This window comes from Canis aureus, chromosome 5 (assembly GCF_053574225.1).
Source record: "Canis aureus isolate CA01 chromosome 5, VMU_Caureus_v.1.0, whole genome shotgun sequence".
NCBI classification, from domain to species: Eukaryota; Metazoa; Chordata; class Mammalia; order Carnivora; family Canidae; genus Canis; species Canis aureus.
The window spans coordinates 43,056,157-43,190,710 of record NC_135615.1 but is presented as its reverse complement, the minus strand read 5'-3'; the positions used below and the strand labels follow the sequence as shown (position 1 = coordinate 43,190,710).

Below are 134,554 nucleotides of genomic sequence, written 5' to 3'. Positions count from 1 at the left end.
CAGATTCTTGTGTGGCAGCTCTCTTCCTATTTAATTCATATAACCTTCTCCAGTCACTGCCCTTACTTCACCATCCACACTCTCTTCATATCCTTTTTCATTATGATCAAGGCTATTATTTTTCTTTATATTACTTTAACTGTAATAGAAATCAAACTAAGTCATAAAGTACACTTTTGGAAGTTAACGATGTTATGAATCTTAATATAACATTAGGAAAATTTCTGTTTCATTCAAACATTTCTATCTTCCTGATTTTCTCTCTTTTTCATGTTTTTGTATATTTCTTCATGAATTCACTTTTACAGTTAAATTTTGCATATGTAGTTTCATATTAAGCCTCCTTAAACATCTTATTTTTATTTTTTAAATTAAATTCCATTTGCCAACATACATTACATCATTAATTTCAGATGTAGTTTCCTATAATTCATCATTTGCCATAAACATCTTATTTTTGAATTTAGGTGTTTTAGCTCCACATAAATTTGGATAAGGTTCAAGAAGAGATTACCACAGCATAAACTTAGGAATGCTATGAAACAGTGATACTATTCCTCAGTCATCCTAAGAAAAAGGTCAGAGTAACCTTGTTTTCATCTTTGACAAGGTCACTAGACTGGTAGATGTGGGGTACAGAATAGACACCATGGGTTGGACACTGGCAAGATGTGAGACAAACTGTCTCGGGCTGTAATTGTGAAGCGACAGAGAATTAGGAGTAGACTGCTTTAACTGGTTCAACAACTGAACAAAAAACGTGCTGATGGATGAATTAACATACCTGAGAAGAACAGAGTACTGTCCAGTCACTACTTTCGTAACTGACTCCAATGAAGATATAGAAAACGTGCTTAAAATATGAACTTACTTCTCTATTATCCTCTCCTTTTGTGGTTCATTTCCTTGGCTTATTTAGAGAGCATTTCATCTTGTTCATTTTGGCCGGTCATCACTGCATCACCTTCACTGATTGCATCAAATTTATCAGTTAAACTACTCAAGGTGTCACGGCTGGAGTACTATCGTCATTCACCTCTCTTTTCTTAGAACTTCTATAAATCGGTTCCACCGAAATTGGTACTGGATTGCTGTTATGATATTGACTGATGAGTCTTGTTCTGTAGCTTCATCTATAACATGAGATTATAATGATCTTGAAAGCAAGACAGGGGTTTATTTCATTCTCTGTTAAACTCTCCTATCAATATTTTTTGAATGAAAAAGGACAGTTTTCATCTTTACTTATGTTCTTTACTTATTAATCTTTTGGTTATCTTATCTAAACTACTTCCTGGGGGAATCCCTGGGCGGCGCAGCGGTTTGGCGCCTGCCTTTGGCCCAGGGCGCCATCCTGGACACCCGGGATCGAATCCCACGTCGGGCTCCCGGTGCATGGAGCCTGCTTCTCCCTCTGCCTGTGTCTCTGCCTCTCTCTCTCTCTCTGTGTGACTATCATAAATAAATAAAAATAAAAAAAAATAAAAAAAAATAAACTACTTCCTGGGGACACCTGGGTAGCTCAGTGGTTGAGCATCTGCCTTTGGCTCAGATGATGATCATGGGGTCCTAGGATCGAGTCCTGCATCAGAGTCATAGCAGGAAGCCTGCTTCTCCCTCTGCCTATGTCTCTGCCTCTTTGTATGTGTCTCTCATGAATAAATAAAATCTTAAAAAAAATAAACTGCCTCCTAATCTTCTCTGCCATTATTTGAAGCTAATCTTCCTCAATGGTTTCTATAGGTTTGTTTGGCTGCTTTGCTCCCTCTGCCTTCTCATAGCAATTTGCTCGTCCTCATTAGAGTACTTAGAACACTATGTTATCTCTGTACTCTAGGGGTTCACAGTTTAGCAAGTAAGATAGAAGCAATACAATTCAAATATCATGTAGTAGTAACATTTCAGAAAACACACTGTTTTTGAAATGCCATGAGGGCATAAAGATCCAATTAATTTTTCCAAGACAGTATCAGCAGAAAAGGGCTCATTAAAAAAAAAAAGATACACTTGTACAACTGCGTACAAGGAGTCTTGAAGAGTAAATATGAATTCTGTGGCAAAGTAACACTGGAGGGGAGATGCTGAAGAAGAAGAGGAGGACAGAAGTAGAGATACAATTGAACTAAAACCCAGGCAAATAGAATGAATGAGAGAAGACTATTGACTGCCATGAAAACCAAATAGCTCTACAGGCTGAAGCACAGGCTACCTTACCTGGTCAAGATGGTTGAAGAACATTTGAAATGGGCCAGGACCAAGTTAGTTCCTGGAATGTCTCACCGTGTTTTCAGAGTGAGCAGTGGCCCAAGGTGATTTAGAGCTAGCTCTGAATCAGAGGGCAATAAAAATTCTTGCTGGCACACTGACTTTTCCTACCACCCTAAATTGAAACATTTATTTACCCTCTGGAAAACATGATGGAAAACAAGCTAGGGTGAATTGCACATGGTAACAATGGAAAAAATGAAATAGTTTCAGCCCAACTAAGTGTCTGGTTGTGCCTGTTCCTTTTGAAGCTTAATTATAAACATCATCAAAAGAAGCTTCTATAATGTTAGCTAACACTACAATACCAGGGGAAAGTTCGCCAAAGTCTTAAAATCACAAGGAAGCAGTGTTGCCCAGGTCAGGAGATTTAGTTCAAACAAATCATTACTCAGTTTCCCCTAAATTTAGGGGCAAAGAGTCTGCAAGATTTTTACTTCTAAATTCTCTAATCCCATTATATCGGCTATCTACATTCTTTCCCAAGCCTATCGACTCCGGGGATTGGGGGACAAGCTACCTGAGGGAAGAATAAGTGAGAGTGCCTCCCCATTGCTTAACAAAGTTTAGCCAATAAAATTAAAGAGCTTTTAACTCAGGATTCAAGGTTCTTCTGTGATCTGGCTACCTTCTGTCTCAATTTCATCCCCCAGTATCCTTGCTGAACAGCAGAGGCTCAAACCACTAAAATCCTGAGTACTATCTCTTCCTATACTTTTGCCTACTAATATTTTCTAAAACACATTGTTGCTACTTCTGCTTATTAGAATCCAACTCAACTTTCCCAACTAAGCTAAGGTAAAGCCTGTACTAAAACATTTTCTGAAGTTTCTCAGGAAAGAATCAATTTTTCTCTTCTAACTTATATTAAAATAAATATAAGCATTTTATTTATAATAAAAAGCATTTTACCTTTAATGGCATATAGCATGGGGTATATTCTAAGTCTATACCTACCTTATAGAAGTTATTCAGTATTACTTAAGATACTATATAATCTTTGAGAGTAGAGGTTTATTAGACATATGCCAATCAAAAATAGTAGGAACTATAACTAAGAGTTTAATAATAGTAAGAAAAATAGGCAAAGCTAAGTAGCTATGTTTGGTGAAGAATCAATGTTTCTATGATTCATTGTGTTTGGTTATGTTGCATATAGAGGGCAATGTCTATGACTTGGCCTCGTTGCCTGTGTATAAGAGAAACAACAATCCTGTATCTATCAGATAGTACAATCCAGTAACTCCTTATCCTCTTAACTCTGATGCAGGTAAATTTTGCACCATACCTTTTATTACAAATTGTTTTATGTAAGATAGTCCCAGTTGATATAACACATTATCTCTATGTATAATAACTTACACAAGAGGAAGTGCTTCTCAATTGTGTAAAGACCAGGTGACTACCTCTGATTTACATACATCCTTTTTCCAAGCAGTGGTGAAGAGACCCAGTCTCCTTTTATTTTGGGCTTTCTTATATGGCTTAAATTTGCTATGCTCATTTGCATCAAGGTAGTAGGAGAAAGAAAAATATTGTGGGGCACCTGGATGGCTCGGTTAGTTAAGTGTCCAACTCTTGTTTTCGACTCAGGTCATGATATCAGGGTGATGAGATAGAGCCCCATGTTGGGCTCCATGCAGTCTCTTTGAAATTCTCTCTCCCTCTGGACTCCCACTCATTCTCTCTCTCTCTGTCTAAAATAAATAATAAAAATCTTTTTAAAATAAAAGAAAAATATTGTGAAGGGTTCACACGTGATTCTTCACCAACTTGGCTTTAAAGTGAAACATCAATCATCGCTGAGAACTAGTCACATGATTACACTTAAATCCAAGAGGGGTAGAAAAACCAATTTCCTTGTTGAGCTTTCCCTTCCCGGCAATGGTTCTATATTCTATCAGTGGAGTATGAATTTTGTAGATAATTAGTCCCGATGGCTACCAGATAACCATGCATACCTGTTTTCCCACTCTTAGGGCATACACACTTGACTTCTCATAAGAGGCATTCTAAAGTGTTGTCCAATCATTGCAACCAGCAAAAAGTCCTGATTTCTGAGAGGAGCTCTTTATGGAGACCTATACATTGTAAGGTATGCTGCCAAGGCCTATCTCCTCTCCTATACTAACACATAATGGAGCTTGAACCGGGTCACCACAATTCAGGCCCCTATTCAGAACACAAGAGTGATGAGATTCACATGCCTCTCATGGCACAGAGCACTGCCCAAATCTGCTTACCTGGACTAGTGAAGTCTCCTGGCCTGGTAGTGGGGCACAGTCTTTGACAACACTCTGATTTTATTACCTAAAGAAATGCCCTCTTCCCTAGTTCTTGGCAGTTTTTGTCTCTGCCCTCTGTTAAGGATCTTATTTGCCTTTCCCCCATCAAGAACCAATCTAAGCCAGGGATGCCTGTATGGCTCAGCTGTTGAGCGACTGCCTTCAGCTCAGGTTGTGATCCCTTGTTTCTGGGATGGAGTCCCACATTGGGTTCACTGTGGGGGGCCTGCTTCTTCCTCTGCCTACGTCTCTGCCTCTCTCTCTGTGTCTCTCATGAATAAATAAATAAAATCTTAAAAAAAAAAAAAGACCAATCTAAGCTAGAGTTTGGAAACACATTTACCCCTGGGGCTACACTACTCTCAAACGTACTTCTCCATGGTCAAGTTCAGAGGCTTAAAGTTTCTTTAAGGGAAGTGATTCTTTTATCTTGGCTTATAGTTTCTCTGGCAATTCAATTTGAAAAAAAGAAAAAAATAGTTTCTTTAGCAATACAAATACTCAAAATTTGGAAGTTTCCTGAACTAATTCCTTTTACTTATTTCCATTTTGGGGAGTATGTTCAAAGTCCTTTACTATAACTGAGGCCTACTTTATGCCTTTTCTTTCTTAATCTCCAGTCTTCAGCTCTAAGTTTAAGGGAGGATAGTTTGTGTCCATCTGAAATAATGAGCTTAGGTGGGAAAGTCTTATCTTTAATATGATCGTGGCAACAAACCTAAATGACTTTTTCAATGGAGAAAATGCACATGGCTTTTGTTACTAAGGGGCTTTCTCAGTCTATTTCTTACCATGAGAGGTCTAGAAACAAAAAGCTTCTTAATTTCCTTGGAAGCCTCACATTTATGGGTGTTTTCTCTGTGCCCTTTAATTTTTACTAGTAAGCCTCCAAATACTTTTCTCAACTCAAGTCTTTCTTATCATATGTTAAAATAAGAAAATAAAAACCGGGGGGCTCCTGAGTGGCTCAGTCAGTTAAGCATCCAACTCTTGGTTTTGTCTGAGGTCATGAACATGCAGCCCCTCATCAGGCTCTGTGTTCAGCACAGGATCTGCCTGAGATTCTCTCTCTCTCCCTCTGCCCCTCTCCCTGCCCATGTTCTCTCTCTCTCTCAAATTATAAATAAATAAAATCTTAAAAAAAAAATCAGAATACACTCTCACTGTGACTCTTTCTGATCCTCTTCCCCAGAATTACAGGCTGAGGAGGCATATGGGGTTGCTCTTGATCCATCATGGTGTGGCAGTGGTAAAACCCAGTCTCAAAGTTGTTCACATTCTTCCCATCAAGCAGTAAGGTCCATAGCCTGTATCCTTCAGCCTGGGCAAGTTTGGGAGTTTGTCAGTCACTAGAGTATGCCAGAAGTGAGGCTGTGCAAGCTCTGAGGATAGGTCATATAAGTCACCACAATGTGTACCTGGCTGTCTTGGAATGCTTAGTCTTGGGATGTTCCTCGTTGGCGTGCACGTTGAATAGATTTGAAGTGTGCCTTTTGTTCAATAAAGTGTTAGGCAAAATGATGCATAAAGAGCCCCAAAAATTAAGGGGCACTTGGGTGATTCAGTTGATTAAGCATCTGCCTTTGACTCAGGTCATGATCCCAGGGTCTGGCATTGAGCCCCATTTTGGGCTCCCTGCTCAGCTGGGAGCCTGCTTCTCTCTGCCCCTCCCTCTGCTCATGTGCTCTCTCTCTCTTTTTCTCTCAGAAAATTAAATAAATCTAAAAAAAAAATAACCCAAAACCTTTTTGATGACATTGAACAACCCTAGACTGAAGGAGACAGGAAGAAATGAAGAGGTCATGTTTTGTGTAATATGGTATAAAACATCAATGGGCAAGAGGCAGCCTCTGAAAACTACTCATCTTTAAACACAGGCCTTTTTTTTGTGGGGTGTGTGTTTTTGATGGGTAAGGGTGAGAAGGTAACACAGAATGAATAACCAAGAGACCAGAGGACAGGACTGAAAACAGAGAATTACTCCCAGGTAGCAGTGTGGGTCTTTATCAAAAACTAGCAACTTGTGCCCAATTAGTGGAGATCTATAATGAAGAAGTGGCACGGTAAAAATTATATTTAGACCAAAAGATTCTGGCTGAGTGCACTGTGCTGATGTGTAATGTTGAATGTTGAATGCATGTGAAAGAGTGGAAGCAGGGATAGTAATTAGAAGATTATTGTAATAATTCAAAAGAAATAAGACAGTGGCTACACTGAGGAATTAACAGGGTGGTGATGAAAAGTGGTTAGCTTTGGGGTATATTTTGAAGATGGAGCCAAAAGACTTTGCTGACGGATCAGATGCTGGGTGTGAGAAAAAGAGTGCAGTCAAGGATGATTATAAGGTTTTTGGCTTAACGACTGGAAAAACTGGAGTTACCATTTTATGAGCTGGTGAGCAATGAGGAAGAAACAATTGTGGAGGGACAGAATGTCAGGAGCTTGGTTTGGGACATGATAATTTTGAGATTTTGATTGGATATTCAAGTAATAGTGCTGAATGGGCTGTGGGATACAAGACTCTGGATTTTGGGGAAGAAGTACAAATTGGGGTACAATCTGCTAGTGGGTGAGATCGCTAAGAGAATAAATATGGGTAAAATCCAGAATGGGTCCAAAGGCTGAGAAGCTGCCATTGCCACTCGAGGAAGGAAATCAGAGAAGCTGAGATGGAGCATCTTGGAAGTGTGATGGGGGAAAAATGTCCTTCCTAGAGGAAGAAGAGTTTAATTGCATGAAATGTTGTTGATATGTCCACGGAAGTGAGGATTAATCAATAATGGAACATTATTCAGTCCTAAAAAGGAAGGAAATCTTGCCATTTCCAATAACACATTATCGATATCATTCTTCATATTGGTCATTCATGTCCTCTCTCTTTTTGTTTTCAGTCAGGTGGACTAGAATTTTCTCAGTTTTATTAATCTTCTCAAAGAACTAGCTTTTGATTTTGTTGCTTTTTCTGTACTGATTTTGTTTTTTTACTTCATTACTTGAAAGTGGAATTTTCAGGAGCAGGAAAGGAGAAGATTTTCAGGAGCAGGAAACATATTCACCACAGGCATGGGGGAGGCACCATCTGCAGGTTGATGGTAGTGAAAGGCTAGCGTGGGTCTTTCAGGATTGCTTCTATTTTCTCAAAGAGGAAGTTCCTGAGAGTGAGGATGTTGAATGAGACACACGTAGTGCTTTCCGACTTGATTTCAGCTTTGTTTAACATTGACCTTGATGACCTCCACTTTATTTCCTTTTCCCCATTTGATGGTTATAGTTTTGACATACTTTGTATTTTTAATTTTTCATTACATCTTTATATTGCTTTTGTAATGTGACTTTTTAACAGTTTTCCTTTTTTTGTACAAGGAAAGATTCTAGTTCTATATTTATTGCAATGATTCCTCTTTTAATTATTTCTAACATCTTAACTATTTGCATTTTGAAAAAATCAGATTTGGTGCATTTTGAAAAAATCAGATTTGGTGCTCTGGTTGTCACAGACAAATGAACTGAGTTTGAATATTTCAGATAGGAGTTGTAGCTGAGACAAAGACTACATTTCAGAACACAAGGATACTTGTGAAAATGTGAGAAAAGTAGAACTGCTGCAATTTTGTCTATTTCTCTATAAAATAAAGTATTCTTATGCACTCACCTTTCTTTATGTATGTCAGTCAAAAAAGCACACACATACACACACACACACACAAAACCACAGGAAATAAGTGCTGGTGAGGATGTGGAGAAAAAGGAATGGTTGTGCATTGTTGATAGAAATGCAGACTGGTACAGCCACTGTGGAAAACAGTATGGAGTTTCCTCAAAAAAAAACCCCAAAAAACTAAAAAATAGAACTACCCTATAATACAATAATCATATTTACCCCCAAATTGCAAAAACGCTAATTCAAAAGGATACATGCAACCCTATGTTTATTATAGCATTATTTACAAACTACAGAAGCAACCCAAGTGTCCATCAATAGATGAATGGATAAGGAAGATGTGGTATATAGTTACAATGAATATTATTCAGCCATAAAAAAATGAAATTTTGCCATTTGCAACAACGTGAATGGAGCCCGAGAGTATAATGCTAAGTAAAATAAGTCAGTCAGAGAAAAACAAATACCATTTGTTTCACTCATATGTGGAATTTAAAAAACAAAACAAATGAGCAAAGCAAAAAAGAGAGAGACAAACCAAGAAACAGACTCTTAGCTAAAGACAAACGATTGATGGTTACCAGAGGGCAGGTGGGTGGGGGTTGGGTGAAATAGGTGATGAGGATTAAAGAGTACACTTACCATGATAAAAAAAATTAAATTAAAAAGTCTCATTCATTGAGTTGTCTCATTTTGAATCTCAAAATTCTGTGAGATACTCATCAACAGGTAAGGTATTATCTTATTTTACCTATGATACAACCATGTGCAATAACTGACTATCAAGGTTGTAAATAGCTTGATGATAGATACTAAGCATCTAGTATTTCCTAGAATCAGCCCAAAGGGCACTACATTGACACAATATCAGTTTGCAGAATTCTTATGTGGTAGACAAAATATGTAGTCCCTTAACAAATGTGTTACGAAGATGTATAGATGCTCCCAGGAAGGGTATGATGATTCTCTCCCTTACTCAGGAGTTATTCTGTAAGTGTGAACTCTGCAGAGCTTCACCGAAAAAAAGACACAAAACTTCTGCTTGACTCATTAGGATGCAACCCTGCAATATAGGACTTTTCCTCTCCTAAAACTTAGTCACAATGCTAACAAGTCATAATTTCCCATGGAATGCTGATGTAGGAGGAGGTTGAGTAAATGTATAATCATTGGAGCTAAGTTATTATTACACACACATATGAAAGTCTTGCTTTGATATTATATTCATCTTTCCTTAAGAATAGTCTTCTGAGTTCCTCTCTCAATGCCAGAAACTGGCAAAAGGAAATTGAGCAAGGCCCTGACCACAGCAATGTACACGTTCCATTCTTATTTTGGGTCACACGGGTATTTCAACAAAAAAAAGAAAAATTAAGAAGAACTGTTTAGTCATGTCAATGTATAAATACCTTCTATTTGATAGTCCTAGTGGCTCCTAAGATATATTATATCAAAAACTAAATTCCTCTTGATTGCTACTGAATCTGCATCTTTTCCATGTCTTCTTATTTGATTAATAGTATTATGGATGAGGGATAATCTCAGACTTTTATTTGATTTATACCTCTACCTTGTCTTTATATCTGAACATTATTCAGTCACTAAGATGGCATCTTCTTCCTTAGTAATATTTCTAAGAAGGAGGAATCATAAACCATGAAGTTGGCAAAGATCTGATTTCAAAGATCCGATAGTAATCATATAGATGGTGAATATGTCACACAGTGCAGAAAATTCTGAATATATGAGTACTCTATAACTTTTAAATCAATTCCAAATATTTAGTTGCTTTTCCCACTTTCCAATCATTCCTTGATAATTATTTCTGTCATTTTCCGAATCCTGCTAGTAAGGGCACGATCTACTTACAAGCAAGTTTGAGAAAAGTTGAAATCTTCAAAATATAAAGCTGAAATTCTCCATCTACCAAAGGACCGGATAATCTGAGGAAGTTCCTCCTTCCTACTCCTGTTTTTATGCAATTGCCATTGTGATGATGGGAGATGAAACAAGGCAATCTAAGAATGCTTTGCTCCATCTTAGTTTAAAAAATACTGTGAAAATGTTTTAGAACCAAACATCATATTAGCATTTATGACTTCAATGGTGTGGTACAGCTCAGGTGGCTAATTCTTTATTCATTTGTTGAATAAGCACCTACATTATGCCAAGCACTAGACTGGGGATAGGAAATGTAACAATAAACACCGATATGCAATGTCTCCTGCTCCCCTGAAGCTCATGGTCTAGTTATGGAAAAAGAGGTTAGTAAAATTATCCTCGTGATATGTGTTTAATTTTCTGAAATACAGACATTTAGCAGTATGAAAGGTCCAATAAACAGGTCAGATTTAGTTTGGGACTCAGGAAAAACATTCAGAAAGAGAAGGAAGTCTGAGAAAAAGCTTCCTATCTCACACGGGTCCTCCTTTTCCTCCCCATAGCTACAAGCAAAAATACTGTAATCTCCTCTTTTACTTCCCAGATCTAGCTTCCATCCTATAGTTATTTCTTCTGGGAGTTGGACTGTGACTCACACATTTCTGCTTCCTCTGGATACTACCCAAAGGACAATATCAACCCCAGTTTAGCAGCAGGCCCTAAGAGATCCTTCTCCCTCCCAGCTCCTCCTTGAGAGCCTGCCTCTTAGGTGCTATTTTGGGATTGGAAGAATTGGATACCTACAGAATCTGTTCTCTTCAGGTCACTGATCAAACTCTGTTTTGCCTCAAGTGGCACAGTTGCATGCTTATAGAAGATCAATATAATTCCTAAGGGCTGAGAAACATTTTAGTTCTATAAAGCTTGCACCTAGGTACAATTTTCCTGCAAACTCTGTAAGGGCAGTCATTAAACCTTTGCTTGAGTATTCTTAAGACAGGGACTGGACTCCTTTTCAGGGAAGCCCATTCCACTGTTAGATAACACAATTAGACAAATCCTCCTTAATTTTAATTGAGACCTGCCTTCCTGATGATTCAGTTATCCTAATTTCCACCTTGAAGCCACACAGATCACAGTGTGTCTTTCTATTCCTTCATAGGCTCTTTCCCTCTCTTCCCCTTTCCTTCCTCCTTTCTTCATTCTTTGTTTCGTTCTTTTCTAAACTTATTTCATGCTCTATATAAATATTCTTCTCTACAGGCTAACTATCTGCAGTTTTGCCTTTTATTTTATTTTTAATTTAAAAAAATTTTTAAGACTTTGTTTTTTAAAGTAATCTCTACACACAGCATGGGGCTGGAACTTACAACCCAGAGATCAGAAGTCACATGCTCTACCTACCAAGCCAGCCAGGTGCCCCTGCAGTTTTGCCTTTTAAAAATGGAATATTTTCTAGTACTTTCATTATTTTGATCAAATTTTTCTATACTATTTCCAAATGTTCTGTTTTTCATAAAGTTTCATACCTATGTGTATATACATACAAATATATGTAATATTCCTATATATATAATCTGATATATATTATGAAATATGTAATATTCCAGAAGCTACTTCATCAAAATAGAACTTATCACAGCTATCGGTTTCCTCAGTTCTATTTTGATGAAATAGAAACTGGGGTTGTGAGATGGATCCCCACCTTCAAGCTGCGAGCTGAGCATGGAGCCTGCTTGAGATTCTCTCATCACCCTCTCCCTCTAACCTTCCACCACCACCACCACCCCCATTTGTGTGTGTATGTGTGCGTGCGCACGCGTGCTCGCAAGATCTCTTTCTTTCTCTAAAAAAAAAAAGAAAAAGTCATAAGAAATTAACTTGACTTCTTTGTCTTCTGTCCTGTGAATTATTGCCCTACCTATCATAACCACAACTACTCAGAGCAGAATTTTATTACAGTTTGGGCTCTAATAGTCCTCAGGAAGGACCTCTTTCCAACCATCACAACACCAAATAACCTAGAATTTTTGTAATAACTAAGGATAAATTCATTCTTCAACTTGCTCTCATTCATCATTAATTTGGAAGAATATGTATTTTTAAAATTTTTAAATTCTAATTAATTAACATATAGTGTTATATTAGTTTCAGGTGTACAATACAGAGCTTGAACAATTCCTTACATCACCTGGTGCTCATTGAAATAAAAACCCTCCTTAATCCTCATCAACTGTTAACCCATCCCCCACACCCCTCTCCTCTGGTAATGGTTACCAGTTTGTTCTCCACAGTTAAGAGTTAGTTTCTTAATTTGTCTCCTCCTCTCTCTTTTTTAACCCTTTGCTTGTTTTGTTTCTTAAACTCCACATATAAGTGAAATCATATGGTATTTGTCTTTTTCTGACTTATTTTGCTTAGCATTATACTCTCTAGCTCATCTATGTTGTTGCAAACAGCAAGATTCCATTCTTTCTGATGGCTGAGTAACATTCCATTGAATATATGTACAATATTTTCTTTATCCATTGATCAATCGATGGACACTTAGGCAGCTTCCACAGTTTGGCTATTGTAAACTATGCTGCTATAAACATAGGGGTCCATGTATCCCCTTGAATTAGTGTTTTTGTTTTCTTTGGGTAAATCCTAGTAGTGTAATAGTAAAAAAAAAGCATGAAGCATAAATAAAAATAAGGTAAGCTATGTAATATTAAAATTAATATTAATCAAAATTTTAGAATATTAGTAAACTAGTAAAACTAGTAAAGTAAAAGAGAAAATATTTCCAACATACATATCCAACAAGTGGCTCACAGAAATACATGAAGAACTCCTACAGATGATAAGAAAAATACAACTGCCCAATGGAAAACATGTGCAAAATAAAGGAAGAAGTTATCAAAAAACTAATAAATTATGCATCATCTCCATTATCCTTTACATTTCAGTTGTTTACCACTAGTTTTTAAAAAATTTTTTATTGGAGTTCAATTTGCCAACATATAGCATAACACCCAGTGCTCATCCCTCCAAGTGCCCCCCTCAGTGCCCATCACCCAGTCACCCAACCCCCTGCCCACCTCCCCTTCCACCACCCCTTGTTCATTTCCAGAGTTAGGTGTGTCTCATGTTTTGTCACCCTCACTGATATTTTCACTCATTTTCTCTCCTTTCCCTTTATTTCCTTTCACTAATTTTTATATTCTCCAAATGAATGAGACCATATAATATTTGTCCTTTTCCGATTAACTTACTTCACTCAGCATGATACCCTCCAGGTCCCTCCACGTCAAAGCAAATGGTAGGTATTTGTTGTTTCTGATGGCTGAGTAATATTCCATCGTACAGAGAGACCACATCTTCTTTATCCGTTCATCTTTCAATGGACACTGAGGCTCCTTCCACAGATTGGCTATTGTGGACATTGCTGCTAGAAACATTGGGGTGCAGGTGTCCCGGCGTTTCACTGCATCTGTATCTTTGGGGTAAATCCCCAGCAGTGCAATTGCTGGGTCATAGGGCAGATCTTTTTTTAACTCTTTGAGGAACCTCCACACAGTTTTCCAGAGTGGCTGCACCAGTTCACATTCCCACCAACAGTGCAAGAGGGTTCCCCTTTCTCCACATCCTCTCCAACATTTGTTGTTTCCTGTCTTGTTAATTTTCCCCATTTTCACTGGTGTGAGGTGGCATCTCATTGTACCACTAGTTTTTGATCTAATGTTATAATAAATCCTGTTCTTTTGCTAAGGTGAAGCGCTTAAGAAAAAAATAAATCGGTTCCTTGGATTATATTTACTTTCAAACAGTCTTCATCCTGTTTCTTTCATATAACACGTTGCTCTCCTAAATTTTTTGGCTATTTTAGAGACTAGCATACATTTCAGTTTTCCTATTTTAATTTCAAACTCAAAATGTACAGTTCTAGCCGTACTTCTCTTTGATCTGACATAGAATCAATTTCCCCTAATCATCTGCATACTGTTATTTGCAAGTTTATTGTCTTGCTGTTTGATCTATATATTAAGGGCTTATTTTGTTTCTCTATTCTTTTTTTCTGTGGTGTGAAGTTTGGGATTAAATGGGGATTGCACACATTTAGAATAGAATTTCTTTTTCTATGGCATATTGACCTGCCTATTCATTACTTCTCAATTCAAAAGTAGCATGTGTAGTATGATCCCGTTTTTAGTTCTATCACACTTTTTTAAAAAAGATTTTATTTATTTGACAGAGAGAGAGAGAGAGAGAGCACAAATAGGCAGAATTGGCAGGCAGAAGAGAGGGAGAAGCAGACAGCCTGATGCAGGCTGAATGTGGAGCTGTCTCCCAGGACCCTGGGATCCCAACCTGAGCCTAAGGGAGCTGCTTAACCAACTGAGCCATCCAGGTGCCCCAGTTCTATCACACTCTTAACCTACATATTTAGTCATTAAGAGAGAAAGAGGAAGTGTTGGAAAGATTTGCATCTAAAATTCAAGACAGTACATATTGGCTGTAATGTTTTGTTTGGTTTTACTTTTTTAAATTAAAATTTCCTCTTCTGTATTTCTGAATTCTTCTTGAAGAGTATATATTACTATTTCAAAGCAAAATCATTTTAAAATACAAATTTAACACTTAAATTAAGGAAAGTGAACCATGGTGTAAGTTGGTCTTGTGGTTTGCATGGTATTTCAATGAACCTCTTTGGCTGCCTACACATACCAGAACTCTCAAGTAATTCCTAATTTGTGTATATATACAAAATATGTATCAGCCATCAGAAAGAATGAAATCTTGCCATTTGCAACAACATAGGTAGAGCTAGAGTGTATAATGATGGATGATCAATTTTTAGTCAAGTCTGTCTCTTTGAGTTGATTAGCTTTCTTTGGGTCAGGAAAAAATGAACTCTGCAGAATTATATGAGTAATATTTAGTCTGTAAGGTAGAAACATTTACCAACTCTCTTATCCAATATGAGACCTGAATAAGAGCTCCGCATGCACTATGTTAGGAGATTTCACCGTCTTGGGGAAGAAAATAGATAAATAACATCAGGAATTGCTGAAATCTCTCTTCACCCCAAACTGTTTCCCTTAAATAGATTCAGAAACAGGAATTCCTATGTAAGGAGTGAAGGAGAGCTCTCTTGCTCCTTCATAAGGCTTTGTTTGCATTTGCTACTCACCTGGACATCCCTATTTAAACTTATCCGGAACGTCACTTCTCCTCAAAATCAGCAGTGTGCTGTTATTTTCATCATTTGAAATGATGAGAAATCTGTAGCTCCTGGAGCGTTAGCAACTTGCCCAAATCACATTGTTGCTATGCGATGAGCGGGCCAAAAAGGCTACGTTATTGGTTTAACCGGCAGTATTTTACTGCCACCTTCTGGGAAAGTAGAGTATGTTACAAGTCCTACAAGAGTTCATGAATGAGGTCAGGCCTTTTAGGCTGTGCCTGCGGCAGATGAAGTAAATGTCTTACAAGTCATGCTAGGATATATGTTTGTATATAACACACAAAAGATAATGGTTTTTAAACAGGTCATGTTTAAAAATGATTTATAGAATTGTCGTGTTTATAAATGATTATAGAATAGAGGCAGGATTATGGTTGAGAGACTAGAATGGAAGTAATAGTTAAGAAGAATATAAAAATAACCCACCAAAACATGATGAAGACTTGCATTAAATAAATATTCATGGGTCTAATTTATATCTAGGATGAAATGAGAAATTATATAAAAATTGCATATTGAAATTGAGTTTGAGTGAGAAAAGAGAGACATTGACTTTCATTAAATCAAAACGCATGGAGAAGTCCATTTAGAAAGAAAAATAGGACTTATATTAGCTATATCATTAAAGATTCTAGAAGCCCATGAGATTAAGATGTGTAGTATCTGATACTAAGTCTATGGGTACAGTCTCATTGTGTGAACACTTGAGTTATAAGTATGCAGACAATAGAGCAATTATAGATGTAAGTGGGATTATGAAGCAGAGAAAGATGGGGAAAGAGAAGTTGGCAATGACAGAAGCTTAGGACAGATCAACAATTAGATCATATAGAATAAAGGGATTGTGACAGAGGGAGTTCAAAATTCAAAACAGCTGCTAGACAGAATAAGAGAGCGAGCACAGGCAGTGGCTGCCAGAGTGAGGAATTCTAGGGGCAAAAGTTCTTTTATGTTGGCAGTGAGAGGATATATGCAGCCAAGGTCAGCTCTTAGAGGATGCACTGAAAGGAGGGAAGTCTTACACTTAGATAAACATGCTGCCCTCCTTTCTTTCTTTGGAAATGTCTACTGTCAAATGACAGAAAAATACTATTATTAAAGTCCTTTTTACTGTTGTGAATGGCACCTTTAAGTAAATGCTTTATTATCCACTACAAATTTTTGTATTATTACAGAATGCAAGTCTTATCTTTTGGAAATCTTTTTAAAATATTGATTGAGTTATTTTAGAGAGAGTATGTGCATACACATGAGTGCAAGGAGAGGGAGGAGCAGATGGAGAGGAGAGGCAGAAAGAGTGAGAAAATTTTCTAGCAGATTCCCCACTGCATGTGGAGCCCTATGTGGATCTCAGGTCCTGAGATCATGACCTGAACAAAATCAAGAGTCAGACACTTAACTGACTGAGCCATCCAGATGCTCCAAGAATTCTTTTAAAAAGTAGAATAACAACTACTGAATACATTGACAAAAGTACTCCAGACTTCAGAATATAGTATCAGAGGAAAATCTAAATAAAATGATAAATCTTTCATGATAAAATGACGATAAATAAAATGATTTATCTTTCATGTTTCTAACTTTTTATTAAAACTATATTCTGGATGTCAAGAAAGTTAGAAACATGAAAGATAAATCAAGCTTGTAGAGACAAAAATTAAAATGTTTGAGATGAAAAAAATCTCCTGTATAACATTCATGGCAGTTTAATCATTACAGAAGAAAAAATTCGGAAACATGAACTCAAGGCAAAGTGTTAGAAAACAATCCTCCTTGGAGTCCTGTGTGTTCCTGCGTGGCCCAGGACTCAGAATAGTGGAAAGAGACCTGCTATAAAGATAGAGAATATTTCATTTCCTCAGGGCAATTTGCTTTTCATATTCTAAAGATGATAGACCAATATTATTTTTCCCTTTTTTACTGGAGCCATGTGTCTGCTTAGTAGTTAAGGTCAAAGAACTAATGGAACAGATGAAAACTCTGACCATAGTTTCACAAGAATATTCAGAGGCAGAAGAGATGCTCTTCCCAAGCTAGCAGAGAGCAAGCTGGCTGAAGGGAGAGAGCATATTAGAGTATATTAGCGTGTATATTATTCCATATTAGGAATGCATAGGAATATAGGAAAATATATATATATATAAAACAAGGATGATAGATAAAATAATTTTAAATATAAAACAAGGAAGAAGAATGTCCTGATAGATTTCAGAGGTTAAAATGTGTCAAGAGAATAAAAAAAAAACAGTGGGATATTCATGGACACTACTGACATAGGCCTCCTATGGAGAAGAGTGGGGCTTGTGGGTTGGGTGTGTGTAAGTGCCAGAGGTGTGTAAATGCCTCTGTCTGAATGCTGAGTCTAAAAGTGAGGTTGTTCAACAGAGAGGTTTGCAGTAAGTGGGCGACACAAATGGCTGGGAAGAGCATGATGCTCCTTAGTTCCTAATAACTGTTTTTTAAGAAATGCCATAGGAATATAGAAGAAATTTCTCTTGTGTTCCTTGGAAAACAACTTGGAGCATTTGTACCATAGATTACTACACTGTTCCCAGTATCAAGAGGCTGATGAATCCCAATATTAGTCTTTGACTTTTGGCTCAAATGTTCATTTTGTTCTACTTTTGAGAATTGAGACACAGATTCTTGGACCAAGGATAAATCAGGCTTTCAGAAAAGTTTGTTTATTAGGGAGGGAAGAGGTCTAAGGAACCTTCAGTTATCTGATACAAGTTCAGCAGGGGCAGGTCTCTGTCACTATCACATGTTAGGAGGGATGAATTGCAAGAGAAGGATTGTCATGATGGAAAGAAAAAAATACTCTCTGGCATCCAAGTCCACTCAGCATTTTCCATCATTTTGAAACCTAATTTTCCCATGAGACTTCCTAAAGGAAAGAATCAGAATCAACATTTCATGAATAAAATGTCAGAACTACAAAAACTCTTTAAAATTATTTTATCTATCATCCTTGTTTTATATTTAAGGAAACTAAGAACCAGAGCATGAAGGAAAGGGACGACAAATAAAAGCCAGGCTATTGGATTTCCTGCCCGGTTACCCTTCAATGATTCTAAGATGCTATGGAAGATATTGTGACCTATGCTACAATGTCTTTGAAAATAAATTTTTCAATCAGGTCTGAGAGTGTAATCTATAAGACCCATCAATCCTCATCTTATTCTGTTAACACTCTCATGCTTTGGCCCAATTCCTCATGACTGGGGATGATGTGGGGTTTACACATTCCTGTCATTGCTCCTTTTACAAAATTACAAAATGATTGTTGGGTTGAGGGCTCCAGTCTGATGCCAAGAGGAGAATTTTACTCCCTGTGAGCTGTACTGGCTTACACAGAGATCAATCTGAAGCCATAGTTTTGTGAGATCTCAGTGTCTAATCACTGGTAATCATGTCCTATATGTCCAAAAACCTAAACACCGATTCTTAGCAAAAGGATCCAAACCTGCAGTCACCTCATCCTAGCTCAGTTTCAGGCACATAAGAGATTGAAGGTATCTGGGAGAAGGCAAGCCAGAAGGACCTGAAACAGCACAGAGAACAGGGAGTCTGCTTTCCACCGCAGCGGGCTTTCTATTATTAACCACACACTTCTCTGAGTGGAGACTGATTAGCATCTGTACAAACTAAAACAAATTCCTGGCTTTGAGGCTGATGCACTTGGTAGAAGAGCTACATAGTAACTGCTGTGGACTAAGCTTGTCTTTGTTCTCTTCTTTCTCCCCCAAACAGTACTCACACGCTCTCAATACAGAAGATGCAGGGGTTTTCATAGGTTACAAAATTAGTGCCACAGATGGGTTGATATAAATCAGGGCAGGGGTTCGCTGTTCCAGTGAACCAACTCAAGTCTACTTTCTTATATGGACATTTCACCTGAAATTCAGTTGAAAAAAATAATAATGGTTACAATTGCCCTCACAGACAGGTAGATAACCGCTGGACTTGATTAGGAAAATCTAAACACAGTCAGGATCCTATCACTATCACACAAAGCTCTTACAGCTGCCCCTCCACAAACCAGTGGAGGAAGAACAATTGATGTTCTTCCAACTGACAACCACGATGCCCTTATTGTGAGGACTTCCTGAAAGTAACTGGGCACAGAGGGCTGCTACCGTATGGTGGGAGAAAGAAGAGTGGATAAACAGCATATATTGGGGAATATAGCTTCTTTCTCAATCTCCTTTATTTCCAGAATATTAGATATGGGAATAGTCTTAGGGATTTTCTGTGCCAACTGGGCAAAAAGCCCTGAAAGCCCATAATTGGAAAAGGGGCTTCTCTGAAATCCATATGCTTTGATTTAAAATACTTACCATGTTTTATCCATTTTCAAAATCCCCAAGTCAATTCTTTTCTCAAAGTTGTGAAATGTGAAAGCAGTTAGCATAATGCCTTGACTTTGTAGAGAAAACGAAAAACAAAGAGACATGTCTCATCGGGGACGGGAACCCCTGTCGGCTCATGATGCTGGTGTCAATGGCAGCTTGCAGCAGTGACTCAGGGTTGCTGGAACTTGAGGAGTTCTGGGGGCTCTATGAGTATCTGAGACAGATTGATAACATGCCTCTGATACAAGCTGGGAGGGAGTTTTGGCTGAATGTGTAGAGAAAGAGGGGATCATATTTGAGCTTAGAAACTCTTCTCTTTCTTTCCATATGCAACACCACCAGCATGGCCAGGCCCCATCATCTACCTCTTGTATATCTGTCACCTAATTAATCCCCCCACTTCCTCTGTTCTCCTGGCAATTGTTGGTGCTCAAAAATATATCCTAGGCAGTAGGGAGGGTTCTCTGGTTGTCAAATGATCAAATCTTGGTGTGGTTCTCAGTTTGGACACTCTACTCGGGGCTCTTGTACCTGCAGTGTACCTGCCCGTTCATGTGAGTGGACTCTGTAGAATGCCCCAGATGCCATTCCTGAAATAAGGTTATAACACAGTAATTCTAAAGAAAACTCAGATTAGACTGTCAATCCTGAGAAATAGAGTGGAAGAGTACCTTAACAGTTCCATGTGGTGGCCACCAGTTTCGACGGCCTGAAACTAAGACATAATTGAAAATAGTTGCAGAGTATAATATCTGGTGAATCCTAGCTTGATCTGTTGGCAGAATTAAAGAATTCTAATTTATTACCAAGGAAGCTTGCAATATGAAAACATGGTTTTATCTATACATGCATTCATTTCCTCCCCCGCAAAAATGTGGAATAACTCTTCTACTCCTGATTGGTAATCAGTAAGCAATCACTGCTCTCATAAATGTTGCCAGTCCAGTATACCAAATACGTTTTTGATTATAGTAGCTAGCTTGGGCTTGAGAGGATTCAGGACCCGTAGTCAAAATGTAAAAAAAAGATTAAGAAATGCTGGAACTTTAAAGAGATCATTAGCCCAATCTCTGTATTTTACAGAGGGAAAAGACTCTTGCTAATGCCCAGGAATTTCTGGTAATACGTGAAAATTCAAGCTCTTCAGTTCTTAAGGCTAGGTATCTTTAAAACTCCCTATAGGACTCTTCTCTAAAAGAGGACAAAAAAGGTAACACCAATTCAAATTCATGGCAAAGTATTTTTGAAAGTTTTGAGTCTTTGAGATGTGCTGTGGACATATTACCAATCACTTTAACATCATACCTCACTGAAGCCCCCAAGCCCTCTGGTCCCCATGAGTTAAGTTTTATAATCTGTACTAACAGATGGGAAACAAAGGCCCTTACACTTAGCTCAGAGTCTTTTCTTGGGACCACACTCCATTGGCTTTCTCTCTATAGATACAGATACATATAGTAAAATGATACTCTTACATAAATAAATAGAAAATAATTCTAAAGCATTCTTTTGGATTACAATATCAATCTTACAAATCAGCCATACATAACTCCCAAAACCAGTCAAATTACTCACCAGAAGATAATGCCCAATGTATCAAGATGAAGAACAAAAGTGAGCAGAATACTGGAAGATACTTGGCCATTTTTCCTCCTGGTGTGTGTATCCTTAGAATGATGCTTTGAGATATTGCCTCAGGATGTTTCCCTCTAGAACAATCACTAGAGCAAAGTAATCAAGATATAAAGATGATCTGTAAAGTGAATATCCACCGTTAGCCTTCCCACTGTAGCCACTGTATACCACGCCTGGAAAGCCTATCATTTCACCCTTCCCCAAGAACAAATGTTCAGAAAAGCTTAACTTGGTTAGTCATAAATAAAAATATAGAACTCAATGATAGATCTGTGACTACTTAGAAGACAGAAGTAAATCAGAGGTTACTCTTTGGACAGAATTATATTATTTTAGTGTGGAGGTGTTTTAACTGTCTTAAAAAGGTGACCCCTTACCTGAAGATTCACCCCAATTTTCTCCTTTGAGGAGATACGAAGAAAATGATAAGGCCATTAGAGGCTTCTAGATAGTAAGACTTTCTCAACAGAGGAAGCAGGTCTGTACTAGCTCATGAAGCAGAGACTACCCCTTTGCAGTAGGACAAAGATAATATTTTAGGCATAAGTGGCTGTGCTGAGAATCTTCTGACATGGAATGCTTATCTTTTTTGGAGCACTCTGACAGAGTACATAGGGAGAAATGCTGTTCCATCTCATGGGGGTCCCAAAGTTATTTTCATCTAGACATCCAGCAAGGGAGAAGTCAGTGAGCAAGTTGTCCTGTGGGATCGCCTTCCCTTGTAGCAGACTTTCCAATCCTAGAGAATGGTATAGGACAGTTCTAGGCCTGACCAAGGGACCACCTTGAACTCCCCTATTTCCTAATCCTACAAAAGTGACCTGGTCCTCCCTATGTGCTCTGGTGGACTTTATCGCTGCGCTGTAGCATATATAAATAGGCATCTGACATAAACTCTTTCCCAGAGACTACGGTGTGATCTGTGGTATCTGAGACACAGTAAAGTCTCCAGGGTATTCTACTTCCCAAGGTGGTTGGAGGTTCTTGGCACAGGCTCTGGAGCTATCCTGCATGCTCCTGGGACAATCTAGGACATGTTTTTGCTAAGCATACACATCTCTTCCTGACATCGTTCCTGGATTCCTGCAGGAACGGAGCAGCAATAGTGGACGATCTAGCTGTACTACAGCAGGATGCCAGATGCCTGCTTCCCTGCACATATATCCCCTTTGACCCACCTCAGAAAGAAGAGAAAAGGAAGAGAGATGTAACATGTTCTTTTGTGGCTCGTGCCTCTTTTGAGAAGCAGGTAGGAGGGCTTCAGGAGTGGGTAGGGTAGGTATGTAGGAGAGAGAAAGCACTGAGGCATTGTGTGCTGGGAGGAGCAGGCCCCGGAGGCCCAATATTCAGGGTAAATCAGAGTCAAACCTCAGCAGGAGTCATTGGGAAAGGAAGCACAGAGCTGCCTAGAAGCCTTGGGGGTAGGAATGGATCACTGGACACTGGACAGGGCAGCCCTTGACAGGCAATCCAAACAGGCAATGGCATGAGGAAAGAGCATAGCAGAAAAAGCAGAGTATGTTCCACAATAAGAATGATAGCTGTGACCAGCGTGAAAAATACAGAAATAGCTGCATAAGAAAGGAGGCTGGTGATGCATGAGGGCTCTGGACGCCATTTGCATTTGGTCCAGCCTTTCTCTTGAATTGATCCAGAGCCTTTGCAACTTTGTAACCTGGAAGATTTGTGGTCATGGCTGAGTTTCCTCTTGCTGTCTGAACTTCCTGCCTCCATCTTCCTTCCTGTAAAGAATAGTTGTTCTTATACCAAGGAAATAAGTGAACTTGAGAAAACTGGAAAAATGGGAATTAAAAAAAAGAAATAAAAAGACGTGAAATCTCAAAACCCAGAGATAACTGTTAAACATGTATTGGATATTATGGTTCCATTTTTAAAAAATCAAAATTTTGTAGTACTGTATATTGTTTTCTGCCTTTTCCACTTAGAAATGTACTGTGACATTTTCTTGATTTTTAAGTGTAGTCATACAGTATATGAATTTAGGTGCCTGGTGCCATATGCTGTCACATATATGGGTTTTTATATATTAATATTCTCCCATTGTTGCTCAATTAGATTGATTCCAGTTTTCATTATTGTTAGCATTGCTAGAATAAATAAATTTTTATTTACTTCGGTTAATTTATTTCTTATTAACTTTAATAAATGTGCTTAAAAACAAACTGACTGGAAAATTCCAGAAAGGACCTGACTAACCTAGAATATGAAAGAGGTGTTTTTCACCCAATCTGTGGACTCCATGCTTATAATCTAACGTGGAGCATTTTGAAAATACAATGCCACCTTCTAAGTGAATCATCTGTCATCCAGTTCAGAGAGAGAGAGGGACTCCATTGCATAAAAAACATTACAGAAGAAAAAGTAAAACATCAAAGGAAAGGAATGAGGCTAAAATATCTATAGCTTTTCCAAACTCCCACAAATTCCAGTTGAATAATATTGGGTGAGGAGAATATATAAGATTAAGGAATCACATCTCTCTCAGAGAATCCTTAGTCTATGACTTCCTCATCATCTATTATACCCAGGACTTAATTCTAAAAGCTATAACGTGGAGCTTTTTCCTGGGTGGCAGTCTCCTCTTCCTAGCTATGAAATGATTTGATTTGTGGTCATGGTTGAGTTTCCTCCTGTTACCTGAACTTTCCGCCTCCATCTTTCTTTTCATTTTCAAAAACCCACACCTTACTGTACAATCCAAAGCAGGTGCTTATCACCTTTCAAGGATACCAAAATCTTCTACAGGATTTAACATACAGCTCCACTGTTCTCTGCAGAAAGGAAAGTTTTAGCTCCACTGCTCAAATTACAGAGCTTTCTTGTCTAGCCCATTCTGTTAACCAATTATCTTACTACCAGAGCACTGAGCTGCTTTCCTGTACGTCCCAATAGCTGTCCTTCCCTCACAGAATAGCCACCACAGAAATGTCAGTCCAGGCTATAGGATAAAGCCTTTTTCTTCTCAAGGATTTTTTGGAAGCCATAGGACAGCATTAGCCAGACTCACATAATCTCCTGCTCTGGTCTTGAGCATTGATTTGGGTAACAGAATTCCTGACCTGTTCTTTTGGCCTCAATAACCGTCACATTCCTCTCACCCTGACAAACATTTAGACAGGCTTCTAACTGATCATTTACTTTAGAAATCTTATCGTTATAAATTCTTTCTCTGGTGCCTCGAGATGTAATTCTTTTTGGAAGCCCCTGGCCAGTTTTACAACCCAGAAAGGTCTTTCTTGAGGACCCAGGAAGGATCCCTTTGAAATGCAGCCATCACCAAAGACTGCAGATTCTCTCCTTGTTTCCCTGAAAGGGCGGAACCTAACTTCTTGTGGACACTTTGCTCTAAATTGCAAAAACTATTTCTGTCATAAAGATATGAGAAGTTTATATTTCCTTCAGATAAAGCCAATGAGCTAACATAGCATGCCTATGATTTTCCTCTGATCTCCTCTGTTGCTTTCTCACTAACTCACCCAGACCTTAAGAATCCTCCTCCTTTTTTTTTTTTTTTTTTTTTTTTTTCCCTCCAACAGCACTAAGCTCATTCTGAGCTCAGGCTTCTCTTACCTATTCCAACAGCACTGGACACGCCTTCCTTACCTATTTAATTTTGTCTGATGCAATCTTCGTTTTAACAGGAGCATCCCACATGCCCAATAAGTCAAATTTTCTTGTCTCTTTTCTTTGGACTGAATCACTGTTTTGTTGCAATATCCTAGATTTCTTTTTAAGACCAATTCTCAACCTCATATACAAGTGTCAGCCTTCCTATCTTGCGTACCTGCAATTCTAGCATAAAACGGAAGCACTTACTTCTCATTAGTCTTACTTCTTTCTTTCATTGCCCATTTGTTTGCTCTTTAGCATTCAGAGGTCCTCCCTGAACTACCCACTCACTGGCCTGCTGTTCCCTGTTGGTAACTTCTGATTGCTACTGCCTGTCCCCTAGGATTAACCAAGAAGTGGAATTGAGACAGGTCAAGGTTCCCTTTTATTGTCTGCATCCTTTGTTCTCCCTAAAACTCCCACCCTTGGCTATACAGATGTACATGAATTTGTGTTCGAAAAGGATGGAGAAAAGAAAATCTTTAAAGGGAATTACCGAGAAGGGGGAGAAGGTAAAAAGCTTGTAAGATAGAGATGAGTTTCTTCAAAGAGGAGAAGGAAAATGAGAAATCCTTAAGGCAAGGCTCTGATGGTGAGCTCACCTAGTGTCTGATCTGATTCCTCTTCCCTTAGGCTTCTATTTCTTTTCAAAGACTGATTTGCTTTTCTTCATTTCATTTTGGGGCAGCTAATCCTCTCCACAATCTCTTACGGGAAGTCTGGAGAAGAGGCTCTGGCCATCTAAATTGTGAGGGCCCAGCTTAAGTGTGGGCACTTTGAGTCAACTCTTTGCGGTGTTCTGATCAGTGTGAGTTGAAGACATCCCACTTTCTTTTCAGGGTTGTTCCTGAGAAACACACATAGACAGACACACACTCACACTTCTGCTTGCCAAAATTAAACATTAATCCTCAGATGGTACAAGTTTTCAAATTATATATTGTGACCCTTCAGTGGGTTGTGAAATTTATTTTGTTACCACCACTATTTTAAAATAAAATATAGTAAAATGGAATGAATAGAGTAGAATAACATACAAATTACAATGTAACTTCAACAGTGTGTTTGTTTTTCTAGGTGGTGAAGTAGATTATATTTTTTCCCCTGTGAGTCACATTCAATAAAGTTTAAAAACCCCAAGAATAAATCTACAAGGAAATAAAAATTTGCTATCTGAAAGCTCTGTACCTTTGTACCTCTGTATCTGCTATCTGTGTCTCTTATAAGAAGAAAATAAGGGTGTGTTGGTTTTGTTTTTTTTTTACGTTTCCTGCCAAAAGCCAGATAGAGTGCTTTGTTCTTAGCAATTCAACAAGCATTTCTATGTCCCTACTTGAAACCCTTCTGTCTTCCCCTTCATAGTTACTAGAACATCAGAGGCACTTAATAAGCTTGTTTCTTGAAGGACTTAATGAAAACTTCCTCCAGTTGCAACATACCATACTATCCCCAAGAATCAAACTAACTGTACCAGCATTTGGGAAAAGCAAAGTGTTGTGGTAAGTGTTTCAAATGACACATTGATGTTATGAAAAGTCTAAGCCCTCAGGTGTTGTATAGTCTAAGGGGGTTGGCATAGAGGAAAAAAGCAGATGAGAAATTGTAATTCAAAATGTACCATGAAAATAGGTTTTCAAATCAAGTAGTAGCATTATTAATGCTGGATAAATGTGGATATATATTTGTTTTAAGGCATAGGATGTGCTCTATCTTAATAATTTTCCCCTAATATTGATATACAGTAATATACATTTTACAAGAAGCACTGCATTGAGAGGATTCCACAAATTATAGTACTCTTGTTTCTTTTCATTTAGCTCAAAATACTTTTAGTTTCTCATTTGATTTCTTCTTTGACTGAGGGTTTATTTATTGCTGTGATATATACTTTCCAAATATTGAGGATTTTCCAGAGATTTTTTCTTTTCTTTTTTTTTTTTTTAAATTTTTTATTTATTTGTGATAGTCACACAGAGAGAGAGAGAGAGGCAGAGACACAGGCAGAGGGAGAAGCAGGCTCCATTCACCTGGAGCCCGACGTGGGATTCGATCCCAGGTCTCCAGGATCGCGCCCTGGGCCAAAGGCAGGCGCCAAACCACTGCGCCACCCAGGGATCCCAGAGATTTTTTTTTCTTATTCAATATGGTTGTGGTCAGAGGACATATGCCATATGACTTGAATTCTTTTAAATTTATTGATATTTGTTTTATGGCCAAGAAAGTGGTCTATCTTAGTAAATATTTCATGTGTACTTAAGAAAAATGTTTACACTGCTGTTGTTGAGAGGAGTGTTCTCAGGTCATGTGGTTGATATTATTGTTCAATTCTGCTACACGATTGTTAATACTCATTAATTTTTGAGAGATGGATATTGAAATAACTGGCATGATCATGGATTTGTTTATTTTTCCTTGCACTTAGATTCATTTTTTTATTTGCAAATCTTGAAGTTCTGAAGTTCTGTATTGAGGTTCATAAACATTTAAGATTTTTATATCTCTTTACTTGACAACTTTATCATTATAAAATTTACTTCTCATCCTTTGAATTATTCTTTGGTCTAAAATTTATTTTGCTCATATTAACATTGCCATTCCCGCTTTCTTTTGGCTAATATTAACATGGTAAACCTTATCTTTTTTTTTTTAATTTTTATTTATTTTTGATAGTCAGAGAGAGAGAGAGGCAGAGACATAGGCAGAGGGAGAAGCAGGCTCCATGTACCGGGAGCCCGATGTGGGATTCGATCCCCGGTCTCCAGGATCGCGCCCTGGGCCAAAGGCAGGCACTAAACTGCTGCGCCACCCAGGGATCCCCTGGTAAACCTTATCTTATCCTTTTATTTGTATCCTATTTGTGCTTTTAATTTATTGATTAATTAATTTATAAGGATTTTGTCTGAAAGTAATCGCTACACCCAACATGGGGTTTGAACTCACAACCCTGAGATGAAGAGTTGTATGCTCTATTGACTGAGCCAGCTGGGCACCCCTGTACCTTTTTTTAAAAGTGTATTTCTTGTAAACACACTTGCTTTTTTTTTTTAATCTAGCCTTGCTTTTTAAAAAATTCTGTCTAGCAATCTCTTCCTTTAATTGGAATGTTTAGACCATTCATATTTAATATGATGACTGATATACTTAATGTCAGGGTTAATTTTATATGTCAACTTGGCTTGTGCCCAGACATTTGGTCAGACACAAGCTGAGATGTTACTATGAAGATATTTTTCGGATACAGTCAACATTTAAATTAGTAGATCTCGTTATTATTGTTTGTAATTAAATTATTTATTACGTAAGGTCAACATCCATGTACCCACCATTCTAGTGATGAGTTGGAATGGCTATCATCCTAAAAGGCTCCCCCATGTTATTGCCTGCTATACACTGAATATTTGTGTCCCCATCTAATTCTTATGTTGAAGCCTAGTTGCCAATGTGTTGGTATTATGAGGTAGGGCTTTTGGGTGGTGATTAGGTCATGAAGGCAGAGTCCAGAGAGCTCCCTTTCCCCTTCTGCCATGTGAGGACACAGCAAGAAGACAGTTCTCACCAGACACTGAATCTTCTGGTACCTTGATCTTGGACTTGCCAGACTCTAGAACTACGAGAAATAAATGTTTGCTCTTTAAGCCTCCCAGTTAATGGTATTTTTGTTACAACAGCCCAAATAGACTAAGGCACTGCCTTAGTCACAGACTCTATTCTGATTTATATGTTAATCGCTCACATGAATATTTAATAGTTTTACTACCTATAAATGTCTCCTTAAAAAAGATATTTTAGCTTTTAGGATTTCCTTTTTGGGACTGAAAATTCTGCTTCTTGACTGCCTTCAGACTTGAGCGGCAACATCAATACTCCCCTCAGTCTCCAGCCTGCTGAACTACTTACCAGGTTCCATAATCACATGAGCCAATTAAAGTAAATCTTTTCCTTTTTCTCTTTTCTCTGTCTCTTTCTCTCTCTACATCCACATGCACATGCACACAAAACACATAATTTGGTTTTCCTGAAGAACCCTAACTAACACAATGATGTTGAGTCTACCATTTTGCCACTTGCTTTTTTATCTTTCCAATCTGTTTTTCCCCTCAACCTCCTTTCTTTGTCTTCTTGTGCACACATGAATATAAGTAGCTTCTCATAGTGTACCTTTAAGTAATATTATACCATTTAACTAAGCACAGAATCTTAGAATATTTTCATTTGTCTCTTCTATTGTCACATTGTCATGCATTTTATTTTCACATATGAAAAATAAAAATAAAGTTCTGGCAATTTAGCTACTATGGATGAAATTATGTCCCCTCCAAATATGAATGTGAAAACACTAACCCCCATTGTGACTGTTTTTGGAGATAGGGCTTTAGGCAGCAATTTAGGTTAAATGAGATCATAAGATTCAGGTCTTCCTTCAGTTCTTATTGTACCTTTAACAATTCTTGATTTTATAGTCTTTTATATTGTATAGTAATCAACTCTTCAAAAGAGTGTCTCTGACTAGTCTACAAACTCCTTAATGGCATGGATTCTTTGCCCATTTGCATTGCCTTTTTCTACACAACACATTGCTTGACCTATAGTGATCTTTCTATGTGTGTTGTTAGAAAAGACACACAACTCTCTACAAAATAGCAGGCAAGCATTTGGCCAATCTTTACTAAAAAAGCATCATGCTTAGAGAACCTGGATGGCTCAGTCAGTTAAGCATCCAACTCTTGATTTTGGCTCAGGTCATGATCTTCAGATCTTGAGATTGAGCCCTGCATTGGGCTCTGTGCTCAGCAGGGAGTCTGCTTGAGGTTCTCCCTGTCTCCCCGCACCCCCCCCCCCGCATGCATGCTGTCTCTCTCCCTCTCAAATGAACAATAAATCTTTAAAAAAAAAAAAAAGAGCATTGTGCTTTGGACAGATGAACTTATAGGGCATAACTTTGTTCCTATTTAAAGACTTAGTGTTAGAAAATTCTCTTTACCAAGGAAAAATATCTCTCTTTGAATGTTACATTAATGACATGACTCTCCCTATGGAACACCAGAAATGAGAAAGCTCTGATCTCTATCTTATGATAATCCTGCATATGCCCTCATCTTTCCTAGCTACCTTGAACTTTCCTTGGGCATTTTAGTGACTTCAACAATTTAATCAGATTATATGGTTCTTAATATCTCCCCAACATGATCAACAAAATGCCTTCCTTTGTGGTTGCCATTTGTGACTGAGTCCTCTTTAAATAGATATCTAATGTCTAAATACATTCCTAGTTGATAGTATTATGGATTCTTACTCTTTCTCCAAAGCTGAATTATACACTTTTTTATTATTGTTGCTAAAGGTACTAATATAAGACTTGTGGTCAGATCCATCCCTTGACCCATGTTTGCTTAAAAATCATGAGATTTTTTTTTTTTAAATGGGATTCTAAGAGTAGATTCTTCTCTCACCAGTGTGCATACAATCTTCCAGTTCTCAAACTGAGTAAAAATAGAGGAAATCTTTCTGTGTAACCCACTGAGGGAAATGACCATAGACATTCTGCTTAACAGACAGTCACATCCAGAGACAAACTTGAAAGATTTCTGCTAAGAATCTTTTATTGAAGAATCAAATCCACATATTTGCCCCCATAACCATTTAAAGAGATTGGTTCTCTACATGGAATCTGCCAAAGGGAACTTGGGATCCAAATCTCAGCACTCTCCATGCTTGGCCAAAAAGATTGTACCACGACTCTTCCTACAAGAAAAATCATTTTTTTTTTAAAAGGAAAGTTTTAGAGATCTTAAACTTAAATTGAAATTTTAATATTCTTAGATCAAGCCAGCCAAATGAGCACAGAGCATGAAAGGTGAATAATTATTAGCTGAACTCCAGCATGGTGGAAAAAGGAATTTAATGTAGTCAAATCCAGTATCAGAACCCCCCAAAAAATCTATAAATATCTCTGTTACCTGCCATTTAATAATATTATGATGTTGATCAAGTCTCCTTTTCCAGCTTCAGTTCCTTTCTACCACTTTCTTTCTCTTGCCCTCTCTCTCTCTTTCTCACTTTTTACTTTTTTGTAAAATATTATAATTATCGGGCAGCCTGGGTGGCTCAGCAGTTTAGCGCCACCTTCAGCCCAGGGCCTGATCCTGGAGACCCAGGATTGAGTCCTGTGTCGGGCTCCCTGCATGGAGCTTGCTTCTCCCTCTGCCTCTCTCTCTCTCTCTCTCTCTCTGTGTCTCTCATGAATAAATAAATAAAATCTTAAAAAATATTATAATTATCAGTGAACCATGTGACTGTTAACACTTTGTAGGAGCATCTCACTTAATTAGGTAGCTATGATGGTTTCTGGCTCTGCAGGAAAGGCTGTTTTTGCGAATAGTACATTAAATTCAGAACTTACACAACAGCATTGCAAAACGAACATTTGTTGGAATAGTTTTTTCCATCAGATCCACAGAGAGGTCTGTAATCCATGGTACACATATCAGAATATTCGGTGCACTCAATATCCTTCAGTCCAAAAAAAAAAAAAAAAGGAAAAAAAGAAAGAACAATCTCAAATTATTAAATCATAGAAAATAAACTGTTTTAAGGCCTATGAGAAGTCACTTAGCCCTCAATCCCATATGCAAAAAGACATATCTTCTTTAATTTCCAAAATCTGACCCAGTAATGGTGACAATCTTGTCACAGTAAGAGATAGCTTAGCTTGAGGTTAGGGCTTCCCTCCCAACTCATTCTCCACAGGGAACTGGTAAATAGAGTACATCCAGTGGATTTTATCTTGTACTTAATTTCCAAACCAGTCCTCTCCTTGTCACACTGTTATCCACTTTATTTAGGCTCTCCTATGTCTTGCCTGCATAGTTGCAGATGTCCGCCAGTTTGTTGCCCAGTGTCTATGCTTAGCTAAGATTTCAGTCACCTGCCACATTGATGTCAGAGTGATTCTTTAAAAACCAATTTGTTGTTTATTATCAGATCTTGTTTTTTGATTAGTTAATTAATTCCCCATCTACAGAACATCCCCTCATAAGCTGTGCTTACCTCTCTCATCTGCTTGACCTGTAACTCCAACTAAATTTGAATTCTCAGAGTGTTTCCTGCTCTCCTAAACATCCCTGTGCCTTCGCTTAGGCTGTTTTTCTGTCTCACCTGACCTTACCCACTGTGTCCAACACAACAACTCCTAAGACTCCTAGTCCTCCTTAGAAGTCAGTTTAACTCTTTTTATAACAGTTTCTTGACAACATTTATCTCTCTTACCCATCAAATTGAGTCAGATGTCACTCCTTAAAATGAACTGTCTTTAGTACCACAGCACCATATTTTTATTTCTCTTGTCACATTTCAAACTGTATTAAAATTATTGACATCCACTCACATAGTTCTTTACTCCTGAATTGTCTTTATAGTTGTTCTTGAAATTTTTTTTTGTTTTTTAAAAAATAACTTCCTTTATTGTTATGAGAGTGTCCTTAAGTCCCTAGTGTCCTCTTCTTAATCTGCTAATTAGCTGCAGCATTAGAAAACAACCACATCTATACCAAACTGCCCCAGTTAAGGGGCTATGAGTAAAATTTGTGGAGTCTTCTTCTGGAGAAGTAAGTTAACTATGCTCATGTCTTTTGTTTGGCTGGCCTTATAACTTATCTATGACTATACATACTCATAGATAATTTCTAGAATGTCTATTTTAAAACTTTCATAAAGTGAGGAATTATTGTAACCCTTCATATTAGGAATAAATGAAACTTCCTTGTATACTTACACATGCAGTATCCTGAAGTTTCCTGACTTCAAATTTTTTGTTTCTGAAAGAAGATTTTATTAAATAGGTAATTCATTACTTGGCATTTTACAATCTACAGAGTAAAATACAATCATATGTCATTTTGTGTTGCCTGTTTTGTACTGAGAATGAGGCGCTCTGGTTAATATTCTACCCGGGTTGATGAATATTGACCATTAACACCTTCATGTATGATCATTTTGTAAACAAATAAAAATATAAGAAAGTAAGATCAACTCTAAGAGGAGATTGGGCATTTAAAAAATTAGTTCATAAATATTCAGATGAAAATTAAAGGCATAGTATAGTGTGAAAACATTTTTGCAGTTAAGAAAAAAATATATTCAAATTCATCTCTGGCACTTATAGTCTGTGTAATTTTGTTACAGTCACTTCTAAGATTTCTGTCTTCTAAAAGGAGGCTATGAGATGATAAAATCAGTAAGCTCTCATCAGTCTTTAGTCTCTTGCATTTTTATTAGTACCCGAGTTTGCATATCCTGAGAGACTTTATTCTGAATAACACTTGTTGTTACACTTGACTATAAATTTTCAGAAGGGTTAGAAAAGAAGGAGAAAATGATGAGAAGGAAGAAGAGCTCATTTCTGTAAATATTCAGTCTGTATTAGCTGTATAGCTAAGATTTGATGTGTTTTATCACAGTGAATCCTAAACACTATTAAATTTCTATATTATAGATGAGGATACTGAAGCATGTAGCAAATTGGTTTTTCTTTTTTGCCTAGTGTCACACAACCTCTAAGTGTAATCTGGATTCTAGACCAGATACGTGACAACAAAGCCCATGATTTTGATGTTACACATACAGTCATAAAGTAATGAATTCAAATTCCTGGAATGGCTGGTAATAACTATTCTTTCATTTTCCTAGAAGCTGAGATGTTTACAGTTAGCAACTCATAATTTGTGGGGCTGCTGGTGGTAGGGGTCTCAACTATCCATTTGTACTCTCAATCTCCTCCCTAGACTTTTCCAGATAATTGTAAGAAGCAACATGGATTTTCTCTGGGGTATGAAAGATAGATCAAAGTCTTGTAAAGTACCTGTGGCAATTATTCAATAGGAAAGACACAACAGAAAATTATGGAATTTTGACCAAGATACATTTTCTGCCTGAGACTCAGCTTCCTCAAATGTAATGTGAGAATAAAAATGTCTATAGGTAACGCTAATGGCTGAGGAACAGTACATAATGTGAATGAGAATTTGGCTGGATAGCAAAGAAATATCTAGCTAAATTAATTAATTAATTAATTTTAACAAAGTAATGTCCAAAGGGTATTGGAAGAGCATGACAAAAGGTAGGATTTATCAAACCACCTTGTTGGAAACCAAGCAGGTTTTGGCCAATGTGGACTTTGTGATCTTAAAAAAAAAAAAGAGGGGATACAAACTGAGTATGATACTTACAGAGTTAGCGCGCAAAACATGCATTCATTACTGTAAGTCTTATGATCTGTGCCACATATTGGTTGCAGGTGCCTTGGGCATGCAATGTGAGAGCCTTTTCCTTTGTAGTTGGAGCAGTCCACCTATAATTGGAACAAAAAACAATGGCCCACATTGTCTTCCTTCCATTCTATAGTCTTTCTCGTATCAAGTTGGTCAGAGAGAAAAGAGTGGAAAGAGTACTAGCTTCTTCAACTTTTTAGCAAACAACTAGAAGACCTTACATGGATCAGATGCTGTGCTACACAACTAGATCAGACATGAAACATTAGAGGTAGCTGTTTAAGAAGAAAATGTTAGTCTCTCCTTTTCGAGTTACAGTGAAAATACAATGGAATACTGAAAGTGAAAAATACTCAGAAAAGTTTAAAATGCCACCTAAAGGTAACAGTTTACTTTATCTGCTGTTCACCTTTTGCAAAGAGATTCCTTTGCGACCTTCAAAGAAAGAAACACCACCAGGAAAAGTGGAGTAGCAACGGTTTTACCTCCCTAGGAATTATTTCCATTCACAGTGAGCCAGTTTAGCTCCTTTCACAGCTCCATTTACACATCAGCTCTGGTATCATTTTTACCAAGACCCCACAGAGAAGTTTACACTCACCTCTCTTCCTATTGCTTGATCATCAAAAGAGAGTGGCATGCGGTGCATTTGAATAGAAGGAATCAGAGAAAGAACAAATTTCATAGTTAGAGGTGCAAGATTGAATTCATTGTTCACAGTGACTAAAACCTATTTCTGACATCCTTTGCCCAGGCCAGACCTAAGAGAGTTCACTTCTTTAGTCAGGACCAATTCAGGATGAAGCCAGAAATGTATGTGACTCTGATTAAAACAAAACAAAACAAAAACAAAACACAAAAACACAACACAACACCAGGGAAATTCCTGGTCTTTGGAGAAAGGGCTGTCATAGGTATCCAGGAATTTCTGTGAGCATGTCCAGGATAGGGTTGGGTTAAGGTCTCAAAGCTGCATAAGTTCTTTCTGAAAGGCAAGTCATAAGCCTGATGTCTTGATCAGGAACTGAGCAGGTTTCCCACAGTTCTTTTATTCTTTCTTTTTTATTATTATTAAGTATAGCCAAGGCAGTATGTTACATTAGTTTCAGGTGAACAACATAGTGATTTGACAAGTCTACACTACTGACTATATTCCCTATGCTGTACCTTTTATTCCCATGACAATCTTTTTATTCTTCTTCTCAGTCTCTCTTCCTCTTCTACGAGGTCTGACTACCACCCTCTCTTTGCTAATCAGGCCAATTCAGTTAATTTCTCAATTTTCTTCTGACTTTAACATTTTATTATTATTGAAGATTGAACAAACTGCAGTTAACATAAAGTCATTATCATTGAAAGGAATCCTAACTTACCAGGTGGAAGGCCAGCCCATGCGGTGGCTACAAGAGCAAAGATGGCAAAAACAGTGAGACTCTTCATAGTGATGATAAGTGAAGGTGGCAGGGACATGCTGCTCTGAGGCACACATACACGTATATATACATATATGCACAATGGGAGGGTCTCATCTTCATCAAGACTGACCTGTACAATGATGACTGGTTGTTAATCCAAGCTAGAGTGTTAATTTCATTTGTCAAGGAAAGCTTCCTTATTTCCTTGATTTATGGGCAGCTGAAATAGTTGTACCCTGAACTCACCTACCAGAACTGTCTTGCATAATAATCCTCTGGTTTCTTAGCAAATACAACAGCATGTCTATATTTGAGAACCAGTAAAATCATAGGTGGGGTAAAGAGACATTATATGAAATGCACAAAAGTTGAAATAGAAAATAGGAGCAATGAGAACATTTCATGAAAATGCACAGTAGTACACAATATGAATACTAAGTACTGTAATACCTTTTCTGGAGTTTGAAGATAATTTATAGTGTTTTATGAAGGCTTGTTGAGTGACTAAAAGAAACTTGTGAAATATGCAGACCAGTATTATTGCTACTTAGCAGATGGGACAACAAACACAGAAAGTTTAAGAGTTTTCTATTTAGTCAGAGTTAACAGTTGGAAAAGCCAGTTCTCCAGAATCCTAGACCTATACTTCTCTCATAATTTTTTTTTTTACTGAGATAGGCTACTTCAGTAACAACAACCAATATTTATACTTAAAATCCAATTTTTAGCATAGTGTCTCATGCTTCTTAAGATCATAACCATGATATTTTCTGTTTAACACATTCTCCTGTGCCCATATCTATATATGTACGTACGTCCACCCCACCCACATAACTGACATTTTTTCAATAATGCAGGCCTGGCCTAATGATTTCTAATTACTTAGCACTTTCATCTCCATTACCTCATGTGAAGACATCAGCTCTCCAGAAGATAGAGTTAATGTGGATTTAAGATACAGTTAATTCCCAAAGGCCTAACTCAAAGATTGGAGGAATTAAGCAAATTGCCCAAAGCAGACAGCAAGTAAGTGATAGAATCTTGACCCAAACCAGATTTTCCAATTTCAGAACTTATGACCTTCCAGTAACTGGTTGTATTTGTTTCTAATTTTTTAAGTTGTGTCCCTCTCATTCATACTTTCCATTCTCCAATACCACCTCTTTTTCTCAGAAATAATTCTATAATTTTGGTTTATGCTATTGTGAAATTTGAATACTTCTACTGTATCCATATTTCAGTGCTTCTTCAGCATTTGAAATATGTATACTACAATGAGATGTGCTCCAGAAACTTTTCTTAATGAGATAAATGATCTTCTTCCCAAGTCATAGTGGAGCACCTGCTTAGAGAGATCAAATTCTGAGTAGATAACAGAAATGAGAAAAATGGCTCAGTCATGGTAAAGCTGGAAATGTCAGGAGCAAGCACCTGGGTCTGTGCCTTTCAAACTTTTCATTATTGTTATTTAATTAAGAAATGGAACTTCCCCCCTTCCTGAATGTAATTTTGTGAGGCAAGCAAGAAATGAAACAATCTTTTAAAAAGGCAGAAACTAAATAGAAACAAGACAGAATTAAAGAGTCCCTACGTTTCCACCAGACAAATCCATGCAAATCCATTTGGAAACTGATCTAGAACACACACACGACAGGAAGTGAGGCCCTGGGAGGGAGAGTATCTTGTCCACTCAATGGACACTCAGTGAAACAGATCCCCAGACCACTCAGTGAAACAGATCCCCAGATTCTAGTACAAGATTTGCTCTGTTATGCCATATCTTCTCACACCATTACACCGCCTTATGTCAACATGGGATTTCTGCTCCTACTTGCTTTCCCAGAGAACATGAGGAACAATCTGCCACCTGGGTCCTAGACTCCATTCTCTACTGCTTACTAGATATCCTCTTCCTGATATCCCATACCATAGGATCTTCCAGTTCAACATGTTCCTAGAAGGCCTTGTTGCTAAATCTCATTTTTAATGGTTCTCTCCAGTTTCACTTTGTTAATATCTATCAGTAGCAACTCAATCCAGGAAAATTTAGGAATCTTCATTTCATCTCTGATTTTCACACTCACATCCAATCTCTAACCAACTAAGTTTTAATTTGTATCTGTATCTTCCTCTCCAGGAAGAATATAAGTGTTTTTTCTTAGTTTGTTTGCTTTATTATTATTTTTTAAATTCAGAGTTCAAGAATAATAGCTTATAAATCTACCTCCAAAAAAAAAAATCTACCTCTCACGTTTCTTCCTTTTGGGATGACTGAAAAATTAACCCTGTCAACAAATTCTAAGAAGACTGCATTTTTCTTTCCTCCTTTTGCTACCTACTCAATAACTATCTAAGGACAATGCTCAACATCACTCAGCATCAGGGAAATACAAATCAAAACCACAATGAGATACCACCTCACACAGGTCAGAATGGCTAAATTTTACAACAGGAACAACAGATGTTGGCAAGGATGTGGAGAATGAGGAACCCATTTACACTGTTGGTGGGAATGCAAACTTGTAGCCGCTCTGGAAAATAGTATGAAGATTTTTCAAAAAGTTAAAAATTGAACTACCCTATGACCCAGCAATTTCATTACTAGATTTTTATCCAAAGGATACAAACATAGTGATTCAAAGGGGCACATGCACCCTAAAGTTTATAGCAGCAATGTGCACAACAGCCAAACTATGGAAAAAGCCCAGATGTCCATCAACAGATGAATGGATAAAGATGTGAGATATATATATACTATATATGTATATATAAATATACATACATATATGTATGTATACATATACATATACATATATATAATAGTGTTATTCAGTCATCAAAAAGGAATGAAATCTTGCCATTTGCAACAATGTGGATGGAACTAGAGAGTATCGTGCCAAGTGAAAGAAGTCAGAGAAAGACAAATACCATATGATTTCACTCATATGTGAAATATAAGAAACAAAACAGATGAACATCATAGGGGAAAGGAAGGAAAAATAAAAAAAAAACAGAGAGGGAGACAAATAATAAGAGACTCTTAACTATAGGAAACAAACAGAGTTGTTGTAGGGGAGGCAGTTGGGGCATGGGGTAACTGGGTGATGGGCATTAAGAAGGGCATTTGATGGAATAAGCACTGGGTGTTATATGCAACTGATGAATCACTAAATTCTACCTCTGAAACTAATAATACACTATATAGTAATTAAATTGAATTCAAATAAAAATAAATTTAAAAAATGTGTAGGATTATGTAAACTCAATACCATCACAACACATTGTCCAGATCAAAAGTTACTTTAAAGTGACTTCAAATCCATTCCTATTTCCAGTTCCTTAACAGGTTTAAGGTTTTATTTCAGAAAAAGCGTTGGTTGTGATTCTAGGGTAGCCAGTCCTAGGGGTGGATGTGCTCTGTGCATGAATTCTTAACAATCTCCAATATGATCTGACGCCTAGTAGGGGTGAGTTTTGATCAATAAATGTAGATATACAACATTATCTATTTCCTCTTTTTCTCTAAAATTATGTCTAATTCCAAATCTTCTGTTCTGTCAGGTTTTGGGGACATTTGGTCTCATTCATTATTGAGATTGGTGAGGATCTGAGATGGTTACACAGTGCACAAGAACATGAGGAGAGACCCTCTAAACTCTGGACAGTCATGGCTGCTGCCTGCATCCTGATGGTCCAAGCCAGACATAAATGGTTCCCGTCCCTGAGGTAGTTCCCTGATTCTGTGCCACCTATGGGAGGGGGTGATTTTTGGTTGAGATTGAGAACTCTTGAATCCAGGGTTCAGCAGATACCTTTTATAGTCATATACTCAAGTCTTCTGCCTTTTGAGGATGCTACCAAGCAGCAGTGTTGGTCAGTGTTAGAACTTTGTCCCTTTCATTTCTCTTGAAAATTTTATTGCTTCTACTTTGGTTACTTTCCAAAGCACACAAGCCATTAAGAATAATTTCTTGCCTATTATTTATGCTTTTGTCAGTTTTACTCAGATATCCTCTAAGGCAAAAAGTACACACTGTTTTCTTTTAGCTTTGTGTTAAGGGGGAAGGAAAGATACAGGGAAAACTAGTTAATAGCTTTTTAACCATTGCTTTTATTGTTGATGTGTTATTATTTCTTGTTTGACATATTGACATTAAAATGACCATCAACATTCCATTCCTCTTTAGAATATTATCTTGTGCTTTTAAGTAAATGCTAATCTGGGGTCATGCAGCCCCACTAGCAATCCTCCAGTGGGCACTTATAATTGGAACTCCTTCAATTGTCTACTCCTCTTTTGAGTGCATAGGAACAGCCCCTGGGTAGAGAACGATGTGGCATTTCCTGCATGATTTAGCCATGCCTGTCCTGTGACCAAAGGTTGGGACTTAAGCAAATATCCTCTGTGAACACAACTTGTCCATAACTCATTTTTAGAGACCTTGGCAACAGGAGTTCTGGCAACTTTGTCACTTAAAATTCTAGGAGCAAAATGGATCCAGAGCTAAGAATATGATAGTTGAAAACTTTTCACTTTATTACTGCTCCTAAGACTTCTTTCATGTTTCATGTTTAAGTCAAGCCATTGGAATTCACTTTTCATTATTAATCCCATTTCTATATGTTAAAAAAATCAGCATGCGTACTTTCTTCTGCCACATGTTCCATAGATCTGGAATTGAATTATTCCACAAATAAACAGAAGTGACCGTTTCTGTAGATAATGAGCAATTTTCTGGATCACTAGACGCAAAATCTATTTCTCTGTCTGAAAACATATCGGATAGATAATATTTTATGAAGATGGAACTGGGGTTCATGAAGCCAGAGGGAATGGTGTAAGGAACACAAGATTAAAAAACACTTGAATTTGTATTTCTGATTTAGACCCACTTGGGTAAGCTCAGAAAATCACTTTCCCTCTCCAAGCTTCAGATTTCCATCTATGAAACATGTTGGATAAATCATATCTAATTTTTCTCTAGCTCTGTCAATTTGGGATATTATCAACCTGAAATAAAATGATCTTTTCCTGATTGCAATCTTATCAGGACATGTTACATATTTAGCTGATAAAAATCAATTAATTAGCTGAAAGTACAATGTCAATCACAACAGTCCACTTCACAGTGTATTTTTCTGGGGTCATGCTACTCCTTGCATTTCTCTTTAGCTGCAGCTTTTGCTAGTTTCTGAGAAAAGACCTCATGAATTTAGCCTTCTAGGCCGGGAGGAGAAGGGGAGATACATCTTATAAGATCATATTTTCATATAACTTGTTTGTTTACAGCTATTAGTGTCAGCAATATTTTATTTGTACCAGGAAGGGAATGCAGTTCCTTCTCTTAAGTTCCTCGAAAAATAATGGTCCTCTTCTATTCTTGTAGGCTTTATGCCATTGACCAGAACTGAGAGTTTCCATCCAATATTCCCTTTTAAAATTCTTATCTTAAGGGTCTGGTTTTACTCAACAACTTTTAATAAGCAATTGCTCCATGCCAGGCATTGATTGTACTAGGCACTGGGGATATAAACATGGACATTAAATGGTGTCTTCTCTTTAAAAAGTCAGTCTAGTGAGAGAGATGGACTTCTAAATAAGCAAGTACACAACAGTGACAGTAGGCCATGCAGGTATGAGGACAGGATGTTATGGGAGCATATCAAAAGAATAACTAATTTTTATTCTTTTATTTAAAATATTTATTTTCAGAGAAAGAGAGAGAGAGAGTATGCACAAGTAGGGGTGGGAGGGAGGAGCAGAGGCAGAGGGAAAGAGAAAAACTTAAGCAGGCTCCACACCCAGCAGATCATGACCTAGGCCGAAATCAAGAGTCAGATGCTTTACCGGCTTTACCGATGGAGCCACCCAGGTGCTCCTAACTAATTTGTATTCTAAGGGGAAAGGGGTCATGTAAGGTTTCCAGAAAAAAGCTGTACCTTCAATGAGCAATAGCAAATTAGAATTTGGAGGGATGGACCTTGTGAGTTGGAAGGAAAACTGGGAGAAGGACCAGGGGTGGATAAAAAGAAGATGTTAGGAAGGGACATTTAGGAGAAGTTCAAGAAAATTATTCAAGGTAGAAGGGAGAGAGGACAATGTAAGAGTGGAGGCTAGAGAGATGAACGGAGGCCTTGTATGTTAGAAAGAGTGTGGAGTTCACCTTGGGACACCTTGGGAGCTAGAGAAACCACTTACAGGTTTTAAAAATAATGCCATCAGATCTGGACTTCAGAGCATTATTCTGCCCACAACAAAGAATGCAGTGGAAGGGAGAAGACAGAGGCAAGAAGATCATTTATAAGGGTGCTGTGTTCAATCATCAAGTGATGATGATGGCTTGAACCAGACTTATCCATGGTGACTGACTCTATGGGGGATAAAAAGGGTGGGGATAGACAGAAGCCAATGCCTAGACAGGTTTGTCTCACTTTGCTTTCTTCTAGTACAGTGTGGTTACTTAGTAGGAGTGTTCAAAAATTCAAACTGGGGAATTAAATATATCAGTGTTTTGAAGAGGTCATTTGAAGTTTTTTTTAAAAATAGAGAGCTGTAAAGGATGGAGACAAGCAAGTCTGTTCAGAGGTCAGAAAAGTCCATTAGAGAGAAAAAGAGCGTCTAAAATTCAAAGCGTCAAATATTACAAGTACTGTAATAGATTAGAATGGTAAAAGCACACTTTATTTTCTGATAGCTTTGTGACAGAGGGCAAGGAAAAATACAAGGAAAACTAGTTAGTAGCAAAGAATCATCTAGAGGAAGACAGCACATCATCCCTCAAAATAATATGGAAGGAGCTCTATGGTCATATGAATTTCCATCAAGGATGACAAATATTTATTTTGACTTTTTTCCTGGGACTAATCCTCATTTGACAAAGTCTTCCTCTCTGTTCTCTCCTCATGCTCAAAGAATGAGTTATAGTCACAGGTTATTTAGATAGAACTTTAATTTCAATGCTGGAAAGAAAAAGGCACCTGTGTGCCATAATGGCATCAGAGAAAGAACAAGAATATCTTGCTATGTCTTTTTTCCAGGAGGTAAACAGATAGCACTCATCACTGTAAAGGCCTCAGGACATATCCACTTCATTTACCATCATCTCTCTGTATAACACATGAGACTGGCCTTGATCAAAGTCAACCAAGAAGGCCACAAAGAATATTGGATTGGGGTACAAATCTGAGTCTTACTGTGTGCTTTGTTCAGCTTCAAGCACATATTAAATGTTTAGAAATGTCCATATTTATTATTTTCTATTATTCTATTTTCTTCTAGTTCTATTTTTTTTATTTTTATTTTTTAATTTATGATAGGCACACAGTGAGAGAGAGAGAGGCAGAGACACAGGCAGAGGGAGAAGCAGGCTCCATGTACCGGGAGCCCGACGTGGGATTCGATCCCGGATCTCCAGGATCACGCCCTGGGCCAAAGGCAGGCTCCAAACCCCTGAGCCACCCAGGGATCCCTCTATTTTTATTCTCTATTATCATGGAGTGAGAAATGTGTTTGGTGCTTAACAGCATAAAAGAGGGCCAAGAGACCAGTAAGTTACAAAGAAGGACAAGAGACAGATTCTTACCCACTACTGAGTTAGAGCCCACAGGTCAAACCTGGCCCACCACCTGTTTTTATAAATATACTTCTACTGGACCACAGCCATGTATATTTATTTACATAATTTAAATTCATTATTTATGCAACAGCATCATTGAGTGGTTTGTGACAGAGGCCTTATATCCCACAAAGCCTATGATATTTATACTTTGGCTGTTTACAGAGAAAGTTTGCCTACCCGTAGCCTAGACAAGTGCTCTCCTGGGGTGTTTCTGAAGCCTTGAGAGAGGAAAATTTCAGGTGAGTTCCTTACATGAGAAAATAAGGAGTTTGATACTGTTAGATCTCTGAAAACCCATATTCTGAATATAGAATCTGAAACAGCATCAGTTATAGAGAAATGTGTAAGTCTGTGATTGTAACCAATAAGATGTGTTAAAGTTTTGCCTTTTCACTTCTAACTCAGGATCATTTATCACTTCCAGGGCTAGAATTTTAGGGCTGGTTTGTGACGTAGGTCTGGTTTTCATTTGCCTCCCATCCACTGAACCAATAACTCAAGAAGCAAGTAAAAAATTAGTTCACTTGAAAAAAAATTAGTTTACTTGATATTTAATGCAACTTTTTTGTTGTGACCATTTTGACACAGATGACATTTTATATTCATCTCTATTTTAGGTGAAATAAACTTCCACATTCACATTCAACTCCAATCCTTGTACCCCCATTCCAGCATCTAGTTTTCTTGGTCCCCATCCCATTCCTGATGTCTGCACCTCCCCACTCTTCCCCTGAGCATCCCTGAGTCACTGGGTCTTTCTCCATCCCCATGTCTCATCCCATTCCAGACCATCCTATCCTCTACCTCACCCTATTCCTAACCCACACTTTCTCTGGTGCTCAGAATGATTATCAAGGATTGTTTAAGTCTTAAGTGTGAGATAACAAAAATCTTCTGTGCATATTACCTAATAATCATAACCATCATAAAAATACTAATGAAAGAATGTAAAGGGTTTGCTTATAACTCAGTAAAATGTTCAAAATGACACGAAAAAGCAACTACTTATCAAAAAATAGTAGGTCTTAGCCATGATAACAGAGTTTCTGGATTTCCTAGAACTACCCAGGAAGGAGATACAATCTCATGTTGCAGATTCTCTAAACCCTTCCCTTACATCCTGGAATTGCCAAAGAAAATAGCAACAATGTTTTCTCACTTTTTTTTTTTTCGGAAATGACAGTATTTTCATGCTTGAAAAATGATTTACAAGACTTCTTTTTTTCTGTTTTTTTTTTTTTAAGGATAACATAGAGAAAAACCCAGTGTAGAATTGATTTTTCAGTTACAAAGGACAAAGATCACAAAATCCTACTATAATTACCCTAGAGACAACTTCTCTAAAAGAAAAGGGCAGAAGTAAAAAATACAAAATCAACTTCCCAAATCCAAGTAGACCTGTCATTCTGGGTATAGTTCTTCTATAGCTGAGAACAACTTTAACTGTGATAGAGTCTATATAGATTTCTCCTGCTAGGATGTGTTCAGCACCAACTCAATATCTGTAAGTGAACAACGTAACTGGGTATGGTCATAGGAGGCCAATATCAAGATGCTGAGTGTGACAGAGTTTCAGCCCTGAGGCAGGGGCTTACAAGCCATCCCACCCTATCCCTACCTGCTGCTTGTATTCCCTGGCTGATTTCTCATGTGCATGAGCTCACTGTCTGGTTTAGTGGCCTCTAGCTATATGTAGATAGGTATTAAGCAGTTGAAATGCAGTTGGTCAAAACAGATATGCTGTAAATATAAAATACATATACTAATATATCAAAGACCTGGTTAAAAGAAAAGTTTATATTGATTCTATTTTGAAATGATAATAGTTTTGAGATATTGAGCTACATACAATTTTTATTAAAGTTGATTTTACCCATTTTCTTTTGTATCTACTAGAAAATAGGAGGTGACACGTGATTTGAATTCTATTTCTCATGGACAGTACTGCTCTAGAGACAATTGACACACTGGTAATTCTCATTTCCTTTGTCTTGCCCCAGACCATGGGTCCAAGGCCCTGTTAGAGGAGATAGTCAAGAGGCAACATGATTGAATATGAGAAACTACTGGTTTGTGTCTTTGGATTGTATCTGCAGCAGTAGTTACTCTCTGTGGAAGTACACAAGCTGGACAGGAGAGCTGGTAAGGTGACAGATACTGAAGGTGATTCATAGCTGGTTTGACCTTAAACAGCTCTTGAATACTGGGGAGCCCATACCTCCCTCTTCTAGACACTTCTTCCCAACTATGGCAGCAAATTGAATCTGAAAAAAAAAGTGAGCATTCTGTGTCCACCAATAGCTTAGCAAGACAAAAGAGTAGAGTTTTTTGGCTTCTGTAAAAAACAAAAATAAAACAAAACAAAAAACGAAAAACCCCACAACATTCCTATTATCCAGGCAGTGAGAAGGAATCCCAGAAATGGTGTTCTGCTGGGTTTACGTTTATTGAACAAGTAGTTGAACAGACAGCATTGTGATCAGGAGATTTTCACGCACAGACAGATGGAGATGTCTCTATGCCCTCAGATCACAGAATCTAGGAGGAAAGAGGATGGGAAAGACTGCAAGTCAGTGAGTTCATTCCCCCAACAGCTTTGTATTATTTTCTATAGTAAATAAGACAAGCTCTGAAGAATTCTTTGTCTATACAGATGGTGAGGGTTAGGTGAGTCAGAATTGGGCATATATTTTCCCTCATGGCTTTCACCAATTCTTCCATCATTTGTCCTAGAAGAGAAGATGGATAGGTTAGGTGCTAGAAACTGAATATTACAGAAATGTGGGCTACATATTTATAGGTATACTGTAATCAAAGAAATCCATAGATCCCTGCAGTCTGCCAAGAACTCACCACTTACCATCACTTTCACATTTTATTCAATTGATTCAATGAGTCCTGAGCAACTAGTATACATTACCTGTGGAGGGAGATACAAATACTAACTCTGCCTTTGATCATGTGTGATCCTCATGGTAATGAAAAGATGTAGGTGTCAGTAACATACCACAGAGGAGGGAACAGAGCTCCAGAGAAGGTCAGTGGCTTGCCAAGGTCTCACACTGGGTCAGAACTTAAATCTAATTCCTCCAACACTAATGCTTTACTACTATAGTTTGTTTTAGGCCATTAGAATTTAATCATCTACCTTCCTTGCCTGAATCATCCAATATTCATACACTCTTGAAAATCAACATCTAAAGTTTTTTTTTAGGGATCCCTGGGTGGCGCAGCGGTTTGGCGCCTGCCTTTGGCCCAGGGTGCGATCCTGGAGACCCGGGATCGAATCCCACGTCGGGCTCCCAGTGCATGGAGCCTGCTTCTCCCTCTGCCTGTGTCTCTGCCTCTCTCTCTCTCTGTATGACTATCATAGATAAATAAAAAAATTAAAAAAAATAAAAAATAAAAATAAAGTTTTTTTTAAAAAGAAGGTAAGGGCCTCGGGAAGTTTTTATCCATATAACTGCACATTGTCAGCCAGTACAACTGGAGCATCAGTAGCACTATCATTCCAAACTCAGACTTCCATTTAGTTCTTACTTCCACCCTAGGAGATTTCCTTTGATTTGAGGTTCACAATCTATGGTCTTGTTATATCTCTGAAAATCTTTGTCACGGAATTGAGAATAGTCATTTATTATTTCACAGAATGATATTGGTATTTTCCTTAACATAGAAATTTCCTTAAAAAATAAAGATAAAAAATAAAAATAAATTTCCTTTCATGCTAGCTAATTTTTATTTAATTGAGATATATACTCCCTCTTCTAGAGTCCCTGGTTTTCAGAATTTCCTGACAACTCAGGGATGGTGGCAGAGCATAAGCTTGAAGCCAGAAGATCTGCACCAGACCCAAAACATAAGGTTGAATAATTTTGATAATTGCAGGATCTCCCACAGGCTGATTTTCTGTGAAATGAGAAAGATAATAATCCTTGTCCTAATCACAGGTCTACATGAGGGTGCACACAGGAAAGAGCACATAAAATTCTGAGTTACATCAATCTTAGCAGTACTGAGTAATAGAAAATACTTCTTAGATACTAAGCATCATTACGCCATTCTAGGATCTTCAGTCTATTTTTCCAGGAAAGTTGTGACTGTCTGACCTTTTTTAAAATTCATTCTTCAGATTCCAGACTCTCTTAGAGAACATTTCAATACAGAAGCAAAGTTCAGGCAATTGGTTTCAACCTCAAGGATATGCATGCATAATAGTCATTAGAGCAATGCTGGGCCATGACCCACTTGGACCACCTTGGTGTATCGAAGATCATACCACTGAATCATACAGAGGGAACTGAACCCATGCTAAGGACACCTTTTGTTCTAATGATTTATTCCATCATCTAATACCATAAATAAGTCCTGTCTGCTACATCATTCTAGTGAAAAGAAAACATCCAAAAATGAAAAGAAGAAATGAAACCCTTTTACAAAATCTTTTATGCTTAGCCCTGTCAAGATTCTTCTTTATTTTAATTAATACATCTTATCAGTATTATCCTATGACAAATTTCTCATAAAGTAGTTTTTGTCAAGTTGTCTACATGGGATTACAGCAAGATGTAGTCTAAAGTGTGATCTTTAGGATTCACATAAAGGTTATTTTCAGTCCTGAGTTATATGTAATCAGGTATATTTGTGAGATGGGAGAGATACTATATTCTGTTAATAAAATAAGGAACAAACCACTAAGATTTTATATGGTCTTCTGCTTTCACCCCCATACTCTGCTTACTTCACCTGGCCTTTTAGCAGCTAATGTAAAACCAAAAACACTTAGTTTACATCTCTTGTTTTTCCAGTTTCCCATATCAAGACTCACTGAGTAGTTCTTTTGAATGTGGCTCATCTAGTATTGCTTAGGAGCCCTAAATCTGGCAATTCCCTTATTGCCAGAGCTTTTTGTAGCAGTGGAATGGAATGAAACCAGTTGTGAATAATAATAAATATTTACTTAGTAAATGTACTTTATTACAATATTTTATTTTTATTGAATATAAATATATTTTAACATCAAATATAAAGTTATTAAGCTATAACTCACTATAATTATTAAAAATACATAAGCACTGTGCCAGGTCTGTTTCTCTAAGTTTACACTATGGACTCTTCTTTTTGTCTAAGTTCATACTTTGGTCTCTTTGGCATAAGAATAATAGTGATAATAATAACAAATGCCATTAGTTTGTAGACACTGTGCCAAATGCTTAAAAGTTAATATTTATTGAGGATTTTCAATAACTTAGTGAGACCTTTGGTCTAGATCTTTGATTTGCCGAAGGTCTCATATATGAGGAATATACAAAACTGGAATTTAAACCCATATTTACCTGGAAACAAATATTTTCTCTTGTTTGAAAATGCCTATATTTCCCCCCAAGTTATATACCATCTTGCCTGGGGAAGAGCATCCTCAAATGTAATCAAGAGGGAGAATGGCAAACCTGATAATATTTGTCAAAACATCCTTCTGGGATTTAAATGAAAAGGCCAGATTTTCATGTTGGGAAACAGTTGAATGCAGTGTGAAGCGCAAGAATATGGGAGTTACACAGAAATAGTTGAAATTCGGTTCTGTCACTCTGTGACCTCTTGCAATCTTTTCTTATCTTTTTATGGTAAATCACATACTTTGCCAAAGTGTTATGTTAGGAACATTGCTCATAAACAATCTATTAAGGATCCCAGTTAACAGTAAACATTTAAAAATATTAACTATTACAATTTTATTCCCACATATTGCAGTGATTACTTATCTTCACAATGAAGGATGTGACCAATTCTGGGGTTACCTGACCCAGTATCACTTACCTAGCCAGAGAAATGTCCATCATTTGGTGGCAGACACAGAAACAGAACCAACTCACTCTGGCAGTATCATCATAAACGCAGTGTACTTACAGATGCTGGAACAGGGAGCAATGTTGTTTCTGGAATGTTCTCTTCACACTTCCCTTCACTGCGTATGTGTGTATTAGTTTGACGTATTCTGAAACAGAACAGAGGAAATTAAAAAGATGGGAAAATTCACAGTTACAATGAGAAAAAACAAACAAACAAGGATCAACGTGGGTGAAATCTGGGCATTAAATCAGAACTGAAATGAAAGGTAAGACCCAGGATCTGAATTCAACTACTTTCCAGTAGGGATCACCCAGGTTTTGTCTCTCTCTTCATATTCAGTTCCAGATTCTTTCCTCAGTGCTGGATTCATTCCATCACATTTTATTCACCTATATACTCATGAAATCGTTCAATGTTAGAAAAAACTTGGGGACCATCTATTCCAAAAGCCATCATTTTACAAATAGAAAAACTGGATCCCTTTGAGAAGCTTCACTGTACTGATATCGATAATGTGGGATTACAAAATACAATACATATATATAATAAAATATATAAAATATATATAGAATATGGATTATATAAAATACAATAAAACATCATCATATGGTATGAATTTTATAGCTGGAAAAAGTCTTAAAAGGTATGCATTTTTTAAAGATTTTATTTATTCATGAGAGACACAGAGAGAAAAAGGGACCTAGGCAGAGAGAGAAGCAGGCTCCTTGAGGGGAGCTCAATGTGAGACTCAATCCCAGGACCCTGGGATCACACCCTGAGCTGAAGGTAGATGCTCAACCACTGAGCCACCAAGGCATCCCAAAAAGTATGCATTTTAATGCTTCTCTCTTAAGAAATATTGCATATCAAACATCTGCTTGTTTGCTTCTGGTATTGGGAAACTCACTGTCTATCAAGGTAGTTTGACTTGTCTTTGGACACTGCTCGAGTTGAAATGACTTCCCTCAAAGACCACAGAAATCAATACTATTTCCCCTTGCCAGGGATAGTCTGGATTTCCCCACCATAAAATATACTACCAGTTCCTTTAGCTAAAAAATCCGTCCTGAGGCATGATTTATTAATATTTTTGCCATTGAAGTTTCTGACTCTAAAGTTCCCTTGACTAGAGTATCACTTGATATGGGTTTCCACAGTTAATGGAATGCTTAAAGAACACTGGATGGATAATTTAGGCCCTGACACTTACAATAAAGGGAAGTTGGAGAATTTCTGGGCTGAAGATAAGGCATATATAGTAACAAATTCCTGAATGGTTCCATACATATACTAAATGGAGATTTCTTAATTTTTAAAACTCTTAAGATCCATGGATGGATTTAAAGAGGTTTGTGTGCCCATAAATATTATGCTTACAAATTGTTAATGTTGCTTCATTTTCTTTTCTTTTTCTTTCTTTTTTCTTTTCTTTTCTTCTTTTCTTTTCTTTTCTTTTCTTTTCTTTCTTTTCTTTTCTTTTCTTTTCTTTTCTTTCTTTTCTTTTCTTTTCTTTTCTTTTCTTTTCTTTTCTTTTCTTTTCTTTTCTTTTCTGGAAAGAGGTAGCTTTCTCCATACCATCAAAGAAATTTTAAGCCCTCAAATGTTTAAACAACTACTGTCTTGGATATAAGAGTAGTGCAGTGGAGAGAAAAGAGAACTGTAGTTAGATCCCATCTGATCTACTTTCTAGCTCTGTGACTTTAAACAAATTACTTGGACTCTCTGAGGCTCAGATTAGTTCTCTGTACAATGAAAATAATACCATGTCAAGAGAATTCAGTGAGAGGGAATGTGCAAGTGTCTTAACTACAGATGTCAGAACACACAGGGCACTCATATTTAGATGTTATTCTAAGTATATGAACTGTAGAGTGTCCCATCCTCATATTCTGGGCTTTGCTTATGGTGTCCTCAGAAGCCAAGAACAGCATGGACTATAATGTAAATCTGGGTGGGGTGGAGTGGGGTGGAGGTGGGATGGAAAAGTCAAGATTTGTCACCACGCTTTCACTTGAAGCTGGTCAAACATAAGGCATGTCAATGGAGGTGAGGGTAAGACAGTATGTAAACAGAAAAGTACCAACCAAAGCTAAAACCTATAATGATAGTATTAAAACAAATCCCTTATATTTAATCTCCAATAAAAATGGCAATTCTTCTCAAAAACCCAGTGAAGTCAGCTGGCCCAGAGAATGGTCTGTACTTGTCCAATGGAAAAAATGAATCTGAGAATGATGAAATAATATGCCCACAGATGCACAGACAATAATAAATCTGAGCACCCACTCCAAGTCCACCATTTGTTCCAGGATGCTTTATCTTGAATGATACTACTTCTGCTTCAAGAAGAAGACTTGGAGAGGATGGGAAATTTGTGACTATCAGGTAGTCATAAGGCCCAGTAGAAATTATAGGCTGGGCTGACTCAACATAGCAATGATTCTCAACTTTTTTTCCTTTTCTTTCTTTCTTTCTTTCTTTCTTTCTTTCTTTCTTTCTTTCTTTCTTTCTTTCTTTTCTTTTTCTTCTTTCTTTCTTCATGAGACACACACAGAGAGAGAGAGAGAGAGAGAGGCAGAGACACAGGCAGAGGGAGAAGCAGGCTCCATGCAGGGAGCCCGACACAGGACTCGATCCCAGGTCTCCAGGATCACACCCTGGGCCGAAGGCGGTGCTAAACTGCTGAGCCACCCAGGCTGCCCCTTTTTTCTTTTTACATCATGAATGGACAATGTTCACATTCACGTGAGTGTATATGGGCTAATAGACACTTTCTCTAATTGTTTTAACCTCACCACTTTCTTTTCCACTCAGTAAAGTATATAAGCAATTTAATCAAAAGGATAATCTCTCTATTTTATATTTGAATAAGATCATCCACAAAATTTGAATTTTTAGCTGCTAGGATTAGTAAATTGGTGCAACACACCTCAAATCGATATGAGTGTAGATCTGTGGGGCATCGCCATAGTCAAGAACTCTACACTTGAAGATATAATAGTGCAACTTATATACTTACAGGTTTTCATGACAGAGCATGCAGGGATTATTGTATGTCTGGCCATCATCACCACAGACAGGCTGCAAATTTTTTGGGCAAAGATAACCCATCTTTGGCAATACTCGGTAGTGTTTGCACATCTCAGAATCCTGAAGAAGTAAAACATAAATCAGATTTATTCAATGGCACTCAAGAGAGATGGGCTTGGAAAAAATCTTTTGATTTCCTCAATCACATCTGAAACATTAGTAAGAGAACTGTAGCACAGATCATAGAAACTCACTATTTAAAAATCAACAACACACATAAATAATTCATGACTCAAAGTGATCATAATGGAATGTAGAAAGGTTTTAAATTGAATGGTAATGAAAATATAAACTATCAAATCACAGCAGCTAATGCAGTGATTTGAGGGAAAGTTATAACTAAATACATAATTGGCAAAGAAGAAAGTTTTCAGATCAATGATCTAAACTTCCATGTCAAGAAGCTAGTAAATAATAAACAAATTAAGCTCAAAGAAAACAGAAGACAATAATAATACAGAATAGAAATTTTTGAAATAGAAAACAGAACAAAGCCAAACACTGGTTGTTTAAAAAGATTAATAAACTTATAAGCCATTTGCAAAACTGATTGAAAGGCAAGAAATATACATTACCAATATGAAAAATAAAAAGAGGGTTTCACTATATGGAGACCATTAAAAAGATAATGTGGAAATGTTATAGCTATATGCCAATAAACTTGGTAACTTAGATGAAATTTAAAAATTCCTTGAGGGGCACCTTGGTGGCTCAGTGGTTGAGCATCTGCCTTTGGTTCAGGTCGTGATCCCGGGGTCCTGGGGTCAAGTCCCACATCAGGTTCCCCACAGGGAGCCTGCTTCTCCCTCTTCCTATGTCTCTACCTCTCTGCATCTCTCATGAATAAATAAGAATCTTTAAAAAAAATTTTTTTACATTCCTTGAAAATCACTTTTTTGAAACAGAAGAAATAGAAAATTTAATAGTACCATATCTGTAGGCATTCATTCCAGAGGCATAAAGAAGTACCTGTTTGCTAGTTTATTTGTTTTGATAAATAATTCAAACATCCAGGGGTGCCTGGGTGGCTCAGTTCATTGAGTGGCTGACTATTGCTTTCTGCTCAGGTCAGGATCTCAGGGTCATGAGATGGATCCCCACTTTAGGCTCCACGCTCAGTGTGGAGTCTGCTTGTCCCTATTCTTCCCCTTCTACCCCGTCCCCATTATTTCTCTTATGAGAGAGAGAGAGGGGGAGAGAGACAGAGAGAGAGAGAGAGAGAGATTGAGCACATGCACTTATGCACATGCATGCAATTGGGGACAGGAGCAGAGGGGGAGAGCGAGGGACTTTGACAGGTGGATAGATCCAGGGTCTGCTCTGAAGGTGGAGTCAACCATAAATGGTTCAGAGTTGGTATATTACATAAGAAAATACTAAAGATCCCCCTCTCTCTAAAATAAAATAGATAACATCTTAAAAAAATAATTCAAACATCCAATGGAGTGCTTTAGATTATGGTGAGTTCCATACTGATAGATATTCAGGGAGAATTTAGACAAACACCTTTTATGCATCGCTGGCAAAGGTAGGACTAAACCAGATATATCCTTAATATTATTTCAGGTATATGCTGCTACAAGGTTCAAAACTACATTACAAAGAAGCAACAACAACAGGCTACTTCTCCTTTTTTCTTACACGGTACAACAACTCTGAAACAATTATGGTTGATTCCACCTTCAGAGCAGACTCAGGATCCAACCACCTCTCATTACTTCTACCATTACTACCATGTATAAACTGGCATCATCTCTCCATTGATTATTGCTATGACTAACTCACTGTCCAGATTTTGCTCTTGCCTCCCTGTAGTGTATTTTCAACATACCAGGCAGAGTTATTCTTTTTAAAAATAAATCAGATCACATCACTCCTCTTCTTAAAATCTTCATTCAGAATAAAAAGTCAGTATCTTTAATAAAGTCTACAAAATCCTGTATAATATGGCCTTCTGTTACTCTAATGACTTCCTCTTCTATGGCTCTCTCTGAGGTCACTCTAGTTAAACTACACTGGATTCCTTGATGTCCTTTGACTCCTTCCTTGGGGCTCTGCTATTCTTTTCTTGGAATCCTGTCCTCTTACTTAACACATATGGCATCAATCCCTTTAGACCTTGGTATAAATGTTGCCTCAGAGTGCTTTTCTACATAGACTACTTAAAATTGTAGCCCCCTCACCCTGATCCTAGTATTTATTATATCATTATTTTATTTCATTTTCACCTTGGAGTTATATCTTATTTGTTCACACATTATCTAGTATCAATATTCTTCAAATACAAACTCCATGAATGTAGAGAGTTCTGTTTGCTTTGCTTCTGTTCTCATACACATGAATAATGCTTGGAAAACAGTAGGTGTTCAATAAACATTCATAGAATGAATGAATGGATGACAAAATGAATAATGAATATGGTTCTCTTCTTCAAGAGAAAGCTCAGCTCAAAAGCAGATGGTACATTAGGAAGAACCTTGAGGCCTCTGGTCTGCTGGCAGTATCTTATTTCTTGACCTAGGTGCTAATAACACAAGTGTGGGCACTTTGTGATATTGCATTTAGCCTCATGATATTGCATTTACACTCATGATAAGCATACTTCTTCTATATGACTATTATACTTCAGTAGAATGTTTTTTTAAAGATGAACAGATTTTATTATTTGTAATAGTCAAGATATGGAAACGACCTAAATGCCCATCATTGGATAAGTGGATAAAGAATATATGTCACCTTCCCCCCCACCCATACACACACACAGACACTCCACTGAAATATTATTCAACGAGAATAATTATTCTTTCACTGAATATTATTCAATGAGAAAGATGGAAACCCTGTCATTTATAACAATTTAGATGAATCTTTAGGACATTTTGCTAAATGAGGTAAGTCAGAGAAAGACAAATACTGTATGATACCTCTTACATGTGGAATCTAAAAATGCAAAGTATAGAATGGTGGTTACCAGGGAATGGGATTTGGGGAAATGGGAGATGTTGGTCAAAGGGTACAAACTTTCACTTACTAGATGAATAAGTTCTGGGGTGTAATACATGGTGATTATAACTAATGATACTGTATTATATCCTTAAAAGTGGTAAGTCTTAATATCAAATGTTCTCACCACATACACAAAAATGATAATTATGTAAGGTGATGGCACTGTTCACTAACACTACAGTGGTATCATTTTGCAACATAAAAGTGTACTAAATTGGGGCACCTGGGTGGTTCAATAGGTTAAGCATCTACATTCAACTCAGGTCATGATTCCAGAGTCCTAGGATCAAGCCCTACATTGGGCTCCCTGCTCACCAGGGAGTCTGCTTCTCCCTCTCCCATTGCCTCTCTCCACCAACTTGTGTGAACTCTCTCTCGCTCTCAAATAAATAAATAAAATCTTTTTTTAAAAAAGTGTACTAAATCAACACACTGTACATTTTAAATTTATACAATGTTATATTTCAATTATGTCTCAATAAAGCTAGAGAAAAAAAGAACAGATTTTGTGAATATTTTCTCTTCATGTTTATGGGACTCCTAGGGTAGCATCTAATTTTCTAGAAATATGTAATTAATATGTAGTTCACTAGTGCAACTCATCTACTATCCTGCTTAAATTGGGCAAATAATAAGATAAAATTTATGTTTGACACTTTTCTTTCTCTTTTTTCTGGGTCATCAGACTAGCTGCTAAAGTTTTACTTTTAGAGGCCAATTTGATATTGTACTTTATGAATATTCCTCATGCTCTCCTATTCCCTTTCTTTCTTCTATTCCTGACCTTGGCAAAGCTCTAAAAAAGCAAACCTGTTAGGCTAATTTACGCTAAGGTGTATGTTACTGATGGCCATGAGCTTGCATTTTGAATAAATGAGCTTTAACCACTGTGAATTGCTGATTGGTGGAATTTCACCAGTGTGAACATGCCCCACACACCCCTCTAGGCTATGGGGAAGAGGGTTGGTTTGGGGAGAGGGAGAGAGAGGGGGCTGAGTGAAGAGTTTTTTTGGCCTGATGAAATTCACAATCGAGGCTCCTAACTATTAATATGACCATATGTGCAATAAATCACATTCATGACACACCTATATTTTAAATTTTCAATAATGTACTATATTGGCTTGGAACAGGGCTAATAACCTAAAAGAGCACAGAATAATGCACTGATGAGTAATCCCAGAACTCTCACTGAGCATGAAATACATAAAAAGGGTTTGGAGCTATACTGTATTACTCTTTCCTTTTTTTTTCTTTATAAAAAGATTTTATTTATTTATGAAACACACAGAGAGAGAGAGAGAGAGAGAGAGGCAGAGACATAGGCAGAGGGAGAAGCAGACTCCATGCAGGAAGCCTGATGTGGGACTCGATCCCTGGACTCCAGGATCATGCCCTGAGCCAAAGGCAGACGCTCAACCACTGAGCCACCCAAGAGTCCCTGTATTATACTTTCCAAAGACTTTCTATGGAAATGAAGCTCATGGAAGGCGAGTGGCAATAGACTCCAAACATAAATGCATTAATAACTGGCTTTTCAGGAGTAGTCATTCTTACCAGAGAAGAACTGGAGGAAGTTGGGCTGTTTTCCTCCATAAATCTAACGTGGGATGGCTTTTCTCTATATCTTGCCCTTTCCAAAGCTTCTTTTTGACTACAGAAGAAGATAAAAAGTAATTTAAAGTTATAGCCACAAAGACTATCACCTACAACTTCCAGTGGGAAGCTAAGCAATCCTAAATAAAGTATGATAGAAACCAGAACATCAACCAGAGGACAATGATGTAAAGAAAAGTACACAATGGGGAACTGCTTTAGGGCACTCATCACTTAATAGATCTATGACTTTGAACAGGTTGCTTAAATTCCTTGAGCTTAGCTTTTCTGGAACATAAAATGAAGGTAGTATTGGTAATTGCTGTTTCTAGGAACATACTACAAAGAGCTAAAAAAATACTGATGATTTTGATTGTGTTTACAGTGTTTTCATAACCACCATCATCAGTATCTATCATGTCCATTGGTCCCCAAATATGGTTATTTATCAAAGTAACTTAGAAACCCCTTCTAAACAACAAATTCCTTAGCCTCGAATTTTATGCCAAATACATTTTTGATGTAAGAATTTGTATCTCTGAAAAAGACTTCCCTGTTGAGTCTGATCTAGTTATGAAACAAAGATTTGGAAGAATTTCTTGTAGCTATGATCCTGAGAGTTGAAAAAAATTTTTTTTCCGGTGACACAGCTAGTAAATATCTGGGTTAGAATTCATATCTGGATTTCCTGTCTCCTATATCAGGTGTTCTCAACTTAAGGGCCTTGAATCTAAAGGTTTATTTTAAGGATACCATGGATTCATGAGCATACACGTTAATCCGCAGCTCCTAAAGATGCAGTTCCCATGGGTCCTGTTCCCATGCTTTAATGAAAACAACCTTTACACCAAAAAATAAAAATTGAAAAATTAAAAAAATAACAATGCAATTCCCCCACTAGCTGGAGGGGTAACAGAGTCCTCTTACTCACATGACAGCTCTGCACATGTGGCACTTGTTTTTGTATACTTCTCCATCAGCACCACTCACAGGGTCATTCTCTCGAGTGCATATGAGCTGGCCATTCCTCACGTACTGCCGAAAGTTACTGCACTCGTCCTAGAAAATGAGAAAGGGAAAGTGAACAGGATTCTTCCCCTTTCTAAAAAAAAAAAAAAAGAAACCCATAGTTTTAGAAAGTCCTTTCTTAGCTCTGAGTTCAGCATCATTGCACTTATCTTGGCAGTGGAGGCCAAGGAATGCCCAGATTTTAAACTTTCCATTCCCCACTTCATTCCAAACCTCTCTGCCTGGGTCCTGGAAATGCAGAGGGGAACACTCGATGGAGCTTGTGTCCTTCCTCCTTTCCTTCCTGGCTTCCTTTCCCTCATTTTCCACATGAGCTGTACTCTTGACCAAAGGGCAGTATTATAGGAATCTAATGCTACAAATATGATTATCACTGCAAAGTACTGAATGAAGATGTCTTCTTTGCAGCCTTGAAAAGTAAATAGAAAAGGCAAATCACGCATGCACATTATCAACTGGTTGATGCTAAGAAAACTATCTGGAGGAAATAGAAAAGACATCAAGGAGAGAAGCTAAAGGGAAGGATTTGAAATTAGCTTATATTACCTGAATTGTAAAAATCAGTGTCAACAAGCTACCTGAAGCCTCATTACACATTTCGTGTCAGAGGAAAACACGCAATTGGGTGGTAAGGAATTTTGCACACTATTTTTCTTTTTTTTTTTAAAGAAGATTTTATTTATTTATTCATGAGAGACACAGACACACACACACACACAGACACACACACACACACAGAGACAGAGAGAGAGACAGAGACAGAGACGCAGGCAGAGGGAGAAGCAGGCTCCACACAGGGAGCCCGACGTAGGACTCGATTCCGGGTCTCCAGGATCAGGCCCTGGGCTGAAAGTGGCGCTAAACCGCTGAGCCACCCGGGCTGTCCTACACACTATTTTTCAATCTGTATTTCTCCCAAAGAGAGAATAGAGCAACAATTGACACACAGTGTGGGCAAATCCTCTACAAAACTGAGAAAAATATTAAACCTTAAAGCCAGATAAAAATGTTGTTATAACCAAAATGAAATACTAGCAAAGTCTATTTTCTTTGAAGCAAAACATTGGTATTTTTATTATCCAAAAACTGGAGGAGAATGTCAGATTCTGAGGATGAAAGGGAAGGCAGTTATCTTCGCATCTTTTAAGAAATGACCTTTGCATCGTCTGAGGGCTTGGCGCTTGATTTTTCTTCGTCATTCTTTTTTCTTTCGCTCGCTTCTCGCTGGCTAAAGAATTAAAAAGGATAGGATTTTTTTTAATAGGGTTCTTACTGAATTTTTTTTTTACTGAGCTTTTTAAATGAAGTATTTCTTCAATTCTAAACCTTAGCAAATCTAACACTGTTTTCTCATATCTCAAAAAAATATATCTGAAATATTTTTTTTAAATTAGTGATTCTTAATTCTTGAAATTTTCATAGTGCATTTATGGCAATGCTATCAACTTTCATAAATTCAGTTACCACACTGTCATCCAGAATCTTATGCTCCTAGAAGGCCATTGCATTTTTTTCCTTAATAAAATATTTGTATGGTTCTCATACAGAGTTGCTTCATCTCTCCTTTCTCTTTTTCATATTAAATTAAAACTGAACTCTCCAATATTTTCTTTATGTAGTTATATTGCTTTAAAGTTTATAAATGTTAAAAAATATAATCTTCTTAAATCCTTGAGAAAAGTCTATTATGTAGAAATTGTTTCCTATACATACAAGAGGAAGTGAGGTACTGCAAAGCGAACTGGCATGTCTCCCATTAGTCACCTGATGTACTTCCTCTTTGAAAGCCAGGGACTTTGACACTATACAATAGCTATCTCCCTGTCTTAGATATTCCAGGTATGATTATGCTTCCTATCATAATAATAAAAATTTCTTGTGAGATTGTTTTGGAAGCTCACTATCCTCTTCTAAAGTGAAGGCCTCGTATGTTTTTAATGTGCAATGACCAGGGCCTAAAGTTTCAAATTAAAAAGATCTGTCTCTTCACAAATAAGCACAAAATATCAAACTGATTGATAAGCCTCTTCACGTACAAGATGCTCTGACACATAGCACACTTGTTGACGTGCATCTTGCCATCTGGACCTCGAACAGGGTTATTTTCTCTGGTGCAGATAAGCTTCCCCTCTCTCACCATACTCCGGAATTCGTGGCACTGATCCTGCCAAGAGGAACAGAAAAAAGATGTTGCCATGATAGTTTGATCTCTAAAACTTAGAACATAATTTGTAAGATGTAAACTCATAATATTTGAGGAGGGAAATAAAATCTAGAGAAAACAAAATTTTAGAGATGGAGTGTATGTCAAGGCATTTTATTCAATATCTGCTTAGGAAGTTAGAATCTTCTCAAAAGCATCCCCCTCAAATAATTACCCTGTCCCAGTGGAATTTCACTACTGCCTCAGGCAGCCTGTACTGTGGAAATACAATTCTTAGCAGGCTGAGCCCCAAACCTGTCTCCCTGAAGCTGTATTCATTACTCCACGCATAAAAAGCCCTAGAATGAACCAACAGGTGCTCTTTTGGCAAGACATGTATCTATGTTCCTCAAGAACAAAATAATTTTTTAAAAAATCAAGTCTCCATTATTATATGCCAGGCATTTTGTTGCATGCTTTAACGAACTTCCTTTGCTGGTCACAAAAAACCTAGAAGATAAATACTCATTATCCTCATTTTGTAGACAAGAAAATAAGGCTCAGAGAGATTAAGTAAGTCAATGTTGGAACTGTGATCAGAAATCTGCTAACAAACTTTCTTATTTTCTGAGCTTTCACCTGGCAGAGAATAAAACTACTAAACACTTGTAAGAAGATAAAGCTGCCTTTTATAGTCATTGAAAAATAAGAACTTTAAAAAGAGGACAATGGAACTGAATCCACAGGATCTGGTCTCTGATGAAATTTTTAGACATCAATAGAGATTTGTCATAAACTACCTGCAAGCTCAAAGAGCCAAAGGAGAGAGATATGGGAAGATTATCTTGAAAAAATACTGCTCGTAACCTAGATGGCAGTTTCCTTCCTTTCTTTCTTTCTTCCTTCCTTCCTTTCTTTTTCTTTCTTTCTTTCTTTCTTTCTTTCTTTCTTTCTTTCTTTCTTTCTTTCTTTCTTTCTTCCTTCCTTCCTTCCTTCCTTCCTTCCTTCCTTCCTTCCTTCCTTTCTTTCTTTCTTTGATTTTATCTATTTATTTTGGACAGAGAGAAAGAGAGAGAGAGGGAGCATGGGGTGGGGGAGGAGCAGAGGGAGAGGGACAAGAAGACTCCAAGTTGAGCACAGAGCCCGACATGGAGCTCAACTCCATCACCATGAGATCATGACCTGAGCTGAAATCAAGAGTCAGACGCTCAACCAGCTGAACCTTCCAGGTGCCCCTTTCCTTTCTTTAAATCATGATACCCATGAACAACTCCATACCTACTTTTACCTGCAGCATTAAAAAATGTTCTCTGGAATTGAAAACTTGATCAAAATATTAAATGTCTACAGCCATCCTTTTGGAAGTTGTTAGTATCAGTTCCTTTTCCAGCTACACAAAATACTATGTATATATGTGTGTGTGTGTGTGTGTGTGCGTTTATGATAGCACCCATCTGCCCATACTGCATTCTTTGCTCTATAAGTGCAATCTCCAGCTCTTATTACCTGTGTGTAGTTAATTTCTCTGAGTTTTTCTCAACTGAAAAACTGCAACAATATCACCTGCTGCATAGATTTAGGGAGGGCTTATTTATCTTTTTACTGAAGTGTAACTGACATACAATATTATATAAGTTTTAGGTATATAGCATAGTGATTTGACATTTGCACATTTTGCAAAATGGTCACCCCAATAAATTTAGTTACTGTTACCATACAACGTTAATACAATGTTACTGACTATATTCTGCATTTGTATATCTCCATGACATTTATTCTAGAACTGAAAGTTTGTACTGGGAAGGTGTTCTATATGGATAAATGTTTTTATGACTTGTCCTGCATAGTCAACTATTTGGACTTGTGTGTACATAGGCAAGCTAAGGAATGAATATTGTTTGTGAGCCTCATGCTGTGTGAATAATCTTGGGAGCCTCATTGTTTAGAATATATTATCTGGTCTCCACGTCAGAACTGGACCTTCTGTTCTAGATGCCAGGAGTTATAAATCTTGTCTCATACCCCTTCCTGTTCCAGACTGGGCTGGCCCCTCTGGCATGGAATCCAGGAGGGGAGGCAGATAGACATAGCCGAGGCTCCTTGAAAATACAGAAACATGGTAACATAGAAATGCAGCTCACTGAAAACTGCAGGTAGGTACACAAATGTTTAATTTCAAACCCTACAATATGCCCTGTACATATGGCCCTTATGGGGATGGTCTCCCCAGGCCTCTCAGTTGGGACTCCAGCCTGGCTGTTATCCACAGGGCTTCCCCAGCTAATGAAGTTGGATGTTGTAAGTACCCGATTTGATGTAACTTTGCCTTATTTTCATTTATTGCCTACTATTACCTTCATCTATGTATATAATCCTTTCCTCTTTTGTTCCTGTTAGGTTTCTATAATAATAATAATAATAATAATAATAATAATTAATAATAATAATAATAAAACAGTTTTCTTTCCTTTTTGAAACTGAAACATGACTATTGTAAATCTTTTGTTCAAAACAGAGGTTAAAATATGATGATGTATGTGCTTTGTAAAAAGTTTTACTATGCATATGTAGGTAAGACCATAGCTCTCTTTTTGCCACACAAACACACAAAATGTCTGGATATTTTTCATATATGAATAGAGTATTTTTTGTTCAAAATTTCTCAAATAGATATTAAAAAAGAAAAATATTGACCAAGATTATAAGTAGAATAGACAGCCTGTAGAGATCATTTGAAGTGGTATAACAGAATCCTTTCTCAAGGCCATTCATTTACCAAAAAGCATAACAGATATTCCCAACATATTTTTTAAAAAGGAAAATTACTATTAATGGTTCATTTTGTAAGGCAATATAGACCTACTGAAAAATTCCCTCATTAATGGGAAAATTTCCTGGGGAAACTTTATGATTTCTCTTTTCTTTCTTTCTCTCACTTTTTTAAAAGTGGAATAGCTTATTTATTTGTTTATGTTATTTTAAAAATAATTTCAGAGGTAGAATTTGTGATTCATCAGTTGCATACAACACAGAGTGCTCATTACATCAAGTGCCCTCCTTAATGCCAATCACCCAATTACCCCTTCCCTCTATCTACCTCTCCTCCAGCAACCTTCAGTTTGTTTCCTAGAGTTCAGTGTCTCATGGTTTGCCTCTTTCTCAATTTTCATCTTATTTTATGTTTTCTTCCCTTCCCCTATGATTTTCTCTTCTCTAACTGGAGTCCCCAGATGGATTAGAAGAGATTGTGCTGTGCCATATTCTATATGTTAGTGTTGTAAAGCATTAAACATTATTTTTAAAGCCCATATTGAATACAAGATGATACTGGAATACCTAGTCAGGAATTTATCATCTGGAGCTCCAAGTTTTTGATATTTGTTATTTTGTTTGTAATTTTGGTATCTATTTGCTTAATTATTTGTTATAAAACTTAAGAGAAGAGGGGTGCCCAGGTAGCTCAGCCACTTAAGTGTCCAACTCTTGGTTTTGGCTTGGGTCAAGATCTCATGGATTGGGAGACTGAGCCCCACACCAAGTTCCATGCTCAGTGAGGAGCCTGCTTGAAGATTCCATCCTTATGCCCCTCCCACCACCCATATGCACATGCTCTCTTTTGCTCAAATAAGTAAATAAATAAATAAATCTTTTTTAAAAAATAAAGAAGAAATCCACTTAATAATTGCAATAAGTTGATGACTGTCATTGGTCCTGTAAACAGGTGGTAAGTGCATCAGAGTTGCTTTCCGGACATTGAATAGAACGCTATTTCTTTGCAAGACCTGGCCATGCTTTGTTGTTCATCATCAAACACACAATGTGTAGGACACAGCAGACATTCCATAAATAGTTGCTGAATGAATTAACCTTACAACCAAGCATCCAGCTTTAAGTATTAGTTGTCTAACACACACTACCTGGTTTTCATTACTCTTTTCTCCTGTGTTTCTCAAGTTGTCCTCCTCTTTCTTTTTTCTTTCAGCTGCTTCCCTTTCCCTTGAAGAAAAAAATGCAAAAATACCATTTCAGCCAAAGTGAACAAACACCTCAGTAATAATTAGATCTGTTTTTAAAAAGAAGTCATTTTCTCAAACTGATGAGAAATTATTATTATACTTCAATATTCGCAATTAAAGTCCCATTTTTGAAAATACTCACAGTTTGTCCTTACACATAGCACACTTATTGCCATGTGTCTTGCCATCTGGACCCCGGACAGGGTCACTTTCTCGGGTGCAGATAAGTTTTCCATTTTTCATTTGGCTTCTAAACTCATCACACGTGTCCTAAAAAGAAGAAAAGATTACAATGTAAATGACTGATTTCACACAGTATTAGGGCTTGAAAATTTGAAGATTTTGATTCAAGAGTCAGGCAGCCACTTAACCTTGCTGGGAGGCAGTATAATGATCTACAAACACGTCAACATTCTAATTCCTGGAACTTGTAAGTATGTAGCCTTACATGGTAAGGAAATATTAAGGTTGAAGATAGAATTAAGATTGCTAATTAGGCCTTAAAATGGAAGGATTATCCTGAATTATCTGGGTAGCTAGTGTAATCACAAAGTTTCTCATGAGTGAAAGAGGAAGGCAGAAAAGTCAGTATCAGAGTGATGCAGCCTGAAAACAATTCAACTGGCCACTGAGGATTTTAAAGGTGGCCACAAGGCAAAGAATGCAGGCAGCCTCTAGAAGTTAGAAAAGGCAATGAAACAGATCGTCCTTAGAGCCTTCACAAAGAAACACAGCCTTACTGATGCCTTGGTTTTAATACAATGAGACCCATTTAGGGCTTCCGAACTCCAGAAATGCATGATAATAAATTTGTGTTGGTTTAGCCACTGTTGATAGGAATTTGTTACAGCAGCTGAGCCTCATTCTCCCCATCTACAATATAAAGTTAAAAAATGTATTTGACCAGGTGGTTGTGACAATAAAACAGACTACTATTTATAAAAGTGCTTTGCAATATATTAGACTGAAAGATTTCCATTTGGCATTAAATTTCTACATTGAACAAGTTACTAGCAATATTGACATTTATGATGGCTTCTAACCTTCTTAGGGCAAAGATCTTGGTTGGCAACAGTGACACTCTCTTTCCATATTTTTGATTGCCAAGTATTGACTTACAGAAAGACCATTCTTGTCAAAATCTAGTTAATGACTTACCTTTTCTGATGCTGATTCAGTCTCATTTGATCTGTAGCCAGAATGCTTATTTTTTTCCTCTGCTTCTCTTTCCCTGAAAGAGAAAAGAGTCAATAGTTATCCTGCTAGCCCAAACTCAGGTTTGGAAGTAGCCTTAGAGTTTGGGTACCCTAAACCATCTCCTTCCCAGAGAATCTCTGTGCATCCATAAGGCAGACAGCCGCTCAGTTATTAGTAAGGAGGCTTCCTCATCACAGGGTACATAAGGTAGATATTATAAGAAAGTCAGCTCAAGTAATTCCAAAGTTCCCTTTATTTGTGTCCAGATTTATCTCTGTCTAACTTCTGCCCTCCAGTCTTACTTCACAATTCCAGGACAACACAGAACAAGTTTGCTGAATCCATTACATCTTCTCAATATTAAACCCATCAGATATTTAGAGGCAAGTTTCAGGTCTTAAGCCCAGTGTTCATCCATTCATTATAAGTTGTGGCTTTTCATTCTTCACCAACTCACCATTCTAGTGACTTGATGAGTAAGGCAATACATTAGAATATTATTTCTTACAGCATGGAGCCCAAGAGAGAGAAAAGACAAGTAATCTAGAAAGTACCTTAGGATCATGTTGTTGTTGTTGTTTTTAATCTCTTACTTTTCTGGTAAAATATTTATGTCTGTGGCACCCTAAGTTTTTGTGGCTTTAAGAAACACCTGTGAGATTTTTTAAAATTCAGATCCACTGACCATCCCAACAGGTTTACTGTCAATTTCTAGACTGGGACTCTGTAGACTGATTTTTAACAAGCTACATCATTCTGATGCAGTTGGCCCAGGATCCAAATACTGCAAAATTCTAATACACTTATTCCTCTTTCAAAGTTTCACTTGGTTTTGTACACAAAACAAACATGTGTATGAATGTACATAACATGAATACATATGTTTTTTTAGAGAGTTCCCTTTTGTGTAGTAAAATGGTAGTAAAATATATCCTGAAAATTCAAACATATATAAAATCATGACATTTTAAATAAGTACCGTTAGAAAAAAAGGGCACTGGAATGCTTCAGTTTAATGGAATGCTAGTAATAATCATGGCTCTGATCAAAAGCCTCCAGTAACTTCTAATCACAGATAGAATAAAATCCAATGTCCTTCTCTTGGCCTAAAATAACCTTATTTGATCTCCCCAAATTCATTTTCTGCAATTTTCCATGCAATAATTTTAAGACATGATGACCTCCTCTCTGTGTCTTGAGCTTGGTAATTTTATATCTTCAGAAGCTTGCATTGATTCTTGCTCTGTCTGAAACTTTCTTCCTCCAGATGTCTAGATGTTTCACTTCACTCACTTTTTACAGGTGTCCCTCACATGTTAGGCCTTCCCTGAACACCATAAACAAAGCAAAAACTTCAATCTCTCTCTGTTGACTTACTTTTCTTTATTTTTATTACTATCTGGCCTTGTGCTATGTAGTTATTTGCTTATTTATTCATTATCTGTCTTTTCTATATTACGGTTCCACAGCAGGAAGTTTGTCTTGTTCATGTGAAGAATGATTGTCCGTGAGTAGTGCCAATTACATAGCAGACAGTTAAAAATCATTTATTATCAGATGAATGATTTCCAAAGATTGCTAGGTATATTCCAGTTGTGTTGTGTTTTGTTAAATACTCCAGCTATGTGTCTTATAGATGAAACTGATTGTATCAGCAAAAATGTTATCTTCACAATTTCTGCATTTCAGGATCATAATTTGTTCCTGAATAAAATTATCTACTCTTAATATGTGATGCAAAAAGAAACAAATTCATAAGTGAAAAGCTATCTCAATTATATTAATCATATTTGCAAAGTGGAAGTTTGCAAAAGAACAACACAGTATAGCATAAGAGATCACAACAGTTATTATTTATTACTATCCATGATATGTACTACTTACTGAACACTAATGATGGTATTAATGTGACAGTTCACATTTATTGCATGCTTACTTTGTGCAAGGCACTGTATTAAGAGTTTTACATGGTAATTCTTATTTAGCTTTCAGAAGAAACATTATTTGGCTACGATATTATTGTTGCCTCTACCCCCATTATAAATAGGAAACTAAGAAAGTGAAATAACCTATTCCAGATGAAGCTAAATTCATCTGATGCTAAAACCCTAGCACTGCTCTATTCTATTCCCCTGCTTCTATTAAAGAATTTTCAAAATGTGAATAAACTTTAGGCTGGTATTCAGAGGAACCGGATTCTAGTTTCAGCTCTGAAGTTCACTCCCCTATGAGACCTTAACTTAAAATTTTTTTCAGTTTTTCTTATCTGTAAAATCCACCATTTCATTTAATTAAATTTTCTCACATGTCCCATGCTATCACAAGATTGTAATTTCTTTTTAAGGAAAAAGGTGTTTGTGTGGAGAAGCATTACATATTATTAAATAGGTATCAATTAAATGCCATAATAGCATTGTGATGTATGCATAAAATTTTAGAACTATGAGTACCCATCAAGGTCACCTGGAAAACTACCTTAATATACAGCAGTGGTTATGTTGTAACACTTGCCTCAGTAACATAAATCAAGCTTGGCTGAGTTGGATTAAAAAACACTTCAATTCAGTACCATTCACCATGGGAAAATAGAAGAAACATACCCTAGATTATACAATAAATGTGCAGCACCCATATAAGAAACAACCTTCTTGAACTATGCTGCCCAGCTATCCCAAATGACCTTCACAAATTCTGCATAGGATTTAGGTATTATATGTGCTAAAGCACAATTTTCTACCATGATGTACTTATAGGTCACAGAATTATGACAGAAAATGGAGTAGGAATCAGACATTGAGTAGCTGCCATTGCTAGGCCTTGTTGTTCCTCAGAGGATGTAAGGGAAAGAGACATATTTGGGAATTAACAGAAAGAGCAATTTTCCTGGAGGAAGCTGTAAGTAAATGAGAAATAGCCAGTCATTCAGTGGAAGTGGTGACTATCCTTTAGACTGCCAGTTGAAAGAAGTACTTACAGTATCTCTTTACACATGGTACACTTATTGTTGTAAGACTTGCCATCAGCATCACGCACAGGATCACGCTCCCGAGTACAGCTGAGTTTTCCATTTTGCAATTTGTCCCGAAACTCTGCACACTGGTCCTGAAAAAGGAGAGGAGGGTAGGTCTCCAGATTACCTGGGCTATTGCATTACTGTTAACTTTGTTCAACAATTTGAGTAAGGAAAGTTCTTATTTACCTCCTCTTATATATAACTTCTAGCACTGCTTTCTACAGAGAGGGGACTGGAATCACCCATATTCTAAGACGTCAGTTGTCATGGATAATAATGTTGCTTTTAAGGCTTTACACAGGGAAATTATAAAGCGGACTGGGACTTAATCGTATAGATGAAGGGTCAGCAAACTAGAGCCTACAGGACTAATTTGTCCTGTTGCCTGTTTTTATATATGGGACTTTATAAATAAAACGTGAAATGCCCTCACTCATTCAGGTATATCTACGGCTGTTTTCTGACAACAGTGGCAGAACTGAATGGAAGCAACACAGACTATACAACTCAGAATGCCTAAAATGTTTGCTATTTGGTCTTTACAGGAAAAAAAAATCTGACCTCTGGGGTAGGTAGAAGGGAGAAAGGAATGCTGGAGGAAAGTATAAAGTTATGCAAACGCCAAAGAAGACAGGCTCCAGCGAACTCTGAAGATTGACAAAGGGCCTTACCAGCTCTACCCCATGAGAGTGAGGATGTCGCCTCCTTAGGAGACAGAGAAAAACAGAACAGCCCGAATTTATCAAAGACATATGTTGAGCCTGTGTCAGATCTGGAAGCAAACAGTCTTGATATCCCAAGGTCATAAGAGGAGAGATCAAGCAGCTGTAATCTTACGCAGTGGTGTCCCCGTGCCCAAGGAATTGCTGTGATTCTGATCCTTAAAAGCGTCTCAGAAAATGTGCTAAAAATTTGCCGAAACTATTTTATTCTCTCCTTATAAGAGTACTGTTGAATAAGGGGAGCTAGAGTTCAGTGAGATGAAGTAATTTAGTCCATGCTGCACAAGTCCTACAGGCAGGGGCAGGGCCGTACCACAAACCATCTGCCTCGGAAAACCATGCTGTTTTATGCTGTCTTGGATCAACAGAAAATACGCCTCTGAAAAGTGGCTCCACTGAGGGAAAGAGAGAATAAGAGAAAATGAAGAGCATGTGATGCTGATGTGGCACATCTCCATGTTTATACCACTTTCTCTCCTGTGATCAATTATTGGCATGAGAGCCACATTATGTAAAAAGCAGTCCGGTACTGGGATGAGGTCATTATGTTAATTCTTTCCGGGTTTAAAGATGTCAAAATGACGCCCAGAGGGATGAAAAATTGCTGAGTTATCACCCTCCAGGTTGGGGGGAAACTCCCCTGTTCTTCCAAGGACATTTTCAAACCAGCAAGATGTACGTTCCACTTTACCATAGGCTCCTCATGGCACCAACGTCCACGGCCACCTGGATTGGGGACATTAAAGGTCCTCTCACCTGAGCTTTTCCTTCTCCACCACTGCCGCCACCACCGTGGGAACTGTGCCCAGCAGCATTTCTCTGATCTTCCTCTTCTTTTCTCTTTCTTTCTTCATCTTCTTTCTGGCTGGAAATTAGAAAGGGGGAGGTAGGAATAATAGATTACAGAGAGTGGAGAGCATTTCTGTGAATTCCTCATCCTCTGACCAAATTAGATGTGTATAGAATTCACCAGCATTTACTGAACACCTACCATGTTGCAGGCCCTCCCCTGAAAACAGAAAGACGAATTATGTGGCGACTTTCTGCCTGGAAGAGCTCTCACCGATGTTGAGGAAAACCATGTATATAAACATAAGCAAGACCACAGGAGTGATTTACTAGCACTTCATAAATGCTCACTGTGACTCTCCAGCTGGATTCTTCTTAAACACCTCAGAGTCAAGAGATCCAGCAATAATTACCTTCTCCACCAAATGTGCCCTGGCTCCTGGAATCTCTACCTTTCATGGAGAATGAAACATCAGAGCTGTCTCTGCTCCCTACCTCTCAGCTCCCACAGCTGTTGCCGCCACAACACTGATTTCACATCTCACCTTCTCTCCTATTAATATCTGTCACTCTGGTTACTGCTTCCAGACTCCTGCAACCCCCCACCCCCACCCCTCCACCTGTAGCATTTGGAATCTTAGTCCCTTCCTTCCCTTTTTTCTCTTTTTTACTGCTCACATATGAATCTTCCCAAAGGAACCATATTTATGCCACTTACTCTCCCACCTGAAAAACTTTAGCATCTTCCCACAATATATAGAATCGACTTCAAAATCCTCAATCTGGCATCCAAACTCAGCTAAGTTGTACCTAAACTAAATGACTTGGTCTTTACTGTTCATACTGTTTTCTTAATTTTAGAGCTTTACCTATGCTTTTTCTTTCTTCTCTCATCTGTTCCTGGACTATTCACATCTTATCCAAATCATAAAGTACAATTCTACTACCCTATAAAATTTCCTATTAACTCTCCCTTCTCTAAAGTACCACAACACATTGTATACATCATTTAGAAATTTCTCCTTCATATTTTTAAAAGATGTATTTATTTATTTTAGAGAAAGAATGGGAGGAAGAGTAGAGGGGAGGGAGAGAAGCAGACTCCTCAGAGTACAGAGCCCGATGTGGGGCTTGATCCCAGGATCCTAAGATCATGACCTGAGCCTAAACCAAGAGTTGGATGCTGAACTGACTGAGTCATCTGGGTGCCATTCCTCCTTCATATTTTATTAACTTGTACCCATGTCTAATCCTTAGTCAACTCTATGGTTTCTGAGAAGACTATTTATGTCATGCATTTGTGTACAATCATTATTCAGATTGTACATTGTAGATGTTCAGTAAATGGATATTGAATGACAGAAATATTTATGTGTACTTCTGAGATTTGCATGAAAAACTATTTTTCATTTTGTGAAAAATGTGCTATTTTCAAAAATGTAGGTAGAAAAGTTAGACCGATAGTAAAATATGTTTATTATCTTCCCAGAAGTAATTAAAAGATAATCTAGAGAAGGGATCCATCAGATAGCAAAGGACTTAAAATTTTATCAAGAAGATATTGTGATCTATTAATAGATAGCCTCTACTTCAGAATTTATTGAGCATGTAATACCCTAGTCATAAATTGTCTATTTCTAGAATTGTGAATCTTGGCTTTTATAAGGAAAGATTTAACTGAAAATACTCTACAGGTAATCATTTCCTCCTTTCATATGTAAAGAAAAGACAAACACAATAGGTATTATCTTCCTGGCTCTCTGCATCCCTAACTCTGCCAACCCACAGCAGGAACTTCATTTGTGCACTCACAAGACAGCTTTACACATGGCACACTTGTTGCCATGGGTCTTGCCATCTGGGCCACGCACGGGATCATTTTCTCGTGTGCAGAAAAGATTTCCATTTTGTACAAGACTCCGAAATTCACTGCATGTGTCCTAAAGGAGGAAAAAAAGGCAAAAGCATTAGTATTTTCTTATAAATACTTTATTGGGTTCCTTCCAAGTGCTTTCTAGAAAGAACAGAAAATGACCTATGGATATTTTTCTTCCTGGTAATTGTCTCATCTCATTCAATTCCTACTAAACATGCATGGCTTAAAAAGAAGTTTCTCGTTTTTTTCCCTTGAGATCTAGCCCCTAAATCCAAACTGAATCTGCACTCACATGTAAGTAAGAATCCCTTAATAAACTGGGTTCTTTGAGAACTTGGCCACTCATCTTTGATGGGGGGTAGCAAATGACCACAAACCTGAAAAAAACTACTTAGAATAAGTCTTTTCAAAACCAAGAAAATACTATCCCAGATAACTCACGTGAGCAATGTATTATTTTCCCAAAATTCTGGTACCAGAAATAATTAAAGATAGAGGAAGGAACACAACTGATGTGACCAAATGTGGCCATCCAAAACTACATAGTGGGTTAGGAATAATGCTTGATTTGGCATCTGGTAGTCTATATTTGAATGCTTTTGTTTCCATTTTTCAACTGTGAGAACTTTGAAATAGGAAAATGTGGATTCTGATGTCAATAATCCCACTGCCTTTGTTTTTGTTTCTTTTTTAAAATTTTATTTATTTATTCATGAAAGACATAGAGAGAGAGAGAGAGAGAGAGAGAGAGAGAGGCAGAGACACAGGCAGAGGGAGAAGCAGGCTCCATGCAGGTTGCCCAACGTGGGACTTGATCCAGGGACTCCAGGATCATGCCTGGGGCCAAAGGCGGTGCCAAACCACTGAACCACCCGGGCTGCCTTCCCACTGCCTTTGTAAGCAAGTTCTTCCTCTCTCAGGATTTTAAATCTTCATTTAAAAATATGAGAATAAGGGAAGGGAGAAGAAATGTGTGGGAAATATCAGAAAGGGAGACAGAACGTAAAGACTGCTAACTCTGGGAAACGAACTAGGGGTGGTAGAAGGGGAGGAGGGCGGGGGGTGGGAGTGAATGGGTGACGGGCACTGGGTGTTATTCTGTATGTTAGTAAATTGAACACCAATAAAAAAAAAATATAGGAAAAAAAATATATGAGAATGAAAAAAAAAAAGAAAAAAGAAAAAAAAATATGAGAATGAAGTAAATCAAATGTGTGCAAGCTATGGCCTGAAAGCAAAATCTGGCCCATCACCTAGTTTTGCAAATGAAGTCTTATTGGAACACAGTCATGCCCATTTATCTGCATATTATCTACGGCTGCTTTATAGCTACAACAGCAGAGTTGTGACAGAGACTGAATGGCCACAACCTAGAATGTCTACTATCTGGTCCTTTAAGAAAATTTTATCAATTCCTAGACTAGATGAACCTTGAATTCTCTTCATAGGCTTTCAGTAATTCTATGTTGTTGTGGTTGTTTTATTTTTTTATTTTTATTTTTTTATATACTATTTTTAAAAAAGATTTTATTCATTTATTCATGAGACACACACAGAGAGAGGCAGAGACACAGGCAGAGGGAGAAGCAGGCTCCATGCAGGGAGCCCACGCGGGACCCGATCGCAGGTCTCCAGGATCAGGCCCTGGGCTGAAAGCGGCGCTAAACCACTGAGCCACCCGGGCTGCCCTGTTGTGGTTGTTTTATAGAGAAACTGCAAAACCTCATCATTCAGTGTGGTATTAATCTTCCAGGATAACTACCTTTTCAGCTTCTCTCTTAGCTCTTGTTCTGGATTCAGCTTCTTCTTTTTCTTTTGCTTCTTGCTGGCTGTAAGAGGCAAGAAGGAGGAGAATCACTCCTAGCACCCAATACATATTATCCATATTATCCTAAAGGGGAAATCTCTCTAGATAGAAATATCCCATTACTTCCATACCTCTACCAACTGAACTTGAGAATAGGAAGGTAAATGCACACCTCTCCATATTGTTTTTTGTTTTTAATGTTGCTTAAAGAATAAGACACATGTGTCATGGCAAACCAGTAAACAAATTTTTAGCACTACTTTTTTTCTGGAAAATAAAGATATTGTCCTTCTCCCCAGAAAGCAGTGAGGGTGCTTGAAAATATTGACTAGATGTTAGCAAAGGTTCAATGTGTTAGCTCCTAACGATCACATCTTTGGATTATTCGTGGTAGTATAAACACAGAGAACAGGTATCCCAGGTCTTGTAAGCCATTAACTCAGAGGAATTTGCCCTGAGCATATGGAGCAATTCATGTATGTTTTAGAAAATGGAGAATACCTCAAAGACATGCACCAAGTATATGGCTTTATAATCATAATTCCTTGCACTCCATGCAGAGATAGCTTCCATATCTACTTCCTGGAGAAAACCTTCAGTCTGACCTCCCTTGCCTGTGCCAGGCCCATCTCCTCCCACATGCAGCAGCAGTGGATGCTGTTCTACTCACAAGAAGGCCTCACACATAGAGCACGTGTTGCCATGCATTTTCCCATCTGGGCCTTCAATGGGGTCATTCTCTCTGGTGCAGGGCAGGCGTCCGTTTCTCACATAGTTACGGTATTCACTGCACAGCTCCTGCCAAATGGGCATGGATTTAAGAATTGGGTAATGAAATACTGGAGACCACCTCCACTTACCCCTCTGAAAACTATACTAGAATGCCCCCCAAACATAGTGAATACATCAAAATGGTGATGTAGAAGGTCAACCGTAAGTCAAGATTCTTTTCAGAGGCCTAGCTCACACATTTCTGGAATGTAAAATTACTGCTACCGATCTCTAGAAAACCTGCAAGCCAACTCAAATATGATTCTGGGCTAGATACTGTGAGATATATAAAGATGAATTATCTACTGTTCCTTCTAGGGAAAAAAAAGCGGGATTGGCAGAATAATAGCTTCTACTCCCCAAATTGTCCAAGTCCTAATGCTCAGGCCCTGTGAATATATTATCTTACAGGGCAAAAGAGCCTTCACAGATGTAATTAGTTAAGAACTTTGAGATGGGGAGATCCTCCTGGATTATCCTAGTGTCTCCAGTGTAACTGCAGGGGTCAGTTCTTACGATTGGAAGAGTCAGACAGGAGAGAATGAGAGGGAGTTACAACTACAGAAGAACAGTCAGAGATGTGATATTGTTGGCTTTAAAGATGATGGAAGTGGTCCAAGAGCTAAGAAGCATACGTGGCTTCCAGAAGGGAGAAAAAGCAAAGAGACAAAGTCTCCCCTAGAGATTCCAGAAAGGAACTCAGCCCACCAACCCTTAGATTTTGTTCAGTCAGATCCAGGTCAGACTTCTAATGTAAAGGGCCAAAGATAATAAGTTTGTGTTACTTTAGACCAGCAGGTTTGTGGCAATCTGTTAGAGTAATCATAAAAACCAAATATAGAGTATTTAGAGTCTTTGGAGCAAATGTATAGAAGCATCGATGAGTTAGAATAAAACAAATTATATAATTGAGAAATAAAGGAAAATGGCTGGCATAATAGATGGTAGAACTATTAAGTATATTGTATAAATGGGGGAAACATTTGGAGAGCAGCAAATACTTATTCTGAGCCATGAAAAGTGGCCAAATTTTGACATATAGAAGAAAGGGATAGTCATGTCTGAGTATGGGCCATACAGAAAGGAAAGTTCATTGTATGTATAATTTTGAAGACTTAAGACATGTGAAGGACTATGTTGATATACATGGATAAGTTCCTTGGGACTTCTTAAAAATAATACACTTAATAAGATTTTATTATTTTATAAGTGAAGAAACGAAGACACAAAACTATCTGCCTTTCTGGTTGGAAGACACAGGCAGTATTTGAGCCTTGGCAGTTTAAGTCCAGAATTAAGGTTTTTAACTGTAATGTGACTGAGTCTACAAGATGGGACACCTTGAATCAATGCTTGGCATGTCGAAGAAGCAACAAGGTGGCCAGTATAGCTGGCACAAGGGTGGCAAGGGGTAGAAAGTAGGAAATGCTGTCTGAGAGGTGGCAGGGGTCTGGTCATGCATGGCACTGTAGGCCACTGGAAGGACCTTGGTGCTTACTCTAAGATGAGAAGCCATGGGTGGCATAACCTGCCTTATGTTTTTAAATAATTACTTTGGTTTCTGAGTTGAGGGTAGATTGTAGGGAACAAAGGTAAGAGCAGAGAGAACAGTAAGAAGTCAGGTCTTTCAAATTATAAAGGGATACAGGAGAGGAGAAATGAAGACCTGAGGCATATCCTGCAGGAATCTTGCAAATGGTGACAGGGTGCAAATTCTTAAGGTGCATGATGGGCATTATAGCCAGAACTTGTGTTCCAGTTGCTAGCTTTCAAGTTATGAACTATATGTATTTCCTAACTTCTTATCTGAGTCTCTGAGTCCTCTTCTATAAAATACACACAATAATACACACCTTGACCTGTTACTACAAAGATCAGTCCTAAAATTGCTATACCACATGGCTTATAGCTGCAGCTGAATAATTAATAGCCACCACCACCATCATCACCATCATCACCATCATCATCATGTGAGAATGCAAACCCGAGGCTCATATATGCTGTTAAGTAACTTTCCCCAAACCTCACAGAGAATTAATTGGGATTAAAACTTAGGGTTGCTTGCTTTGTTTTGTTTTCTTTTATTTGTTTGTTTTGAACGAAGCATCCTTATATAAAAAGAGAGAAAAATCTGAAATCTGCTTCTATTGGTTTATATTCATATAACAAGATATAGCCATCCATATATACTTCTTTACTGGCATAATACAATTTACATAATCAGTGGACAAAATAGTGACTCACCTCTCCTCAAATGCACAAGCAACTAAATCAGATTTGGTATTCTAAACTGAATGGGAAGAAGGAATCTCCTTATACATGAGGATCCAGATACATGTTCTTAGTCTGTGAAGTAACTAAGGACACTGGGATAAGGAGACGGGAGCGGGAGGCCTGCACAAGGGAATGGAAGAGTTACGTGGTTCTAATGTCTGAAACGACTACCTGTACTGCTTCTCTCTTCGACTTCTCAGCCTTTACTTTCTCCTTTCCTTCCTTGCCATTATTTTTCTTCTCTTCTTCTTCAAGTTTGCTACAATTAAAAACAAAGATACAGGCTAAGTACAATTTCCTATTCTCTTTGATAATGTATTTATAAAGGTATGAAGATCTTCCACACAAGGTCAGATTTACTCTTCTTTACAAATTTATCTAGTCTAAGAGGTGATACCCCTGTGCCCAGTAATGCAGATAATAAACAATATAATAATAAAATATAAACTCTCTTTAAAAAAAATAAAACTAGCATGTTTTTATCAGTGTGTGACCCTCAAGTAGTCTTTATCCCACCAGCCAGTGACTTCAATGATCTGAAAGAAACCACAAATGCCTTGATGTTTAAAAACTGTGCAACTTTTCCTATGTAAATAACAACCATATCAGTGACAAAAGCCAGAGGTGCTACCAAGGCAGATGATGGGTCAAAATAATGTTTCATTATAAAATTAAAATTTTAGATATTATTTTAAGGGAATTAATGTTCAAGTTGAAGTTCAAGTTTTACAATAATGATCCAAATCCAGGAAGATTCAACAATTAATATTTTGATGTTGATCATGAGCCTAAGCTTCTGGCTTCCTTGCCATTTTCTATTGATCTGTAGCTTATCAAAGCTAGAAAATCTGTAGCATTGACTACACCACATCCAGTTATCACCATGGACCAGCATGGACCAGTGGAGCAAGTGAGAGAAGAACTTTGATTTCCTGAATCTCAGACCACTTTGTACACTACTGGCCTAGTCTGTCAATTTCTCCTTTAAGGAACTATGAGCATATATACCTGAGATGGGACAAGGACATGTGAAAGTTAAGTTTTAACACCAACTTTGCACCTTTTACAACAGGTATTATTTAAATATTTTTCTTAACATTTACTTTAGCGTGAGACTCTGTAGAGGATTAGGAATCTAAGAAGGAGGAGAAGCAGAGGAAGAAATCATCAATTTCTCCTATACTGTCTCACACAATGGAGCTCTGGTCCCACTCACCAAAACAATGGCCTACAAGTCCCTGGATTTGCCTTTCAAAGAAGATATTTCAATAAACATCTCTTGCATGGGCTTGCCCCTTAGGGGTTTTACTCTCTAACTAAACCACTTATCAAAGTATTTATTCCACTTGTGCATGGTAATATCTCTGAAAATAAATGCAATCCTCTCCGTTCCATTTCTCATTCTGGTTATTTTAACCTTGCCTACTGGCCTCATAAACTTCTGTCTGACTGGTTTTTCCATAGTCAATAGCTGAATATATTCACAGAATCATAAAATATCAGGGGTGAGAGACAAAGATATTACTGCATTCAGATAATCAAATTTCCCTTCTCAGTTATGGATGATGATTATCAAGTATTAAAAACATAATAGCGCTAAATTAAGACTTTCCCATGACTTAACTAGAGGATAGAAGGATAACTGAATAGAGAATCACTGTGTGTTTTAGTATTACTTCATGTCTTATCCATGTGCTTTTAAACTTGTAGCATACAAGCCATGGTATATATTCTACAGATTTCTGAGGAAGCTGAGACTCAGATGTGAGCAATGATGAAGAGATTCAGTGGGACAGGTGAGGGTAGGTACTCACAATACACTTGCACACATGGCACACTTGTTTCCATGCATTTTGCCATCAGGGCCACGGACAGGGTCATTCTCCCTGGTGCATATAAGCATTCCATTTCTCACTTGCTTCCGAAATTCACTGCAGAGCTCCTGGAAAATATTTTCTCAGAATGACCATCTACCCTTCCTACACCTTTGCCTCTTCTGAGGAGTACGTGATGCAGAGTAAGAAGAAAAGCAAAAAATGTTGACAGGTAGCAGTTAATTGGCAAGTATTTACAAAGCTTCTGCCATGGACTCAAACTTGTCCTTGCACTACAGTAGATCTGAAAATATTCATCATCATCGTTCTGAGGCTGCTTATACTCCAGGTGCAGAAGAAAGCTGACAAAATTAGCAGAGAACAATATACACCTTTGTGTTATGTTACATATCACAGTCTATAAAAACTATGAAAGATCACAGGTGAAGGGGTTCCATGGACCTAGAACAGGAGGCTTCCTGGAGGGACTGAGAAGATTACTGAGCCTCCATGAGAAAGAAGGGCATCCTGCCATTTGCAACTACTTGGATAAAACTAGATGATACTCTGCTAAGTAAAATAAATGAGACAAAAAATACTGTATGATCTCACTCATGAGGAATCTGAGAAAGCTGAGCTCATAGAAACAGAAAGTAGAGTGGTATTTGCCAGGGTCTCGGGGTTGGTGGGGGAAATAGGGAGATGCTGGTCAAATGGGCTAAATTTCCAGTTATAAGATGAATTAAGTTCTGGAGATCTGCTGTAGAGCATGGGAACTATAGTTAACAATACAACAGTATATTATACAGTATGCTTGAAAGTTGCTAAGAGAGTAAATCCTAAATGTTCTCACCACAAAAAAGAAATGTATTTATGTAATTATGTGATGTGATGGAGGTGTTAGGTAAGACTATGGAAGTATCATTTTACAACATATAGGTGTATCAAATCAACACAATATATACCTTAAACTTACATGGTTTTGTATGTTAATTATATTTCAATAAAGCAGTAAAAAATTAAAAGAAGAATATGTGCAAAATAATTGGTGAATCTCATTTTCTTTAGAAGGCTGAGAAAGAAAAGAAAAACATGCTCAAACTATGAAATAAAGATATATTTGAAATAAAGATATGGAAGAGAGAACAAGTATGGTCCTTGGAGAAACTGATACCTTTCTGGGAGCTCTTTGATGAAGTAGAGGGATAGGAGGTATAGATTTCAAACAGGAGAGGTACAAGGGGAGTAGAGAGAAGGAGAAATGTGTTAAGACTAATTGGAAAATCTAAGATGATTTGGCAGCTGATCGGATATTATGGATAAAACAAGTGTTCAACTCTAAATTACCAATAAAAAGATGGTGTAACTAACAGAAAGTTAATGAGAAAATGAGTCAGTTTAAGGGTTGACTTTCAAACTGTGTCAACTCTTCCCAAATAAATATTAGGCTTATGTTTTGCATTTGTTAGGAAGTAAAGAACATAAAGATAATTCTTGTTTATGGCCATTATATGAGAGTAATCCAACATCCCCTACAGACAGATTCTGTTGTGCTACTTGTACCAACAGAAATCTAAGAAAGGCCAATTATGGAGAGTATACCTCACAAAGTAAGTTAGCCCTCTACTTTTTATAAAATGAAACTCAAAATCTGAATTATCATGCAATAAAATTGGTGCTCTAGAAACTTCTAATCTAGGCCCTTTTTCAGGTGAAAGGCTTTTTGTTTTTATTCATTTCAGGCATGACAATTGAAAAGGAAAACATTTCTGCTAGTGAGATATCTAGGATACTTTAAAGCAAAAAAAAAAAAAAATTGTCAAGGCATAGTATTAGCAGTCCTGAGAAAAATTACCTTTGTAGCTTCTCTTTTAGCCTTTGCTTTTGCTCTTTCTTCTTGCTGACTATTAGGATCAGGGGAAGAAAAAGAGAGAAAAAGAAGAAATGAGTCTTAGTAGAGTAGATTATTAATATTTATAGGTTGATCATTCGTTACTTTGACAATTTTCAAATTGTCACTCACAAAGATCCACTCACAGCAGTTTGTAATTCTATTGGCTAATAAACTGAATTCACTTCACCTCAAGAGAATAGTATGCAATAAAAAGTCCCTTAATAAGTAAACCCATATAGCTCCCTCGGCAAGTACACTGCAGTAATACCTTCCTATTGCTGATTCTTTTGCATCTGCAACGGCTCTCTATAAAGTGGCAATATTTGGCTTCTGGGAGGTAGTATAGCATGGTGGTTAACAGGACAGAGTCTAGAGCCAAACTGCATAAGGAACACAAGAAATGTCTAAACCTCTCTGAATCTTCCTCATCTTTAAATGGGAAAGGGAGAGCGGGGTAATTCTTCTCCTAGGATTTTCATGAGCATTAAATGAATTGATACATGTAAAGCAACCAGGGTAAATAACTGGCACATAATGAAATGACTGACAGAGTGATATAAGGGATTGGTATCATCATCATTGTAATTATTAAAAGTGAGACACTCCAAAAAACAAAAGGCATATGATGGAAACGGAGCAAGGGTGATAGCTCTTAACCATTTTAGGTAACTAACAGTATTGCAAATGAACTTTCCATAATTGGATCTCTAATATAAACAATTTAATCCTGTTGTATAGGCATAAAAAACCTAAACATGTAAAAGTTTTCATTTTAAAATGTAAAAATGTTTAATATGTAAAAATGTAGTATTTCAATCAACCTAAGACTTGCTCATTGATCAAATGAAAATATTTTTTAAAAGGTGAAAAGGCGGGGTGTCTGGGTGGCTCAGTCAGTTAAGCATCTGCCTTTAGCTCAGGTCATGACCTGAAGGTCCTGGCATTGAGCCCCAAGTCCCACATCCTACTCAGCAGAGTCTGCTTCTCCTTCTCCCTCTGCCCTTTCCCCCAACTTGTGCACTCTTTCTAATAGCTAAGTAAAATATTTTTAAAAAGATGAAAAGACAGTTGCATATCATATGAGAGTGTGCAAGAAAAGACTATGAAGAGAAAAATGATTCTTTTTTTTTTTTTTTTAAATTTATTTATGATAGTCACAGAGAGAGAGAGGCAGAGACACAGGCAGAGGGAGAAGCAGGCTCCATGCACCGGGAGCCCGACGTGGGATTCGATCCCGGGTCCCCAGGATCGCGCCCTGGGCCAAAGGCAGGCGCCAAACCGCTGCGCCACCCAGGGATCCCCGAGAAAAATGATTCTTAAAAAAGCCAATAGCTTTTGCTAACATACCCATAAAATATGACGTAATAAAACTTTCTTTTTGACAAGGAATTTTTATAGTGATGGGAGGAAATTACTAAAATAGCTCCAAAACTGTGAGGTTTCTCATACTTCTTTATATGGAAACTGCTCTATCCTTTACCATGAGTCTAAGTTGATTAAAAGATTTAACAAGTGTTTTCTTTCCATACTGGGAAATTATCAGAGGAAGCAGCAGAGCTGACCACTAGGTGGCAGGATTACTTCCTTGCCACGGAAAGATTATTGTAGAGGGTGAAGAAATCCAGACAGAAACAAGCCTAAATACAGGCAAATAAAATGAAATGCCATAATTTATAATGGCATTGCTAAGTGGTTATATTGTGTCTACAGCATACAGTGGAAAACATCACTTTCTTCATTTTTTTTTCCTGCACTGATATTTCTGATATTTCTATCATTCTCAACTTCTCAGGGCCTTTATTTTGTCATCTGTTACTTGTGATAATACAATAAAGACCTACTTCATATATTTGTTGCAAAGATTAAATGAGATTAGGTAGAAACGCATTTAGCAAGTATATGCCAATTACTTGCATTCAGTAAATTTTGGCTATGCGGATTTGGATTTTAGCACTTCCATGTGCAAACACTATGCAACAAATCTTCAGGATCTCTCCACCAGGGAAGACTGAATGACTGAATCCTTTCAGAGATACTGAGTATATAGAAAATCAACTGGAGTATCCCTTGGGACAAAGATAAAAAACCTTAAGGAATATTGTAGACTTTTGTTTGAGAGGACACATCGTGACACTTATTCTACGGTTATATTTTACTCCCCTGTACGTGAGCATCCAACTTTTACCATTTCTAAAGCAGACTTTACCTACTTCAACTATTACAAAGTTCATCTTGATGTTGCACCCATATCTTTGTCCCTATGGCTGTCATTTGTTTTAATTCTACTCATTGAGATCACACAGAATGAATAAGAAGAAAGGTAATAAATTAAAACAAACAAAAAATTTCTCCTAAAATTGTCCATGTACCATAATGACATTTTATCTGTAATCTCATCCATTTACTATTTTAGCTTAATAATCCTTCAGCAAACTAAAAGCAATTAGTATGGTTATCATAGAATATTCTCTCCTGTGAATAAAACATCTGGAGTTACCTCTAAAATGTCCTGAAAGAAATTATTATGGATCTCTTTAGATCACAATAATTGTCATCTGAAAGCTCTTCACTTGCTTTTTGGCTTTGTGTTTTCCTGTGTATGTTTTTTTTTTTTTAATTTAGTTTAAATGTGACACCCTAAAATGACCAATTGTTTAAAAGCTTCCCTCAGTTCCTTCTGTCTCCCCTTCAGGAGTCCTGAGCTCTACTCACAAGAAGGCCTCACACATGGAGCATGTGTTGCCATGCATTTTCCCATCTGGGCCTTTGATGGGGTCATTCTCTCGTGTGCAGAGAAGCTGTCCATTCCTCCTTACTTTTCGGTATTCAGAGCACAATTCCTGTGAAATTGAGGAAGGAAGTTTGAGGTTTTGAACACAGGTTGGATCCGCCTGGAAAAATAGCTGCAGTTTAGACTTTTTTTCTTAAATGGGGATCTGCAGTGGGCTTATTTTAGAATAGTTCTTAACTGGGAAGACATGACTATTTTTAAATGGTAAAAGTTATAAACTCTCAACCTAGAAATAGTCACATATGCGCATGAGTATATGCTCACATATAAATAAACACAAAGTGTTTGTAGAAATGTTTCCTACAATTTCAGGGGATTTATGAGTTTCCTGAATGCCATCTGTGGAGCCCAGGTCCACATGCCTCTGACTTTTGAGGAGTTCCCCTCACCTCAAAGGAAGCTGTGTTCTCAGATTGTCTCTTATTTCTTGACTCACTTTCCTTCTTTTTCTTTTCTTCCTCTTCTGCTTGGCTAAAAAAAGAATGATTAAAAGAGATCGGTAAGGATCATATAGAATGTCCAGACTGAAAGTGACCTCAAATATCATTTAATCATTACAGTTAATACTTATTAAATTCTGGGGCTCCTGGGTGGCTCAGTCAGTTAAGTGTCTGCCTTCGGCTCAGGTCATGATCCCAGGGTCCTGGGATTGAGTCCCAGCCCCAGGTTGTCAGGCTCCCTGCTGAGCAGGGAGTCTGCTTCTCCCTCTCCTTTTGTTCCTCCCCACGATTCATATTCTCTTTCTCTTAAATAAATAAATTAATTAATTAAATCTAAAGTAACAATAACAACAACCTTATTAAATTTTTACTATGTGCCTAGCCTGGGGGTCATTCCATGAAATCTTCCCAACTGTATGTTACAAAACTACTATTATAACCCTACATACAGATGACAAGAAAACTGACAGAATGGATTGCTTTCCCAAGGACACAGAACTAATGTACACTACAGATTTAAACCTAATCCAGGGGAAGTTTTTTGATCTTCCACTACTCACAACTTCTAATACTCAATATTTCTGATTACTATCTAGCTTTGCTTTAATCTGCCAGTAACTTCTCTACCTATATCATCCTTGAAACCCCACTAGGTCATTCTACCCTTGAAGTCCTCAAACTGTTTGGAAGTTGCTTCTGGCACTGAGCCAGACCCTTTCCAGAGCTTTTACTCATTGTTCCCACTTTCAACCACAGAGACAACTTCAAAGCAGTGTTGATCCCACATTTAAAAACAAAAGCTACTTGGGTATTTCATGACCATGACACCCCCTTGCTAACTGTCCCAAGCCTTAACAGTCTTCAAAGGGCATGGTTTTTATTCATTTCTTCTAAATATGTTCTTGTTTTCCTACTGAAGTGGTCTTCTCATAATGGAACAAAGAAATGGAACAGAAAGTTAATCTGAACTCACTGCTTGCATTTTCTAGAATCCCTCCCATAATAACAATAGTTGTCTGGTAGAAGAGAGATGTTGAACATGTAGTCACATGTCAATTTACCTGTGCTTAGTGCTATGAAGCAAAGTCCTGATCACCCTGAGGGAGAAACTGTGGGGTTAGGGATGCAGCTATTCAAGCTGGTGAGACACATGGGAGACCAGATTCTCATGATTCCTATTCCAAGTCATTCCCCCAGATCCTGTGTACGAACTAATGTACCATTTTGTGTATTGATTATGTTTGCTTTGTGATTTGTTGTGTGATTTCAGATTACTTCACAGCCTGCTCTGCAAGGGTAAGATCCTTGTTTTACATCCTGTACACTTTAACAGGGACTCAACCAGGGATTGATATGCAGGAATTATTCTTTGGAGTTGACTAGGAGTGACAACACCATGATGGCAAGATATGTGGTTCCTAACTTCCCTTCCCCTCACAAGAACAACTAACCTCTATTCAAAAGCATGACATGCCTGAGAAAATCCTAGAACACAGGGGCGAGGTGGCAGTACCCACTGTACCTCAGAGACCAAGACAGACTGCATTAGAAGGGTAAGAGAAGCAGCCTCATGTGGACCTCATTGCCCCTCTCTCAGATCAGAGCAGGCATTATTCTCTGATCCTTATGACGTTGTGCAAAAATGCCATTGACAAGAAACAAATATAACTAAAGAAATAAAATATAACAAAGTTAAAATTCAAAAATAAAAAATGAAGCAGAAAGGACAAAACTCTCCCTCATTTGCCCAGGTGCAGCACTACTCACAAGAACACCTCACACATGGAGCACGTGTTGCCATACATCTTCCCGTCTGGGCCCTGGATGGGGTCGTTCTCTCTAGTGCAGGGGAGTCTCCCATTCCTCACGAGCTTGCGGTATTCATTGCACAGCTCCTGCCAAGAAAGAGAAAGCAAGGTGGGGATACATTTTATTCCTATTCCAAGCAGAAGATTGGAACATAACCATTGGCAGAAACTAATATTATGCTTCTCTGACACGAGAATTTTAGTTGTGTTTCTTTCAAATGTAAAATTTAACTCAACAAACAGAACTCATCACTTGATAAGAGATGAGAACAAGTGAGACACAACAGAATGTCACAATGTAATAAAAGAGGTAGACAAACTCCACTATAATCTAAACAGAATAAAATAAGTGCGGGGGGTGCATGGGTGGCTCAATCCATTAATGGTCTGCCTTTGGCTCAGGGCATGATCCCAGGGTCCTGGGATTGAGCCCCATGTAGAGCTTCCTGCTCAGTGAGGGGTTGCTTCTCCCTTTGCCCCTCCACCTGCTCATTCTCTCTCTCTCACATAAATAAAATCTTAAAAAAAAATTTTAAGAATAAAATAAGAGCAAACATACAGGTACAAGAAAATCTGAGAACATAGAGGTTGGGACCATGAGATACGATTGTGAAAACTGGGGAAGATATCATGTAACAACAAGAATAATTTGAGTGAGACTAAAGAGTAAACAGGATTTTCATGGGTAAGAAGGGGATTGGGGAATATGCATATGAGACTGTAAAATTAGGAAACAAAGTAGGAAACCACATGAGCATAGCAGAACATGAATTTCCAAATGAAGGCAAGCGAAGTAAGAAGGAAGATATGGAGATTGAGGTATATCCTGTAGTTGATGATGAGCCATTTGTGGTTTTTAAGCAGAGCTGTATTGTGATCTGATTATTAATATTTGAAGCTTTACTCTAGCTATGTTAGGGTGGATAGTTGGATAAAGGAAAGAATAGCATCTAGAAGGAAAAGTAGGCAATAATGACTTATAGAAGCCTATGAGAACAAATAATGTAACATTTCAGAGGTAAAAAAAATATCAGGCTTTCTGTGTGCAGAATGAAGGTATTTTTATCCCAATTCAGATGTGAAATTTAAAAAATTCACATGTAGAAAATATACATATAGAATCTTTAGAAAGTGGTTTGCAAAAGCTAGCATAATCTGTAAGTGATGAAACCAGGACTAGAACCTAGTTTTTTCAGACTTCAAATAAGTTATTTTTACTCTACAGGGTTTGTCTTAGAAGCAGCAAGAATTGATCAAGATCCCATGGCATTCATCTCAATGCCATTCCGGATTAAAGGGTTATTCCCGGCAGTTTTTGCTGGATGATATTCCACCCTTTATTTGGCTCTGAAATATGTTCAAATTAGAGTGTCAAGTAGGACTCAATGGGTAGATTCCACTCACTGCATATAAGGGTGTTTTTTCAGATTCTCTTTTACTTCTTTCTTCCACTTCAGCCTTTTTCTTTTCTTCAGCTTCTGCTTGGCTAAATGAGAGAGAAAATGAGAAGAATCCATTGGACCAAACACAGGCAATTATTAGTCCACATTCTTGCATTGCTAATCTGTCCTCCCTCCTTAGGAAGAGCAATTTTGTCCTTTTATCACTATATACCAAAGAGAGGCAACAAAACAGCCTCTAGTATGGTAAGATACCATAACTTCTTCATTGTTTTTGCTTAATACTGAAAGAGTGATTGTAGATCTGGAAAGCTTGCTTTCTACAAAATACCTTTCTTGCCTGTGGTCAGAAAAGAAATACTATCAATGTCCATCAAGGAGATATTGAAACTAGTGCCATCATGAAATAGAGAAAGTGGCCTTTACAAAGCATATCAACTGGTTCCCTCATTTCACAGAGAGAAGGTGAGGCAGAGAGGGCTTTGGCTATACTCTTAGGACACGACTACCGCTAACCAAGGTCTTTCCTCTCAAGTCTATTGTCTATTACATCATGCACACCCTAGCTTTGTTAATTCACTATTCATGGCTATGTTATCTAAAGACAAAATACAGTATAGGTGGAAAAAGGCCAGTAATTTCCATACACTGATAAACCAAATGAACCTATATCTGCTTTGCACAATAGAATTATATTGCATGTACAGTTAACTGATGCCATTTCAACCACACAAAACAAAAGGCCACAGATTAGAAGTGTAAACCAATGACTTAACCTGAGTTCAATCAAATAAACTGGGAGCAGTTCCAAATTTTGAAAGTCAACTGTCAATTCTAACTTACTGAGAAATGTCACATTACATAAAGTAATATGTACTTTAATTTTATAAGAGTTCATGATTGTTTCATGGGCAACATTAACTCTAATAATCAGTATCTGCATTAAGTGCTTATGTTGGGCCCTAACCTCTCTGGAAGATGAGATACCTGTGAATTTGTACCACAGGTTCACCTATGAAGCTTCCACAGTAGGGAGAATGTGGTATTTGCACAAGCTCATGGCTGTTGGGATGTTCCACTGGGATGTTCGCTTTAAGAGAGCAAGTGTCAGGGAAGCAGACATATAGGAGTAAAGAGCTCTAGGTGCTTACTCCCAGAGCCATTGCTAACATTCTCAATGTAAGTATTCAACTCCCTCCCCTACTTCAAACCACGGGTTCCCCATTTACAAAAGCAGTTAGTTATATTAGACTCTTTGTAAGGTCTCTTCTCTCTTTGGCATTCTTTAGACACTCTGACATTCTATACTCACTAGAAGGCTTGACACATGGAACACAAGTTTCCATGCATTTTCCCATCTGGGCCACGGACAGGGTCATTTTCTCTGGTACAGAAAAGCATTCCATTCTTTGCATGATCCTGATATTCACTGCAGAGCTTCTAAATAATGAAAATGAGACAGTTTAGATATAGTTCTCTATTCTGATTATATATTTTTTAAAAGATTTTATTTATTTATTTGAGAGAGAGAGTGTGTGTGTGTGAGAGAGAGAGTGAGCAGGGGGGAGGGGCAGAGGGAGAGGGAGAGTGAGAATCTCCATGTTGAGCATGGAGCCTGACATGAGACTCGATCTCATGACCCTGAGGTCATGACCTAAGCCAAAGTCAAGAGTCAGATACTTTACCAACTGAGCCACCCACATGCCTTCTGTTTATACATTTTAGATGCTGCTAATTAAAGATATCAGAGAAGAGGAACTAAAGAAAAAAATAAAACTTTCAGGATTTAGGATCATCCTGAAATTTTGTGATACTTCCCTTGGTGTAATATTCACCCATTTAAGTATTCAACAAATGTATTAAGGGGGTATAAATATAAATGTGATTTCTACTCCAGTGGGAATGACAAGGAACGGCAAAAAGCTAAGAGATATGACACAGGTCTGAGTTAAATGGATACAACACAAAGGGAAGAGTGACTCATGGAAGTACAGAGAAGGGTTTATAGCTGAGTTATATAACTCTAGGATGTGTCCAGGTAAACCGTGTGGCAAATAGGTCCTCCAAGACCAATTATGACATATATGCAAAGATAGAGGGCCATAAAAAACTATGTTATCTTGAGATAATCTATTATTGCCCAGAATAAAGAATCAGCTGGGTAAAGAGAGGAAGGTTTGGGAAGTGGTTAAAAAGGAGACCATGAAGATAAGTCAAAACTAGATCACTGAACTTTGAAAGGGATTTGGACTCTATTCTTAGGAAATTAGAAAATGATAAATATATATAGAGAATATATAGAGAAGAGAAGATCATAAGCAAATCTGTATTTTAGAAAGACCACCCAGACAGATTTGTGAGGATTTGAGTGATTGGAGACTGAAGTTTGAGAAACTATAGAAAAAATATGGAAAGGGAGGGAGGAAGGGAGATAGGGAGGTAGAAGCAAGGAAAGAGAAGAAGAGAGACAAAGAGGAAGGAAGAAACTGGAAAGATAAAAGGATTGTTTTGATTTGAGAACTAAAATTAAAGGATTGAGGGAAAAAAATCAGTTGAAAGTGAGGCTTAGACAATAGGATGCAATCACATGAAAGTAGAAGGGGGAACTAATGAAGTAGGCTGTTTTATGAAACTGTGAACTCCATACTACAGAAGGTGGGCTAACTCACTGTAAAAAATAAGTTAAATAGGGTTTATTCATAGAATGAAATGGTCCAAATATCCTCTAGGATACCTTCAAATGTTAGCTTTTCATATGGCCACTGAGTTGTGGAAATATTTCCCACTCTATAAAAGCAATGTGGAAAGTGAATTGAATCTTGAGGATTGAGGAAGATGTTGGCGCAAGGCATAGAGACCAGGCAGGATGCTAACGCATCAGTGCAAAGGAAATCTAGTAGATACATAAACTAAATGGGTAGTAGGAGAGAAAAAGACAAATGAATAGTTAAGAGATGCTTAGAAAGTAGAATATGGTATGATTTTAAAGGAAGCAGACTAAAATGTTACATTGAAGACCTCCAAAACAACTACCACACAAATTAAACTTCGAATTCAGATAATGCTTTGATATGTTATCTTCATTTAAAAACAATTCTAATAATGGTTAGCTCCAAATACAGCTATTTGGAGCTAGAAATTGTAGTGTTATAATTATTCATCTAAATCTTATGAAATAATAATGATAAATAACCTTCCAGAAAATCCATCAATAATGGAGGAAAAACAAACCAATACTGAAAATGCATGTTAGAGTAAAATGCACACATACACCACAAAAGTCAGAACTAAATTGATCAAACTAGTCTTCACCTCAATTTCTCTCTTAACCTTGACTTTTTCTTCAGTCTTTTTCAGATTTTCATGTGCTTTATTTTTTTCTTCTGAAAAAAGCTGTTTACTGGGAAAAAAAACAAAAATAAATACATGAATACAGATGCTTCAAATCCTCACGTTATAAAATAGTCATTTAGGTGCAGGTGGAAGAATAAGAATAGCCACGTATTCTTGAGTTCTAGAATAAACACGTTCCAATCATCTTATGGCTCCTTATTAGGTTGAAATCTTCACTCTTTCTCCAAAGAATCCCTTTTATTTTGTCTTCATGTTTGCCCTTCCTCTCACCGCAATGACTTTTTTTGTCATCTTGTCTTCTTTTAAATCTCCTCAGCTTAAATTCTACCTTCTTTAAGAAGACATTCTAGACCTCAAAGTGGAAGAGAACTATATATCTGTTATTGTATTTTCATACCTGAATATTTTCTTAAGGGATAGTTCTCACTCTATCTTGTAATGTGTGTGCGTGTGTGTGTCTCTGTGTGTGTGTGTGTCCATGGCTTATTTCTGCTATTTAACTTTAAGCTTCTTGAGAGGAAGGATATTCATTCATACATTTACTCAACATTTGGCTTGTAACTACTTTTTGTCAAGTGTTGGCCTGGTGCTATAGTGGCATATAAAACAGACCCATATCCTATGTTCTCAGAACTCAGAAGCTAGTCAACAAATAGTCATAGAAATAAATACATTATTACCAGCTGTGATGATTGCTATGAAATAAAATGATTAAGAGTTATAGAAATCTATTTCAATTAGGAATTTCAGGAGATCTTATCCAAAAGAAGGGTAATTTTGAAATGCCACAGTAGAGACATTAGCTGGCCAAGAGTGAGACAAACTGGCAGTAGGCCAGTTTAAAGGAAAGGGCTTAGAGAGTTCAAGGATCTGAAAAAAGGATGGGACCTTGTCTGAGACATCTTCATAAATGCCATAATTTATATGCTGTGGGATTTGCCCTTCCTCTCCCCACCCCCCCCCACCTCCTTCAGATGCCTGAGATGAAAAGATAAAGTTAATCCAAGTCACATATAAACATGAAGTTTTTGTGGGCATCGACATCTATTCTGTCACACTGGGATAATTACTACAGGAAAACGGCCAAAGTCTTGGTACCTGCTTTCACCCTCATTCTGTATAGACTGTCTTGTAAAAAGGCTTACAGAGGTGTTGGGAGGAAATATTAAGAAGTATGCTGAAATCCAGTCTTCTCACTGGAAAATAGAATCCATCTGTAAACTAATATTCGATAAAGGAGGAAAGACTATCCATTGGAAGAAAGACAGTCTCTTCAATAAATGGTGCTGGGAAAATTGGACATCCACATGCAGAAGAATGAAACTAGACCACTCTCTTTCACCATACACAAAGATAAACTCAAAATGGATGAAAGATCTAAATGTGAGACAAGATTTCATCAAAATCCTAGAGAAGAACACAGGCAACACCCTTTTTGAACTCGGCCACAGTAACTTCTTGCAAGATACATCCATGAAGGCAAAAGAAACAAAAGCAAAAATGAACTATTGGGACTTCATCAAGATAAGAAGCTTTTGCACAGCAAAGGACACAGTCAACAAAACTCAAAGACAACCTACAGAATGGGAGAAGATATTTGCAAATGACATATCAGATAAAGGGCTAGTTTCCAAGATCTATAAAGAACTTATTAAACTCAACACCAAAGAAACAAACAATCCAATCATGAAATGGGCAAAAGACATGAAGAGAAATCTCACAGAGGAAGACATAGACATGGCCAACATGCATATGAGAAAATGCTCTGCATCGCTTGCCATCAGGGAAATACAAATCAAAACCACAATGAGATACCACCTCACACCGGTGAGAATGGGGCAAATTAACAAGGCAGGAAACAACAAATGTTGGAGGGGATGCGGAGAAAAGGGAACCCTCTTACACTGTTGGTGGGAATGTGAACTGGTGCAGCCACTCTGGAAAACTGTGTGGAGGTTCCTCAAACAGTTAAAAATAGACCTGCCCTATGACCCAGCAATTGCACTATTGGGGATTTACCCCAAAGATACAGATGCAATGAAACGCCGAGACACCTGCACCCCGATGTTTATAGCAGCAATGGCCACGATAGCCAAACTGTGGAAGGAGCCTCGGTGTCCAACAAAAGATGAATGGATAAAGAAGATGTGGTTTATGTATACAATGGAATATTACTCAGCTATTAGAAATGACAAATACCCACCATTTGCTTCAACGTGGATGGAACTGGAGGGTATTATGCTGAGTGAAGTAAGTCAGTCGGAGAAGGACAAACATTATATGTTCTCATTCATGTGGGGAATATAAATAATAGTGAAGGGGAATATAAGGGAAGGGAGAAGAAGTGTGTGGGAAATATCAGAAAGGGAGACAGAACGTAAAGACTGCTAACTCTGGGAAACGAACTAGGGGTGGTGGAAGGGGAGGAGGGCGGGGGGTGGGAGTGAATGGGTGACGGGCACTGGGGGTTATTCTGTATGTTAGTAAATTGAACACCAATAAAAAATCAAAAAAAAAAAAAAAGAATCCATCTGTACTCAGAAACAGACACACATCACTAGGATCTACTTACTAAGTGATATCATGATTTTAGAGGACAGCAAATTGCTCAAAAATTTTCAACAACAAAGCTGCATCTCAACATTGTTCTTATTCGTCATTCCCATCAAGCTCCACTTTACCCATCCAATTACTCCAAAGAAAACCACATTATACTCACAAAATTTCAGCACACAAGGCACATTTATTGCCATGCATCCTGCCATCAGGGCCACGAATTGGGTCACTCTCCCGTGTACAGTAAAGTCTTCCATTCCTCACTTGGGTTTCATATTCTTTACAAAAATCCTGCAAAATGATAAGTAATTACATTTAGCACTTTTCTACTCTTTAACATAGAAAATGCATGTCATGGATTTATAGTCAAAGAATGTTGTGTCTAGAAGGTATGGGTAAACATATAACATATTAGTGAGAATTAATAAGAAATAGTAATTATGTTATGAAATTACTTGGTACATGTTTCTACTATGTGGTATATTTATTAAAAGAAAAAAGAGCAGTGAGGCACCTGGGTGGCTCAGTCAGTTAAGTCACTGACTCTTGGTTTGGCTCAGGTCATGATGTCAGTATCTTGAAATGGAGCCCCTACTGGGCTCTGCACTCAGCAGGGAGTCTGCTTCTCTCCCTTCCTCTCCCTCTACCCCTCCCCCTGCTCCTGCATACTCTGTCTCATAAATAAATAAATAAATAAATAAATAAATAAATAAATAAGCTTTTTTTTTTTTTAAGGGTAGAAGAACCTTATAAAGAATAAGACTAAGCAAATATCTCCTAAAACTAGATAGCTCTTAACTTCCAAATTTATGAATAAAGGATTATAAAAAAAATAAAAGGTCTTTCAGGAGAGAGATAACAAAATGGAGCTGCCAAGACAAAATAAAAAAGTTGCCAACAAAGCAGAATAGGAGATCTATAAGATGAGATGCTTAAATATTATTTAATGTGGGTCAAATCAAGAATAATCCTATCTGGTTTGCAAGGAAAGTTAATAAGGTGGCATCCATCGTCCTCTCTGTGAATGTATGGCCTCCTGTACTGATGTTCATTTTTATGTGCTCTGCCTCATTTATGGATTTCCATTTCTAACATAGTAGGTAGGAAGCACAGAGAGAGTCTAATTTTCCTTTACTCCCCACTGGAGAAAGGTCAAATACCAAGACTAAAATTGAAATTTAAATTTAAAAGGCTGTGACTTTCCCAAATAACCCAAGAAAGGTTTGTACCCAGATTTCCCAATGCTTTGATTCAGTACTTTCAGGTTTTTCTCTGTTTGGAAAATTCTTCTATTTAAATTGAAGGCTATACTTCATATTTACATCCATATTTATATCTATATCTATCCCAAATTACTCTAAATTTAGGAATCTCTATGTCAAGAAACATGTTTTGTGATAGCATATATTACTACATAACATACAAAACAAAGCCTACAAAAAAATGCTTCTCTAAGCCTTTTTCAACTTCCCATTTCAGCCAAGAAAAAAAAAAAAAAGCATAAAGAGTATGGTTTGAGGGATGCTTAGGTGGCTCAGTGGTTAAGTGTCTGCCTTCAGCTCAGGGTGTGATCCTGGAGTTCCAGGATCGAGTCCCACATTGGGCTCCCTGCATGCAGCCTTCTTCTCCCTCTGCCTGTGTCTCTGTCTCTCATGAATAAATAAATAAAATCTTAAAAAAAAAAAAAAAGAGTATGCTTTGAAGCTGGAAGAGCTGAGCAGCTAAACGTTGCCTCTAACTCCCTGGGAGGTCACAGCAAAGGCCCATCACCTTAGAGACCTCAATCTTATCACCTATACAATGAAGTTTTTGTATAGATGCTCTTTAGGGCCTTTTCTAGAAAGATGTCGTATTCTCAATTTTTTAAATAATAACTGATAGTTCATTAGGACACTTTTAAAAAGAATCCTAATAAGACTCCTAATAGGAAGATATTTGTTTTTGGAGGAGCAATGGGTGTGCTCCAAACTTCCTGGTTGTAATAATCTAGGAATAAAGACACAGAAGACAATCCCTGATAATCATAGCATGGTAATAAAATTACTGTTCAATGGTTCCCATAAAAGAAACAATGATAATGTCAGTTTATAAGTTGTGATTCATGCAAGGAGATTCTGAAGAAAAGCTTTTGTGAGCAAGACAAAGACAGGTTAATTATGGGGCAGATATTGAGCCATCACTATAAAGCAGTCGTGTTCAACACAGTCCTGTCCAGCATTCCCACCAAAACAATGACCCTAGCCACAGAGAAAAAGAGGGAAAAATAAATAAGATCTGATGATAGATAATGGAAAAGAACTGTCTGTGTTTATAGAGTAATAAGATGCTTAATATTACAAAATGATGCCAAAGTTTTGGACTGAAGTTGAACCACCAAAGAATTGCTTTTCAAATCTCAGTTATTGTTGAACAAATTAGTGATGCCTGAATGCTCCATGTTTCTTCATTCAAACTCCGTTGGACTCCCTATTTAGGGTGGGAAATTTGCTTGATTGAATAGCATTATGAAGTAGAAGTTCAGTCCTTGACTATCAAAAACTGGATCTGTGTCTCTCCTTAGGAAAACATATGCCCATCATCCACAAAAATAGTATACTTGTTGTAGAGTTTCTCCCAATGGAATAGGGGTCCCCAAATGTGAGGCATTCTGGATCGAGTGGGGGCTGGTGGTGCAGGCAGTGAAAGAAGGCAGAACAAAAGAAAAGTTTGGCGAATACACCACAAAGAAGGGTAGGAAGGATAGCAAAGGAAAGGCTGTCTGTTATGAGGCAGTGGGTGGGGGCTGTATTTAAAGGGGGAAGGTAAGTAGGCATGGGAATGTATGGAATTCTCCTTTTTGGTATGTATGTCTGGGTATAAGGAGCCCTTTGGTTAGTTAGGGCTGATGGATCTTTTGAGGTGACCACCTATGGGCCTGTTCATATTCAGCCAGGGGATTACTGTGGGTCCTTTTGCCTTGATCAAGTTTCTGTTTTTCAAGCCCATTGCCCAAAAGAGGCCTCTACACTTGTATTAGCACAAGAGGGTACAGCGTGTGGACTCACATTTCAACAAGAAAGTAAAATTGAGATCGTTTATCCAACCTTCTTAATTTGGGACAAAGAAATTGAGGCCCAGAAAGAAGAGATGATTTGGTCAGTTTCACACAACCAGAGCATAACAAAACTATGGGTAAAACTAAGTTGCTCTGACTTCTCAACAAAAAGCTAGTCATTTAGCAAAGTAACTGCCATCACTTTCAGTGAAAGTAGGGTTGGTGATTTAGGAAATCCAAACTGTATGACCTGCAATGTTTATTCAATCACCTAAAGGAATAATTTTTTATACTAAACAATTAAATTGCATAACAATTTGAAAAAACTTCATTTTCAGGGTACTTTGAAAACCAATCTCAATATCTGTTTTGATATTTTTGTTTAAACAGAAGCAAGATCTTTATAAATGCAAGCATCACTGAATGCAATAACCGTAATGGAAAAATGAATTACTCCATTTTGTATCAATGGGATCAGACATAAAATGCACCAGTGGATACATTGTTTAAAAGACTCTAGAATTATTTTAAAGTTATTCATGTCTAATTTTTTAATGTTACATTAAAAAATATTCAAAGCAAAATTAATCTACACTAAGCCAGAGAAATCCGGTGGAAATTGAGCAGAATTAAATTTGCATATTTCCTGATTTACATTTTCTTTCCTTTTTTCTTAAAAATAGCATATTTTGAGCTTTAGTTAGGAAATGTAATTTTATATTTAAATCTAATGATTAGTATACCTGAAATAGTCAACCTGGAAAGTTTGAAATTGAGGGAAACAATTTATCGTAAAAATTAAGGACAATGACATTATTGAATTCCTCAAAGATTCAAGCCTAATTTTGTTAACGCTTTGGCCACAAGACCAAAATATGTCGGTGAGTAATTTACGTTTTTGGCACTTCTTCGAATTCTGGCTTCACTTGCTCTCTTGGCATTTTCTTGAGCTTCTTTTAAGCTGTTAAGAAAGAGAACAGCTGGTCAGTTTATGGCTCAATCATATTTTTGGTGTCCAATTCTGTGCTAGGCACTTTCCTATCCTTGGCCATAACTTGTGAAACCAATCGATTTACATGACACAGCCTTTTCCCTGTCTTGAATTCTAGCCAGAAAATTGCCAAAGATAAGGAAGGGTGTGAAACTGACTCACTGACAGTCAATTAGAAGCTTTGTACTCTAAGAGTAGATGGGTGTGACTCCTTGATTGACAAACAGAAGATTGTCCGGAAAATTCCCTTTAACTGGCAGAACCAAGAGCTTTTTAACACAACGCTGTGACAAGGGTGAAACCAAACTGAGCATTTGAGGTATTGCCGTCCACACCCTTATGCAAACCTTTTCTATACCTTGTAAAGTGTTTGTTTGCCTTCATGTAAAATCACTGCTGTTAAAATAAAAAAAAAAGCCACATTGAACTGAGCTTCTAAATCCTCTCATATCTGTTACCTAATTACATTCTCATCCCAGAGACAGGCATTATTAGTTCTACAGAGGATGAAACCAAGAGTTAAACCAAGAGGTCAAATTCTCTTTTTTAGCTAGTGCATGAAAACAAACAGAAAGTCACAGAACTGGGGCAGGTTGGAACACTATAGGCACATGTCTTCTAGATAAGAAAGTAGAAATTAGGCTTATTTCCTGTCTGGAAACCAGATATAATCACTGTTTTGTAAACCTGATAGGACCTGCCCTTGAATTCTCTAACCAGCACACTGTAATTTTCAAAGGCAGGTTTGAAATTTATTGATCTGTTAAACCTTTCTCTGTCTTGATTTTAAAAATCCATGGATATAACTGGAGCACTTTAAAGCCTGCTGACATACAGATTAGAGAGTCTATACCTTGTTTAACTGCCAGAATATTAAAGACTCATTGGATCTTCTCCACATTGCAGCCTCAGTACTCAAGATGACAGGCACTCAGAGAAAGTTAACCCTATTCTTCCCTTTCCTAAAGTTCCACCTTTTATATTCATTTTTTTCACCTTTTATATTCATAATGAAGGCAGCCACATGACACTATTGTTATTATTATTAATTTAAATTAGACTGTCTCTTTTAGTAAGAATCTCTATACACATTCAAATGAAGCAATGTACATCAAAAGACCAAACTAGATTATTCTAGGAAAGTGTTTTCTAAATTTTAAAATACTGTACCTTATAAAACACCATGCATTGTCCTATCATTGTAATTAAGCATATTAAGCGTTTTGAATTTAATAATTAACATAATCACCTTATCTATGCCTTTTAAGAAATTCTAGCAAATGAAAGAACTAAAAAGAAGCCACTCAGAAAGCAAGGACTATTTCAACTTGTGAAGACAAAGAATTGTATGTTTCATGAAAAGGACTGTATCTCTCTGTGGAGCAGTTCTCAGGATAGCACCAAGTGCATCCTCATCAAGTCCACCTACTTGGTCTGCTTGGGGATGATAATACTTACAAAAGCTCGGCACACATGGCACACTTATTGCCATGTGTTTTTCCATCAGAGCCAAGGACTGGATCATTTTCCCTCGTGCATACAAGTCTTCCATCCTTCACATAAGGTCGAAAAGCACTACATACATCCTGAGGAACAGGGAAAAGAACTTAACATTCACCATCCTGATTGTAGTGCTTTCCACACTGTTTTCAGAAATTTTATAGTACTCAATGCTTCTCTGCCCAATGCACATTACCCACCTAGAGCAGTGACAGATGCCTAGAGGTAGCTTATTAAGTATTGCATAATTCAAGTGGTTTTGTATGGTGCTCATTTACTTATTCATTTATTAGTAAACAGAGATACCCTAATATGTGCTAGAACTAAGGCAGAACACAGTCCTTGCACTCAATTTGCTCACAATGTACTTGATGACACAAAGAGACTTAAAATATGATGTGCTAACTCTCCTGGTAGGTGCTCTAGGAGCATAGAAAGGGCACCAAACTTTGACGTAGGAGAACATTCAGCTAGAAAAAATCAAGTGTGACATATTTTTTTTTCCTATCATCACAGGGGCACAGAATGTTAGCATAGGAAAAAGCTATTTAATTCAAATTTCATTTTTAGATATGGAAACCCTGGTACAGTATGGGTAAGTAATTTGCCCAAGGTCTCCTGACAGCAAGTGACAGTGCTAGGGTTTCAATTCAGATTAAGCGACTGAAGCGTAATGCCCTTTCTTCTACAAGTGTAGTTTCCTTTTGATTGATTGATTGACTTATTTCTTTTTTTCATTGAAAGCAGAAATAGAGCTGAGAAGTCTAACTACCAAAGTAACCTGCTCCAGTTTCAGGAACTATCAACTGCTTTTCATCTAAACAAGCAGTGACCCATTTCAAATAGAGCAAGAGTTGTTTCCTTCCTAACACTCCACCAAAGAAGGAAGAGGGGGGTACCTTCTTTCTCTCTAAAGTCAGCCGCCCAAGGTCTCCCACTATTTTGACACTTGTCCTCACCTGCTCTGGATTATTGGTCTCACATTCCCCTTCACTTTTTATGCCAACTTGAGACCTGGATTTACTGGAATTGAAAGTAAGTAGACACAGTTTAGTATCACAGAACTTCTTACCATTCAAAAAATAATTTATTTTCATTGTATTATGATTGTCCTTTGCCCTTGAAAACAGGTGTCACCTTGCATTCTTTTTTTTTTTTTTTTTATTTACTGTTTCTAATGAGAGCCCATGTTTATAACTTGGAGTTGAAGAAATAGAATCACGTTGGAGGGTTAACAAGAGTCAGACCTGTAAAAATTTTTTCTACAATTTTCTTTCCTACATCTAGGGAGGATCCGTATAAGAGAAGGAAAAAGTACACCTTGTAACCAGATATCAGATGTCCCCAAAGAACTATCCTGTTGATGATGTTATTTCAAATATACGAATTCAAGTTTATAGGACCTGACATCCCACTAAACTATTCTTTGTTTGGGCTATGCTGACTGATATATTTTAGTTGTCATGGAAAGTACCTAAAGTCCTAAGAATTAAGTTTATTCAGTCTAATTGAGCTTTATCTCTATCTGAAAACAGAACCATAATACACTTCCTACTTTTTAAAAGGTAAGGCAGCTTAAAACCACAGTCTTTGTATAACATTAAAAAAAAAGGAAAATGAAGTCACTAAGAGTGATATGAAAAAATTTATATCAAAAGATATCATCTGAAGGAAACAAAAAAAATTGAATCCCAATGTTACTGCAGTATCTCCTAGTAGACAAAGTTAAGGAAGAAACACAATGTGCAGTATGTTTCTCACTACATAATGAAAGAAATACACCAGAAATTAGGGTGAGAAACTTAGACCTGAAGAGATTTAAAGAATCTATCACAGGATCCCCCACATAAAACATAGTAGTAATTACATGTTCAATGTGTTCATAATAATATTACAAAATACTATCTAATAAAACCTATCTGTTCTCCCTATGTTTATTTGTGCTTTCCATTTATGTTGATCACTGGTGAGAGGTAAAGGCATAATTTCAGAGTGAATCTCTGAAAATGCAATAATACAAGGCATCAGAATGATTTAATTCAGTTGTGTTTTGGTAAAGATAGTTATTACAAGGAGAGATAAAGTTTGTAGAACCTTGAAGACTGAATATTTATAACATCTTTTATCAGCTTTAAGCACTGGTTGTATTTATATTTGCAAAAACTGAAGAGCAGACTATTCAAGACTGATGCCACAAGCCAGAATCTGTGAAGCAGGTATGCTATCTTGCTGATAGAAGACCGCTGACAACCAAACTTAGCTTTGAAGGTGGAGAAAGAATCAAATGGGGACAAAATATTGGACAGTGAGATGCTTTAGCCATGTGACAGAGGTCAGATAAATGGAAAGAAGCTCAATATTAAAAGTTCCAATATCTACTCTACTATTATAAATTATCAGGCACTTAGTAAAAAAATCATTTGATGATTAAACAATTATCTGTGAAAAAAGATATACTCCTAGATAGATAGACAGAAATAGATGTCTGTATGCGTATGGATGTATGTGTGTATAAGTGAGTATATATACATAGATGTGTGCTTATTGTGCATGTAGATAGATATATAGATTTAGATATATCAGATGTATGTCTACTTCACAGAGACACTGACAACTATCTGATAAACTGCCCACAGAAGTGCTTTGTAAAATATAAAGTAAGGCATTACCCATTTTTTCCTTAAGAATTATAAAAGGAGTGGTCCTAATAATTTACTAATGGCTCATTCCCACAAAATGAATTGATATTCCAAAGCCTGTAGGGGCACCTGCATGACTCAGTTGGTTAAGTGTCTGCCTTTGGCTCAGGTGGTGATCTCAGGGTCCTGGGGTCTAGCCCCGCCATCCACCTCCCCTGCTCAGCAGGGAGCCTGCTTCTCCCTCTCCATTTGCCCCTTCCCCTGCTCATACTCTCTCTCTCAAATAAATAAATAAATAATCTTAAAATATTAGACTGTAAGAAAAAAATGTGTCATGTAATTATACAGAGAGCATGCTTTGGGGAGAAAGCCCGCTGCAGATACTCACGCATTCTCAGCACACAGTGCACATTTGTTGCTATACGTTTTCCCATCTGTGCCACAAACGGCTGCATTATCGAAAGTACAGATAAAATCTCCATTTCTCTCTCCTTTCCTGAAATCATCGCAATTCAACTGCAAGAGATATTACCAAGGAACATCAAAATATAAGAGATAAAATATTCCTTAGATACTTAAATAGGTTAATATTTTAAACCTACAACAATATAACTTACTGAGAACAAAACAGATTGAGGAGACTGTAGTGCACGAATAACATCATTAATAATAAAACATAGCCCAAGAACAGAGATACAATTAGATTTTAGGAGAAAGAATTTCTACTTGATTTTGGTCACTTGTTATCTGGATGAGGTAGGCCAAGTCACCTTTCTGAAACTCAGCATACTGTTTGTCAAATCCTGCCTGCCTTCTCTGCAGAGTGGTAATGAGGTCCCGTAGATAATGGGTATGAAAGCTCTTGGTAAAAAATAAGCTGCAATCGAGTTTTTATTATTATGGATTAGGGTACTGATCAGGAGCCAGATTGAATTGTTCATAATTCTAACTCTGTCACATACTGGCTGTGTGATGTGGGAGTTTCTTAACCCCTCTGTTTTGGTGTCCTTATTTGCAAAATGTGTACAATATTACTAACCTCTCAGCATTTTAAAGAGGTCTCAGGGTACGAATACATGCACAGCATTTAGAATAGCATATCATAACCATTTATAGCTATTATTGTTGCTGTTCTTATTTAAACATTTTCCTCACTAACAAGCCAATAAAATGAAACATGTTTTGAGGATGACGGAAAATCCCCAACTCTCAGTTCTAATAATATGACACATACTCAGAAACATACCAGTATGGTGAGGAAAACAACTACACTCAGTGGTAACTGGAGACTAGGGTTTGATTCTCCTATCTGCCACCCACTCACTCCACCTCTTTGAACCCCACTTTCAATATCTGACAAATGGAAATTTACATCCCATCTATACTAGTGATTTGTGCTGAGGATCAAATGAATACTTTTGAACCCTTATTTGGCAACACTATTGTGACATGAGCTAACTAACGAAGTCCTAGACTTAACTTGAATTTAATTACTACCTAAAAGCAAAGAATGAAAATGGAGAATTATTTAGTTATTATATCACATGACAAAATAAAATTTTGATGTTATTGTCCTAACAAAAATATTTTAAATATAGATATGGAACGCTTAGAATAGAGACCAGTGGCCTAGTATGTCAAACAATACAAAGAATAAAAGAACAATCGATACAAGTATATAATGAGTTTGTGAACCAAAAGTTTACATTGAGGAGTACTTCCAAAAGACAAAAAAGGAAAAAGAATTTAAAAGAGAAAAAGAAAAGCGATGGAGCATATACCACTATTCATCTCATATGTTTGGGAAGAAGTTAAAATAGAGTGAAAACAGGATTAAGTAATGGCTATGTGTGTGATTTCATTTGTTCGGTTGTTCATTTGTTTCTCAAAATCCACTATATATTTTACAAGGCTCTGGGCTTCTACTAGACTAAGACTCTGCCACAGCAAAAACCAACAAACAAAAAAAGGAATATATGCTTTAAGGAACTTACATTCTAATAAGAAGATAAAGGCCATAAATATGATAATTTTAAAGTATAATAAATGCTATTTAAAATATTGAACGATAACTAGAAGGGTGGCTATTTAAATACAGTATCAAGAAAGATCTCTCTGTAAAGGTAACATTTGAGGTGAAATGTGATTAAGGAGAAGTCAGCCACTAAAGATCTGAAGAAAGGACATTACAGGCATAGAGAACTGCAATTGCAAAGGACTTGGTTTTTTGTGTGTTTTGTTTCTTTGTTTTCTAAAGATTTATTTATCCATTCATGAGAGACACAGAGAGAGAGGCAGAGGGAAAAGCAGGCTCCACGCAGGGAGCCTGACGTGGGACTTGATCCCAGGACTCCAGGATCATGACCCGGCGGAAGGCAGGCTCCAAGAAGGCAGGCGCCAAACCGCTGAGCCACCCAGGGATCCCCAGTTGCAAAGGATTTGTGACAAGAACTAGATTATCCTGTTTAAGGGGGCACAAAGAAGTGTGGCTGAAGCATAAGGAAAAAGCAGGAGAGCTGCTGGTTTTCTCTCTAAGGTCATTTCTGGAGAAACTACAGAGGCATGGGTGATATGGATTGATTTTATTACCTTGGGACATCACTGCTATCCCCCTTCACCAGCAAAAGCAACAGCAGCTTACTAGGGCACAGGTGTTGGCAGGACGATGACAGGCCAGGTCAAAAGCCAGCTGTGAGGTGATGACTACAGGTGTGGGTATTTACTACTCCACCTCCTCCTCCCTCTACACTCCAAGGCTGGTAGGTCACAAGCTACAGAAAACACCTCTTCTTAATGCTAGCAGTTTCTGAGAGCTTACAGCTGGATTCCCCACCTGGTGGAGTGGCAATGAACTGGAGGCACAACACTGGCTCCAGTTCTGATCTAGGCTTTATCCCTTTTCCTGTCCTTACACTAACCAGGAGAGGCAGAGCCTTAAATACCATCTCACTCACTGTAGCAGAAAAAAATAACTAAAGCTATTATGGAATCTTGGGTAGAAATATCTGTATATGTGAGGAACACAACAACATAAAAGAAATATGGTAATGTAATATTCAGTATCGGTTGAAGCAGAATTATAAGAATGCATAGAAAAATAATTTTTCAAGAGTGTAACTATGCTTTAGGGAGAGAAAAAAAACGGCAATATGAAACAACAGAAAAAGATATAATGGGAAAAAAGTGGAAGTTTTAGACTGGAAAATATTTAAATGGTAATAAATAAAACAATATAAAGAATGAAAGTAGCATAGGTACAAATACCTAATGAATTTGTGAACCAGAAGATTAGATCCAGAAACTCCCAGAGAAGGCAATGATAAAGGAAAATGCATTTAAAATAGAAGAGAAAATTTAAAGAAACTGGTGAATAGAATCAGAGGTCCCAAGGAGACAAATATATATAGGAAAAATATTTGAAGAAATAGGGTACATTTCTAGAACTAATAAAAAACAAAAAAACAAGAGAAATCAAGAAATACCCATAATAACTCAAAGATAGAATCTGGTCAATAACAAATTGAAGGAGTTTAGGGAATTTTAACCAAATGAGAGCAGGTTAACATATATTAGGGGAGAAGATATAGATATTAGCAATAAACAAAGACATTAGCAATAATGATGATAAATAATTATAAATATGGATATTTGGTTAAGGGTACTCATAATAAGAGCAAAAATAGATATGCAACCTTTAACTCCTCATCAGAGAAAATCTGGAAAGAAGAAACTACTTTTAAAATAATTTTTTAAAAGTCTGATATCTGAAAATATGAAAAATTAGAAGAACCAAGTCACAGTACAACAGAAATAAATTGTAAATGGACTAAACACATAAATTAAAATACAATTTGTGGCTGGATTTTAAAACAGAATCAAACCAGGTATGGATGATAAAAGTTAAAATTAAAAACCACACAGATATTAAAACAATAGGATAAGATACAAGGTAAAAATGAATAAGAAGGCAGATGTAGTAATATTAATACTCAAATTATAGAATTCAGTCCAAAATGCATCATAAGTGACAAAGGACACTATTTAAAGTAAAAGGAAAAACAGAACATGAAGGCATAATAATCACTGAGCATTATTCACTTAATAATACAGGCTCTACCTCTGTCAGACTACAACCAAAAAAAAAGTGATAGAATTATATAAATCAGTAACTGGACTTACAGATTTTAGCACATACTTCTCAGAAATTGATAGATCAAGTAGAAAAAATTAAGATGCCTTTAGATTTTTACTACCACCATCAAGAAATGGCAAATAACCATTTTTTTCCAAGGCATAGGAAACATTTGGGAAATTCCAAAGGATTGATGTATGGTCTATGTTCTCCGCCCAAAATTCAATAAAAATAAAATTAATTTAAAATAGACAAAATAATTATATTTTAAAATCAAAGAATGTATTACTTGGAATGGAGGAAAATTAAGGAATGTTTGGCAAAGAGTAACAATTGGAAATACTTCAAGCGCAAATCTTGGGATAGATGATCATTAATATCTACACATCCCCTTGTCATGGAATCTTAAAAGTTAAAATTTTTAAATGAAGTATTTCTCAATCTGTTATAAAATGTGCATCAGAACAAACATAAAGAAACAGGAATAAGACACGGATAACAAAACAATAGAAGATTAACAAAAAAGCTGATATTCAGATTTCTATGATTATTGATAAGAGAGAAGATGGAAATAAAAATACATGCAATGATCATTGAAAATAACTGTATAAACATTGAGATATACATACAATAAGGATGTATTATGAGTATCCAGATGCTGAAACATCTGAAAACCAAAATGGAGATGTGTCTACCAGAAAAAAGTGTAAAATACCTACAGTGGTTTAATAAGAAAAGCTGAACAGACCAATAAGCATTAGTCTAATTGATATACTGGTCTGAGATATTCCCTTCCCAAAATGCCCAAGTCCTAATAGCTTTAAAATCCATTTTTCTAAACTGTTAAGAAAAAAGGAAAACTTGTATTGAGTAATGATAATTTACAAGTTATTCCAAAAATGGAAAAAGTACATGATCTGAAAAACAATTGCAGACATTTCTATTGGGGTTTTACTTACATACCATAAAATTCACAAATTTTAAGTGTACAATTCAATGATTTTTTGTGTAAATTTATGGCGTTTTACAACCATGACCATAACCCAGTTTTAGAATATTTCCATCACCCTAAGAGTTTTCCCAGTTCCCAGCGCTAGCCTTGGGTAACTACAGGATTTTCTGACTATAAATTTACCTTTTCTGGATACTTCTTATAAATGGAATCATAAATATGCAGTTGTTTGATTTTGGTTTCTTTCACTTTGCATAATGTTTCTGAGGTTCATCCATGTCATTCACAGTATCAGTGGTACTTTCCTTTTATTTATTTATTTGTTTATTTATTTATTTATTTATGATAGTCACACAGAGAGAGAGAGAGAGGCAGAGACATAGGCAGAGGGAGAAGCAGGCTCCATGCACCGGGAGCCCGACGTGGGACTCGATCCCGGGTCTCCAGGATCGCGCCCTGGGCCAAAGGCAGGCGCCAAACCGCTGCGCCATCCAGGGATCCCGCTTTCCTTTTATTTCTGAATAATACTTCATTCTATAAATGTAGTTCGTTTTGTTTATTCATCACCAATGGAATTCAGACATTTAGATTATTTCATTTTGGATTATGAAAAGATTGCTGTTATGAATATATTCACATGCATGGCTTTGTATAGACATTATGTTTTCATTTCAATGAGGTTGATTCCTAGGACCAAATTTGCTAGGTCATATAGTAAATTTATGTTTCACTTCTTAAGAAGTAGCCAAACTGTCTTCCAACTTAGTTATACTCTTAAGTGAACCTTCCTGCCATCTGTGTTTCCAGTTTGTCCACAACCGTAACGACATTTTGTATTTTCTGTCTTTATCATTACAGCCATTCTTGTGGATGTGTAATGGCACCTCACTGTGATTTTTTTTTAAGATTTTATTTATTTATTCATAGAGACAGAGAGAGAGGCAGAGAGAGAAGCAGGCATCATACAGAGAGCCTGATGTCGGACTCGATCCAGGGCCTCCAGGATCACGCCCTGGGCTGCAGGCAGCACTAAACCGCTGCCCTGGGCTGCCCCTCACTGTGATTTTAATATGCATTTTCCTACATAATAATAATGTAAAACATCTTTTTAAGTGCTCACTAGCCATTTAAGATGCTTTTAGTGCAATAGCTGGAGTTGTTTGTTAATGGAGTTGTTTTCTTACAATTTAGTTGTGAGAGTTCCTTATACATTGTTGATAGAAGAGTTTCACCTCCTCTATGACTATGTTCTCCCCGTCCATACTTGCTTTTCTATTGTCTCAATGATTTCATTTCAAGTCAAAATGTTTGTGCAGGCACACTTTGGAGACATTGCAGTTTGGTTCCAGACCACCACAACAGGCAAATATTGCAATAAGGCAAGTCAAATGAATTTTTTAGTTTTCTAGCACATGCAAAAGTTAAGTTTACACTATACTGTATTCTATTTTTTTTTAAAGATTTTATTTATTTATTCATGAGAGACACAGAGAGAAAGGCAGAGACACAGGCAGAGGGAGAGGCAGGCTCCCTGCAGCAAGCCTGATGCAGGACTTGATCTAGAACTCCAGGAGCATGACCTGAGCCAAAGGCAGACGCTCAACCACTGAGCCACCCAGGTGCCCCTATGCTGTGGTCTATTAAGGGTGCAATAGCATTATGTCTAGAAAACACAATGTACACACTTTAATTAAAAGATACTTTTTTTTTTTTTTTTTGCTGGTCAAAGGTCTTGTCTTGATGTTGATGGCTGCTCACTGATCAGGGTGGTGGTAGCTGAATGCTGGCGTGGCTATTGCAATTTCTTAAAGCAAGACAACAATGAAGCGCGCCGCAGCACTGAACTCTTCCTTTTATAAATGACTTCCCTGTGGTATGTAATGCCGTTTGACTACATTTTATGCACACCAGAACTTCCTTCAAAATTAGAGTCAATCTTCTTAAATCCTGCCACTACTTTATCAAATAAGTTATGGAATACTCTAAATCTTTGGTTGTCATTTCAACAATCTTCACAGCATGTTCACCAGAAATAGATTCCAGCTCAAGAGACCACTTTCTTTGCTTGCATAAAAAGTGACACATTGGGGTGCCTAGGTGGTTCAGTTGGTTAAGTGCCTGACTCTTGGTTCTGGCTCAGGTCATGATCTCAGGCTTATGGGATGGAGCCTCGTGTCGGCCTCCACATCTCCCTCTGCACCTCCTCACCACACTCTTTCACTCTCTCCAATAAATGAATAATTTTTTTTAAAGTGACTCCTCATACCTTCAAGTATTATCATGAGATTGCAGCAATTGAGTCACACTCATATCCCACTTTTAGTTCTAGTTCTCTTAATATTTCTACCACACCTGCAGTTGCTTCCTCTGCTGAAGTCCTAAATCCCTCAAAGTCATCCATGAAGGTTGGAATCAACTTCTAAACTCCTGTTTATATTGATGCTATATCTTGACCTTTTCCTATGAATCATGAATGTTCATAATGACATCTAGAACAGTGAATCCTTTCTGGAGGTTTTCGATTTACTTTGCCTAAAGCCATCAGAGAAATTGCTGTCTATAGCAGCTAGAGCCTAACACAGTATATTTCTTAAACAATAAGACTTAAAAGTCAAAATTACTCCTTGATCCATGGGCTGCAGAATGGATGTTGCAATAGCAGCCACAAAAACACTAATCTCATTGTACTTTCCCATTGAAGATCACTGATCACAGATAACCACAACAAATTTATAATAATGAAATTTTGAAATATTATGAGAATTACCACAACGTGACACAGAGACATGAAGTGAGCAACTGCTATTGGAAAAATGGTATCAATAGACTTGTTTGACGCAGGACTGCCACAAATTTTCAATTTGTGAAACACATCTGAGAAGCACAATAAAGCAAAGTGCAATAAAATGAAGTATGCTTGTAATTTTGATGAAGTGCAACTTGTTAATTTTGTGTTTATGGATCATGCTTCTGGTTTCATATCTAAAAACTCTAATTCAAATTCATTAATTTATTCTGTTATGTTTTAGTCCAGAAAGGTTATAGCTATGGCTCTTAATAATCCATTCTGAGTTAATTTTTGTGTATGATAGAAGAATCTAAGTTTATTTTTATGGATATTAAATTTTCCAAGCATTTGTTTATCTTGGCACGTCTGTCAAATATTTGACCATAAATCTAAAGAATATCAATTCTATTCCACTGCACTGATTTTTATGCCTGTCCTTGCACTAATAACACACTGCACCATGTGTTATAAACACATTTTGAAGTCAGTTACTGTTAGGTGTCCCATCATTCCTATATAAATATTAAAATCAGCTTGTCAATTTCTACTGGAAAAAGTCTGCCAGGATTTTTGTGGGACTATGTTGAGTTTATAGATTATTTTGGGAGAATTGCCATCTTGATAATAATTTTTGGATTGTTCAGGGATGCCTGGGTGGCTCAGTGGTTGAGCGTCTGCCTTTGGCCCAGGACATGATACTAGAGTCCCGGGATTCAGTCCCACATCAGGCTCCCTGCATGGAGCCTGCTTCTCTCTCTGCCTCTCTCTCTCTGTGTCTCTCATGAATAAATAAATAAAATCTTTAAAAAAATTTTTTTTGGGTTGTTCATTGCTAGTATACAGAAATACAACTGAGTCTGCATTATTGGTTTGTATACTGAAATCTTACTGAACTCATCTATTAGTTCTAGTTTCTTTTCATGGATAATTAGGATTTTCTATACATAGTATCTTGTCCCTGCAATGAAAAGCAATTACTTTCCTTCCAAGCAGAATGTCTTTAATTAATTAAGAAATTTTGCCTTATTATATTGGCTAACCCTCCAGTTCAAGGTTGCATAGAAGTGGTGTATTGGATAAAAGTGGTGAGAGCAATCATCTTTGCTTTCTTCCCAATCTTAAGGTAAAAATATTCACTCCCCAACCATTAAGTATGATGTTCGCTATAGCTTTATCATAGATGTCCTTTATCAGCTGAGAAAGTTTTATCTATTGGTAGTTTTGTGCATTTGCGTGTGTGTGTGTGTGTGTGTGTGTGTGTGTGTGAGAGAGAGAGAGAGAGAAAGAGAAAAAGAAAGAGAAAGAGAGGCAGAGAGTGTTTTTATACTGAATGAGTGTTGGATTTTGTTAAATGCCTTTTCTGCATCTATTGAAATAATGATGTAGTTTTACCCTTTATCAGTATGGTGTATTGGATTTTCTATTGTTAAACCAACCTTTCTTTCCTAGAATAATTCCCACTTGGCCATGGTTTTATCTTTTTTTGTTGTTGTTGTGTATTCTGTTTGCTAATATTTTGTTAACCATTTTTCTATATGTTTAGAGTAATATTTGTCAGTAGTCTTCTGTTGTGGTATCTTCCTTTGCATTTTGTATCAAAATAATACTGCCTGGTAACTGTTACTTCTATTTCCTGAATGAGTCTATAAAAGATTAATATTATTTCTTCTTTCAATATTTGGTGGGGAGTCTTTCTTTGACTTAATCATGGATTGAATTTGTTTACTTGCTATACATCTATTTTGATTTTCTATTTCTTCTGGGTCATTTTTTAGTAATTCATGTATTTCTAGGAATTTTTCCATTTCATGTCAGTTATTAACTTTTTTGTCACAAATTTATTCATAATATTCTACTATAATCCTTATAATTTCTCTAGGGTATACACTAATATTTTATATTTCATTCCCTATTTTGGTAATTTTTGTCTTTGCTCTCTCACTTTTTTTTAAGGTCAATTTGTCTAAAGGTTTGTCAGCTTTGTTAATCTTCTGAAAGAACCAATATTTGGTTTATTAACTTTCCGTTGTCTTAATGTTTTGTATTTTATTGATTTCTGCCTGTAATCTTTATTATGCTCCTCCTGCTTGTCTTTTTCTAAGTTTCTTAACGTAGAAGTTATGATTATTAATTTGTGACCTTTCTTCTTCTCTGACTTAGGCATTTAAAGCACTATGCGATGCTTTATTTATTTATTTTTTTTAATTTTTATTTATTTATGATAGTCACAGAGAGAGAGAGAGAGAGAGGCAGAGACATAGGCAGAGGGAGAAGCAGGCTCCATGCACTGAGAGCCTGACGTGGGATTCGATCCCGGGTCTCCAGGATCGCGCCCTGGGCCAAAGGCAGGCGCCAAACCGCTGCGCCACCCAGGGATCCCTATGCGATGCTTTAGCTAAACTCATTTCTTGAATTGTGTTTTGTGTTTTTATTCAGTTCAAATTATATTCTGATTTCTCTCAAGATTATTTCTTTTATCCATCAGTTATTTAGAAGTATGCTGTTTACTGTCCAAATATTTGGGTATTTCCTTAATTTCTTCCTCTTGTTGATTTTCTATTCAATTCTATTTTTCAAATTTTAATTCTTTTAATTTATTAAAATATATTTTATATCCTAATATTTAGTTATTTTGTAGAATGTTTCATTGTTCCTTAAAAATAATGTCATTGGGGAAACATTTTATATTTCAGTCAGTTCCTAGTGTTATTCAAGTATTCTATATCTTTGATGATATTTTGTCTAGTTGTCCTGTCAATTTTTAAAAGCAGAGTATTAAAATTTCTAACTATTATTGTTGAATTATCTATTTCTTCATTTAATTATAGCATATCTAGTCTCATATATTTTGAGCCTCTGTTAGAAGGAGCATATATATTTATGATTGTTATATCTCCTGATGTATTAATACTTTTAAATTATAAAAATGTCCCTATTTGTCTCCAGTAATATTATTTGTCTTAATATCTATTTTGTCAGATGGTAATGTAGCAAATCCTCCTCTCTCATTTTATATTTGGCATGGTAGTATCATTTATCATTTCATACTCCTTGTGTCTTTGGATTTAAGGAGGATCTATTGGAGATTGGAGATAGTTTAGGATTGCTTTGTTTATCTTACAACAATCTCCACTTTTTGATTGGAATGTGTAAATCATTTACATTTAGTATAATTATTGATATAGTTATATTTAGATTTGCTATGTTTCTGTTTTCAATGTGCTCTTACCCTTTTTTACTTCTTTATTCCTCCACCGCTGCCTTCTTTTTGGTTAAATATTTCTAGTGTGTCTTTTTAATTCTTCTGTTGATTTTATATATTTATTATATATGTCATTTTCTTGCCAGTTACTCTAGCAATTGCAATATGCCTCCTAATTTATCACAAGCTATTACAGATTAATATCCAATTCTGGTAAAATATAGAAGCTTTGCCCCAACACAGCTCTATTTCCTTTATTCCCCTTTGTGCTACAGTTATCTTGCTTTATATAATATTATATATTTAAAAGAAACTAGGTGAGGGGCACCTGGCTGGCCCAGTCAGTAGAGCATGTGACTCTTGATCTTGGAGTCATGACTTCAAGCCCCATGTCAGGTGTAGAGATTACTTGAAAAGTAAATCTTTAAAAAGTTTTTTTTTTTTTTAAATGAAAGAAATGAGGTGAAAATAAGGGAAATATATAAAGTAGTTCATATTAACACATATATTTACCATTTCTAATGCTTTTCATTTCTTTCTGTAAATCCAAGTTACCAGCCAGAAGTAATTTCCTTTCCACTAAAGGACTACTCTTACTATTACTTGTAAGACAGGTCTGAAGGCAAAAAATTTTCTCATTTTTCATTGATTTGGAAATATCTTTATTCAACTTAACTTTATAGATTAATTTTGGTGGATATAGAATATTGATAAACATTTTTTTTTCTTTCAGTACTTTAAGCATGCCTTTCCATTGTCTTCTGGCCTTCATTATTTTTTTAAAATTTTTATTTATCTATGATAGTCACACAGAGAGAGAGAGAGAGAGAGGCAGAGACACAGGCAGAGGGAGAAGCAGGCTCCATGCACCGGGAGCCCGACTTGGGACTAGATCCCGGGTCTCCAGGATCGCGCCTTGGGCCAAAGGCAGGCGCCAAACCACTGCGTCACCCAGGGATCCCTGGCCTTCATTATTTTAGATGAGAAGCCAGTCATTAATTGTAACCGTTATATAAAATGTGTCATTTTACTTTTTTTTTTTTCCTCTTGATTTCAACATTTTGACTGTGATAGGCCTAAGTTTTGATCTCTTTATATTTATCCTGTTTGGGACTTGCTGAAATTCTTGAATATAATGAGTAATTTTTTAAAATCAAATGATACATTTTAGGCCATTATTTCTTGAAAGAGTTTTTCTGTCTATTTTTTCTCTCCTTTATTTTTGGTATTTCTATTGCATATGTTTTGGCATGCTTGCCACCTCAGAGACCTGACTCCATTTTTCATCAATATTTTTTCTCTACTTCTATTGTTAATGTTTATTGATCTTTCTACAAATTTACTAATTCTTGCTTATGCAACCCCAAAGCTACTTTTGAACGTCTCTAATGAATTTTTTATTTGAGTTATGCTTGTCAACTCCAGAATTTCTATTTGAAATATATATCTTTGTCTATGTCCATCTCTATTTACTGAAAATTTCTATTTGTTTACTCATTGTTATTATACTTTCCTTTAATGATTCAAATATGGTTTTCTTTCATATTTGAACATTTTTAAAACAGCTGCTTCAAGTCTGTGAAATCTAACATCCAGAGGCACTTAGATAGTTTCCATTGACTTTTCTTTCCCTCTGAGTATGGGTTATACCTTCCATTGACTTTTCATGTTTCATAATTTTTGTTGAAGGTTGGTTGGAACTTTTGGATAATGATTTCACTAAACAAATTTTTTTTGCTTATTTGCTTACTTATTTTATTGCTTACTTGCATCTTTGGCTGGGCTAACTCTCTGATATCTTGCTATCCCATAGTGTGCAGCTATCAGTGTTGTCTGCTATGGAAATATTTATAGCACTTGGCCAACAATTAGACACAGTTTTTGCTCAAACACCTCAGGCTAGTAAAGCTTCCACTGCCTGCAGTTAGGCCTGTATATACTGGGTAGGGCACTCAAAATTCTGGATATATTTACATCTAGCCCAGCATTTACTTTCCACTGGGATTGTTTTCATTTGTGCTTGCTTTTCAAAAAAAGGTGGTTTTATTAAAGCACGAGGACAGGACCTATGGGCAGAAAGAGATGCTTCATGTGTGTTTTCTAAGTGCTTGTGCACAGTCTTATGGTCAGCTAAAACTTTGTGAATTGCTTGGTCCCTCTTTGCTCTCTGCTGCCCATGTATGAAGACTCAGCCAGAAATATGCTTGCCTCAACCATGCTACAAATTCAGGCCACTGTCTTTATTCTTAGTGAATGAAGATCATGGCATCCAATGAAAACATCTCTGGATATGATTGTTGCCCACTACTCTAAATTACTTTAATAAGGACGGTGCAGTTGCTGACCCTCAGAGTAGCCTGCCCTATGAAAGCAGACCCTCCATACCAATCAAACAACAGGAGTAAGATGGCAATATCCCTAAACAAGAACATCACAGGCCCTCACCACCACCATTGTTTCAATTCAAAATTTAGCATTTTTCAAACATAAATGCTAGTCAAATTGACATAGACTATTTGTCAATTTCCAGAGTGCTATAACAGTTGTTTTGGTCAGTTTTGTCTCAATTTATAGTTGTTTTCTGGATAAAGGATTTGCTGATCTCCTTATTCAGCCACAGCCTTAGGTGCTACTTCTCAGGGTAATTTTATATTGATTTCAAAGCCAGACAAAAATAATTAAAAAGAGAAAAGTATACACTCATTTTACTTATGAAAATAGTTTCAAATTTTCTAAATAAAATACTAACTATTCAAATTAAAGAGTGTATTAAAAATGTATTATGGTTAGGTATGATTTACCCTAAGAAAACATTAATAGTTTAACATTAGCAAATTTATCAAGAAATTTATTACATTAATAGACTTAAAAAGAAAATATCAAAAAATTATTTCAACAGCTATAGAAGACATTTGATTTTCATTAAAACAGATTCAGGAGATTAAGAATAGAAAGGAATTTTCTAAACCTGCTAAAGTTTATTTAAAAATACCTACAGTAAACATACTTAATGGAGAAACCCTAGATATATATTCCTTTTTAATATATGAAGATAAGGCAATCTGATGTTCATTATTATCATTATTATTATTATTGTTTAACTATGGAATTCTAGATTCTGGCCAATGATATAAGAAAAGGAGAAGATATAATGGAGTGATAAAATGGAAAAGGAAGTTATAAAACACCTATTATCTCCTATTATGCAGATAATGTGATCAACTACCAAGAAAAAATGATGAGTTAATAGATAAACTATCAGAATTAACAGAAGATATCATAAAGCTATTCAATGTAAGATCAACCTGTAGAAAACAATAGAATTTCTCTATACCAACAATAACCAGATAGAAATACCATAAACAACAAAAAAAACAAGCAAAATATCAGTAAAATTACAAATTTTCTAGGTATTAGCAAAAGGTATAAAAATCTGTGGAAAACGCTTAATAGATTTCATAAAGTACACAGAAATTATTATGAATAATATTAATGATAAGGTATTCTGTGCTCTTGAATTGGGCAAGTTAATATTAAAAAGTCAATTTTGCTCAAATTTATTTATAAATTCTTTGTACCCCTAATCACTTCAGGTTTCCAAACTCAAGTTGGATTTTTCATAAACTCAATAAACTTTTTATTTCTAATATACAAGTAAATATACATCTATGTATAGGTAGGTCAACTTGGAGAAAGATGATTTAAGAAAGGTGACCTGCTTAATTAGTTATTAAAGGAATGAGCTCATCTGAATAAGGAGCTCAGAAATTCACATATACACACATATGAACATAATATCGTACACAGTTGGCAACCTAACTCAATGAGAAACATTGAATAAATGAGTCAATTAAAAAATGAAAGTCCCTAGATGGACCAAATACATTAAAGATTGTGAGGAATTGAACTATGGGTGATAGAAATGAAAATGGTGAAAAGAAGTCATATTTGAGATACACTTTGGAGACAATACCAATGAGAGTTGTTGATGGATTGGATATTAGAGTTGGAAAGTTAAAAAAATGACACTTTAGTGAAGAAGAAATTGATGATGCAAGAGAGAAAGGATCTCTATAGTAGGAGGAAAATTCTTGAACAAAAAGAGCACCTTATCCTGAAAGTGAGCCTCAGGGTTGATTTTTGATGGGAGGAATCTAAGCAGAGAAAGTGGGTAGATTTTTCTCTCTCATGGTGAAGAGAAAGTAACAACAAAAACAGTTTAATTACATGAGTGCATTCAAACACAAACAAGTAAAAACCTAAGCAGAAATTACGCGAAAGGCCCACAGTCAAATGTGAACAACCTTAATTTATAAATATTTTCCTCGGTAGCAAAACAAGTAACCATAAGAACTTAAGAGGTAAAAATCATAATATAGGCATGAAATGATAACGGAAAGGTATAAAGGTTCAGAATTCCAAAATTTTCTTCCTTAAAAATCTTATTTGATCAAATTTAGTAAATGTGTGTCTACACGTGAAAACATCTGACTAGCAAATTTAGAAATACTTTTGTTAGAATTGGTATGGGTGTGTATTTCATTTTTTTATTTGTCATTTGCTTGTATTTTATACCTTAAAACATCATGATCAGTTTTTCTTGAAGGAGAAAGATGGGGAGGAGAGGATGGAGAAGGAGAATAGATCTCAGTGAATGAGTCCGTCTCTAAATGTGACAAAGCAGAATTGGAATTTACCAGGAAACTTTTCTGACCTCCACAGATTTTGTAAAAGACAGAAGCTGCTTGCTTTTGCTCAGATAAAGGATTTGCAGTGATAGGCCAATTGAGGGGTGACTGTGTTACTCTTTTAAAAGTGAGACTGGTTGAGTTAAAGCAAAGAATTTGGTTGAGTAGATTTACTGTGGAAACTGAGATTCTCAGACATTCCTGAGTAACGTTTATAGGGAAAAATTTTAGTGTGGTTAATCCAGGGATGTTATGGTAATTTGGGTGTGCCTCCCCTGACTGATCACTTTAATTATGTGTCAGGGAGAGGAGAGGAGGAAGAGAAAGAAGATATGGGAGAAGAAGCTACCTGGGAGATTGGAGAGATATGAGTAGTTGTGAGGATTCCTAGTGATAACCCCCAGCTTTGTCAACAGTTTACTGTGACAGAGTGTAAGCTAGAAATGTCCCTCAATCTGGGTCTAGCATTTTAATTTTTTTGTAGAAATAAAAAAATTGTATAAATTAAGAAAATTACAAAGTAAAATCATTGGGTGGTGGCTTGCATCTGTACAGTTTCTTTCATTTTATTCCCTTTTTATTAAAAAATTTAATAAATTTATTAATAACATTTTTTTAACCACAGAATACTCTTCTGAAACATATATTAGCCTGTATTCCAATCTGCAAAATAGATGTAAACAAGCAACTTTAGGTGAGTTAGGGAAACTCTCTAGGTGTCAGAAAGAACATGCAGGAGAATGTGAAGGAAAAAAAGAAAAAATAAAATGAATCAGAAATCAGACACCTGCTAACATATGTTAAATACTGTATCTGGCTTTTAAGAGTTAGTTTCTCATTTGATCCATATTCCGTCTCACAGATGAAAAAATTGAGACCCAGAGAGAGAGACATAAATTGTCCCAGTGACACAGAGTGTAAGAATTCTGACATTTGAACTTAGTTCTGAAGTTCCATGACGGCTTTTGTTGAAGCTGAGGCAGGCCAGGAGGGATGAGAAATGGCCATGGAAGGCAGATCTCACACTCCCTCACTCCACCTCCTAGTGTCTGTCAGTGCCCAAAGTGGTTTCTGAGAGTCGGGTCATGGGTTGGGCATATGGACAAGCTGTACCAGATATTTAGCCCACCCCTGGACTAAGCCATGTTCCCTCCCTTCTAAGTAGTTGGCTTCACAACAGGTATGACCTAGTAATTAGGAAACAAACAAACAGTTCTAAGTAGAGTCAGACATAATCTTGAAAGCAGATATGACAAGTTGACTTCAGATAATCTCACCTTGTCTGAGGCAATGGCCCGGGAGGCTCTCGTTAAATAGCTGGCTCTTTTCTGGGATTTTGCTTCTTTCTCCCTGAAAGAGAGTGGGAAGTAGCATAGCTTAGACATGCTTTCCCAATTTTAAGGATAATAATATACATGTCAAACTTAATTTTGTCTCTTATCCTCAGCTAACTCTAGTATATCAGAAGTAGAGGTAGATATGTGCAGAAACGACCTAAGTTACCATAAACTCTCCTCAGTGCTGAAAAAAATCTCAGACATGGCTCTACAGAAAGCAGGAATCTCTTCTTTTAACTGCACAACCAACAGATTAGTCCTCCACCCATTTAACTGCTTCCAACATCCCGGTGGTCACCAACTCTAAAAGCCATCTCTACCATCATTGGAATAGTCTCTTTGAAGGACTATATTCACACTGAACCGAAATCTATCTGCCTGTTTTGGTTCTGGTTCTAAACTCTAAGGTCCCACAGAGCAAATTCAGACATTTGAAGATAGTTTTTATGCCTTGTACATCTCCTTTCCAGTATTAGAAACCAAGTTTACTCCAACATAATTTAAATAGGTAACAAAAATAATAATTGAGTGATTTCAAAGAGATAAACTACCTTGTATGTTTCAAGACATTTTATTTTTGTTTTAAATTATTTTTCAGTAAATATACTATATTCATATTCATAGTTTTAGTCTCCTATCAGGGCATCCTATATAACAAGAAGGAAGTTTTATAATAAATAATATATCTGCTGGTTTACATTCAGCTTTCAAGAGAATAAGAGAATTGCTCAGCTTGCCCTGGGTCTTCCCCATCCCCATCCCCTAAGTCTTGCCCTTTTCTTCCAACCTCCACAATTTCTTCACTAGGAGCAGCATGATGATTACAGCTTCATTATCCCAAACTTATTGACTATGTCAAATTAAATCCCCTGAGACATACCACTTGGCATTTAAAAAGCTAATTATAACATAATTATCTTAAATGGATAAGCTTAGTATTGGCTTGGTATCAGTGTTGAAGTTTTGATAGTGGTCAGAAAACAAAGATGACCTCCTTGTTCAAAAACAAACTGAACACTTTGAGTTGAGGATTTTTGGTTGATGCCAAGCCTTCTTCCACCTTTGGGTGTCCCTGAAGAGAAGGAAACCAACTAAGAAGCATTGCATACATGTCGGTGAACTTTCAGGACACTCACCCTTCCGGAGCTGCAGGGAGGTGGAAGCTAAAATCAATTCTTTAGACCATCTTATCCTAGTGTAATCCTAGATGTCTAGAGAAACTGGCAGCTCACAGGGTCAGGGTGTGTCCTGCTTAAATCCTTCTACTGGTTGGCTGCCATAAGGAGAGTTTGATATCATTCCTAGGGGGCTTTTCTCAGGCCTGAGTATACAACAGAGTCAGGGCTTAAGAGACCCAAGAATTCTTTTTTCCCAGAGTTAGGAAACTCAAAGTGGAACTACATCTTCAAAAGACTATTAAGTGCTACAGAAGGTATTAACTCTGGATCCTCTGGAATGTTTTGGAATGCCATTTGAGTGATTATTAAAATTTTTTCAAGTAGGTGGCATTTATCCAACTTCACCTGATAGTAGGTGTCAGACTGATCTGCTAAGCATTTTTATTTAACCTTTCAGATTCAGAAAAATATATTTGACAGAATATAAAAAAAATACATTCACTAGTCCAGAGGATAGCTGGTAACTCAAACACTTAAAGAGAGATTTTACTCACAACATCATTTTGCAGGTGGCACATCTATTGATGAATGCTATTCCATCGGGGCTTTGAAAAAGTTTTTTATCTTGGGAACAAAATAATTTTCCATTTTTCATCAATGTCCGATATTCATTACATGTTTCCTAAGGAAAAGATGAAAAAAAGCGTGTTTACTGAAATCTCATCAAAGCAAGACTTTACCTTCTAAGAACTTCCTTGAGCAATATTATTTAATGACCAATACTTGCTTTGTAGAGAAGCCATTCACTCAATTGACACAAATATCACAATCAAAAACAATGACTGGATCATCTGTTGGAGACTGCAAATCTACTTAAAAAGCATTCATCCAAAAACAATTAGTGAAATGGAAAGACCTGACCTTTATTCCAGGGTTGTCTTTTACAAGCCCAATAGCCTTAGCGAATTATCTTCTCAATGGCTAACTTACCCTGTCTGTAAAAATAGAGGATATAATTTCATATGTTCTGTATGTATTATGAGGATTAAGTATTGTAAGCATGTAAAACTTTCAAAGTGCTTGATACATAGTAATCAATATTTTACATTATCCTCCTCCCCCTTTTTTTCTCCTTTATTATTGTTGTTGTTATTATTATTGGAATATGACACATATAAAATACCTAGCACACAGTAGGTCAATACTAATTGCTGTCAAAAGGAACATGAAAAGATTGCTGAAAAGGTTAATTCAATATATTTCATGGAAGGCTTGCTATATGTCACTCTTTTCTAGGAACTTAAAACCAATGGTGCATTTGCATTAGCTCTCAAAGTACTGATTTAATGATATATTTCCTATTAGTTTAGAAAATCCACTGGGTCTTTAAAGCAAGCCTTTGGAATCTAAGTTTTGTGAGTTTTTTGGTTTTATTTTGATTTTGCAAAAAAAAAAATACTGCTTCAAGGTGTTTGCATCAGGAAAAAAGAAATTAGGGTGCTGGGGTGGCTCAGTTGGTTAAGCAGCTGCCTTTGGCTCAAATCATGATCCCAGGGTCTTGGGATTGAGTCCTGCACTGGGCTCCCTGCTCAGTGGCAAGTTTGCTTCTCCCTCTGCCCCTCCACCCACATGTTTTTTTTTTTTCTCTCTCTCTCTCCTCCCTCTCTCCCTCAAATAAATACATAAATAAAAATATTTTTAAAAAATAGAAAAGAAGCAAGAAATTATTATTATTTTGAAAAGAAAAAAGAAATTAAATCAAGCCTTTGCTCTAAATCTGACAAATACAACCTCTTTTAAAGAACTGATTATAGAATTCTGTCCAGCCTCAAAATTAATAAGTTAGGAAACAACAAGTGTTGGTGGGAATGTGGAAAAAGGGGAAACCTAGTACACTACTGGTGGGAATGCAAGCTGGTGCAACCACTCTGGAAAACAGTACAGAGGTTCCTCAAAAAGTTAAAAGTAGAGCTACCCTACAATGCAGCAGTTACACTACTAGGTATCTATCCCTAAGATATGAATGCAGTGATAGGAAGGGGCACCTATCCCTCAGTGTTTATAGCAGCAGTATGCACAACAGCCAAACTACGGAAAGAGCCCAGATGTCCATCAACAGATGAATGGATAAAGATATCTATCTATCTATCATCTATCTATCTATCTATCCATCCATCCACAACAGAATATTACTCAGCCATCAAAAAATGAAATCTTGTCATTTGCGATGGAGCTAGAGTGTATTATGCTAAGCGAAATAAGTCAATCAGAGAAAAACAATTATCATATAATTTCACTCATGTGTAGAATTTAAGAAATAAAACAGGAGCACAGAGGAAGGGAGGGAAAAAATAAGTTGTAATCAGAGAGGGAGACAAACATAAAAGACTGCTAACCATAGGAAACAAACAGAGGGGTGCTGGAGGGAAGGAGTTAGGGGATGAAATAACTGCATGATGGGCATTACGGAGAGCACATCACATGATGTAATGAGCACTGTGTGTTAACAAACCACTGAACTCTACCCTTGAAACAATAATATACTACATGTTAATTGAATTAAAAAAAAGAATTCTGTCCAGCTTCCTATATCTTTATAATAATCATTCAATCAGCCAACAAAAACTCATTATGATATTAATTTACTTTGTTAGGTGCCACGGGTATAGCTAGGTGCATGGATATGGCACTAAGGCAGAAGCATTCTTGCCTAAACTGTGCTGACTGTCGAATGGATTATGATGTACTTCACCTCGCCTCTTAAACATGGGACGCAGTTGGTAGCACTTGCAGAATGATTAATGGTGAAGAAGAAGAAATAAATAATATCAGAGACCAGCCCTGGGAAATTTTGCTCATGGTGACCTACTAAAATATCTCTAATACTTTTATCACCACCCAGTGATCTTATCTGAGTAGCACAGCAATAATTTTGGGCAACAGCCTGACGACTGGGCCTCTTGTGTCTCAGTCTCTGATTTTACAGTATTTTTTAAAGATTTTATTTATTTATTCATGAGAGACACAGAGAGAGAGAGGCAGAGACATAGGCAGAGGGAGAAGCAGGCTCCATGCAGGGAGCCTGAAGCGGGACTCGATCCCAGGACCTGGGGATCATGCCCTGAGCTGAAGGCAGACACTAAACCACTGAGCCACCCACATGTCCCTCTGATTCTATGGTATCTTATGCCAACATTGCAAGTTACTGCTCAGCTCACCAGATATAACTGATTCTATAAAGTCTAGATAAAACTTTGTCATAGAATCAGAGAAGAGTCTGGTGTTTTTTTGTGATAGAATAATATCCCTTGCGAGGCAGGTCTTAAAGAAAGTATTGAAAACAAAGATTTATGAAACATTAGAATGAAGCTTTTAAAAGGTTTTAGTGGTCAGTTGAAAAAGAACATTACTAATTAGGATAATTCCTGCATTGGACTTCTCCAGTGTCACAATGAGATGAATGCCTAATTCCTAGAAAGACCCACTTTGTTTTTTTTTTTAACAGATGGACAACCAAGACCCAGAGAGAAGGTCAAGATTAATTAGTTTAAGTAGTTAAGATAGAATACGATGCTGTTTTTCTGAGTTACAAAATAATCCAACGTATTCTCTTGGCAAAAACAGGAAAAGGCCATACAAATTGAAAGCAGGAGGTGGGTTTTCTCTCAGGAGGTGGATTTTCTCTCGGAAACAATGTCCTCTCAATTACCGACAAGGGAGGGTTGAAACAGGAACAGATCTACACCAAAACAGCATCCTGAGGTAGGGGGATGACTTTTCAGCAAGTGTTTACTTGCAGTCCACCTTCCAGTCTTTGGCTTATTTCCATTTTGTTTTGTTATTGTTGCTGTTGCTTGTGTTTTCTCCCGGTGTCTCAGAACAACTCAAGCCCTCCAGGGCCCAACTCCTTCCTTCACTGGCCGGGATGTACCCATTGTCCTCTACTGTCCCTCCTCCAATAGCACAATAAAATCCCCCAGGAGCTGGCATCAACCGCACTCTGTGTTAGAGCACTAACAAGGTCCTTTTGGCTTTATAATAACCCTTCTGTGATGACAAATTCACGTATATGGTAAAGATCCTTGGAGATCACCACAGTACTTTTCCATGCTGTGCTGGCTCATGATTATATCATTCAACATGGTTTTCTGGCACCAGTAAGAACTCAATCTACTGAATTTGGAAAATAAAAATTCCAGCACTGTAAGAAAGACTAAATCAATACTTTTAACTTCTGACAAAATTTACATAGACGGTTGTAAGAAATATTTCCAGACACATAGTTATTTCTTTGTGTTCTTCTTGTTCATACCAACATCAAGGGTGGCTACATTTATTTTAAAAATATTTTCCAGTGAAATAGATTTTAATGGTATAAAAAGTCACAGTTGCAAAATTAGAAATATCCACCAGAATCACCACCCATTATCAAAGACTCTGAAAAAGAAGATTATGGTTTCCTGCACAATAAGATTTACACAATACTCTTCTTTTGCTAGTAAGCAACTAACATGCTAGTAAGCATGTTCTTTGATTCCCCCAAATCCAACTTTTTTTCTACTCTACTCTACTACCCTACTTATCCCATAGAGGTTTCTTGAGCCTCTCCTTACACAGCAAATTTAGATGAAATAATATAAGCTATGATGAAATTTCCTAGAACATTCCTGAAATGTTTCTTTAAAAAAGTTGTTACAGAAAAATATAGCAAGAGAGTATTTTAACAATAGTTCTATGAGTTTCATTATAGAAAAGGGTTGTTTTATTGTTTTATCATTTTAATGTTCACAGCTTTTAAGAGACATAGCCCATATTTGCTATATATCTAGCACTGTTTAAGTGCTGTATTAATGGCATAGGTGTGTGTGTGTGTGTGTGTGTGTGTGTGTGTGTGTTTGGCTCTGGACTTATTTTTTCCAAATTGATAAAAAATAACTTCTATAGGAAATTATTCTTTTATTGCTTAAACCAAAGATTTCTAAGTGTTGGCTAAGCACCCTCCTGAATCAAGGCCTCTACCATTCCAGGTTCTTCTATCTTCAGGACTTACTCCCTTCAGATCCTTGTTCTAATACTATCTTTTCAGAGCAAACTTACTTGACTATCCTAAGAAGAACTGATACCACCTCCATCCTCAGAAATTCCTATCTTCCTTCCTCCTTCATTTTCCTCTTAGCACTAATCATTATTTAATGTGCTATATATTTTACTAATTTCTTTATTAACTTATCTGTTTTCCTCCACTAAGGTGTAAGTTCCCCAAGGACAGGATTCTTGTCTATTTTCCTTATTTTCCAATATCCCCAACAACTCAAACAGGGTCTGACTGATAGATGACAGATGCTCACTAAATATTTAGTGAATGAAATATATACACTGACTATATACAAGGTCCAGACAACCCCTTTATCCACAATGGCCACAAGAACACTTATTTCTGCTTTCTATGTCTGTCATGACTTGTCAGTTGTTAAATCGAATAATACTAATTCACTGGTTTGTTTTTGGAATTTTAGAGCACTCCTTTAGCAGGACAGATTGCCTCTTGCAGACATCCACCATCATTAATCCATGGATAGATGTGTGTGTGTTTGCATGTCCGTGAGTGATTCATGTCTTCCTTCATAAAGACCTGTTTCTGTGTTTTTAACAAAAGCTATTAGTACCTATCAGTATAATATGTATGCATTATTAATGCGAAGGTGTTGGCCACAGGCCATTTTACTTTAGAGATCTTGGAATGGATTCAATGAACAGAAAAAGCAGGACTAACCTGATTTTCATCCTCACTGGCAGCATCTGGGACAAAAATACAGAAACTAAAGTTAAGAGAATGTAAAATATTCAACAAATAAACAATTCACTCAGTGCAGTGCCTGCTTATTTTAATGGCGGCACGTTATAAAACCACAAATTATTTTTGAACACATTAAAATTTACCTTGGCAAACAAAATGAGGGCACTGCACCAGGAAACCAGTACATATGTTCACAGAGGTCTAGTCACTCATAAAGGTCTAATTACTTTGGAAAATAATACTCGTACTTTTTTACCCTCTCAAAATATTTAATTTCAAAGAGATCCTTTCACAGCAAAGTAAAAAGACTTCTTTTAAAATTATAATATAACAAATATCGAATATAGCATATCAATTATAATTTAAAAGTATAATTAATGTAGCATAAAGTTATATTATATATACTCATAAAATGAAATATTTTGAAATCTGTCAACTCTGTCTCCTTATTACCGCTACAAAAATTAGAGATCTGACAAAAATTAAGATTCATTAAAATCATAGGCTATTATACTGTTTCATTAACAGACTGCTTTTTGTATGTACACACTTATCTTAGGAAAGTGAGCATCATTTACGTATAATGATCTTCTGACTCTGAGACCTTCCTTTAAAAAATACAAATGCTTCAGAGCAAGACTGAGTCTGGGCAACTCATGTTCCCTTCAAATTCAAACAGCAGCTGCAAAAACCTACCTTCTACTTCCCACAAAAGTCTCTTAGCCTTTAGGAGAAATGCTTTCAACCCATTTAGGATTTGATAACACAAAATAAAATATTGCTGGAAGGTACTACTACTTTAAAATAAGAATAGATGATTGAAGTTGACTTTTTAATAGCTAGTTTATAAATATAGTATTATTCTTTATAAAATATACATCTAAGTTTTAAATATCTATTATATATGTAATTCTTGTCAGTATGAATTGATATGCTCGGTGAGGGGAAGATGGAGAAGAATCTATTAGCTTTTCAGAACTAATATAGATTTAATAGAAAGAATTCTCATGGATAAAAATTCAGATTACATCAAACTACTTGCCACTTTTAAAGATAACAACATACTTATTAAGCCACATATATAATTCTTCAAAACTCTGTGTCTGGCAAGATATTTCAAGATTATACACACACACGTACATATATACATACAAACATATTAAGAGTAAGGGGAAGGAGACAAGTCCTTGACCAGGACTTTGCCATGTGTGGCAAGAGGCTTAGATTATATGCAAATTGCTCACCTTGTATGAGGCAAAGAGCCAGGGTCAGAAGCATTGGCACTTTGGCTATCTTCATGTTGAAGATGATGTAAGTCGGTTACAAGTCTGATCCTTGCATTGCTCACCAGCTGGTGCTCTAAGACTGAACCCATGGAGATGCAGCTCACTTTTTATATACTGGCAAATACTGGTGACACCCACAACAACAACCAACATTACAAAACCAGTTGTTCTGGGTCATGCTACACTTAATATACCACATCAATTTAGTTTCCATCCTTCAGTATCCTGTCAAGGAGGCAGATTTGAACAGATAGTGTCTATTTCCACAGTTCTAATACGTTTTCATGATACCTCTCCCAAAAGGCAATAGATTAAGCCCAAGAACTTTATTAATGTTTAAAACTCCATACCTCTATGTAAAAACTGAATTTTTCACCAGAACCAGACATATAACTTTGCAGACAAACATGTTTCTAACTGGACTCCTTTCATAAATGGGTGGGGAGGGACGAAGGCAGATGGGCTATCCTACTAGTCAGGTAGAGACTTACAGATTCTCACATCTGGAGAGAGTTGCTTAGAGTAAGAGAAGCTAAAATTCTAGTTGCTTCCATCTGCAAGTGTTTTGAAGTGTCTCAATCCAGTGCCACAGATAATGTACAAGTTAGAGTTAACAAGCCAAAGAGATAACCCAGCAAGATTTTAATTTTGAGTACAGGGGGAGACCAAAATTCAGAGAAGGAACAATGACTTTTCCAAGAGCACACAGTTTAGATGGAAGAGGCAGGGGTGGTACTTTTAACTCCATATACTGCTTCCATCACATATTAGTAAAGGTAGAAACTATGTGAAATCAAAACTTATACATAACACTTAAAGATTCTTTTTTTAAAAAAAGACTTTTATTTATTTATGAGAGACACACAGAGAGAGAAAGGCAAGGACATGGGCGGAGGGAGAAGCAGGCTCCCTGCAGGCAGCCCGATGTGGGACTTGATCCTGGGACTCTTGGATCATTCCCTGACCCAAAGGCAGACGCTCAACTTTTGAGCCACCCAGGCGTCCTAATACTTAAAAATTCTTTTTTTTTCAGAAATATTACTTGATATTTTATATGTAATTGATAATTCAAGTTTCTTTTTTTTTGTAAATTTATTTTTTATTGGTGTTCAATTAACCAACATATAGAATAACACCCAGTGCTCATCCCATCAAGTGCCCCCCTCAGTGCCCATCACCCAGTCACCCCCCCCCGCCCACCTCCCCTTCCACCACCCCTAGTTCGTTTCCCAGAGTTAGGAGTCTCTCATGTTTCTGTCTCCCTTTCTGATATTTCCCACTATTTTTTCACCTTTCCCCTTCCAATACTTAAAAATTCTTAATCTGTAGGACATTTTCTATTCTAAAGTCTTATCTTTTGGTGTAATCAAACATGGTAATCATAAGCATTAGAGACTCAAGCTTTAACTTCCCACAGCCCATCACTCCCCAAACTATATTTTGAAAAATTTGGCTTCATCAGTTTTCCCCTAAATTAAGTTTACTCCTGTATTGACTCACTGTTTAGTCTCCTATGAGGGAAAGAAAGAATAAAATATTTTAAAATACAAATATATCAATGTAACATTTTTCCAGTGAAAGTATCTTCTCCTTAGTTCCTTCTTCCATTTTACAAGTAATGCCTTTTGTCTACCAGCTTATTCTGTTCTAATAGCTCATGAAAGCACCTGAATAATTATGCAAAAATGACCGAAGCCAGAGCCAAATGGTTTGACTCCAGTACTCCAAAGGGTATCCACATCCACAGTGGGGAAAGTCAGGGACTTTATGGGATCAATGTCCTTTGAAAGATTCTTCCAGAAAACTGATCTAAGGCTACCTAATTTGGGGATGATATTAATATTCTGAATACCATCAAAGCCAGAGTATATCCTTTTCTTTTTTTGTGTGAAATAACTTATTTCCTATAGAAGTGTAATCATTGGTTTCAAGGTCTGTGCTTTGTTTCTTTCCAATGGTTTAGTAAAATGAATGTCTATGGAAAGCAAGCTCAAACTACGTTACTGTTACAGATTAGAAAATTAATATCCATCATAGCTTAATAGAAAGAGAATGGAATAAGGAGTCAGGAAATTTGTTTCTATTCCTGTCTTTGCAACTGCACAGCGTAATGGAAATGACCTTGGCTTTGGCGCATGGTACACGTAGTGAACAAATCTTGACTCACAGGTTACTAGCTATGTTGCCTTGGGCAAGTCATTTATTTTTTCTCCGCCTCAGTTTCCCAATATGCTAAATAGGAGTAATGAAATTACATTGTATAATTGTTGTAAGAGTTAGAGGTAATTCGTGTGTGTGTCTGTGTGTGTAAGGCTCAGGCCAATTTTGAATATAGTGATAAGTTTTACTGTTAATGCATGCTGGTTTTGAATTTTTATGTCATTACAATGATGTAGTTGTATTATTGGGTAATTTCTAAGATACCAAGAAAAGTCAACATGTCTTGGACATTGACCTCATCAACGGATTTTAAGCTTCCTCAGCAAGCAATAACACTCCCAACACATTCTGAAGTGAAATTAAAAGTCAAAGTTCTCTTTTTCGTTTTGTTATTCTGTTCTAAACTACAATACCTAAACCAAACCGAAGCATTTGCTGTTTAAAATGTATCAAAGTTATCGCAAGATTTCAATCACCATTGATTAGCTTAGCTTTCTCTGTAAAAGTGTCTTCTGAGTATTGACACACTGGTCCTAATTTTTAATTTTTTATCTGCTCTGTCAGATTATATGAAAAGAGTCCCAAGAATACACTCTATCATTGGTAGTAAGAAAGTTTAGTGCCTTACCATAGAATTGGTGAGCTGTGAAATATGCTCAGATGAACCCTAAACCTAGCCCAATGGATAGTATTCCCACGAGTGGAAGTGGTGTGGGGGTAAAACAAAAGAACCAAGCAATTACTGTAGCTCTAAAGAATCTCTGCTATGAGGAAAGGTTGAGGAGTTGGTCTCCTTACTGGAAAAGTGCTCCTCACCAACACCCAGTATATCCTGAAATGATGAATAAGAGGTCTGGAGCTGAGAGCCATTTCTATGAGGAAAGGGAGCCAAAAGAAGATTCAGTGAGCACCTCCAATATTGGAAGGACAGCTAGCTGTCTCTTGGTATGAGGACTCTTTCTTCATTTCCTTTCAGGAATGTTTTAAATCCAGAGGTGATTCATTACATACTCTGCTAATCACTCCATGTTTCTGAAAACCACAAAATGTAAATTCAGATGAATGGGATTGAGGTTTTAGGAAACTGAGGTTTGGGTTATCAGAGTACTTTTATTGTGTGTGGTTCTGAAAACGGTTTCTTCTTTATTGTTATTTTACAATGTACCATGAACATCTCTTTCATGCACAGGAGGGACAATGTCCTACTAACAGAGAATACTGTAGCTGGATCAAAAGGCTGCTGTTAGCAATAGTGACATCTAAAGCAAGTATCAACTTAAGGTTAAAGCACAGCGCCTGGCAAATAAATGCCTGTCAGGGAAAGCAAGGCCAGCAATATTCTCATCAAAGAAATCAGAGTTGCATGACAAAGGCAATAAGATAATGGGATATTGTGTAAGCCCTTTCGGCCCCTACCACAATTCCTGACTTCCCTGACCCCTGTTGTCCCTTGAGGAGAATGGATCCTGTACATCTCACTGTATCCAATGCAAACTACCCATTTTCTGTTTTCTCCTTAGCTCTTCCTGAGCCCTTGACATATCTCCACATTCTCTCATCATCTCCTCACTGTCCAAGTGCCTTTCCTTTTTTTTTTTTTTTGTTTGAAGTCTTTATTTAAATTCTAATTAGTTGGGGCACCTGGATGGTTTAATAAGTTAAGTGTATCTGCCTTCAGCTCAGGTCATGATCTCAGGGTCCTGGGATTGAGCCCCAAGTCTGGTTCCCTGATCAGCTGGGACTCTGCTTCTCCCTCTCACTCTCCCTTTGTGCTCTCCCTCCCCCTCTCTCCCTCTCTCAAATGAATAAATAAAATATTTTAAAAAAATAAATTATAATTAATTAATATTGACTTCAGGAGTAGGATTGACTCATCATTTACATATAATACCCAGTGCTCATTCCAAACAAGTGCCCTTAGGAAAAAAAAAAAGAAAGAAAACCAAACAAGTGCCCTTCTTAATACCCATTGCCCATTTAGCCCATTCCCCACTTACCTCCCTTCTAGTAACCCTCAGTTTGTTCTCTATAGTTAAGAGTCTCTTATGGTTTGTTTCCCACTCTCTCTTTGTTCCCCCTCCCCTATCCCTATGTTCATCTATTTTATTCTTAAATTCCACATGTGAGTGAAATCATATGGTATTTGTCTTTCTGTGACTGACTTATTTCACTTAGCATAATACTCTCTAGCCCCATCCACATCCTTGCAAATGGCAAGACTTCATCCTTTTTGATGGCTGAGTAATATTCCATTGTGTATATATACCACACCTCTTTTATACATTCATCACTTGACAGCCATTTGGACTCTTTCTATAATTTGGCTATTGTTCATAATGCCACTATAAACATCAGGATGCATGTGTCCCTTTGAATCAGTATTTTTGTATCCGAAGTGCCTTTCCTGTAAGTCGTCCTGCTAGTCCTTGGGGGAATCCAGGAGGTACCCCGGTCCATTTTCTTTTTGCTTCCCTAGGCATATAATCCCCCAACAGGTGGTTTTCTGCAGCCCACTCGTGGCTTTCAGACTTCACCCAGGATCCTGGCTTGTTCTCATAGTTTCCCTTCATTTTCAGACTTGCCCTGCTTTTCTTGCTTTACCTCATCTTTTGGATGTCCCTCATCATCTACCTTCCTTCATACTGGAGCCCTCCCTCATGCCCTGATTTCCCCTCCCCTTTCAACTTTCCTTCCTCACCCAATTTTCCTTCATCTTCAGGCTCTACTTCATATTTTGGCTTAGCCTCACTTTTCTTTTTGGATTGTCTTCCTTTTCATTGTAGAATTTTTTCTATGTTGAGATTTCCCCTTCTTTTCCTGTCTTGCAGGAATTGTGGACTGGTTTTCACCTTCCCCTCTAGCCTTGCTAGCTGGGGACTGAAGCCAGAGCTGTAGGTCCAGGCAGGCACCAAGTTCTAGGGCTCAGGAAGTCTGTGCGCCTCCCCCTCCAACCGCGTCCCTCCTCCCCACCCCCCTGCAGCGCAGACCCAACAGCCAGGCAGGCATACTTTTCCTTAAATTCCAAATGCCTTCTTTTTTTCTTCACTTCTTTTTAATTATTCATCAAACATATAGAGCCTTTTTTCGTCTCATCACAAAGGAGTGGAACTAGATTTTAAGAAATACAAACTTTACAATTCAGAACATGTATCAAGTGGCCCAGAATCTAAATTCATATCAAGGATATTGACACAGAGGGAAGCGATGAGAAAATTATAAAAGTAAACAAGATAAGGTAACCAGTAGTGCTACTGAAGGCAAAGGTTATTTCCCATATCCGAAGTTATCAGACTGCTGTTCAAATCTCTTTTTCTATGTAGGTATCCTTGATGATCACAATAGTTTAATAAATAACTATATTATAGATAAAATCACATTGTGCATCTTTCAAAACAAACTGCCATTATTAGCTCTCTTGATTTGTTTATGCAATGATGTGAGGTAGTAGGTGTTTTCCTTTTCTTACATGCCCCAAATGGTACATGAATGAGCCCCAGAGCAGGAACTAGCATGGAAAGTAATCTTGGCCTTGCCACTTTCTCACCTTGTACACCCAATGTGGCTAACCCAGGGAGTTCAGAGAGAATCCAGACAAATGGTGCTATAAACTAGGGAGAGCATGCTATTGTTAAAGTAGTTCATTCTTCGAATTCCTGCTCTCACACACTTATACAAATTCACACACACACACACACACACACACACACACCCATAATGACTAGGGCAAAAACAAGTGTGTTGTGATCATGATTGAAAAGTATATGTTGGGCAGCCCCGGTGGCTCAGCGGTTTAGCGCCGCAATCGGCCCAGGTCGTGATCCTGGAGACCCGGGATCAAGTCCCACATCGGCCTCCCTGCATGGAGCCCACTTCTCCTTCTGCCTGTGTCTCTGGCTCTCTTTCTCTCTCTGTGTGTCTCTAATAAAATAAATAAAATCTTAAAAAAAAATGAAAGAAAAGTATATGTCCTAACACATATGAGAAGATGAAATAATTTATTTCTTCTTTTCTTTTCTTTTTTTTTTTTTAAGATTTTATTTATTTATTCACGAAAGACATAGAGAGAGGCAGAGACATAGGCAGAGGGAGAAGCAGGCTCCCTGCGGGGAGTCCGATGTGGGACTCAATCCCAGGACCCCAGGATGACGACCTGAGCTGAAGGCAGATGCTCAACCACTGGCCACCTAGGCATCCCTATTTCTTATTTTCTTAATTCTTGATTTCTTTTCCTATAAGTCTCATATTTTCCCCCATTAATTTAGCAGGTCTATAGTCTCTTTTTTGAAAGACACTAATTAGAAAATCAGCCTTTACCCATCCTCTTATCTTGCACTGTTCTGTTAACAGCTAACTTCACTCCCTCTGTGAGAATTCATTTCTGTTTGTCTACAAAAGCCAAGAAACTATAGAGATAAGCATCTCTTTTTATCTAAGAACAAGATGGGATTGGCACTGTTTGATCATAGACCCTGCTATTTATAGATATAATTGTTGCTTTTATTAGATTAGTATTAAGAAAACAAGAAAGTTTCAATATCTATTTTTTAACCGGATTTTTACGTTTTGGTTTATATTTGGTTCTTAAATACAATATCCCTACAGTTGATGCTATTGGAACCTCTGTTACATGACTCCAAGCTGCTCATCACCTGGAAATTCAGTACATTCCAAAGTCTCCTACGATTCATTCTGACTATAGAAAGACAGAGTTCATGGAGCTACAGTCCTTTGAAAAAAACCACAGTGAATTAACCTTGAAGTAGCTACTAGAAGGAATTTTGGTGAAAGAATACTGCATATATTATTTCTGAAAAATTTATATGTGTCTGTGCATACAGTAAGCAATAATTAAATTGTTATATTTATAAGCAAAATTTGGAAAAGATAATTTATGTGGTTTTTATTCATATATCTTTATAAAATTATTTGCAAAGAAATACAAAACTTGCTAAGCATTTATTGTACACTTAACTGACAGGTATAACAATAAACCTAAAGCTTAATTATTTCATTCCTTTTTTAAGGTAAAGAGCTTGAAGTTTGGTGAAATTCTGTAACTTCCCCAAAGTCATACAGCCTGTAAGCAGTAGTCTTTGCAACTGATAACAGTCGTTGCAAATAAAGGCAGTCAAACTTCAAAGCCCATGCCCTTAAATACCACACACTATAGAGACCCCATTACCTACACCTGTAATTAACTTAGTTCAGACACTGAACTGTTGTGGTCTCAGCTGTGTCCCTTCAGAATTCATGTTTTGAAGCCTTAACTCTAGTACCTCAAAATGTGACTGTATTTGGAAATAGGTCCTTTAAAGACATGATTACATTAAAATAAGACCATAAAATAAAATAAGGCCCTGACCCAAACTGTGTCCTTATAAGAAGAAGAAATTTGGACACACAGAGAAATACCAGTGAGATGTGTGCACAGTGACTTATGCCAAGCCACCTGGCTTGTAGGTGGTTAAGCTGAGAGTCATATCTAGGTCTTAAGACTTAAAATTTCATTCAATCAAGTAACACATTGATTGTGTCATGACCCAATCTTGGTTCATTAGACAGGAAAAGGCAATAAAGGAATGAATAGTAAGCATGAAATCAGAGAGTTCTCAGGTAAGGGACCAAATTCCTAAAATGTGATTTAAAAGTTAAAAATATAAGTAAAAAATGAGGTGTTTAATGGTCTTCCAGTAGACTTCATAATACTCCCTACGTGAGTACAACAAATGTTGACTAAATGCCTATATGTGCCTAGCACTATTTGAGAGCCTCATTCAATATTTGTGAAAAAAAAAGACATGATGTCTGATCTTTAAGAGATTATAATCCAGTGGAAGAGGTAGAAAATAATCATAGAAATCATTGTTCAATCAAATCTGTGAAAGTGCTTTTATTTTTTAAAGATTTTATTTATTTACTGTAGAGAGAGAGAGAACATTGAGTGGGGGCTAAGGCAGAGGGGAAGGTAAAGGTAAAGGGAGAGAGAATCTGAAGAAGATTCTGTGCTGAGCTTGGAGCCTGATGCAGGGCTTGATCTCACCACCGCAAGATCATGACCTGAGCCCAAACCAAGAGTCAGATGCTTAACTGAGCCCCCCAGGTGACCCGGTGTGAAAGTGGTTTTTAAAAAGATACCCATCGAGTAAAGCTAAGATATAACACAGGTTTTACCCTTGGAGGGGGACTCCTAATCAGGCTCAATTTTAAAAAATGAACTGGGATTAAAAAGGTGTATAAACTCACCTATCTGAAAAATTCAGGTAGTCAGAATGAATCATTCCTTAAATAATTATGAGAATCCAAGTTTGGCTCTGGTAATTTCTTCTATCTGACATTTTTAGTTTTTACTCTATCACTAGTTAGTTAACTAGCCCAGAGGCAGGAGTTGAAATTAAGATTGAATATGGGAATGCTTTTTAATTTAGTGGGCTTTTTTGTTTATTTTGAGTGCT

The 134,554-nt window shown here is 37.0% G+C and overlaps 3 protein-coding genes across 8 annotated transcripts; all 3 read right to left on the bottom strand.

The window, feature by feature from the left end:
• Positions 1–17,991: 17,991 nt before the first annotated feature.
• Positions 17,992–22,573, bottom strand: SPINK14 (serine peptidase inhibitor Kazal type 14 (putative)). Of its 5 annotated transcripts, none has more exons than XM_077896452.1 (6): positions 22,491–22,573; positions 21,253–21,398; positions 20,349–20,449; positions 19,083–19,219; positions 18,789–18,866; positions 17,992–18,209 (listed from the first exon to the last, which is right to left on the bottom strand). In XM_077896452.1, the coding sequence occupies exons 2-5, from the start codon at positions 21,320–21,322 to the stop codon at positions 18,800–18,802; spliced, it is 375 nt and encodes a 124-aa protein (XP_077752578.1). In that variant the 5' UTR covers positions 21,323–21,398; positions 22,491–22,573; the 3' UTR covers positions 17,992–18,209; positions 18,789–18,799. The 5 variants fall into 5 exon arrangements, with proteins under 5 accessions (XP_077752578.1, XP_077752579.1, XP_077752581.1 ...); XM_077896453.1 differs by having other exon boundaries at positions 18,799–18,866; XM_077896455.1 differs by having other exon boundaries at positions 20,349–20,392.
• A 7,943-nt stretch (positions 22,574–30,516) lies between these two features.
• LOC144314073 (double-headed protease inhibitor, submandibular gland) lies at positions 30,517–35,706 on the bottom strand. The gene is made up of 5 exons (XM_077897789.1): positions 35,568–35,706; positions 34,167–34,282; positions 32,714–32,756; positions 31,343–31,452; positions 30,517–30,684 (listed from the first exon to the last, which is right to left on the bottom strand). The coding sequence occupies exons 1-5, from the start codon at positions 35,676–35,678 to the stop codon at positions 30,639–30,641; spliced, it is 426 nt and encodes a 141-aa protein (XP_077753915.1). The 5' UTR covers positions 35,679–35,706; the 3' UTR covers positions 30,517–30,638.
• Positions 35,707–45,664: 9,958 nt separating this feature from the next.
• SPINK5 (serine peptidase inhibitor Kazal type 5) lies at positions 45,665–126,040 on the bottom strand. Of its 2 annotated transcripts, XM_077897787.1 has the most exons (33): positions 125,901–126,040; positions 124,633–124,658; positions 119,414–119,541; positions 117,682–117,754; positions 101,031–101,158; positions 98,963–99,026; positions 97,962–98,089; positions 96,407–96,473; positions 92,642–92,769; positions 89,881–89,968; positions 87,881–88,008; positions 86,573–86,654; positions 85,128–85,255; positions 83,310–83,391; positions 82,842–82,969; positions 80,091–80,139; positions 78,236–78,363; positions 76,593–76,680; positions 74,047–74,174; positions 73,332–73,398; positions 71,506–71,633; positions 69,661–69,769; positions 68,144–68,271; positions 65,131–65,203; positions 64,115–64,242; positions 63,874–63,952; positions 59,850–59,977; positions 58,969–59,041; positions 57,716–57,843; positions 56,746–56,842; positions 52,112–52,242; positions 49,150–49,237; positions 45,665–45,971 (listed from the first exon to the last, which is right to left on the bottom strand). In XM_077897787.1, exons 1-33 carry the CDS (start codon positions 125,953–125,955, stop codon positions 45,963–45,965), a joined length of 3,192 nt encoding a protein of 1,063 aa, XP_077753913.1. In that variant the 5' UTR covers positions 125,956–126,040; the 3' UTR covers positions 45,665–45,962. The 2 variants fall into 2 exon arrangements, with proteins under 2 accessions (XP_077753913.1, XP_077753914.1); XM_077897788.1 differs by lacking the exons at positions 74,047–74,174; positions 76,593–76,680; positions 78,236–78,363; positions 80,091–80,139.
• Positions 126,041–134,554: the final 8,514 nt, after the last annotated feature.

Bases quoted from the DNA above. Each gene is read 5' to 3' on its own strand.
- SPINK14 (XM_077896452.1), bottom strand. From the start codon at position 21,322: ATGGCCAAGTATCTTCCAGTATTCTGCTCACTTTTGTTCTTCATCTTG. The intron at 20,450-21,252 runs GTGAGTAATTTG...TTCTGCCAACAG, and splicing joins ACATTGGGCATTATCTTCTG to ATCAAGCTAGGATTCACCAG. The intron at 19,220-20,348 runs GTACTCTTCCAC...ACTGAATTTCAG, and splicing joins CACCACATGGAACTGTTAAG to GTGAAATGTCCATATAAGAA.
- LOC144314073 (XM_077897789.1), bottom strand. From the start codon at position 35,678: ATGTCCCTGCCACCTTCACTTATCATCACTATGAAGAGTCTCACTGTT. The intron at 34,283-35,567 runs CTTTCAATGATA...TTATAGGTGGAC, and splicing joins CACCTGGTAAGTTAGGATTC to TGCTCCAACTACAAAGGAAA. The intron at 32,757-34,166 runs GTAAGTATCATA...ATCTTCTTTCAG, and splicing joins ATGTTTTGCGCGCTAACTCT to AAACAAAAAATTTGAAGTCA.
- SPINK5 (XM_077897787.1), bottom strand. From the start codon at position 125,955: ATGAAGATAGCCAAAGTGCCAATGCTTCTGACCCTGGCTCTTTGCCTC. The intron at 86,655-87,880 runs GTGAGTATAGAA...TCTCTCATTTAG, and splicing joins TCCATGTGTCAAGCCTTCTA to CCAAGCAGAAGCTGAAGAAA. The intron at 65,204-68,143 runs GTAAGTACTTCT...TTTCTCTTTCAG, and splicing joins ACCATGTGTAAAGAGATACT to GGAAAGAGAAGCAGAGGAAA.